This window comes from Chenopodium album, chromosome 10, assembly GCF_948465745.1.
Source record: "Chenopodium album chromosome 10, dcCheAlbu1.1, whole genome shotgun sequence".
Taxonomy (NCBI): domain Eukaryota; kingdom Viridiplantae; phylum Streptophyta; class Magnoliopsida; order Caryophyllales; family Amaranthaceae; genus Chenopodium; species Chenopodium album.
Window position 1 is genome coordinate 63,309,605 of NC_137843.1, and position 123,009 is coordinate 63,432,613.

The following is a 123,009-nucleotide window of genomic DNA, read 5'->3' on the forward strand; positions in this document are numbered from 1 at the left end:
TACTTTCTAAGTCGGGGAAGGAAGTGTTGATCAAAGCGGTTGCTCAAGCCATTCCTACTTATATGATGAGTCTATTTAAAATCCCGGAGGGCCTAATTGATGAAATTCATAGACTCTTATGTAGGTTCTGGTGGGGATCGACGGTTGATAATAGGAAGTTGCATCGGCAAAGTTGGGAAAAATTATGTCTACCAAAGGCAAAAGGGGGAATGAGGTTCCGGGATCTAAAATGTTTCAACCAAGCTCTATTGGCGAAACAAGTGTGGCGTTTGATGTCAAACCCGGAATCTTTAGCATCTAAAATTCTCAAAGCTCGATATTTTAAAAACTCTTGTGTTATGGAGGCTAGGAAAGGATACGATCTAAGTTATACTTGGAGAAGTATTTGGGGAGCGAAGGGATTGCTTCGTGATGGACTCGTGTGGAGAGTAGGGAATGGGGCTAACATTCGAGCTTGGAAATATGCTTGGTTAATTAAGGATGGCAAGCCAATTTGCGTGCAACAACCTGATAGGGTGGAGGAGAACATGCTGGTGCACGAGCTCCTTTCTGTAAATGGCAGTGACTGGGATGCTGAGAAAGTTAGGGAGCTTGTTGATAACTCTACTGCTGCTATGATCCTTGCTACTCCTATTTCCCACCATTCAAGAACAGATAGCAAGTTCTGGTGCTATACAAAAAATGGTTTGCTCTCTGTGAAATCGTGTTACTGGTTGGCTAGAGGTGTTGAGGATGGGAATACTTTTGTGGCCAGTAGTGAGGAGCTTTGGAGGTCTGTTTGGAACATGAAAGGGCCACCAAAAATTAAACATTTCCTATGGGGGGTTGTAAAGGGTAATCTCGCTGTAAGATCGCTTGAGGCAACGTCACAGTACTGAGAATGCTTCCTGCTAGATTTGTGGGGCTCATCAAGAGACTATTATTCATGCGCTTTTTGAATGCAAGGCTGCTGCTGAAATTTGGGGACATAGTGGATTGAATGATCAATTGGTTGATGCTCCAACGGAGTCCTTTGTCGCAAGATGGGAGTGGTTGCATAGGAAGGTCGAAACCAATGTGCTGCTGTGTATGGCAGCCTTGATGTGGGCTTCATGGCGCTGTCATAATCTGTGGATTTTTTTTATCGTAAAGCTCCTGTTTATGTGGTAATGCTAGCTGCGGGGTATTGCAAATTAGTGCAATATTATGAGGAATATGCATCAAAGGTCTTCAAACCTTCGGTGCAGCAGGTGCAGGGCAGCAGCGTAGTGTGGAAATGCCCACCTCTGGGGTGCATTAAGGCAAATGTTGATGCCCATGTGTCGAGCGTGGGGTTGGCTAGTCTAGGGGTGGTCTTTAGGGATGATAAGGGATGCCTTATTATGACAGCAACGAAGAAGGTGGAGCTATCAACCCCCGATTGTGTGGAGGCACAAGCTGTGCGATATGCGCTAAGGTTGGCTCTTCGGTTTGGTTACATTAACTTGTGGGTGGAATCGGATGCTATAAATGTAATCAAGGCTATTTCCTCTCATGATGTTAGTCTTTCTCCCATTCACTTAGTCTACGATGATATTAGTGTTGATAGAGCAAGTTTTAATGTTTGTTTGTTTTCACATGCTAAGAGGAGTTGTAATACCGTAGCTCATCTCATAGCTAGGGGTGATACGAGTGGAAATGCGGAGTATATTTAGTTTAGCAATTTCCCACAGAGTATTGTAACATTGTCCGATATGGACCTTTCCTCTTAATATATGATGCTTTATGTTTCTTTCAAAAAAAAAAAAACTGATTAATTAAAAAAAAAAACCCACCACATCCCCCAACATCGCCTCAGCCCTCCACTTTCCGACTCCAGACCCAATTACCCACAGTCGGTGTTGCCCTTACCCCTCTCTCGGCCGTCAGCCCTCCCCCTTCCCCTTAAACCACCATCCCTGGCCAATTAAGATTTCGTGATTGAATTTCAACCTACATTAGTAAATTGAAAGAGAGAGAAAATGCATAGATTATCATTGTATTTCTGCAAGAACAGTCATCTTTCTCTGTCATTACCCCTGAATCTTATGCTAGATTAACATTTGTTGCCAATTTCTCCAACATTTCTTTCGCCTCCTAATAAATTCCTAGTTTCTCAAAATGGGTTTGGTTTGGTTCATTTGGATAGGGATTCACAAATAGTATTGCCCATGATCGTAAATTTAATGAATTTGAGGCCGACGTTGAGAAAATTTACCGAATTTTGAGAAAGTTTCATTCTAGGATTCTACAATTGGAGCTTGCTTTACAAGAATCTGGTAAAATTATGTGTTTTGGGTTAACAGAATGGATATTACACCGATGTGGGGATGCGGGGAATTTAGCTTATGATGTCTATAAGGGAGAGGGTGGTCGGGGAGGGTGTTTGGGCAGCGGGCAGCGCCTGGGAGGTAGGGGTTGGGATGGGCATTGTGTGGCAGTGGGGGGGTGGCTGGGTTGAAGGCCGGTGCTTTTTTTTAACCAATTGTATGATGACACGTGTTAAGCAATCTGTAATAAAAAGTTAGATGACTGGTTGGGAGTGTTTTAGACGGATGGAGTATACAGTTGGGATTATTAAAAAATAATCAAAGTTGGAATTATTTTGGGCAGATGGAACAAAGATGGGATTAATCTTGCCAATTTTAGTTTACACTTTAGTTTTTAAACTTAAGGTTGTGGGTTTAAATTTTTTAACATCCATATTTTTAAGCATGTGAAATGAAAGATTTGATTAATTGAGGAGAGCGCCACATTGGCGTGTAGGCTTGCTTAGAAACATCTTTTAATATATACTAGGGCAGCTAACGCGCGCGATGCGCGCGTCATAGCTAGCCATATCTTGAAGGTTTTTTTGGTTTGGCTTTTAAAACACAAAATTAGTTAAATTAACAATAAGAGAAATTTTTCCTAAAAAAAAACAATAAGAGAAAATATGTAATCAACTATATTTAGGTGGTATAAATGTTCAAGACAACTAACATTTATGAAAGCATAAAAGTACATAAATATTTTAGAGGGTATAGTTGTCTAAACACTATTTTAATAAGTATAAGTATCAAGTACGAGTATTATTTTAAAGTGAAGAGAATATGGACTTATTCGGCTATTTCATTTGTTTTAGAATAATTAATACTACGGTATTTGAATGGGAACAATGGCTACTCGTAATAAATTATATTCTCATACGCCGTTGTAATTGATGTGTGCCCAAAATTTGTCTCGATTTACATGTTGGAAAAATTATTTGGTTAAACTTTGAGGGTCATTTTGATTTAATAAAATCCTAAATATTACATTTTTTTCCATTTGTTAAGCATATTCCGTTTTTATTTTAGTAATAAACTGGGATTGCCTAGCAAATAATGCTAAAATAAGAATTGTATAATACTTCCTCATTTGCTTCGATGTGAAAACTATATTCTCACATATTGTACACATACATAGATAAAGCTAGGATCAACTGGAGGGTTTTTTTTTTTTTTTTTTTTTTTTTTTTTAATTTCCTTTTTCAAGTGTTAACAATTTTCACCAATTTGGCATTAGGAATGCCTGCTAAGTTTAAATTTAGCAAGATAAGCTTCCTCATTGCACTAATATGATTGTGTTGCTTCATGAACTAGATATCGTTGCTCCTCAGTTTAGCGGCCAAGGCCGAGGGGCTATTCAAAAAAAGAAAAAAAAGGCCATTTAGAGGGGCGGGGGAATAGAGCCTCTAATGGACTTTTATTTTATTTATTTATTTATTTATTTGTGGAAGAGAGGGGCAAGCCCCAAAACAAACAAAAAGAACAAACAAAATAAAAAGAAAATAAACAGAAAGCAAAGCTAGCCTAGAAGTTGTTACTCTTCCGAAACCATCCTTGCCCTCGTCACCCCACATAAGTCATCCAATAAAACGACATGAAGATCTTTCGGGACCGCCACAAAGAGAATGAACTTCTCATTCGAACTAACTTCATAGTTAGCTAACCAGTCAGTCGCCCGATTAACCTCTCTATAGTAGTGATAGATGGAATCCTCCCATTCCCATTCCGAAATAAGAGTTTTACATCTCCGAATGATGTGAATATAGGAGAGTTGGCAGGAGTTCCTTCACCAACATACGAACAACCACTTCGGAGTCAAGAGTTGGACCTTTCTATGCGCTCCATCCGACTCCAAACTAAGCCCTATCAAGACAGCAGCTAATTCGGCTTTAGTACAATGCAACCCCACACTTCATAGCAAAAGCCTAAAATAAATCACCTCGATGGCCCCTAATAATTCCTCCAGCTCCAGCTTTGCTAGGGTTGCCCTTTGAGACTCCATTTGTATTGAGACGAACCAACCCTCTCTCGGACATTGTCATTTGATCAATCTCTAACGTATTAATATAACCCTATAACTATGAGATGCAAACCTTTTCATTATTTCATTAATCAAGGATTACTTGGTATTGTTTATCTTGGAAAGTTTACACTTTAGGGCATGTAAGGGAGATATATTACTAGGTAATAAAATTCCTAGCAAGCAAAATGAAAGTGAATATGAAAGGTGGAGATAGTGATGGTGTGATTGTATATATAGAACATTATGTAGTGATAGTGTGGTATTAGGTTACGAAAGCTGAACTATTATCTCCAATTTGGGTGTAACAGCTATATACTTACACTAGAGGTAGGGTGTGTAATTATTACCTTCATAATGAGGGTAATAATTCTTCCATCTTTCTCTTTTCCTCATGGCACAAACACTTTATTTCATTTGTAAACACCTTATTTTTTACAATACCACTAATTATTAATTTTTTTTTTTCAAGTTTGACTTTTATTACCCCTTAATATTCATTATAAATTGTATGTTAATAAACCATCACCAAAATACATAGATTAAGAAAAAAAAAATTTTCACTTGAGTACAAATGTATAATGACTTTTTTGTCATTACTTGTCTTCTTGATGTTTTTTGTTCCTCACTTTATCTTACAAAGTAATCCCTTCGTTTTTAAATACTTACTCCACTTTTTATTTTTTGTCGTTTTAAAAATACTTGTTCTATTTCCTTATTTAAATTTTTTTTACAATATTTAATTCATTTCTCTCACCTAATGAACCCAACATAAATCATATTTTATTAATTTTATATTCCCCCTCCTTCGATTCTCTCCACTACTTTTACTTTTTACAACCTTTTGTTTTACCACTTACCCACCACCTCCAACTTTATTACTTTCTCTAAATTCTTGTAAAACCCCACGTATAGAGAAATGAAGCAAGTATTTAAGAACGAAGGAAATACGAGTACTTATTTGTTTATATTTCCTTTATTTCAAGTTAGTTGACACATTCTTTAATATATATTTTTTAATTTCCTAACTTTATAGGATTTTCTAGTGTATAATTTAGAGCTTGTTTTCCTCAGCTTAATTTTAGTTTAGTTCAGTTTCAATCAGTTTGATTCAATTCTTAATTTTCTTCTCTCATAAATAATTCATTTTAACTCTATTTAATTCAGTCCATTTGTTTTTAGTAAATCAAAAAAGGCTCTTAGTGATTATACATAGCCTTTGTATAGCATTTTCCTCGTAAAAAATACTAAAATTTTAACTTTAATTAAGTTTAAATTAAACGGATCTAACAAGAGACTATATTTTTCCATACTCCGCATCTATAGTATAGAAATGTTAGGTCAAAATAGAATATAAATTTGATAGATTAATTCTTCTAACACTTAATGATTTTTGATCGAACACATAGTTGAATACTTGGAATAATATACTGAATGAATACAGTATATACAAATACAATAAGAGTTACTCGTACTCAATTTGATTGATTAAATGATTAATCGAATTAAAGAGTACAACCACAAAAAGTATAGAAGAAACAGAGGAGAGAAAACAAAGCAAGAGACTCAATCATAGTTACCAAAGTCCATAGCACGTTATCAAACACCCATATATTCAACCACTGCAATCTCTCCGCCGTGTAATTCGTGAAATCAAACTCCGACCACCGGAAAATGGCGGAGATTGACGATGATGCTCCCTGAATTCCTATTTCCGACCACCGGTATATCGACGATGTCGCTGCTGTCCATATCCAACCCATTGATCTATCTACCTTTTATTATACTTGTAACTTAATTTGTGAAATGAAATTGAATAAAGAAAAGGAAAAAAGGAAAAGGGTGGAATTATTATTTATTTGATTGATGGAGATGGGAGGATATAATTTGGTGGAGTTGGGGGGTGGAGGGAGAGGAAGAAGGGTCTAGTGAGGATAGAGAATTTGGAGGAGTTAAATGTTGGATTGTTATTTCGTGGACCCCTTTTTTTAAAATTATTTTTATTTTTTTTTTCAATTGTGGAATTTAGGGGAAATATCAAAGAATATAGACAATTTGATAGGTGTAGAGAATGGAGTTGCGTATTGTAGTGTGAACTTTGTGAATGTGATGGTTATTTCAGTCTTTTAAGCTTGTGTTACTTGTTAAGGGTTGGAGTGTGATTAGATAAAGGTCGTACTCGGTGTGTACAATTGAACATGTCTTGTTTAATATAGTAATTGTAATTTATTTTATTTGCAATTTTAATCACACTTGTAAATGATGGTGTGTCATGTATGTTGATCGTTGATGTACAATAGTTGCATATTGAGTTTGTATGTTGCCTTACATCAAGAATGTTTGAATTGGTATGAGGATCATGCGTATATGATGCACTAATGTTATGTACATGATACGTGAGACCAATTAGTATATATATATATATATATATATATATATATATATATATATATATATATATATATATATATATATATATATATATATATATATATATATATATATTGGTGCTAAAGAGGGGCAAGGCCTCGGGAAAGAAAACAAAAACATAAAAACAAGAAAAACTACGGGGGAACAAAACGTGACAAAGCCACTCCTACGACATCATCATGTAAAATTCTCCCTAAAGCTAAAGGGGGGACTTGAATCAACACTATATCGTTGTTCTGCGTGACTCCTTGATTGGCAAGCCAATCCGCTGCTCTATTTTCTTCTCGATAGATGTGGTGAACTTCAAATTGCCAATTAGTCTCTTCTAATATCTTCTTACACCTTGCAATGCTATGAACCGTTTCACCAACATACTGATTTTCACTCCTCAAGGTCTGCACTAACGCGAGGCTATCTAATTGAATCTGCAGCTTGCTTGGCCTCATCCTAGCTGCCAGATCAAGGCCATACTCTAGTGCTCGCACCTCTGCTTTAAAAGCATTGCAATGACCAAGTTTGAGAGAAAAAGCATAGGCTAGCTTACCCGTGCAGTCCCTGATCAGACCACCACCCCCAGCTGGTCCTGGGGCACCCTTGGCTGACCCATCTGTGTTGAGCAAGAGCCACCCTACTGGAGGAGCCAACCAACGAACTAAGGCTTCGACCCTATGATTAGGAGCAGCAGTTGAATTATGCTCAAAGTCACCCAAAGCTCTCCATGTCTCTTCAAATCTTGCCAATAGAAAGTTCTTAATATCAATAGGATTATCATCCCCCTTGTCAAAACTCACATTACATCTCCATCTCCATAGCCACCATATTACCAAGGCAAAATAGGTAGGCCAGATCTCGTAAGACATATCACTTCTTTCTTGCACTTTGATGTTGCGCACCACCCAAGCTTTAAGAGTTTCAGAACGAAAATTTGTAGCATTTGCTGGGCCACCAACTTGCCTCCACACTTCTCTAGCAACTTTGCAATCTCTCAAAATGTGAAGCATAGTTTCATCATGATCAGGACATGCTTTACACTTGGGGTCATTTGTTAAATCTCTTTTGAAGCGATCGACATTGTGCATTAATATATCATGTAAAACAAGCCATAGAAGTACCTTAATTCTTTGTTGAACACGGATTTTCCACACCAAGTCCCAACTGCCATCATCCGGAGCTTCAAAATCACCTCGAATAATTTTAAGGGCCGATTTAATTGTAAATCTGCCCTTTGCACTTCCCCCCCCCCCCCAATATAAAAGATCACCAATCGAAGGGTCTTCCCTTACTTGATGAGCTGTGATTTTATGAATTGAGTCTTCTGAGATTAAATCCGCAAAGAGTTCCCATTTCCAACCAGTGATGGGGTCCCACATCTCTTCCACCGTTGCTCCATCAAGCTCTTGGGGAATTTCAGCAGTAGCCCAGTCGCGGAGAGGAGTCGAGGTAGCCCAAGGATGATCCCAAAATAAAGTACGAGAACCATTACAAATAGCCACACGTGCACCTTTGCTCACAATCTTTGCATTTTCAGTGATTCACGCCACACACTCGACATATTCGCCTTTGATTCGAACATATCCAAGTCGCACCTCCCTTTGCAATATTTTGCTCTTAGCACACTTGACCATAGGGAGTGAGGTTCAATTAAGAGCCTCCATCCCAATTTGTAAGAAAAGCAGCGTTTACATCTCTTGAAGACCTCATCCCCAAACCACCTTGTTTCTTTGGGAGTTGCAAAGTTTCCCAAGAAATTAAATGGATTTTCCTTTTTTCATCACTACCACCCCAAATAAAACGACGCATTTTTTTATCAAGGTCATCACAAATAGTTCTTGGGATTTTGGTCGATTGCATAGCATAGGAGCTAATAGGCGCGATAGAGGATTTTGCTAGAGTAATTCGTCCTGCTAAAGACAAGTATTTTGACTTCCAACCCGATAAACGCCTATCCACCTTTTCGCATAAGTAAGCAAAGGTATCCCTTGTTACCCTACTAGTGATGGTGGGCATCCCCAAATACATACCAAGATCTTCTGTCAAGTCCATTTTTAGAGCACTCGAAATAGCAGTTTTCGAGCCACTGTCCATATTGTGAGAAAATAAAACTCGAGACTTAGCATGACTGACCTTTGAACCAGAAGCAGCACAAAAAATATTCAAGCATTGCTGGATGATCACGACTTGTTCAATAGTTGCTTCAGTGAATAAAATTATGTCGTCTGCAAAGCATAAATTCGACAAAATTGGGCCATTCCTACTTGCTCGAATAGGCTTCCATTCGTTCTTGATAATGGAGTCCTCTATTACTTGATTAAGACGCTTCATACAAAGAACAAATAAATAGGGTGACAACGGATCCCCTTGACGTACCCCTCTCCCCGGACTGAAAGATTGAGTAGGTTCCCCATTCCATAACACTTTCATTGAGGAAGTCGAGATACACTCCATAATAACTTCGATGATAACTGGAGGGAATTTAATTTCGAGAAGAGTATCATGGATAAATTCCCAACGAAGTCTGTCATACGCCTTCTCGAAGTCAATTTTAATTGCCATAAACCCCTTTGTTCCTTGTTTATTTTTCATAGTATGAAGAACCTCTTGGACAATAACTATATTATCCGTGATGTGCCTTCCGGGAACAAAACTAATTTGAGTGCAAGAAGTGAGATAAGGCATCATCGGCTTGATTCGGTTGACAATGGCCTTTGTAATAATTTTGTAAACGACATTACAAAGGCTTATCGGCCTAAATTGCGAGGGAAGCTCGGGAGCATCAACCTTGGGAATAAGGACAAGGAAAGTGTCGTTGAGGTTTTCAGGAAGCCCCTTTCCAGCCAACACTTTGAGAGCCACTTCATAAACATTGTTTGCAACTAGATCCCAATGTTTGCGAAAAAACAACACTTGAAAACCGTCAGGGCCAGGAGCCTTTAGAACCCCCATTTCTTCGACAGCTTTATCAATTTCACAACGGGTGAAGGGCCTTGACAAAGCATTCCAATCTCTCGTAGTAAATTCAGGGAAGATATCAGTTGGGAGAGTACCCTGCTCAAGATCACCCTCGGCTTTAAATAACTGTTGAAAATAATCAACAATTATACGTTGAATTTGATCCTTGTCATGATTCCAATCAGCATCAGTATTTTCTTTAATCGCACTTATTTTGTTTCTCCATCGACGAGTGATAGTACTTAGGTGAAAGTAAGTGGTATTTTTATCACCTTCTCGAAGCCAATCAACTCTCGATTTTTGATACCATAACAATTCCTCTTGATCAAGAATTTCATCTAACTCTTTTCTCAATTTAGCCTCCAACTTAATCATGTCTCTCGATCTTTGCTCAGAAAGACACTTCTGTACCCCTGCAATGCGAGCTAGAAGAATGCGCTTCTTCCTGAAAATATTATGGAAGACTGATTGATTCCAGTTTTGGAGATCAGTTGCTATTTTTTGCAGATGCGGAATGAGAGGAGCTTCTTTATCCCACTTTTCTTCAATGAAATCACGGAATTTTTCATGGGTCATCCAAGCTTCTTGGAATCTAAAGGTTTTGTTAACACTTGAGATTGGAGCAAAACCATTTGGAGAGATTAAAACAGGACAATGATCGGACCTTACTGCCGGCAGATTCTTTGAAGCAGCATTCGCAAATTTTAAACTCCATTCACCATTACACAAGGCTCTATCCAAACGTGCACTAGTTCTTGTTTCGATGGATTTACCCCTAGCCCAAGTATGAGAAGGTCCACTAAACTCCACCTCCAAGAGTTCCATGTCTTGAACCCATTCATTAAAAATAGCAGATCTTCGAGAAGTCTCATTGCAACTCGAGCTTCTTTCCCAAGCAAAACGAGTTTCATTAAAATCCCCTGCTAAAAGCCAAGGTTTATTATTTTGAGCAGCAAAATTTTGTAGTTCTTGCCATAATTCATTACGCTTAGTCGGATCCGGACTTGCGTAAACCGCAGTGAAATACCAAGGTGTCTCTCCTACCCTCTTTATATCCATGGTTATGTATTGTCTATGTTTAATAATTGGTTCAACAGTGACAAGTTCAGGCCTCCAATAAACCCAAATCCCACCACTAAACCCTTGAGCATCAACTCTAGTGTGCCCTGCATATCCAAGAATAGAAGCTATTTTTTCTGCTTGCTGTCCCCCCATGTGAGTCTCAACCAAGGCAACAACATTAGGCTTATTAACTTTTATAATTTCCTTTAAAGCATAGATGAATTCTTTACTACCCGCCCCTTGTACATTCCAAACCATACAAGTAATGGGAGGGCTATTAGGAGCTAGATTAGGAATACTATCTTCTATAGACATAGGAATATTTTCGAGAGAACTTACATAAGCACCTCGGATGAGGTTAAGAATCCTGTTGATCTCCACTGGAACTTTCAAAGTTACTACAAGTTCCATCGGTTCCGGGATTGGTTCCTCCCATGAAACAATATTCACCTCCATCACATGAATCAGGGGGTTTGCTATGCCCATATAAGGCATCTCCATTGTCTGTCCAACACATAATGTCTTCTCCGGAGGGATTGATAACTCGATCACACTCGGTGGTGGGGGAAGCATTAGTGGTGGACTCAGGGATTGCATCATTGACTACTTCACGAGTGGCTTCTTTGCTTGCTTTTTCTGGTGATTGCTTTTCGGGGTTACTTTGTGAAGGTTGTTGGTTTTCTTTGCCGAGGCTAATGGTCTTTGGAATAGCTTGGTTAATTGCTTCCAAATTGGTAATAGGAGTCAAAGGGGAATAATTTATTTCCTTTTAAGAGTTGGCTGCTTGAGTATTCTTTTTTTTCTTAATTTTGGTAACAAGGGGATTTTTATTTTGGTTAGACTTATCATTGCCAAAATTAAAAGATAGATTTTCTTGGGAATTTTTTAAGGGATTTTGAGAGTTATCTCCTAGATTAGTTGTTGCCATATAGTTATCTTGCTGAGTTGGAGAGTTTAAATCAGATTGGTTCACAATCGAATTCGAACTCTCAGAGAGATCAACTACTTCCTTATTTTTCTCTCTTGCTATATCATCTAAGGAAGAATCCTCATTCAGCGCATGAAATCTAGATCCCCCAAGATTTTTGCCATTAGTCAAGTTAACAGAATCTTTGTGTTGACTCTGCTCCACTGGAATTCCATTAGTGCCCTTACTAGTGGGTTGCCCTGTTTTTTCCGGCTTAGAGTTCTTTTTCCGGCCAGGATTCTTGACCAACATCCAGTCACCATATTCATCTTGTTCTTCCGCCCTCTTAACTGGAGGAGAAGGGGCTGCCTGAATCACATTCTCAAGCTGCTTATTGACACCATCAATCACCATATTATCATTAACCATCATCGAGGCACATTGATCATCAGTGTGACCCAGTTTCCCACATTTATAGCAAACCATTTTGATTCCTTCATACTGAATTCTCCATGTCTTTCCTTTCAACCAGAATTTTGCTAGGAGAGGTTTAGCAAGGTCAATCTCAACACTCAACCTAGTGAATTGTCCTCTCTCTGCATAAGCTATTGATCTATCCACTCGGATTACTTTCCCTATTTTTGAACCAATCTTTTTCAAGAACTCTTTATCGAAGTATTCGACAGAGAGATTAGGAATCCTAACCCAGACAGTCAAAACAGATATAGATGCCTCTTCAGGAATGAAATTCGGGGTCCATTTTCTGATAGTTAGATACTTATCATCTATTAGCCAAGGACCTTATGTCAAGACATAATTGTAATCCTCTGAGTTTGAGAATCGAGCAATGAAGTACTTCGAACCAATATCAGTCAGATTCAATTCACCCTTCAATTGCCACTTTCTCTTGAGTTTTTTCATCAGTCCCATGTACCCAAGACTTCCATCAAACATTCTGATTATTAAGGTATTGCGCCAAGGCTTGCGCATTGCCTTTTTTTCTTCTCTTGTTAGCAAGATTACAGGGCAACGCTCGCTATCCACAATTCCTTCTGGAGCCTCATCATCATCGGAGACATCATCATCATTCTCCAAATCAATCAACCCATCAGTAGCATTCTGATTAACTAATTGAGTATCCCTTAGAAGATCCCTGAAGGATCTTGGAGTCGCAGCAGCTCCATTTGGGTGAGGATTAAAATGACAAATGTTTTGAACCCTAGAAGGGGATTCCTTATTCGATCTATCATTGCCCATGTCGAGGTCCATATTTTGGTCAGAATTCTCATAATCATGACCAAAAAAGAATTGAGTGATATTCCATTTTGGTTTCTTGTTCGATCTGATCAATTGATCGACCATCTGGGGGGGGGGGTTTGGGGGGGTTTGGGGGGGGCTTGGTTCGCAGACATTAGAGAGTCTCAATCAAGGATAATGGAATTTGAGTATATATATATATATATATATATATATATATATATATATATATATATATATATATATATATATATATAAGATAAATCCATACGTAAAAGAATCTTAACTGAAAGATGTTGTCGGCCACCATATTTGCTTAAAGTGTTGTAGTGTAGGTGTATTGTAAAGGTTCACCAAGTATGAGGGAAAAAATTCTCATCTCCATAAGGTTTGTGATATTAAGTTGGGACATTAATTTCAATTTACTTCTATAACATTAAATTCCCTCTAATCTACCCCAACCTCAAATTATCCCTTTTACCCAGTTTATACTTATAGAAGTTTGAGACTAAAATAGTGGTCACTACTTTTAAATAACAACCAAGTTGGTTGAAAGTTAATCTCCTTTTTCCACTTTGCAATGAATAATTAAAAAAACTTTTCCATAACAACAAAGTCTACCCTTTCATAAACCACCTTAGATAAATTTGCATATGTAAGATGTCACTAGTCTAGTATGTCCATTCCCCTTTCCGAAAGCATTACGGTATTCTAAATTTCTAGTAAAGGCAATCAACGGATCAGTTAGAGAAAATGGATTTAGGTGATGGACTGATGGTTATTGAGAAGATTCTCAGATGAAGTCTGAGAATTCTAGAGAGAGAAGTAAGATAGAGAGAATTTAGGGAAGAAATATTCTGTGTAAAGATAACTCAGATTGATAATGAGGTATTACAGGCTATTAATACAACAATTATTACAGAAAATATCTGTAACAAACTTTCTGATCATAACAGAAAGTGTAACAAACTAATCCTAGTTAGCATATAAATATCTCCTACACAAAGTATTATATACACCTTAACATCCCCCCCTCAAGATGGAGCTGCCTGAAGAACAGATCTAATCTTGAACTGGTGGCTGGCAAACTAGACCAATTTTGGAGCTGAGAAACCTGTGTTGATCAGCACCCAAGGCCTTTGTCATTAAATCTGCTAATTGCAAAGCAGATTTTACATGAACAGTCTTAATGAAACCAGATTGTACATTTTCTCTGATGAAATGTACATCCAATTTCTCATACTTTGATCTCAAGTGCTTTGTCTTTTCATGAAAACAGGGAATTTCTGCAATGTGTTGTGTAGAAATGTTGTCACGGTATAAAGGTATAGGAGTAAGAATATGAAAACCCAAATCATGCATCAATCTTTCTAACCAAATCACCTCATTTGCAGTATAGCTCATACTCTTGTATTCAGCAGCAGTGGAACTCTTAGAGACTGTTTTTTGTTTCATAGTCTTCCATGACACAAGAGCTTTACCCAAAAATACACAATAACCAGACAAAGATCTGCCTGAGTCCACACAAGTACCCCAGTCAGCATCACTATAGGCTGCAAGTTGAATATCAAGTGCTGCAGGATAGAACAAACCAAAATGAAGAGTGCCCTTGAGATATTTCAGCACATGAACAGCAGCAAAAAGGTGAGGATCCCTTGGTTCATGCAAAAATTGGCTAAGCTGCTGAACAGCATAGCTAATATCAAGTCTAGTAAGGTTCAAATACAATAATTTTCCAATAATCTTCCTGTAAACCTCAGCATTAGATAATAAAGCACCCTCTTCCTTGCTTAACTTTAAACCCTTAGGTAAAGAAAAAGAAGTTGTTGAACAATTCTCCATATGAGCATCTTTTAGCATATCTAGGATATATTTTCTCTTATTTAGAAGTATACCAGAAGTAGACCTAGTCACCTCAATTCCTAAGAAGTACTTCAAAATTCCCAGGTCTTTAATGGTAAAAGCAGAATGCATATCAAATTTGAGCTTGTTGATGATACTCTGATCTGTTCCAGTTATCAATAGATCATCAACATATGTAACAACCACAGTGTATGATGCTGAATTCTTCATAACAAACAAGGAATAATCCTGATGTGACTGTGTGAACCCAAAATCAATAAGAAATCTACTCAATTCCTTATTCCAACATCTAGAAGCCTGCTTTAAACCATAGATAGACCTTTTCAACTTACATACTTGGCCTGGAGATGCTTTATAATAGCCTTGAGGTGGAGTCATATATACCTCTTCATCAAGAAACCCATGCAAAAATGCATTATTAACATCAATTTGTTGAATATCCCAACCAAAAGCAGCAGCCAAGGCAATTACTACCCTTACAGTTGTGAACTTAGCCACGGGACTAAATGTGTGTTTATAATCCTTTCCCTCAATCTGCCTATCACCTCTAGCCACAATTCTGGCCTTGCATCTCTCAATAATACCATCAGGATTGAATTTTGTCTTGTACACCCATTTTGAACCAATGGCCTTTTTGCCAGGGGGTAAATCTGTAATCTCCCAAGTTTCAGTATTTTCTATAGCATCAAGCTCTTTCTGCATTGCCTCTACCCATTCTGGATGCACTTTTGCTTGATTATAAGTACAAGGTTCATAGGCAGACGACATGTTTTCAAGACTTTGCAAGGAATCATGAGCCAAGAAAGAAAGACAAGGCTCAGAAAACACATTGAAAGAAGAACTAACTTGTAATGAAGGTGGCAATTGAAGCTGAAAGTCATCAAACTTTCTAGGTATCTGTCTATTCCTAGAAGAAATTCTATTAGGAATAAGAGGCATTTCAAGATCAGAAGATGAAGGACTAGAAGGAGTAGTACTCTGATCATCAGAAGTATCAGAAGAATGAGAAGAATTAGAAGAAATACTCTCAGTAGAAGAAGCAAGAACAGGGGAGGCAGAAGAATTCTCATGATCAGATTCAAAACAATCAATTATAGGATTAACAAGAGGTAAAGAAGGATCTGCATCAATTGGTTTTGGAAATTTAAAAGGAAATATAGATTCACAAAACACCACATCCCTACTAACAATCACTTTATTTAACTCTAAATCCAAAAGCTTATAACCCTTTTGGCCATATGGATAACCAAGAAATACACATTTCTTAGCTCTTGTTTGAAATTTATCCCCATCTTTTTGAGCTGCATAACACAAACAACCAATCACCCCAAGATGACTATAATCAGGAACCTTCCCATAAAGTTTCTCATAAGGTGTTTTCCAGGCAATGACAGAACTAGGTAACAAATTGATAAGATAAGTGGCAGCCAAGAGACATTCTCCCCAAAACCTCATAGGCAAAGAAGCATGAACCCTAATAGTCCTTGCAGTTTCCAACAGATGCATATGCTTGCGTTCCACCCTACCATTATGTTGTGGATTACCAGGAACACTTCTCCGATGAATTACACCTTTCTCAGAAAACAACTGAGAACAAGACTCTTGAATGAATTCTGCCCATTATCGCTCCTAAGAATCTTAATCTTCACCCCAAACTAAGTGTCAACATAAGCAAAGAAAGCAGAAAGAATACCAAAGACTTGTGTCTTATCATGTAACAAATAAGTCCATGTAAGTCTGGTAAAATCATCCAAAATTGTCAAGAAGTAAGTAGCACCAGACAATGATGGCCTTCTATACTTACCCTAAAGATCCACATGAATCAAATCAAAAGGGAAAGAAGCAATATAATCAGAAACAGGAAAGGGCAACTTATGGTGTTTTCCCAAAATACAGGCTTCACAACTAAAATCACAGTTATTATTACCAGTAATAGGAACTATTACATGCTTTAGTTTGCTGGCAGAAATATGTCCAAATCTAGCATGAACAATCTCTATGCTAGGTTTTACATTTGCAGTAATTGTATTATTTACAAAGGAAATAACAGGAATGTGTTTAGAAGAAGAAATTGTAGAAAAAGCACTGAATCTGTAAAGACCATAATCTCTAGTCCCAATTGCCTTGACTTGTTTAGTTACAAGGTCCTGAAACATGCAAGAATCCTTTTCAAAATGTGCACACAAATGATCATGATCAAGTAATCTGCCTACTGACAACAGATTATGCTTAAAATCAGGGATATAAAGAACATGTTTCAAGGTAATTTGAGGAGTCAAACATATAATGCCAGCATACAATACAGTTTTAATAATTCCATCTGATAAACCAACTTTAACTAAATTTTTAAGCCAAATTACTTGTCTTGTGATATGTGGCTCCAGTATCTATAATCCAGCAACTATGTCCAAAACTACTTGCTATAGAATCAACATTAGAAGCAATGGTTATACCTGCAAAATTGATCTTAGAGGAGAGAGGATTATCCATATGAGAACTGTTCTTCTGCATCATTTTCAAGAACTCACTATACATAGCAGCAGTGTTGAAGTCTACTCCAGCATTTGAATTCACAATAGAAGAGCCTCCAGCACTTAAATTCACAGCAGAAAACCCTCTGTTGACTTCACCACAATCCATAGGAGCCTTTCCAAGAATTCCAGAATCATAACTCACATTAGCTGCCATTTTTGCAGCACCTTTTCCTTTCAAGGTAGTATACCACTCAAGAACCCCATAGAGCTTGAAACAACCATCCACACTGTGACCTCTCTTCTTGCAGTGATCACAGACAAGCTCACTCTTAAGCCTCTTAGAAACATCACATTTCTGCTGATACACAGGCTTAGGAAACAACTTAGGCTGCATAGAATTATGGTAAACATTCATAGCATTCACTTCAATGGAAGCAACAGATTGATTGAGCTTATTCTGTTGCTCAATCTGCTGCAAAGTATGATATGCCTTGTTAATAGTAGGCAAAGGATCTGCACTCAACAAGTTCATTTTAACCTGATCATACTGTTTGCCAAGCCCCGACAACAATTGCATCAGCTTCCTGCGCTGATCCATCTCAAAAATCTTCTTAAGAATACCACAGCTACATTGATGTAAGGCACCACAAGTGCAGTTTGGAAAACCTTCAAGATCTGTAATTCATCCCATGCTCTATTCAATCTATAATAATACTCTGCAATACTATCATCATTCTGAGAAGTTGAACTCAGATTTTGATGCAACTCAAACAATTGAGGTGCATTAGTGTGACCAAACCTCTCAGTAAGCTCAGACGACAATTCAGCAGAAGAAATGACAAACATAAAACTCTCAGGCAAATTCTTGCTCATAGAGTTCAAAATCCACGACATTACCATGTAATCATTACGTACCCAATTTTGATGATCTGAACTATCAGTACCTGGAGAAGGAAGAGATCCATCGACAAACTGCAGTTTGTTCCTCGCAATCAACGGTATTCTCACATTTCAAGACCAATTAACAAAATTAGGTCCAGTGAGAATGTTATTTCCAAGCTGCATACCAGGATGATCGCCATTAGCCAGAAAATAAGGATCATTGAGATTAACGTCATTGTTATTCTGTTGAGAAGAAACCTCTGGAGCCATCGCAAGATCAAGAAATATGAAGAAATCAAGAAGAAATCGAAGAAAATCAAAAGAATCAAAGAACAATTTCGATCGAAAAATCGCAAGAAAATCAAAGAACAAATCTCTGATTCCAAAGCAACAATTGATTTGAGAAGAAAATCAAATCAAAAATCAGAAAAACAAACAATCAATCGAACAATTCAACCAGGAATTGCTCTGATACCATGAGAAGATTCTTAGATGAAGTCTGAGAATTCTAAAGAGAGAAGTAAGAGAGATAGAATTCAGGAAAGAAATATTTTGTGTAAAGATAACTCAGATTGATAATGAGGTATTACAGGCTAATAATACAACAATTATTACAGAAAATATATGTAACAAACTTTCCGATCAAAGCAGAAAGTGTAACAAACTAATCCTAGTCAGCATATAAATATCTCCTACACAAAGTATTATATACATCTTAACAGTTATCTCTATTGCTATTGCAAGTGATCTCGCTAATGCATCCCTCATCAACTACTCCATTTTGTGGTTAGCCTCTGTTGTGTACTTATCATCTAATTAGATTAGTTAAGTTAACTAGTTAAGTAATATTCAATTCACCTTAATTCAATAACTTATTCTCGTACTAACTTATCGGATCCAAGTGAATATTTTGTACGACCTGAAATTTTTAGATATCCGATATTTTTGAACAAATCAAATTGGATCATGAGATCGAGTAGAACAACAGCCATACAATAGGCCCAAAGCTTCCAAACCAACTGACGGCCCACTATCTCACTAGTACAGAAGCCCAATAAAAATGGTGGATTCCTTCAGTACGGACATAGCTTCGAAGGAATATTCGAGATAGCAAAACCTCGTTGTAGAAGATCAAACCCCTCTCAAAATTATCAAAAAAGCCCTCAACCCTAACTTCCACGCACGCGTATCACACGTGAGTTTCAGAAATACACAAAATATCCCTAATCCCCAATCCACAACCGTCCGATCTTCTTACACGTCATCAATCCCATTTTCCTCTTTTTTCAACGGCTGAGATCACACTTACCCAAGAGTTGCTACTGGTTCGAACCTCCCCTAGTCCCCTGTTTCTCCCTTTCTCCCTCTCTCTCTTCACTCCCCTGCTTTCCCCCAAAAATAATTTTTTTAAAAAAAAAAGAAAAAAGGAAAATTCCCAAAAATCTCTGTAATTGTATCCATGAAGATGATGATGGAGGAGGAGAGAGAAATTGAGGCGGCGAAGAAGGAGGTCGCAGCCGCCATTAACGGCCAGAAAAAGGAGGAAGTTGTGGAAGAAGAGGTTGACGGCGAGGAAGAAGAAGATGCTGATGATGGTTCTGAAGAAGATGATGATGACGACGACGATGATGAAGGTGATGAGGATGCAGTGCAAGAAGGTCTACCGTCTTCTGATACTCCCGCAGTTCACTCGGTAGATGATGAAGACGATGATGATGATGCTGATGACGATGATGACGACGACGACGACGATGACGACGACGGTGATGACGATGATGAGGTAACAAAATTCGTATTATGTATAATTTTGTTTGTTAATTTTCTGGATTATTTTCAAAATTCTGATAATTATATTATTTTTATGTTGATTTCAGCATTTTTTGTGGATTTTATTGTCAGATCTGTTGACGTGCTGCGTTTTTATGTGACGATTATGCTTAATATATATGTGATTTTTTTCGTTTTAGATGCTTTTTTCCAGAAGTTTCTGCTGTTTATGTTGTTTTTCTATGTGTTCTGCTGTTTATTCTGGTTTACTGGAGCTTAATTTATTAGATCTGCGGCTTTGTAGCGTAGATCTATGCATATATCAGAATTATGTACTGTTTGGAGGGCGTTTTGGTCAATTTCGAGGTTTGTACTTGGTAGTGGTCAAAAATCAAAATGAGTATTTTACTGTCTATTTATAAAGACTTAGGGTTTATGAATTTTAGTTTTTTTTTTAATTTCTAAATTTTGTTTTTTTTTTTTTGGGTAGATCTGCAAAAAAGTATTTTGGTTTAAAGTTTACTTTTGTTTGCGATTTTTGTTATTTTTCATTTGTTTGTGGAATTTGAGATTAGATAGAGGAATTTTCATGAAGTAATGTTGTAAATGTTCCGTGTCCGTAGATTTTTGATCTATTTTTGCAATCACCATTAGAGGTTTACATGGATGTTTTGCTTGATTGCGACCGATTTATGAAAACTCATTTGATGTCAAGTTTTGGGGCTGAGTTTTGGATTCATTGGCTTTTAAAGATTGGTCATTTATTGGTGAGAGCTTTTTAAAATCTGGCCTATGCTGTGTCTCTGGGTTATATCGTTTATTGATTTGTTCATGTAGTCGTGTGGGCGTGTTGATTGTTGATAGTGTTTGGTAAGATTTCTTAATCAAGGTGGTAAAAGTCAAATAGTAGCTGTAATTCTGTATTTTTTTTACCATGACTTCTGAGTTTTTGCATTTTTAGCCTCATTAAATATTGTGTTGGATGGTATTGATCTAATTATATGTACAGAGTAACTAAGCAAGTAAGCAATGATTACTTTTGGATGTAATATCAACTCAATATTTGGTGTAGCCGGTGGGAATTAATCAAATCACCATATTTATCAATACTTGTAATCTTGTTTTAGACTATAAATTAAGTTTTAAGTCTTGATTTCCTCTAAAAAAAAAAGTTAGTTTTAAGTATTGATGATATGCTTTTATGTGATTATTTTAATCTGAGTTTTTGGCTGGGTGGCACTCCCATACCTTTTAAAAGCAAAAGACGACTCACTAGTGTATATTGTCCTCAAATCAACTAAGGTGTAGCTTGTTTAGGTAGTCTGAGCTCACGAGTGATCCTCGATTTTTTACAACGTAAACACTGAATTTGCGGAGGGTGATGGTTAATGTTGTTTCGGTCATCTTTCTGTGAATCTTTAAAGTTTTACTGATTCTTGAACTTGATTATATAGGAGCCTGATACCGGGTATCTTGTTCGCCCTGTTGCTCCTGCCGAAGATGAGGTGGATGCCTCTGATTTTGAGCCTGAAGAGAATGGTGATGATGAAGATACCGAAGAAGATACTGATGATGAGGATGATGATGATCATGAGGATGGGAAAGTTGAGGCTCCACCAAAGCGCAAAAGGTCAGGTGAAGAGGATGATTCTGGTGATGATGATGGAGATGATGATGAAAGACCACCCAAACGGTAGTGGTGAGGACTGTGGGGTTTGGCTTCTGTTACTCTTTGGAAAAATGCCGATGGAGGCTTGACCCATCGGCATGTAAGTCAATCCCTCTCTCTTTATCCTCTCTGTCATCCTTGTATTATGATCATCATGGTGTCATTTAATGTCATTATGGTGCAGACTCAAAAAGAAAAAAAAAAGTGCATACTAGTAGAATGACTCCTTGAACTGTTCTCAGCGTTAGATCTGATACATGATGTTATGAACTCTGTTTAATTTCTGTAGTGTTAGGTTCGTGGTAGATTAGAGGGGTGGAAGTTAGGCTTTTTTATGTTAATGTTTCAATTTCCGATGATCTGTTTTTTATACAACTTTAGTTTACTGGTTATGCCATTCCATAATTTTGCACCATCGTCGGTGGTTGCCTTACTTGACTATACATGCCTGTTTTCATTTGCTATACTGTGATGGGGGATGTTGTAATTTTTTGTGACAGTAGTCACCATTTGTGAGGTTATGTGCCCAGTTGATTCCAACCAATGACACGGACCGTTATTGGCCTTGATGGCAGCCCAACATGGCAACATATACTCGGTAACTCATTGTTCCATTGAACAGAATGATGACAACCCGTTATAGCCCATTATTGCTCTCAAAGGGTTTAAGCCATTCAATCTGAGGTGGTTCGGTTCTATGAAGTGTGTTATTAGCCAATATGACTTGGGATAGGTTAGACTCACAGTATACTAATACCTCAAAGGGTTGGGTATAATCAAAAGTACAATATTGTGATCAATTAATTTTTTTTTTTTTGAAAACTTGTGATCAATTAATTAGTTAATGTGAATTGTGAAGTACCCTATTAATACATTAATGATATTGACCTAGAAGAAATTTTCAATTAATATCTTTGAGCGAGAATGCTGAAAGACACGTGCAACTAACCTTATAGTTGTGGGGCATTCACTTTTTGCTGAAGAAACTGTTAAACAGCATGGGTCCCAACTTTTGGGATAAGACAGATATTTTTTTGTTTTATTTGTACATTTATACTTGGTAATTGAACATGTATGATGTACTCGTATTACTTTTTTTTGGCTTATACTTGGAAAAAAAACGTATAATGAATTAACATTATGTATTGTTATCTGTTATTTTTATCAGTGTGTAGTTTAGTACTGATGTGCATTTTTTGGGTTTGTTTGGTAATTGGTTTTGTAGATAGCGACGATTGGTGAAAGAAAAGTATTGCAAAAGCGAGCGCTGAGAATGTCGGGCCAAGGTGAATGGACTGGCTCACAATTTGGCTGGAATGTCGCATCTCTATCGAGCCCATTCCAACACAATACAACTGGACATTATCCATAACTATACCTATACCTGGTTATTTGGTATTTGGGTTAGGGTCGGTGCGGGTTATATCTTATTGGTCCAAAGTGATCCAGATCAACTTGGGCTGTGGATTAATATTGTGATGGTATTCGATAGGCTAATAAACGATCAAGGAAAAGAATATAAGCCAAAATTTGTTGTATGTGAATGTGGAATTATACATTTTTAAGTTTTCTTTTAGTTTCTTTTTAAAAAAAATTACAAAGTACAACTACAAATCTATACTATTATTTTAAAACAGGAAGTTGGAAAGACATGTGTCCTCTACTTGATTTTTCTGATTAAAAAAAATATTTGACCAAAAAAAATAATTTCATGCCTTTATAAATACTTTAATTTTCAAACTAACTTTATACATGAAAATTGATCATGCCTTTACTATGGTTATTAATTGCATAAAAAAAATAAAAATAAAAAAAAATAAAAAATAAAACTATTTTTACTAATTGCATTTAAAAAAAGTGTATGAAAATTTTTTGATAGACTTTTTACTATGTTTTACTTTAAAAATGCTTTTTTTAGTAGTTTGTTTTTTTTTAATATGGAGTACTTATTTAACACTATTATTAAAATATTTTCTACGGAGTACAATCCTTATATGAAATTGAAATACTAAGCAAAAATACAAATACAAAAATAATTATTATAATACATCAAACAGTAGTACATCGTACGGGTTTAAAACTAGTTAGAAACAAAAACATACTGATGAATAAAGCCTATAAACTTTTATGGCATTTAATTTAAACAATAATTTTTTTTTAATTAAAAACATTATTTCTTTTTAATAAAAATATTGTCAATTAAGCAATAATAAGGGAGTGAACAAGGCCTTGTTACGAGTTGAATTCAAACTTTCCTTAGAAATGCGAGTGCTTTTAGACTATATCCATTAGTGAGACTCAACTTTAAGTATTGAAATACAAAATGAGTTGTTTTTTACCTCCTATGGTGATACCCAATTCACTTCTCAATTTACCAACTTATGTGAAATCTAATTTTTCAATGGTGTGACTATCTAAAGTATACTAATGTCATTTTCCCATTTATGGCCCACCAAATCCATATTATAAGTGTTTCAAAAAATAAAAATAAAATAAAATTTAAATAAATTACAAAATATATTAGGCAAAGTTTCATATGTGGCTGACCGCACCGTACGGCCAGCCGCAATATTATTTATTTATTTTTTTTCTCTCTCTTCTCTATCTCCCATTCTCTTTCTACTTTTCTTCTTCCCACCTAAACCCACTCCTTTCATGAACCCTCTTCTATCTCTCCTCTTTCCTCTTTCTCTCTCCTATTTTCATCTTCTCTAGTTAGCCCACTCAAATTAAACAAGTTAAATGGAGCAGCAGTAGCAGGGGGTAAAGAAGCTCCTCGTACTTCATCGCCGAAAAATAAGCTACAGGTTTTAAGGCTGAATTTGGCCTTTTTAGCCATATTTCAAGTGAAATTCGAAGTCAATATTTATATTAAGGTATTTGTTCGATTTAATTTTTTTTTTTAACAATTTTAATGGTTGTTAGTGGCACGGGAGTTGGTGGTGGTGAAGTGGAGTTTAAGGTTTTGAGGACGGCGGTTGAGAAAGGTTGGTGTTGGTGGTGGTTACGGTGGGTTTGGGTGTGGGTTAATGGTTACTAGGTTGGGGGCTACTAGGGGTTACTAGGTCGGTTAGGAGTTACTAGGTTGGTTAGGGGTTACTAGGTAGGGGGTTACTAACGGTTACTAGGTCGGTTAGGGGTTACTTGGGGTTAATAGGGGTTACAAGGTCGGTTAGGGGTTACTAGGTCGGTTGGGGGTTACTTGGGGTTACTAGGTTAGGGGTTACTAGGTCGGGGGTTACTAGGTCGGTCAGGGGTTACTAAGTCAGTCAGGGGTTACTAAGTCAGTCAGGGGTTACTTTGTCTGGGAGATTACTAGAGGGGTTACTAAAAGGGTTACTGATATGGCACCTTACTGCACCGACCAGAAACGCGCTGAATATATTATAATATTGATAAAAGGCTAGGCTTCACTTTTTGTGAATTGAGACTAAAAGTTGACTATTTAAAGTTAGCAACTTTTGTTATCCTTTGGAAAAAAAATACACTCTCTCCTACTTTAATCCGTCAAAGTCTCACCATTGGAGAGTTTTTCCTGTCTTACTTTGCTTCTTTGCTCACTCTTTCCCCTTGCGCTGTCCCAAAGTTGAATTTAGGGCTTTTTTTTTCTTTTCTATTTGCATTTGTAAGAACAAATTAGATTTGGATTTGTTTTTTTTTCAACCATATATAGTCATTTCTGCTGTATATAATCTTATAAAGAGTGCATTTTTACAAAGGGTATTTGTTTTTTTTGGTGCAGATTATTCTTATATAAATGGCATTTGTAGTAAAAGTTCCTGTGAATGTGAGTATTTCTTCACAATGCAAATTTGGTGGATTTTCTGGGAATATAATCAGAAAATCTGGATTTGAGAATGGGCGTAGATCGTTTGTTTCAGTTGTAATGTCAAGTAGCCCTGCTCCTAATGTCCAAAATCTTTCTATCAAGTCCAAAGATGTTGGATTGCCTGTTATGGTATAAACTCTTTACTATTCTCTTGATTATCTGTTCTTCATTTCCTGATTCTAAAACTTGCTGTCATGTTGAATTGAATCTTGCTGGAGTGTGTTCGTGTCGCAAATCGTTATATTGCTTGAGGAATCGATGGTCAAAATTGACGAGTTTCGTGCCCGGAAACGTAAACCTGGTTGTCTATGTTTTATTGATTAGTACAAACTATGCAATGTTTTGTACAGATTTATCAGGACTTGAATTATACGCGTAACACATTTATCTCATTAGCAAAATGGTATATTGTTCCATTCCTTTCTTCTATATACGAGTGACTCATACAGTCATACAATAGCTTATTCAACCTGATCACTGTTGTTTGATTTCCTAGTGTTTCCCTTCTGTTAAATTTATTGGCTGAATGGAAATTTTTATCAAGTCAAAACTAAACTGTTATTGTGTTTGTCACTACTCACTAGTATGTCTCTGTTGCTTCCCCGTGCTTGTTACTTATATTTGTGCACTCTCTAATAAATTATGAGAGTATGATGAATGAAAGTAAATGCTGATTGAAATTGGCTATATACACAGAATTATCAATGCTTTTCAAGATGCATAAGGAGAGGGGTGGGTGGGGGAGGGGAAGGTACGAGACACGGGGCTGAATTTATGGCTGACAATCTTTAACTGTGTCTTGCGATTTATTTATTTGTCTTTTTGAAATTTCAGTCTCACCCTTGCTGGAGGTCAATTTATTTGTTTGTTCTATGAAGCTTTCTGATTGATATCTTAGGTGTAAGCTAAGTTCTCTGATTCCGCAGCTAGATTGATCTCTATCTTGTTTGGTAATTCTAAATCAATTGGCTAGCATTGATCTGATCCTTTGCTTTATTGGTTTAGTTGTAAATGATCTAAGTGTTTGATGTATAAATCTTCTAGAAGACGTTGGTTGGTTGGTTGATCTTAGGATACAATCATACATTTTCCCATCATACTTATCTAACAATCCTTGTATCTTAGAGGAAGTTGTTAAAGTTATACCAATTCTGATACCTGTCCATTTATGTGTTTTTTACATGCACCTGTGAGGCTGTGACTAATTAGCAGAGTGAAAATGGTCTACTATAAATTATGGCATGGGCTTTAACTTATTCACATCAAATTATGTCTTAATATCTAGAATAATATGGTTGGATGCCAGAAAACATATACCTATTAACTATAACAGTTTGTGGTCAGTTACTAATTACAATTTTTGAGCTACTGAAAGAAACCAAAGATATGCTTCAATTTGACAGAAGTTGACAAACCATATAGTCATTATTGCTGTTGTTAGATATGGCATTTCACTTTTAAGTGATTCTGGTTGTAAGAACATCATGTGCTTCTGTTAGGCTGGCTTTTACTTAGAAACTTTGTTCTATGTGATTCTTTGATTATAGGTCAATAGTTGCATGGGCAAAATGGGAAAGGCAGTTATCGAAGCAGCAGCTAATGCTGGACTTCATATTGTTCCTGTATCATTCGGTGCACAGGAGGAGAGTGGGCAGCTTGTCCAAGTAGGAGATAAAGAAATTCAGGTCCACGGTCCTTTAGAAAGAGAAGATATCCTTGCCTCTGTCTATGATGAATATCCTGAGCTGATTGTGGTAGATTATACAGTGCCGACTGCAGTAAATGGTATGGAGAACATATGAAAACTTGTAATTTATATCTTTGTTTCTTGTTGCTTATAAATAATTAATGTGGTGCAACTGTTTGATGATTGACACTGTCTAACTTTATCTTGGTAATAGGAAATTAAGAAACCCCATTGTAAGTAATTGGCTGTAAATTAAAGGCTTAGACCTTTAATGTGGATGCATTTTTGTTGACCAGCATTATTCAATCATTATCTTATGTGCGATACTTCATTTTGTCAGTTCTGTGCTATTAAAATAAAGAGTTTGCTTTTTCTTTCCCTTGCTATATTGCATTTGACTAATTTAATTGATAATTAACTTGTGATCACTGGATTTTTTAAATTTATCATGTCTCGGCTTGGTCATTTTACAAATATATGGAAATGGAGTTTTTGCTTATCGCTGATACTTTGTGCATTTTTTTTTCTATGTAACTCTTCGTTATCCAGGAAATATTTTCTGTATTGAGCTTTCAGGGTAGTTTTTTTTTGGGATGGATTTTGGGGGGTATGAGGCCTCTCTCAGTGTTAAGGGGTGAGGTTACATTCCTCCTATTTTATCTGTCTACGATGTTGTCTTAAACAGGCTGGGAAACATTCATCATATTTATCTAAGATGTTATACTAAGCAAGGTCATGACATTTATTCATTTTTCTTATCATATGTGGATTTGACCTATAAAACTTCAAGCCAAGCTCTCTACTGATGTGCAACAATTTCGTTGGTCAACAGTAAAGCTAGATGGAGAACTACAGAATGCATGATCAATATATATATTAGCCCACCCTAGAATCATAGTGCAACTCTGATATAAATGTACCATCAATAAATGTTATGGCCTGATTGTTGAATAATTTTAAGCTAGACTCCAAGTTGCTATGTTTATTTCAAAATTTCAATGTATGGAGGGCTCGTTGATAATTTTATTGTTGGAGAAGTATCCAATCATGCTTTGATATTTGTAATTACCTTCTAGTTTTATTAATCATTTTGGACAATTTGGTATGCAGATAATGCAGAGTTGTATTGCAAAATTGGGGTGCCATTTGTGATTGGAACCACTGGTGGAGACCGGGATAAACTTCGTAAGACTGTGGAGGACTCAAAGAATTATGCTGTTATATCACCACAGATGGGAAAGCAGGTGTTTCATTTATAGTCCTGTATCACAAGCCAGTTTCAAATTATCTATTGCAGTTCTCATCACTGAATATCTACACTTTTGGGCTTTTGGCTATTCAAGGTCGTAGCATTTCTTGCAGCAATGGAAATTATGGCTGAGCAATTCCCTGGAGCTTTTTCTGGTTATTCTCTTCAGGTATTTCCTCTCATCATGCTCTCTCTGATGCATACAAAATAGTACCTTATGAGTTGCTTTCAACATGTCTGACTAGAAAGTTACATTAACTGTTTGGATGGAGCAGTCTCCATTTCAATATCATGCGCATGTCTTGGCAAACTCATTTGTGATAGTTTTTAGTGCTGTAAGATGAATGTAGATATACTGATCAATCTGAAAAAAATCATAATCGAGCAGTGTCACATCGCATTTGTATCTGATATACGGTTGAGTGTTGTCTGCCAATTATGAGTTTGATTCTATATCATAATTTTCAGTTCGATGACATGGTTTATTTGCTTAGTTAATATTGGGTATGACTGATACCAGGTCATGGAGTCTCATCAAGCCAACAAAAAGGATGCATCTGGGACTGCTAAAGCTGTTATCTCATGCTTTCAGAAACTTGGAGTGGACTTTGATATGGATCAGGTTAGACTCTCTTGTATACAGGGGTTAACTACCGTAGTGAAACCTTAGGATGACTATTTGATTACAGTAGGGTGGTTAGGAAAATTCAAATCATCTTTTTTGATAATAGTATATTACCTTCACATGGAGAAATTAGCATTACTAACCATCCATGATTGTGACTCTTTATGCCTCTTTTTGCAGGTTTAATGGATTTGTTAAATGTTTTGACATACATACATATTCACTTATTTAACCATTCAACCTTGACCTTGTCACCTCTGCTTTACAGTTTTATGGGTGCGGGGACTGTTTTGCCTTTTTTTTTTTTTTTTTTTTTTGGGGGGGGGGGGGGGGGGGGGAGACAAGTCTATACTGTAGTTTGCTACCTTAAATTTTTTAAATCTCCGTGCTTCTTTGTTAGGTAGGAACACTAGGAGGGAGTTTAATTCTGAATGCTTTTTGTGCCTGATCTTCCCTGAAGCTCTGTGCACCTTGCAATTGCTCATAGATTTATTAATATAAGATGCTTAGAAACTGATAATTTGTGGAAAACCTTTTATTGGTGTTTTCTTCTTGTATTTTTCTGTATATTGTTTTCTTCAGCTGTATGATCATTAACTGCCAAATCATAGTAGGTTTATGCTTCAGTCAACATATTATTTCTTATATTGCAATACTAGTTCTTTGCCCGAGGATATTCACTGAATTTTTTTTATTTTTACTAGTTACTTGCCCGAGGCTCGGATATTCACTGAATTTTTTTTATTTTTACTAGTTACTTGCCCGAGGCTCAGATATTCACTGAATATAGAGTATCTCTATTGTTGTAGGCCTTGTAGTTAGCTGACAAATTATGAATTTAAAATTGAGTTGGAATCCATATTTTTAGTATGAAATGAACATTTCATTTTATAGATTAATGAATGAAAATTCAAGAGAATATAAAAGATTTTCGAATCTTAGGGCCTGTTCATTGCAGCTTAATTTCAGTTCAGCCGAGCTCCAATCAGTTCAGTTCAGCTCTTAATTTCCTTCTCTCATAAAATATACATTTCAGCTCATTTCATTTCAGTTCAGTTCAGCTCTAATCAGTTCAGCTCAGTTCAGTATGTGAACAGACCCTTAATATACTTCATATAATTAAAACTTTTTTAGTTTGGTGATTTTCTATAAACTTCAGTTGAATTGGTTATGAAATTTAAAGGGTAAAAATCACTAATTTACTATGATGTTATTTTTAATCTTTTCTTATTTATATGTAAAGCAAAGAAAAGTATATTATTTATTTAAAGTTGTTGTACGTTATTGTTCTATATTTTGGGTTTTTAGCCTATAGATTTTTTTTTAAAAATAAATTATCATATTATATATTAAGGCAAAAAAAAAGAAATTTTTTTTTGGCAGGAACGCGATACATGTACTTACGAGATATTTTTGGTGATTACTCTAGTATATAGTATTGATACTAGCTTAGAGGTTTAAGAGTTTGTTATATACACCCGGGTGTACGGTGCACCCATGAGTATTTTGTTCTTATTTTGATGATTGTTTTTCATTTAATCATCAAATCAAGAACAAATTAACCTTGTGTTGCACCCGGGTGTATATAAAAAATTTCATAGAGGGTTGGAACTTTCTTAGAGGCACTAACATCTATCGTCCTTGTGTGATTTGAGTTGCTGTCTTCAACAGCTTTATTTGATCATAACGTGATTTTTTTTTCCTAATCCTTCACTCATATTCTTATCAGATACAACTAATACGGGATCCTGAGTTGCAAGTTGAGATGGTTGGTGTCCCGAAAGAACACGTTTCTGGTCATGCATTCCACATGTACCACTTAACGTCTCCCGACCAAACGTAAATTTACACCTATCTCATCCACCTATTTTAAAGCTATGCTTTATCTGTTCCTACTAAAGAGTTTGGAGCTTTTTGGTCTCTTCTTTAGGGTATCATTTGAGTTTCAGCATAATGTGTGTGGAAGGTCTATATATGCTGAGGGTACCGTCGATGCTGTGCTTTTCCTGGCGAAGAAGGTAGTGATCTTTTTCTTATTTGTGATGTTTTAATGGCATAATGTGTTTTTCTTCCGTCCTTGTGATGTTAGAAGAATGCACATTATGTTGAAAGGGAATTTCTCTGTTTTGATGAAAGCTCAACGAGCAAGTGCTTTTTCTTTGGGGAAATCTTTTTGTTGTTAATATTTGGAGTTCTATAGTTTTGGGGAAATCTTTATTCCTTCTTCCGGGTGGTTGGGAAGATTGGTTCAGGAGTTGTATAAGGTGTTATTGTTGAATTATGCTACTCCGTATTATGGAGGTGGGGATCAATTACTAGTTTGAATTTTTGGCTCAACGAGCTGTAGGGTAAGTGTTTAGTTATAATGAGGTGTACCTCATTTTCAGTGGTGGGCAAGTATGGTACCAGGGACGTTACGGACTATGGAGTATATTATAGATGTTGTGTTAAAATCTAGAACTTTTTGTATTGGCATATCAATTTAAATAATTTTGCTGTAAATTTGTAGTTTCTAAACATATTCCATAATTTTCTGGCATGAAAATAGGTTGCTAACTTGATTTTCTTGAATTTTTGGCTGTAAAAATGCTGCAAAAATCGACGAGGACTAAAAAATGTGGTTCATACAGGTGCAATCCAAGGCAACAAAACAGATCTACAACATGATTGATGTCCTGCGCGAAGGCAACATGCGATGATTTTGTGATACTTGAAGATCGTTCGCAATGCAGTGCAATGGTTCACATTTTCCTAATTTGAATCATGTAGATTGTAGAGCTAGATTGCCTATATATCTTTGTTGCATAGCAGGTAGGTATCTTTAGGAAAATCAAAGTCACAAGCTTGAGCAAAGTTTTGTAGTTTAGATTGTTAAATTGGAGGGAGCTCCAATATCTCAATATGAGATACAAGATTTGTATCTCAAAATGGCAAATAGGTTAATATAAAGAACTTTATAAATATTTTATACTACAACTTTTAATGTACTATTTTTTTTGGGTTGGGTCTTCTTCTTCACCAAATAATTTGCTCTATTTTCATTCCCCTCCATTTTCATATCTTTCTTCCTCCTCCTTTCCCAATATATTACTTCATCTTGTAAACCAACAACAATCACCCTTATAATTCCGGCGGTGAATTAAACGAAAACCCTAAGAAAAATGTAGAAATATAGGGCATGGTTAACCCAAAGGATATCAATGTTAATTTCCTCCATTGAAGCCGATTGTCGAGTTTAATTTCACCATTGAATCTCTTCGTTCCTTCATTGATGCTCTTCTGATTTTACTTGAATACAATGATATTCTAGATAGTTTTACAATTTTAACCCCATATTACTAGTTAAAATGGCAATACACCCCTTTGAGATTGCCTTTGAGATATGTGGTACATGGGAAAGCCCAAAGGATATCTAGGCTTGGCTGCCACTTTTTAGGTCAAAATCCGTTGTGATTTTTATAGCCTAAAATGATTCTATGCACAAGTTTAATGATTAATGTGTGTGATTATCAATAAGTAAAAATTATTAAAAACTGACATTATGTAAAATACCCACAATTCTGACAAGATTACACATTATGTTTTATCATAACTAAAATTCACAAAACTGGTACAACAGAGTGACAAATTTACATAGTACTCTGCAATTTTTATTCCGTTCACTTTTACTTGCAATGTTTTCGACTTTGACATTGAATAATATGATAGTTTCATATCTTAAATTGAAAGATGAATTCTTTCAAGTATTAATATATCAACTTAATTTTATACTGTATAAGAAATTTTCAGTCTTTTTGAAAGGTAATGACAAAGATTTCATGACTATATAAAATAATTTGTACTTTGTTATTTTTACTAATGGGAAAATTGCCACTATTAATGCAAACTTTGCTCCGTCTGCTATTATTAATCACAACTTTCATTTATTTTCTATCACTCCCAACTTTGTACCCTATTAATTTTTAGGAAAATTTGCCAAGAATAATACGACCTTTTAGTGGCCTTCTAAGAATGGAACGACCTATGGATTATTTCAAAATAGAACGACCTTTAATACAAATTTGCCGAAAATAGACCAAAAAACCTATAACATGTTTTACAGGTTACTTTTGACACGTGTCACATGTGTGATTGGTTAAAACTTTATTTATTTTATTTTAACATTTTTCTTTAATAAAAATTTAAAATTAAAAAAAAAAACCTGAAAAAAAACCCCCCCTTGCCGGCAGCCACCCTACCACCACCTGCTATCCCCCTCCCCAAACCCGCTGGTGGCTAGAGCCTCTACCTGGCGCTTACGGCACTCTCTTGACCCAGACCCCAACTCCGACTACCCATCCACTCCCCTTGAACCACCACCCGAAAATTCAATGACCCTAAAACCACCACTTGATTTTAAGGTTTTCGAGTGGTGGTTCAAGGGGGGAATGGATTGGAGACGGGCGCTGGAGGGGCGTAATGGATTCGCCGGCACAGGGGAAAGGGTTGGGGCGCTGGCCGGCCGCGCGGTGAGGAGAGGTGGGTTTTCAAGGGCAGGGAGGGGGTTTTAGAGTGGGAGGAAGGTGGTTCAAGGGAGGGGGAGGGGTTGTAGGTTCGGGATTTAGGTCAGGAAAGGTGCGCCGTCGCCGGGGGTAGAGGGCTCAGACCGGAGGCCAGGGGTGGAGAGGGGGAGAGCAGGTGGTGGTCGAGTGGCTGCCGCCTGCCGACAAGGGGGATGGTTTTTTTTTTAAAAAAAAAAAATTTCAGTTTTCTTAATTAGTTTTTAAGTATTTTTTTATTAAAAATTTTATAAAAAGAAAAACAAAATTGTCAAACAAATTGACCAACGACATTGTGACACGTTTCACTGATAACTTTTTAAAGCGGTTACCAACATGTCACGCTCCATTTGTGGCAAATATATGTCAAAGGTTGTTCCATTTTGAAATAATCCATATGTCATTCTATTTATGGAAGATCGGTGAAAGGTGGTGTTATTTCCGGCAAATTTTCCTAATTTTTATCACCCCCAATTAGTCATCTAACTTGATATTGCAAGTTACCAAACACGTGACAACACGAGACAGGTCTAAAAAAAATTAAAAAATAAAAAAATAAAAAAAAATTAAATCTTAACCCTACCTACCAGGTGGTAGCCCCTGCCACCTTCGGCAGGCAGCAACCCCTGCCTCTTCCTATCCCCGACCACCGGAACCCACCCACCTCAAATTCTCGCAGCCCTAAACGTCCAAAACGAAATCATTCGCCACGAAATCGGCCACTAACGATCGAAATCAGCCTGTTTAGGGTTGAAATCAACCATTTAGCCCCAAAACCCGCCGATTTCAGCCGTTTTAGGCCAATTTTGGTGGTCGTTTTCGGGGAGAGGGGGTTGTTTTTTGGTGAGGAAACTGCCATTTAGGGCTAGGGTAGGTTTTCCACCAGTCATGGGCTGGGAAGGGAGTGCGCGTGCGTCGGAGGTGGGCCAGGGAGGAGGCGTGGTTCGTCTAATTCCGACCACCCCCCTGGTGGTTCCGAGAGTGGGGTTAGGGAGGAGGCGGCTGGGGCTTAAGGAAGGGAGGTTGGTGGTGGTGGTTGATGATAAGGCTAAGGGATGGTTGGGGAATTTTTTTATTTTACTTTTTAACCAATCAGGTTGCGACATGTGTACAACTAATCTCAAGTTAGCAAGGTTTACCTCCTCAATCGGTTTCAAGGTGATAAAAATTAATAGGGTAAAAAATTGAGATTGATCGAAAATAAATTGAAGTTGAGATTAATAACAACGGAAGGAGCAAAGTTGGGATTAATGGTGACAAATTTTCCTTTACTAATATACTGTTTTCGTAATAAAATCTACAAATACACGAACCCATAGTCTATAGATACGTGTATAAAGAGGCGAACCATGCAACAGATTAGATAGCAAATGTAGGCCATTTAGTAGCAGATTTCATGTTAATTAATTATTGTACTAGCTCTAATTTAGCTTCCATACTTCAATCTGACGCATTAGGGATTTTCCTCGTGAGGACGGTTTCCTAATGTTATTTCTTCTTATTTTAAAAAAAAAAAAAAAAATCGTTAAGATTAAAAAAAAAAAAATCGTTAAGCTTTAATCTGTGACGAACTAGTGTATAAACTCCCTTAAAAAAAAAAAAAAAAAAAAAAGGTATAAACCTCAAAAAGAAAAGAAAAAAAGGAAAAAGAAGAGAAGTAAGAATTAGCGGGGAAAAAAGATTAGAAAACGTGATCAACTGCCAACTCAGCATTTTTTACTCTGCTTCTCCCTCTTCTGTTTATCCGCGTTTTTCTCTCCCCATCTCTCTTTCCATCTTCCCGGCGTTTCTTAAGCTGATGACCGACACACATTTTTAGGGTTTTCTCTCTCCAATTTTCCCCCAAATCTCGTCAGATCTTCCCCCAAATTCTAATCTCCAATCATTCTACTCTTCCTATTACTTTCAATGCTACTACATTTCCGTCCTCACTCTCACTGATTCGACAAAATCTGTGTCTAATTTGTTCGTAAACTTCGTTTTCTATTGAATATTATTGCGGAAGAATTTGAATAATGCCGACTCATGATCCTGCTACACCTGGCCAGGTTCAATTATTTTCAATGTTGGAAGTTTTTAATTTTAATTTTTGTATGATTTTATGTTTGATCTGAGTTTTATGCTGTATTGGATTTGATCGCTAAAATGTTGTTGTTGCAGTGTTATTGGTGGTAAGTACGTAGAAATTCCGATCTTTTTGTGTTGTTGAATCTGAGTTTTTGATTGAGGTTTTATTATTTAGAGGATAAGGCGTAAATCATTGTTGCTAGTGTGATGATATCGAATTTTTGATGCGGATTTGCGAGGAAAGTGTATTTGATTGATGTTAGTGTGATGTGTTAGCTTAATGTTTTATTCTCTCGGTGGAATATGTTAGTGTGATGATGCTGAAGTTTGATTCGAATTTATGAAAAATCGTATTGGTTGGTGTTATTGTCATATGTTAGCTTAATATTCAATTTCTCGGTAAAATATGTTAGTGTGATGATGCCAAAGTTTGATTCAAATTTGCGAGGAAATAGTATTCGATTGATGTTCAATGTAGAAACATTGAGGAAAATCAGTGGTATAGCTGGAATATGTCTTGTGAAAGTTCAATAATATAAATTAGTACTTGTATATATTAGTATATTACAACAATTACTTGGAACTATAGGTTTTATAATAAAAGCTTACAACTGTGAATTTTAGATATTTAACCTATGAATTGTTAGAAACAGTAGCAGTATGAATATATGATTGAAATGTAAACTTTTTTTTTTTTATTGCTACTAGGCCTACTACAAGGAGAGCCTATAAAATTAGAGATGGAGACAAATGGAAACAAGTACGAAGTACAATATAGGACATTAATTATGTACCTAGTAAAAAGAGGATAGTTGGGTGTGGATGGTAATTAGTGGGAAAAATAAGCAATATTGTGTCATATTTTGATGAACACTCCCATACATCCGATCTTGCGGTCACAAGTTAGGCTCCATCTATTGTGTCAAGCACAGTATGACTTTGTATGTGACTAGTTAGCTTCGAATTTGTATAATTTACTATTTTACTGTAGGTATGGTCGCATGGACATATCTCATATGGTTATGCACACATTCTACATTGATGTGATTTTCTATCGAATAAGTTTTTATTGGAAAATGTGATCTGGATGAGTAGTTTTAATGTAGCAAAGGTGTAGTAATGGGATGATAGATGATAACTTCCAAATTTCTATTTTAAAACTATTGTTTTTGGTAAACAATGACAAGGCAAATGCTGTAAGCCTCATATTCTACCTGGCTTTTTATTTTTTTTGGGTGGGTGGGTGGGTAGGGGTGGAAGGAGGGTTGCTTCACTTATTTTTAATTTATGCAACATGTTGAGTTCCACTTTACTTGATTTTGTAGAACAGACACTAATAAGATCACATCACTAGTGTTGAGACCTAGTTCAGTCTCCATTTTTTTTTCCTCCTGACATTTTTTTGTCTTTCTGTTACTACAGTTTATTTTATTTATTTGTTTTTGCTTTCTGAAAAATATCTTGCAGGTATCATTTGTCCTTGGACTTGTTCCAGTTCTTGTGGCATGGCTATATTCTGAATTATTGGATTATAGAAAAAGGTCTACCATCTCCAAAGCGTGAGTTCCAATTCTTGGCTTTGTTTAAGTTATTTGAGGGCATATATACCGGTGTTGGACCCACTATAATTGAAATGGAATATGTAGGATTTGAATTGATATTGTAATCCATGTGTTTGTTTTATTTATATACTTATTTCTTTTTTTTATTTTTTTTTATTTTTAAATGTAAACTAGTGACAATATGAAATAGCTTGGTTACATATATGAATAACGAGAACTTCTAGCCAGCAACGATATATGGATTTTTTGGCATGCAGCAAGAAATTACTATCTATGCCAAGTAAAGCCTTCAGTGAAGTTCAACTCTGTATCGATCTTCTGTTGATGTTAGACTCTAATGCAGGTTGGATTTTAAGGAAGAATATGGTGTCTTGTGATTTTTTTTCCCTTCTAGTGTTTGAGGTCAAGGACTATTGATAAAGAGAAACTTCCAAGTATTTATCAGGCTGCAACATTTCATACACTTATCTGGCCAAGTCTTATCTTTCTGGAAGTATAAAAAATTGTTTAGGTATTTAGTTTGTGGTGAATGTTATGATAACACTTTTTTGTGTGAAATATAGCTTTATATGCAAGGGGAAAGAGTGTTATTATCTGAATTCCCTGGTCCTGTTGTATGGGTGTTAACCTGTGAGTGCTGTATACCTGCCCAATAATATTGTGAACTTGTCATGTGGGCTTGTTTATTGATACAAATTTTGCCAATTGCTAGGTTAAATGCTACTCTTTGGGTTATCATCACTGTATATATAAATATTATTGCCTTTTATTTTCTTTTAGCAGGCATTCTGAAGTCAATCTGGTTGAGATTAGAAATGGTGCAAGTGCAACTGAGGACAATGAGAATGCTGTTTTGCTGGAAGGCGGAGGAACAAATTCGGTGCCTTTGGGAGCTCGAAATGAATCTTTCATGCATCATATCTCAAGGTTCAAAGATTGGCTTTCTTCTCAATTAAAGAGTTGTTTCAGAAGTTTGCGTTCTACTTTGTTTTGATGAGTCACTGTCTTATGTGTTCAGGTTTCTTTTAATGGACGAGACTTTCTTGCTTGATAATCGGTTGACATTGAGAGCTATGTGAGTAAATGAATTTTCATTGTGCTTCTTGTATATTAAGACTTGGACAGGTGGTCATTGTAGATTGAATTTTTTGTTTGAGTTTTGTTCAGGTCTGAGTTCGGTCTCTTTTTGGGTTACTTCTACTTCTGTGACCGTACAAATCTTTTTGGTGAATCTAAAAAGGTACTCTCCTTCCATCTTGTTATGCTTTTGCTTAAACAAGTGTAAAATTGTAAATAGAAACTAGATTAGAAGGCGGAGTGGCTAATTTTAATGCATGTAGTTATATACTGCTATCTGTAAATACTTAATATGCATGTAGTTTCTCGTTTTTTTTTTTATTTATTTATTTTAACCTCTATCAATTTCTAGATCTGACCTTAGCTTCTGAATCCGTTGTTGTCAATTTTGGATGCAGGATTACAATCGAGATCTATTCTTGTTTCTCTACTTTCTACTTATTATTGTTGCAGCTATTACATCATTTACAATACATACGGACAGATCACCATTTTCTGGAAAATCTATTCTTTATCTGAATAGGCATCAAACTGAAGAATGGAAAGGCTGGATGCAGGTTTGTTCCTCTTAACATTGATTGTTCCTCTTTGTATGATTAAATGAGTTTTATTTTCTGTTGGCTTTATATCCTCCTTCAATGCACGTTCTTCAGTAGAAAATGATTTATGGGGTATTGTCTCATCTTATGGGTTCTTTTCTTCGATTCTCAGCCATTTGTAATTTTCCCTGGCAGGTGCTTTTTCTGATGTACCACTATTTTGCTGCTACTGAGGTTTATAATGCTATCCGTGTTTTCATTGCTGCTTATGTATGGATGACTGGATTCGGGAACTTCTCCTATTATTATATCCGCAAGGATTTTAGCTTTGTGAGGTTTGCTCAGGTGTGATTCGCTTAAATTGGGATATTTAATCTGCGATAATTACTTGTTGAATTGCTTCTGATTTATGTTCTGCACAAGCAGATGATGTGGCGGCTCAATTTCTTGGTGATATTTTGCTGCATAGTCCTAAACAACAGTTATATGTTGTATTACATATGCCCAATGCATACTCTTTTTACTCTAATGGTTTATGGTGCTCTTGGCATTCTGCACAAATATAATGAGATTGGATGGATCATGGCTGTAAAAATGGGTGCTTGTTTTCTGACTGTTATACTGATTTGGGAAATACCTGGGGTGTTTGAACTGCTCTGGAGCCCATTCACTTTTCTTCTTGGTAAATATATTTGTCTAAAATGGGTGCCTTCAATTTAAATTTATTCTTCATATTGACTCTCTAGATCTAACAAATGTTCTGAAACTGAAGGTTATGTTGATCCTGCAAGACCAAATCGTCCTATCTTGTATGAATGGCACTTTCGCTCAGGCCTTGATCGCTACATATGGATAATTGGAATGATATATGCTTATTATCACCCCATGGTGAAGTTCATTACTTATCTTTCTCTTTTATAGCTCTTTTTCCTTTTCCTCCCATTTCTACAAGCAACTTCACTAGTCTTGTGGTATGGAAATGGCATTACTTATTAGAAACTTTTGGATAGTTTATATTGATTTATAGGTCTTTTGGGCTGTTGAGCTGCCCTTCATGTCTCAAGTTCTAAATATTTTTATTACAGGTTGAGCGGTGGATGGAGAAACTGGAGGAAGCAGAAGTGAAACGGAAAATAGCTATTAAAGCAGCTGTCGTGATTAGCTCTCTGTCGGTAATATCCCTAATTTGTATCATTGGCCATCTATTGTAAAGAAACTTTATGTTGGTAAAAGCTGGGATGATGACATAATCTCACTCTGACCTTTAGGTAGGGTATATCTGGTTTGAGCACATATACAAGCTAGATAAGGTTACATACAATAAGTATCATCCTTACACCTCGTGGATCCCAATTACGTAAGTATCAGTTACCCTATCTGTAACCTTAATTGCTGAAACCTTAACTTTGAAATCCTGATTTCTTCGTAATTTCTGTCATCAGTGTCTACATATGCTTGAGGAATGTTACCCAGCACTTCCGAAGCTACTCGTTAACACTTTTTGCGTAAGTAGCCTTCAAGACTACCCATGTATGGTTAAATTTGGAATACAATGTAATGATATCGTGATATCGGTGGTCTTTGCAGTCTTAATTGTGGTTGATTTTGGTTTCGCAGATGGCTTGGAAAAATCACATTGGAGACTTACATATCCCAGTTTCACATATGGCTAAGGTATCACACTGATCATCTTATATTGGTAATATGTTAGTTATCTGCTGGAATTATTATCTGGTGAATTGCTTGAGATTGACATTTACATGCAATGTTGTCTCCATTCCGGCTTATTCTCATTTTATGGCCTTGAAGAGTCCATATTTATTTCTATACCCATTTTGTTTAGTCTTGGAGTTCATTATCCAACTCAGTTAAAGTAATAATAAAGTCAGTCCATTGCTCCATTTTCAGATCTAGTGTGCCTGATGGACAACCCAAGTTGTTGCTGTCATTTATCCCAGATTACCCGCTGCTGAACTTCATGCTCGTTACTAGCATTTATGTAGCAGTAAGTTAATTACTTTTTAATTTTGTTTGTATGCCTTTTCAACACTTTTCATTGTGTATGCTAAATGTGTGCAGGTTTCATATAGGCTATTTGAATTAACTAATACATTAAAAGTGGCATTTCTTCCAAGCAAAGATGACAAAAGGCTAACGAACAACATAGTTGCGGCTTTGGCTATCTCTTGTGTTCTCTACACACTGTCACTTATGCTACTAAAAGTCCCTCAGATAATGGTGAGAATGACTTCTGAAAAGGTTCTATTATCTGTTATGGGTTTGCGTTCTGTAGAAGCTCATTTGCTCATGATAGGATTTTTATTCTCCATAAATTTCTTACTCGGTTTCCTAGTTGTTTGCATTACTAAAAATTGGTTGAACTTGAATGGTCTTTAATCACTGTTTCCCAGCATTGGATGAATTTAGCAATATGCTCTATCTCAAAATAAATTCTGTTTTGTATATTTTGGTATAATTCTTGGGTTATGGGCTTATGGATGTGGATTCAAGAAATTCACAGGGTGCCATTTTTTCCTTTTCCTTAACTGTGCTCAAATGTATACTCAAGCTTGAGCATTTGATGTTTCGTACAGTGTGTTCAGTCCTCTAATTTCCTTTTGTAGTTAACATTAATTAACTTCAACTTTGTGCACTTTTGTCCACATTATACTCTTCATTTGTTGACGGTGCACACTTTACCAGTCGGCTACAGGCCTATAGCTATAAGAATGGTGACTTCTTTTTTTTTTCATGTGTGTGTGTGTGTTTTCCAGAGCTATGTATGCTGTTCTATTATGCATCATCTTATAGGTTCCTCGGTTACAAAGTTAAAGAAAAAGGGTACCTTGTGAATTTATCGCATCTCAGGGTTATCCCATGATTTTCTCTTTCTCATCCTCCCCCTTTTGCTACTCCTCGACCTCTCCCTCTTCATTTGAGGTGAGGTGGGGGTGTTGATTCTTTTGTTGTGCTTTGCTGCGTAATAGACGAAATTAATAATCTTATTTGATGTTTGTGCTGAGTCTCATGTGGTGTATATTTTTGTTTGTCAACAGGTGTGATTAAAGAGCTGTATAAGTATTGAAGATGCTTGCAGAATCCAAGTCTACATAATTGCTTAGACATTGATATGTTATCATCTATCACGAAAGAACGTATCCGAAAAAGAAATTCAGAAAATACTATTCCTATGAAACCACGATGAAATTGAGGCAAAGTCTTTCTGATTTGTGTACAGGAGTAATCTGAAAGTCTGGTGAACACGTGCGCACAAGAAAAAATATTACATTCATTTTATAGCCAGTCTTTTTATATACTCCCAAATCCAGATGTAATGTGCTAAAAATTAGCAAGTCTAAGATGTGGTTACGATGACTCTTTTCTTGCGGCTTTTATGGTAAATTAATTGTGCTCTATGAACTATGCAAATGTATAGGTGGTGTTACCTCTTTGGTTTTAACATCAGCTGACGGTCTCCTACATTTTATTTGAATGCTATAGCAAACTATCAAGTGTAGAATTGTATGAGTTGGTTAGTGATATGTGTAAAACAGTATATTATTAGTGAATGCAGACTTCACCTTGGAAGTGACAGCTTCTAATGACAGTAGGCAATAATTAATACAAGTACTTTGTATTTCAGAAACAGGAATGAGCTCTGAACATCAGCAAGAGTCTTCATACAACTGATTGTGCTTTGCACCTTGTACCTGTGTGCTCATAAGTCATAATTCATAAGGTACAAGCACGTGGGCAAAGAAATACCCTCAGTAAAACAATTACTTTGTACAATTGGTTGTACATTGAAAATTACGCTTGTGTGGATGGGAAATGTTGCACAAAACATCTTTCTAAACTACCCTTTGTGAGCATTTTTGCCACTGCAAAGGTTGAAACTTGAAAAAGAAAAGCAACTTTGTTTCTTTAGTTTCATGTTTCATTTGAATATCTTTCTTGAACAAGAGACATTATAAAGATCCAAATTCATAAGTGTAGGCACATGTCATCATCACAATCTAAATACGGATGATGGCCACATTACTATATTGTGGCCACGCCAGATTCTAAATGAAAGTTTGTTGATGCCACCATGTTGCCATATAAAATCTACCCAGAGGAGTGGTAAGAAACTGCACCTAAATTCCTTACTAAAATATAATACTACATAAATATAATACTACATACATAATAAGAAAAAAAGAATATAAAGTTATTTAAGTTTTTTAAAAAGAGTGAAACATGTGTCAAGCTTTTCTACTCAAGTTAGCTGTCTACATCAATAACAAATATAACTGAAACTCCATCAGCTGTAAGTTCCTCAAACAAAAAGACTAGCAAAGTCAAAATTGACCTAGAATATCATAAGAAACTGGAAATGACATCTGCTGAAAGAGAGTGTGAGCTCCATTAAAATTTCTGAATATGGAAACAGCAATGCAAATTGGGGCTGCAAGGGGAGCAGCAGCAGCAACAACAGCGACTCTTAGTCTTGTAACATGCAGTCCATCAAAAGATGTGCACAATGTCATAGGCAAATCTACTTATTGTCAAGGAAACAAGCAGCAGGTCTTAATGCATCGTCAACATTTTGGTAGCACAGTAACTATAAGCTAGTGTAGTTTTACAGTATATATATGCATAAGCAATTACAGTAATAGAACAATGTTCAGACTTCAGACTGTGCTTAAAGGCTGGTATTCAGGACCTAAAAGCAATACTAATCAGCATCTTGCATAAGAGACTGCTTAATTTCAACTGACAAGATTTATGAAACTTAACAATACTATACTCACTAAGACTATTAAGACATTAGTACACAGGTTGACAGCTCCAGCAGGTAGAAGAGAACTATTGAGGGTCTGCCTGGATTGAGAGAATTGGGCTGTAAAAATTAATAGTGTAATGAATATGGACTTAAACCTAGTACCTGAAATGGGGTTAATTAATTAGCTCGGTAATAATTCCCCCCATTTTGAGGGTAATACATAACACCCCCCCCCCCCCCCCCAGTGTAACAATTCACCCAGTAAAATGGTAAAGGCCAACCTTCTTTCATCTCTCTCTTTCCACCTCTGACCGTTCATCACTTCCATTGAAGTTTACTCCGACCTTCTTTCCTCCATGACATTATTACTGCATGCAACCTTCCAAATCCAAGTAAATTATTCATAATTCTTTAATTAGGTATTCAATTTTATTTTTAATTTCAATTGTAATTCTGATTTTTTTTTTTTTTTTAAACATTCAATCATTGCTGATATTTTCGTGGGAACGTTCCCTACTCAGCGACGCACTGTACTTCCTAGACCCGGGTGCAGTGAGTAGTATGCAAGGGTTGCTAGGTCGTCGCCCGGGAAGCGACACGCCACATTGCCCTAGTGTGGTGTTAAATGATCAAGGGCTTGGGGGCATGAGGGAGCGTGGTACGAGTGTGCGGGGTATGAGGGAGCGTAGGAGAAAGGAATTTAATTTACGGATTGGTTCTTGAAATGTGGGGTCTCTTACGGAGAAATCAGCAGAAGTGATAGAAGTGATGAAGAGAAGACGGGTAAACATCATGTACCTCCAAGAGACAAGGTGGACAAGAAAAGGAGCTCGATGCTTGGTTTTGGGGTACAAGGTGTGGTACGTTGGACAGGTCATGAATCGCATGACTAGGAATGGTTGAGTTAGGAATGAAGTTGGTGTGTTTCTTGATGAGAGGTTGTTAAAAGAGGTAATCGAGGTTTATTAGAAGAATGACAGGTTGATAAGGGTGAAGTTGCTATGTAGCAAAGAGATTGTGAATGTTATTAGTGCTTATGCTTCCCAAGTTAGTTAAGTTGGTTTAGATGCAGAACAAAAACGACAATTTTTGGAGGATTTAGATATATTGGAGGTGATCTAAAAGGGCATGTTGGGGTGAGCCGAGATGGGTACGAGAGTGTTCATGGAGGCTTTGGGTATTGGCAGAGGGACGTAGGTGGTGAGGCTATTATGGATTTAGCCCAATTTTATGATTTATTTTTTACTAATACTTGGTTTAAGAAGTGAGATTTACACTTGTTAACTTTCCGAAGTGGAGCAAATGCAACACAAACAGACTTCCTGCTCACAAGAAAAAAGGAAGACAAGAGGAGCCAATGATAAGATGGTGGACTCTAAGGGATGCAAATGCTAAAGTTTTTATAAAAAAAAGGTAATGAAAAAGGCAGATTGGGAAGGAGAGGTGAATCCAGACATGACTTGGTGGACTCTTAGGGGAATCAATAGGAGAACTTTGATGCAGAAAGATATTTGGTGGTGGAATGAAGAGGTAAAAAGCAGTAATTAAGCAAAATAAAGAGAATGCTATGAAGCCTTGGGAAAATATAGGAATGACGAAACCTTTACAACGTATAAGGAGGCAAAAGGCATGCACAGGATAACCAATTTGGTTATCTGTTTGGGAGATCTACTATGGAAGCAATCCATTTGATAAGACAAATGGACTTTAAAAGGGTAAAGAAGGATTTTCATACGGTCTTTACCGCTTTAGAGAAGGCATATGACAAGGTGCCAAGAGAGGTTCTTTGAATGGCACTAGAGATTTAAAAGAAGTCGATAACTTCATCTTTGACATGGAACAATACTTTCGTATATGTCAATTAGAGGACGAGCTAATGGCAGCCACAATGTATTTGGTGGAAGACGCTAAACTATGGTAGCGCACCAACTGCGCCAACATCCAAGCAGAAAGGACATTGGTAGATACTTGGGAGGATATGAAGAAGGAACTCATGGCGCAATTCTATTTAGAGAACACTGAATTTGTGGCCTGCACAAAATTAGCAACTCTGCAGCACAAGACCTCTATTCGAGAGTATGTGAAAGAATGTTCGACGTCCGTGTTAGAGATCCATGACATGTCTGAGAAGGAACGTCTAATCAACTTTGTGCGGGGCTTGAAAGATTGGGCTCAAAGGAAGATATATCATCGGGGGGGGGCATAGCTGCAACTGAAAGGTTTCATCCGATAAGAAGAAAAATGGTGGGTCATAATCAAATATCCCAAAGAACACCATTGGAAATTCGTAGGTTAGCTCGAATTGTGATACAGGAATAGGGGAGAGGACTCGCTAAAGAACAAGGCCGCCTTATCCACAAACAAAGGTGGGTCTTCCGGCTCATCATTATGGAACAAACCCCTCACTTGCATACTTTGTCGCGGGCCTCATAAATGGTTTAAATGTCGGCACAAAGGGGTGATCGATAATTTTTAAAAGAACTCTCCCTTGTTGGGGGGAAGACAAAGAGGAAGATGTGGTCAGCGAAGAGAAGCACATAACGTATTGTATGTATGCTATGGAAAAAAGCCCAATGGGAAGAAAGCCCAATGATGGTTAATAGAGGAGCTACTTATAATTTTGTCACATAGCGCGAGGCGAACAGATTAGGGCTAAAAGCCGTGCATAGTGGTAGTCACATGAAAACAATAAACTCTGAAGCTGCATGACTAACAGGTGGCGTGGCAAAGAACGTAAATACTAAGATTAAGGATTAGAGTGGGCGTCCTGACTTTACGGTGGCAACCATAAATGATTTTGAAGTGGTCCTTGGGATGGATTTCTTCTACACCAGTAAAATTATCCCGATACCCCACCTAGGGTCCTTACTTGTGACAAGCAACCAACCTTGCCTCCTACGGACTCATGCTCATGGTGAAGAAGGAATAGAACTTAAAGATCCCCTCCTCTCTACAATGCAACTCAAAAAGGGGATGAAAAGAAGCAAGCCTACGTTCATCGCCACTCTTTCGATGAAGGATGAGGAGGTCGGGGGAGGCATCCATGAGGTTGTAGGAAAGTTGTTAAGTAAATATGCGGATATCCTTCCAAAGAAGCTCCCGAAATCTCTCCCTCCTTATAGAGGCATAGATCACAGTATTGAATTGGTACTAGGAGCTAGACCGCCTGCGCGAAATCTTTATCGGATGACCCTTTCGGAACTTGCAGAGTCGCGAAAATAGCTAGATGGGTTGTTAGAAGCCGGGTTTAGAGCTCCCTATGGAGCACTAGTCCTTATTCAGAATTAGCAGGACGGGAATAGATTGTAGATTGTGCATCGACTATAGGGCCTTAAACAAGGTGACTGTGAGGAACCATTACCCAATACCCTTGGTGGCAAACTTGTTCGATCAGCTATAAACCAAAGACGACTTGCCATTTGGGCTAACGAACGCTCCCACAACATTTTACACCTTAATGAACTAGGTCTTCCACGACTACCTTGACAAGTTTGTGGTTGTTTACTTGGCGACATTGTAATCTTCAACAACACCCTTGAAGATCACTTAGAGCACTTGAGGAAGGTGTTAGAGAAATTGAGACAACATCATATGTTCGTGAAACGAGAGAAATGTGCTTTTGCGCAAAAAGAAGTAAGCTTCCTTGGACATTTTGTAGTAGGAGGTCGTATAAGGATGGATTCTAAGAAAATTCAAGCCATCAGTGATTGGAAAGTTCCAAAGAACGTCTCTGAATTAAGGTTGTTCTAGGGATTGGCCAATTACTATCGCCGCTTCATTCAGAAATAGCGAGTCCTCTCACGGACTTGTTGAAGGAAGACAACAAGTGGAATTGGTTGGAGAAACAACAAGGGGCTTTTCTCAAGCTCAAAGAAGCGGTAATGAAGGAGTCGGTCTTAGTGCACCCTAACACCAACAAACCTTTAGAAGTCAAGATAGACGCGTCTAACTTCGCGTTGGCGGGGTCATACTGAAAGAAGGCCACCCAGTCGCTTATGAAAGTTGAAAGTTGAATGACGAAGTTGAAAGTTGAATGACACAGCGAGGAGGTATGCGGCATAAGAGAAAAGAACTTCTAGCAATTGTTCACTGCTTGAAGGAGTGAAAACATTACTTGTTGGGGCAAAGTTCTTTGTTCACACGGATAACACGTCCACTTACTTCCTCACCCAACCAAAATTAAAGGGGAGACAAGCCCGTTGGCAGGAGATGCTTGCAAAATTCGATGTGAAGTTTACATACAAGAAGAAGCTAGTAATAGAGTCGCCGATGCCTTGAGCCTGTGATGTCGATTAGCCCCCCTACCAAGATTATCCCCCCCCCCCCATGTCTGCCAGCTTAATGATATCACCTCGGTCAAAGAACAAGACAAACAACACCTCTTAAAAGATCCCAAGACGAACACCATCAAAAGGCTGATAAAAGAAGGAAAAACAAGACGCTTTTGGATGGATGATGAGCTCATTTACACTAAGGGCAACAAGCTATTCATACCGAACGAGAGGCCTATGGAAGATACTCTTTAAAGAATGTCATGATACCATATGGGCTGGCACCCAGCTTACTCTCTATGGGGTATTATTGGCCAGGAATGAAAAAAGATGTCATCAATTACACCCAGATTTGCTTGGTTCGTCAACAGGACGTCGTAAAAAACCTAGGGGTCTCTTAGATCATCTTCCCGTGCCGACACGTCCATGGGAAAGCATATCTATGGACATTAAAGTTAGACTTATGTAAAATAAACATTAAAGTTAGACTTGTTTTTGAATTACTTAAAGTTAAACTTAATATTAGAAGACCACTCAAAAGTTAACTTATTGTTGTTAATTTTTCCTAATCAAATTTGGTTTATGTAGTCGACCCCGCTTATGGGATTAAGACTTTGATTGATTGATTGAAAACATTCTAATCGTTGACTTGAAATCATAGTGTTTTTTTTTTCCTTCTAGTTTTAATTTTTGTATTTCAATAATAAAACAATATCTTAAATTCTTTTTTTTTTTTCTTCGATCTTAATTTTAATTTTATTATTAAATCTATGATATCTTTCTTTTAGATATCTTAAATTACTGTTTTTTTTTTTTCCTTTTGAAGAGATTGATTTACCGTATGATTTGGAATAAGATTCAATTTTTTTTTTTTTTTTTTATTATTCTTATGATTTCAATATTTTTTTAGTAGTAATAAAAATAAATAAAAAAAATAAACAACAACAAACAAACAATTTCTTTAATATTTTTTAGCAAAGTGAATTACAAGTGATTTTATTACCCTCATGCCAAACAAATAAAAAAATAGAGCCCTGAAATATTGCCCCCTTAAATTAGTTTCCTGGTAATTTGTTCTCCATTAAATTCTACCCCCATGATTTTTACACCATATCCAGGTGAACCCTGACTTGAGGAATTCTAAATGCCTCGAGGGATTTCACTTGGCATTAACTGAATCTATGTTTAATATAAGAGATACTACATATCACCTTGTCTACAATGCACATATAGTTAAAGTAGCAACACAAGTTTTCTTAAATTATACCTCTTTGAATTTAAAAGTGGTGTATTGACTATTGGATTGCATGTAGTAAAGCTCAGTGATAAAGACATGAACATAGTAAAATAGAGTGTATAAGATGAATAGTATAGGACATTAGAAACACTCTTAGCTCTACAGTTGACCATATTTATACATGCAAAAGATATAAGTAGAAAACAAAACAGATCTCTCAACCAAGTAGAAAATAAAAACCAAACTTGTAAGAAGGATACGTCCAAAACAGCACGAACGACTGCATAAGACCAAAAGAAACTCGTTAATGAAAAAGCAATGACAAAGAATTTTTTTTTTTTTTTAAAGCATCATAATATGAGCTTAACATGCGAGCATACTTCACAGGAAACAATTGAAAGGAGCTGCTGGAAGGCCAGAATGCTAGAAACCAAATGTCCATTGTCTTATATAATTGAAATAATGAGACATGACAAAAAACTGACACGCCTAGAGAAAACAGTGAACTGAAAGAGAGTGACCATGGCATTTGATTAGTAAAAGAGAAGTCAAACAAAATGGAAACAAAACTCCATTTGTTACATGAAAGTTTCTTTGTGCAGACTCGAATGGCCTTATCCCTCTCCTTTCTTGGTTTATTAGAACAGTAATAAAACTCGACTTAACGGTTAAAACTAATATATTCTCTGTACAACAAGGAAAGTGGAAAACATTTCAGGTCCTTTGTCTCTCCTAAGTGCCTAAATGTAAAGGTGAAATTTACTTTTAAAAATCCTATGAGGATTGGTTGAAGATGAATAGAGAACAAAGAAACTAGTAAACAAAAGAGAACAGTACCATAAGGCCACCTAAGAAGCCATCGAGCAAAATGCGATTCCAGCTATCAAAGTAAGTATGAATTGAGAATTTCGCCTTGGCTGTAAGTCCCACTGAAGTTACCGCCATCACCAGAAAGTAGAAGATAAACCCAGTTAGTCCAGTAAATCCAAGAATCCCAGCAATGATTCCTCCTACTATTGACATAAATGTCCGGCTGCAGACAGAGAAAACAAAATGGTCAAAGCTTCATCAGATGCATTTTGTACTTGGATCACAGGAAGTCAAAATTCACAAACTAACAAAGAAATGAATTGTTACTTAGAAGATAAACTAGTAAAAGATCAAAGCTTTCTGAAATTCCCCCAACTCCCAAAGTCACCTGGTGCACAACTTTAAACCTCCACAGAGCCATACCAAAATACGAATAGAAATACAGATGGATCATAATTATAGAGTGTGCAGGAAAAAAAATCTATTAATAAAGTCACTACTTCCTCCGTTTTTTAGTTGCATCACTTTTGTTTTTAAGGACTCCTAGGCAATGTTTAGAGTAGAGAGAGGTAGAGAGAAAAAATAAACGGGGCCCATGTGGTACGAGAGAGATAGAGAGAATTTATTAGTTAAGAAGGAAAGTGATGCAACTAATTTTAAACCTCCTTTTTAGGAAAGTGATGCAACTAAAAAAAGATGAAGTATTATTTTTCGTGGGACGATGGTCTAGAATACAAATTAGAAGACAGAAAAATTGAAAGATTATATAAAAAATAAGTTAGCTAAAAATCCCGCAGCTTATAGTCAACAATCATCCTGTGATGGATCACGTCAAGGGTCAAGATGCAGCAATCGAAGCACAAGGACAGCAGCAGCAAGAAAGGAGGAAACTTGACGAGACTTGAGCCAACACAAGCAACAAAGTGCAAGAGACAAAATCAATTAAGAAGAAGAGAAGGAAAGAAAGCAACCTTATTTCTATGATGGTGATTTATGTTTTCCTAATTTAGCTAAGTTTCACATGTTAAGCCTTAAGGTCATCTCTGACCATCTTAGTATAAGTAGTATGAGTAGTGTTAGTAGAAAGACATCCAGAAAATTGTAAGGCAAACACTAGAGAGTTGCAACCTCAAGTTGCTTGGAGACTTGTAGCTCTCAAGCTACTACCACTATCACTTGTAATCTTTCGATTGATTCTATGAACAACCAGTCCTTCTAATTTGAGTGAATTTCGTTTAATCAAACCCAGTCCATAACAACTTGGTATCAGAGCAACATTTCTGGTGGTCATAGGCCGAAAACCTCCACTCTGATATCTGAAGTATTAAAAAAAAATGGTGGTACCTTTGTCGCAGCGCGCAGACGCGTTGGATGAAAAGGTGGAGGAAATTGAGTTAGGTTGACGATCGAGGGAAAACTCGATGGCCAAGGTGCCTCTGAGCGTGGCAGAAGTGGTGAATGCCGCCATGGTGGATGCCCGGAAATCCATGTCCGAACAATGTCCGAACATGTGAATGCCGCCATGGCAGATGCCCAGAAAGCCATGTCCGAACATTTCTCAACCCTGTTTGAAGCCAAAAGGAAAAAGATGGAAGAGGTGATGGCGAATAGCTCCACCAAACTCGAAGGATGTTTAGACCGGTTTTGTATCGACATGGACCATCAAGCAGCCTTTGATCGGAGAAAGGTGGACAAATTGCAGGAAGAGTTGAAGGCAGTTCAAGGAAACCCTCAACCGCAACCTCAACCGGTGGTCCAATCGGAGGCCGAGAGCCACCACATTCTAAACGAACACTGAGAAGACGAGGTGCGCTCACCTTTAGCCGAGAAATTCGGAATGCCAGAATAGAGGAGAAGAGATCCGCGAGGGTGGCCGGAGGAAGGTGGCGGAGACGACGATTGATGGAAGCACAAGAAGCTTGACATGCCGGTGTTTGAAGGGAAAGATCAGGATAATTGGGTCATGAGGGCTAAGATGTATTTCGATTTCTATCGATTGACGGAGGAGGATAAAATTTCAGAGGCTGTTGTGGCGATGGATGGCCCGGCGCTGCAATGGTTTCCTGGGAGCAGAGGCGACGGCCAATTCTTTGCTAGACGGACCTGAGGCAGCGATTATTGAAGGATTCCGACCAACCCACGCCAAAACAATACACGAGCAGCGGTTGGCCATAACTTAGACAACATTGGTGGAGGAATACCGGCGAAAATTCATCGAGATGGCCTTCCCACTTGAAGATGTGCTGGAAAAATTTGATGAAGGGACAATTCGTGAATGGGTTGAAGGATGACATCAAGGCGGAACTCCGACTGTTGAACCCATCCACCTTGGAGAACGCCATGAATTTGGCAGGGAGGATTGAAGAGAGAAATAGGGTCAGTCATCTTAGTGGAAGTGGATTGGGCTTATTTCAAAGTGGGTCAAAACTAGGTCCTCAAATCCCACAAACTCAAATGGTAAAGGTAGGAATTCTGGGTTGATTCAGACTTATGGAATCCCAAGACAGTCAAAGCCAGCAAAAACATGGCCCGAGGCCCCACCAGAATCTCAAGGTTCAATTAATCTTGCCAAGAACGATGAGCAAAAGGGTTATGTTTCCGCTGTGACAAACAATGGAGAGTGGGTCACCGATGTGCGCGAAAGGAGCTTAGTGGCGGCCGATGACGATGATGAGGGAGAAGAAAGTGCTGAAACTGTAGAGGGTGGAGCGGCAATTAAAGGATTCTTTGGCGCCATGATGGATGCATCCAACCCAAAAATCATGACACTAAAGGAAGAAGTTGAGGGGCAGGGAGTGGTGGTAATGATTGATCCGGGAGCAACCCATAATTTTATTTCTATGATGGTGGTGGAAAAGGCGGCAATCCCAGTGAAAAAAGGGGACACTTTCTGTGTGACTTTAGGAAACGGAGCGACTGGCAAAGGAAGAGGTGTGTGTGAAGGGTTGACCTTGAAAATGGACCGCGGTGTGGCGATTGTGGAAAAAAAATTTCCCTTACAATTGGGGAACGCCGATCTTATTTTGGGGATTCAATGGTTAGAAAAATTGGGGATGATGGCCATCAACTAGAAGACTCAAGAAATGCAATACACCATGGCTAGGCTGCCAATCACCCTCACCGGCGAACCGACTTTGGAGGCTGACACATCGTCTCCCTAAGTTGCACCTTGACGACAAGGTGAATCTTGAGGCGGTGGGTAATGTGATGGATCACGTCAAGGGTCAAGATGCGGCAATCGAACCACAAGGACAACAACGGCAACAAAGGAGGAAACTTGAAGAGACTTGAGCCAACACAAGCAACAAAAAGCAAGAGACAAAATCAATTAAGAAGAAGAGAAGGAAAGAAAGCAACCTTATTTCTATGATGTTGATTTATGTTTTTCTAATTTAGCTAAGTTTCACTTGTTAAGCCTTAAGGTCACCTTTGACCATCTTAGTATAAGTAGTGTGAGTGGTGTTTGTCAAGCCAAAGGGGGATAAGAAAAGGGGAAGGAGGGCAAAATCACATAGAAATTAGGACTTAGGACTCAGGAAGATTACTGATTTCAAACAATGCAGAGCAAGGGCATTTTGGTAGAGTTTGATACTTGACCAACATGAACACCACAGTTCCAAAACATTATTGCTTAGAAAGTCTAGCCTTAAAAGGCTACAATTCAAAATTTAAACCTATTGATTTTAGCCTATAGAAACAGCGAATGTTCCTAATATGCCTTATTCTAGTGCAGAAATCAACATTCATTCTCCTTACAAAATTATGTACCATACAAGCTTCATCTTGCTCTATAATTCAAACGTATTTCTTCCTTGATGTGATAGCGTGATGCCAGTGATAATATAAACTTTTAAGAGGCTACAACTGAAATAGAACCAGAACCTGCCAGCTTATGTGAAGATGTACCTGTAATAGATGACTTTCATATTACTCTGCACATTCTCGGCATTGATGTAAGGTGCATTAAGGTCCCCTTTAAGATTCTGGGAATATACACTAGATGTAGCTTCTGCAGCCATGCCTTTCTCTTATTACAAAACGAATACCACGGCCTGCAAAAAAAAAAAAAAAAAAAAAAAAAAAGAATCCATAATAAATAGCAAGTTTATCATGGACAGATCTAAGGTCAACAACAAACTAGTCATACTACGGACAACAAACTAGTCATACTACGGACAAAACTCTAACTTCCTTTCCTCTAAATTGGCAGAATCATAGCATGGTTTATAGAAATTAGCTCGAGCTCCTCTTGAATGCCCGGGCCAACAGCTCCCGTCCCTCCCCCTCGGTTTTTCTATGTTATTATTATAATCTTATTTGATTATAAGCTCAAAAGCTCCATAAGTCTCCTATGTGAGCAGCCAAATACCAACACACATTCAGATAACCATAATCAGAAAATACCCAATTCCACAAACTCATCTATATCTCTGATCTCTTTCAAAATTCTGACCAAATCATCCTAAAAACAGGCCCGTCCCTGAGGCAGGGCAGGAGGGGCGGCAGCCCTGGGCCCAGGGAAAGAGCTCTGATTTCATAGTTAAATCCTAACATTAAAGTGTTGTGCAATACATTAGCAACCAAATTTGATTCATAACTTTAGGGATATTTGATTCAATTATCGATCTCATAATTTAGGGATATTTGATATGATGATAACAAATACAAACAACTTACCTCAGAAGCTGCTTCAATGGGGGGTACAAGAACTAGATTCACGCCAACTACGTACGCTTCAATGGAGAACGTTGAGTGCGCTTCAATGGATATCTGACTAATATGAGAGAGAGCAATTCTATGGATCCCTATGACCCGCCACAGTTATTAAAGGTATATCCGTCTAATAAATAAGTCGGCCGAGTCTTTCTACGATCGTCTATTTATGGGACAGCAGGGGATTTCTAAGGATTTAGAGTAAACTAGATGAAGCCCATGCAATGCACGGTTTGTTTGAATTTTTTTTTTAATTTATGTGCTAAAATTGGTTATATATTTAGATAAAATTTCTAATATGTAAAGATAATATTTTATATTTAATTAATTTAAATTTAAAAATCTCATTTGTCAATTTTGCTTACGTGGCATTTGAATTATATAATTATAAAAGATTATAATAATCTCTTATTTAATTGGCTAATACTAAGATTTATAATCCTACGTAGCGCACTAAGAAAATTAGATCCTACGTGGCTCTCTAAAAACTCGGGAAAAAACTCCCCTTTATATATATATATATATATATATATTAGATTAGATTTGTTTTAAAAAGTACGGAGTGTTAATTTAAATTTACACTTCCTTTTCCTAAATATTATCTTCACACACCAAAACTTATATAATTTGTCTCATAAAAAAAAAAATTGTATAAATTGTTTGTAAGTTTTTTTTTTTTTGTTTATTTATTTATTTATTTTGAAAACGATTGAAATTACATTAATTAAACTGAGTTTACAACAAACAAAAGGATAGTATTGTAACATAAGTCAATCACAATTTATCATGTGTTTGATGTGTTTAGGATGAATTTTCCTCAAAAAAAATGTGTTTTAAAAAGTACGGAGTATTAGTTTAAATTTACACTTCCTTTTCCCAAATATTATCTTCACACTCCCTCAAAAAAAAAAAAAAAAAAAAATTTACCTTCACACACCAAAGCTTGTATAATTTGTCTCGTAAAAAAATAAAATAAAAAAATTGTATAAATTGTTTGTAAGTTTTTTTGGTTTTTTATTTTTTATTTTGAAAACGACTGAAATTACATTAATTAAACTGAATTTACAATAAACAAAAGGAGAGTATTGTAACATAAGTCAATTACAATTTATCATGTATTTAATGTGTTCAGGATGAGTTTTCCTCAAAAAAAAATGTGGTTAGGATGACTCTTTTGTCATGGCCATTATGGCAAACTAATAGTGTCGTGTGAAGTGTGAACTATGCAATTGTATAGGTAATGTTACCTTTGCGGTTATAACATCAGCTAACGGTTACCTACATTTTATTATAAATGCAATTGCAGACCAGCAAGTGTAAAATTGTATGAGTTAGTTAATTGTATGAATTGGTTAATGTTCTGTGTAAAACGGAAAATTGTTAGGGAATAACTTTAGAAGTGACAGTTTTAATACTCAAAAAAATAAAAAAATCCTCATCTAGATCAACAGAAGAAATTTCCAAAATGCGAGGAAAGATTACATCACTCCATACCCATTGGCCAAACTCCCACGGTTGAAAGTGAGTCAATTTGTGTACTATATTATTACTCTCTCGCTTTACAAAACACCATGAAACACTAGTGAAATTAGAAGAAAAAAATCTACAATATCCTTTATAATCAGATGAAAGGAACTGGGGCCATACAAACGCTTCCTCATTGCCTCAATCACCACCAAATTATCACTCTCGATCTCAATGCAGCTCATACCCTTGTGTCTCGCAATTTTCCTGCCCTAAAATATCGCTTTCACCTCTGCAATCTTAGTCTCTCATTTTTCACTCCACTACACCGTAGCTCCCCAAAGCACCACCCCTTCACTATTCCTGCAGACTACACCCAGCCTGTCCCGCCTCCCCCAAAACACCAGCATCAACAATAATTTTAACCACATCAGATGTCAGAGGAGACCCGCCCACAAAGACACTCTTTCCACCCTTCAATTCCCCTTGTTACTCAACTTTCCCACCTCACGCCCCTTCGTCTTCAAAGCATAGGCAGCAATTTGCTCAACATTCGAATTTCACCCTCAATCATTCATTTGTTCCTTGTGCCCTACATAGCCCAACACATGGTAATTACACTCACCATATCTCCCCCAAAATTACCAAAACAGTGCTCCCACCAGTCACCCATACTACAAAGAGAGTGAGACAAAACCATAGAATAATTGCACTTACTCCAAATTGATCGGGCTAAACAGCAATCTTTTAACGCATGCATGGCAGATAAGAAGCTATTGCGTGCGGATGCCCACACGCAAATTTTTGTGTCGCTGGCGTGATATATTTTACTTGTTGGCTTATATTTTTTATGTGTTGGTTGATATGTATAATTTGTTGGCTGATATGATTTTTGTGTTGGCTAATATATTCTTTTTGTTGGATGATATATTTTTGATAGGTTCCTTTTATTGGCTGATATCAGACATCATTTGGCTTATATGTTTCTTTAGTTGGCTAATATATTTATTTTGTTGGTTGATATGTATATTTTAATTGTTGACTTATATGTTTTATTTTGTTGGTTGATATGTTTATTTTGTTGGCTTACCTGTTGCTTTTGTTTGCTGATTTAATCCTTTTGTTGGTTGATACGCTTTATTTGTTGGCTGATATGTTCCTTCTGTTTGCTGATAAGTACCTTTTGTTGGTTGATATACTTCTCTTGTTGGCTTATATGTACCTTTAGTTGGTTGATACATTTTTATTAGTATCTGATATATCCCTAATGTTGACTAATATCAGACATCAATTGGCTGATATGAGTTATTTGTTAGCTTATATGATATTATCATATTACTATATATTAATTTATTTATTTCTCTCTCATCTTTCTCCCTCTTCCTCTCTCCTCTTTCAATCCTTTCTCTTTGTTTCTCACGCCATTTCCACCAACCTTTAATTTGTTTCTCATGCCACCACCCAAGACCCAACAAACCATGACCCTAACACACCACCTTAACCTCACGCCACACCCAACCAGCCACCACCCTAACCTCATGCCACCACCTTAACTTGTTGCTGCCTTACTACGAGCCACCACAACCCCTCCCCTGCTGCTGCCCGTAGATCACCACCCCTGCCCTTGCTTTGAGCCACACCGTAGCTCTTGCCGGAGCCCCACCATTACTGTCATCGTCATCGTCTTTATTGTCATTGTCGTCGTCGGGTCTTCAAACGCACAAACACTTGGGTGCGGGTGCCCGCTCCCAATAGTTTGTGTACTACAAAGAGAGTGAGACAAAACCACAGAATAATTGCACTTACTCTAAATTGCTCGAGCTAAACTGCAATCTTTTAACGCATGCATGACAGATTCTTCTCTCTAGCAAACACCACAAGCTAGTTGCCAGGGCACAAACTAGCTACAAAAGAAATTAGCTTTAAAATCTAATGTAGCCTAATAAGCTAATTTGCTAATTAACTTACTATTGGAGTTGCTCTAATACTACATCAGTTCCTTTTATTGGATACATTTTAACTTTACACCCTAGTGTCCCAACCAATCCAGCGAACACCCACCCAAACTTTAACTCTCGAACCCCACTTATGTGGCGAACTCCCAACCAAAGCCCAATCCTTACTCTCAAACCACACTTATGCGGCGAACTCCCACCTAGCCTAAACCTAGCTGATCGATCGAACCCACACAACTCCCACCCACCCTAGTCGGCACGAACCTATGACCACCCAGCCCTCCGCACCAAACCAGACACCTTAGTCTTGTAAAAAATTATTTATTATAATTAAAATTTATTTTTTGTATTTAAAGTTAATATTAAGCTATATTTTTTTTTAATTAAGACAATTCTTATTTAATTGAGAGTTCATTGTAATATAAGTCAAATAATGACTTGTTTGACTGATCACAAGTAAAATCTAGTACTAAATTATTTATGGAATATAGACATCAATGTTAGACTTATTTTTTAATTTATTAAAGTTGAATTAATATTGGAAGATCACCTAAAGTTCGACTTATTGTGGTTCTTTTTTTCATTATTTTTTTTCGAGGAAATTTTTTTCATTATTTCACTGTATTATATTAGACTTTCCTTTTACTTATTATATGTATATGCATTTCTATTTTACACTAATATTTTCCATATGAAAATGACAAAAAAGGAAAAAAAAAAAAAAGAATGGTGCGATATCAAACCAAGAACGAATTTTTTTAGTGTGTCATTAAGTAGAAAATTTTGTGTAGAACTACCCTAAAGATAGGGTCATTTGTGAACAACTACCCATTTTTTTTTTTATTTATTTAGAACTACCCGCAAGTTTGGAAACGTTTGGATAACACTACCAAGTAACGTTTTTTCGTCCAATTAAGACGTTATTGGGGCCCACTTTTACACTTTTGCTACCCAATTAACTCCCCCTAATTTGTTTAATGGTTTTAATTTACCCTAATTAACCTAATTAGGATTTTAATTAGGAATTCACTTTAGGGTTCATGAGTTAAGTATTGTTTGAGGATTTTGATTTCTAGGGTTTGGGGGTTAAATTGAATTCGGGTTTTTGCTTATTTTGGATTGCGATTGAATTGAATTGCATTTCAATTACTATTTGGCCATTGTAATTGGAAAAGGTGAAAAATTGGGCCAAAGTAACGTTTTAATTGGACGGAAAACGTTAATGGGTAGTGCTATCCAAACGTTTCCAAACTTGTAGGTAGTTCTAAACAAATAAAAAAGTGGGTAATTTTTCACAAATGACCCTATCTTTAGGGTAGTTCTACACAAAATTTTAAGTATATAGTTATTGAAAAATATAGTTATGGATTATTGATTAGTTATTATTTATTGATGATTAATAGTTATCTATTTAAGTAAATTATAAAAATATAATATTTAATTATAATTTTTTCTAACTGATAAATCACAAAAGAAGGTCAAAATGTCCAAATGATGCAATTAAATAAAGAGAGAAAGTATTTAACAAATTATATAAAATTATTTATGAATAACAAATTACATAACTTTTTAATAATTATAAAAATAAATGATTTTTTAATAATCATTTTGCCCCGTGCCTCCAAATTGTCAAAATCGGTTCTGCCTATAAACCTGAAATTTAAACTCCACAAACTATTAATATATCCCTATGCGAAAATCCTAATTCGTGGATTGCTAATTTGCACTTTAGATGAAAAATCAAAAACCATACCCAAAACTCATTATAATTTAATCAATTTAGCACTCAATGCCCTCTGAAATCAACCCAGAAATTATGCAATAATAATTGAATCATAGAATTGAAGAATCAAAATTATAAATGAATTTAATGATTTAATTGGGAATTGAAAGATTTACATTGCCCAAAAACATTAGAGTTTAGAATTTACTTGATCGAGACTGGATAGAGACGACATTAAAGAAGTTGAATAAAGTACTGTGTTGTTGGACTTTCTTTTGCGCTTAAAAATTCTTATATACTTATAAATACCATTGTAATTAATGACTAAAATAGCCTTACTAAAAAAATTAACTAAGCAACATTATTAAAGGGTACAAGTAATTGTTAAAGATTAATTCAATACATATACAACATATTTTTGAATTAAGCTAAGCTTGATCTAATGGATAGAATAATGTTTTCCTTAACTCATCAATTCTATATCATATAACTAATATATAAAGTTAAACTTTTAGCCAGGCAACGAGACAACGACACTTGGCGTTTTAACTTTTCGCCAAGTGTTGCGCCACGTAGGATAGAGTTACTACCTTTGTTAATTTTTATGTGCAACTTTGGGGTATTATTTGTGAGATATAAAATATTCCAAAGTTGCACATAAAAATTAACGGAGGTAGTATATAGAATTCAATTTGTAGGATAAAAAAATTAGTTTATAATTCTATTTTCAATCAAATTTGGATAGAATTTTAGGATAAAATTATTAATTTAGAGTTTTATTTTCGATAAACTACCAATATTTCATATGTACAAATTGAATTATTATTTTATTCAAAAAATAATTAGATTACAACTCTCATAAATTAGCATATAAATTTATTTTTTGTATCATAATATTTTTTTAGAGTGAAGGAATTAGTTCAAAATGCACCACATCCATTATTTATAATCATGGCCGGCTGAGAGCCTGTGCAAACAGACCCTCAGCACAGGGCCTCCAATTGTGTAGGGCCCCATAATTTTGAAGTCCAGTTGATGTTATATTTCTTCTGGAAATGCGATGTTGCTCTTCCCCATTAACCAGCTTTCATTAAACATTCATCCCTCAAAACTTCCTACTGAGTAATAAATTTCTCCGTGAATCTTGCAATTCCCATAAGCAATAATTATTTCATAACATTCCATATTCAAATCACTCTAATTTCTCATTAATTTTCAAATTCAAAATTTTCAGTTTTCGTTTTGTTTTTGGGGGAAAAATATCAAATTCAAACCTTTCATGGAGTATAATCATTCAATGATTTCCACCATTCTCCTTTTTCGATAATTATTCCAACTACCACTTCATTTTTGGGTATTTTGTGTGTTTTGGGAGGAAGAAGATGACGACTGTGAACAATAAATTGCGACAAAGCTTTTGATATTTTTTTCATCAGTAATTTTTCTTTTTCTTTTTTTTTTCCATTGTTTTTAATAATGGGCTAGTTTTTTTTTTTTTTTTTTTTTTTTTTTTTTTTTTTTTTTTTTTTTAAGTTATAAACTACTCTGTTGGATCCGATTAGTCATAAGCTTACAAATTAAATTGGATCTAGTACTAGGACAAGAATTATACGAAGTGTTTGAGTTTTTATATGGTGCTTCAATTTATAAGAAATACTACGTATGAGAGTATAATTAAAATATAAATGATACTGTGGAACTTTGTATAAACAGAGTGATTTAGTTAAGTATTTGATTTTTTTATTTGGTGCATCATATTATAATAATACTAGTATACAAATACTCTTGTCAAAAAAAATAAAAAAAATACTACCTCCGGTCCAAATTACTCGCAACTTTGGAATATTTTATATCTCACAAATAATACCCCGAAGTTGTGAGTAATTTGGACCGGAGGTAGTATAAATATTACTATTATAGGGCCCATTTTAAAATTAGAACAGGGCCTCCAAAATGGTTGAGACGGCCCTGTTTATAATATATTCTAATCAATTTAAATAATATATAATTCATAATCTAATATAATTTTATTATTGTGTGTAGACCTGTCAATCGATTCTTGTCACAAATCATTTCGGAGAGGGTCATTATTTCAGGTTACAGATCAAGAAAAAATTTGACATATAGATTAAAAATTTATCTAATAAATAACCTGGGCATCGCACGGGCACAAAACTAGTATACTAATAAAGCAGAGCTAGAGTTCCTTCTAGGTTTTCTTTTTGATGGGTTTTTTGGTTTCCTCTAGGGTTTCCCCTAGGAAGGGTTTTTCTAGTCTGCTAGATTTTTTCTGCTTTTTTTAAGTTTTCCTTCCCTCTTCTCCTTTTTTCTCTTTTTCTTTCATCTCCTTTCTTCCGATCTCAATTGTTTTTATGTGCTAAAGATTGAAGATTTAGGGCTTCATTGTCTCCGAAAGGCCATATGAGTTTTTTTCACCCAAACAACTTTTCATCCGTGGATCTCAAGCCGAATTAGTGCTAACTTACAGATTGTATTGCTTCGGATGAAATTTTTTATTAAGGCGATCGTTTATCGAATCTACGATGTATCTAGTTTTAAGGTGATTTGTACTTGTGTTGGAATTTTAGATTTCCTAAGAATTATTTGTAAGTGCGTGCCCGATTTGCTATCTTTCATTAATGAAATCCTTTTCTTCTGGTAAAATAAAAAACTCATCAATTCTATTTGTATAATATTTAGGTTATCATCAGTTGACTCGTAAAGATTTTCACTCTGATAATGAAAGCTGAAAATACTACAAAACCTTTTGAAGTAGTAAAGTGTAGAATTGGAGACACATGTGGTGGGATTGAAAGTGGGAATACATGATGGGTGGTGTATGGGAAGTCTCGACCATTGGTTATGTTACACATTTGAAAGTGTAGCTTGTTGTTCGCTTATCTCTATAGAAATTAATTTGTTTTTCATATGATGGAGTATCTCCTATGGTGGAATAGTTGTATTAGTGTTTAGTAGTTTGTTTTTCCTTGGTGAATTATTGTAATATAAATTTATTCAAGATTGTAATAGATTTTTATTTTCGGGTACAATCAGGCGAATCAAATAGAAGAACACATCCATGTATGCAAATACAAATCTACAATAAATCATCATATTGTCTCTTATTAAAGCCCATATCTTTCGCCGTGCCATTCATGTCATTTCGTGCTCTCAATCTTATAATTCATAGTGTGGGATGCACCCTCTTAAGATCGTGTCATTAGTTGCACCCAAGTCATAATTGATGCTCTAATTTTGCCTAGTTTTGATGAAAGCTACCTTTGCTAGATTTTCATTTATTATTCTGTATGTATTTGATAACAACTCTTTGAGTCTTGCCTACTCTATATTTATTTTTCCTTAAATTGTATGTCAAGCCTCATATTGTGATCAATTCAAAATAAAGGCAGTATTTACTCATAACTTGGTGAATCCTTATAAATTCACAAGCACTAATGAAGAGTTAACCCACATGCCACATACTCATCAATAAACATTAATTCATTATATATATTTCCACAAAGTTAGACTTATAATACTCATCAATTACTCACCAGTTCAATAACTCACTAAAATCCATAGCTTGCTCAATCTTTACCTTAACAAATTTGTCCAAAACAAAATGAATATGAACATTCTAAATCCTTGCATTGTAAAATCAAAATACAGAATAAATTATTTCTCTAGATAAAACTCTAAACTATAAACCTTAAAAAATATATACTAGTAGATATAATGAAATAAAAAAAATTTAAAAAAATAAACATAAAAATAACCTTGAAAAAATGACAAAGTCTCCTAATAATTACCATCTTTAAAATCAATCAATTTAATCTATCATAATTCGAAGTAGCATTCTTAGGTTGAAGATAGGATTGTGCAATGTAACCATCAGCACCTTTAGGAAAAAACCCACCAACTTTCTTAGGATCACCACTTCCATACACAATGTTTAATACTTCTATTGGACTTCTAGGGTACCCCAAAGAGTTCTCATCCCCTACAAGTATATTGCCCTTAATCTTGCCTTCTGCACCGTCTTTCTGGTCCACGAATATGCCTTCATCCCTTGAGCCTAGGTCACTCCCTAGCTTGTTCCTTAGTTTTGAAAGCCGGTTCGTGAACTCTTGCACGGTTATTTTGTAAGGTACCACCCTTTGTAATCGTCGTTGGTAGAGTAATGATCGGATCACTGCGTCTTGGCCTGATTCCACTGCTAGCAATCCTGCTACTAGCTGGTTTTATGGGAGGGGGAAGAAAATATAGGAGGTCAAAATATGAACTAATACGTAATCAAGAACACGTACAATTTTAAAGTACGCAATATGAAGTAATCTAGTACGTATTCCTTGGATCACTAACATATTAGAAGTGACATTTTATATTAGTTCGTCTTAGAATGATAGACCACTTTCTCTAATTAATTTTGAACTTTTATAGTATCTATTACCTTTAATATGACCCTTGTAATTCAAACTCCAAAGAAATATTTGTAAGACAAAGATTGTGAATGCTCAATAGTCAATAGGTAGGCAAAACAAACACTATCGAGTCGTGAAGTTGCTTATGGGAGGTCAAAGAAAATATGCATGGAAGGGGAACAAAATACGGGAGGTCAAAATATGAAGCAACATGTAATTAAGATTTAAGAACACATACAATTTTTAAGTATGCAATATGAAGTAATCTAGTACGTATTCCTTGGATCACTAACATATTATATTAGTTCATCTCAGAATAATAGACCACTTTCTTTAATTAATTTTGAACTTTTATCGTGTACATATATTACCTTTTATATGACCCTTGTAAGATAAAGATTGTGAATGCTCAACAGTCAACAAGCAATATAAACACTATCGAGTCATGAAGTTGTTTATACACATATTAGAGGTAATAAACTACTTTTACAATCTTACACTTTTAACATGATTGTCGTATACGTAATTTAAAATCTAAAGCATGTATCGCGTACGTGCAATTAGCTAGACGTGATAGTTAATTATTAAATAGAATAAATAGACTAACAAATCAAAATAAAGGCCAAAAATTAAGTAGTGAAGAAGGAAAACATATACAAGTACTAGCTACTACGTACTTTTCTGGCTTCAACGGAAAGAAGCTTGGGAATAGTGCCCACGTAACCAGTAAGACCAACGTAGGGAATCAAATAAGAGGCAAGAAGGTAATTTATTGAATTTCTATAAGGGTCAAATGGTGGAAAGAGTGGATGTTCAAATGCTGAGTTCACCACTTCACTAAATTGTGCACTACTTAGATTCAATGTTGGTCTTGGAAATCCCTTCACCACTTCCTTGATTGCTCTACATAAAAATAAATCATCACCTTTAGCAAAAAGACACTACATAAAGTCAAATTAACAATTTGAACCTAATTGATCTTTTATGGTTTTCTTAAAACGAATATTCTTAACTTTCGATCAATTGAACAATATCCTATGCATGTTTATAGTCCATTTTGTTTAAAAGTCTATGTTGGATGGTTACTTAGCTCGCTAGTTAGTTGAGGTCAGTGAAGTATGGTTTGTGGAATTGATTCTGCATGTACAAAATTTCAATATTAACATGAAATCGATAAATTTTACTGATCATTTTTTTAATGAATATAAATTTTGCTGATCATGAACAGATGATAAGTTTTGTAATTATTTTTAATCTAAATAATAATAATATTAATAACAACGAAACAAACCTTAAATGACCAACTTCTTGGAGGGCAAATTGGGCGATAACATCATTAGTGAAAGGGTCAAGAAAGGCTTTTCTAACTCCAATTGGAGGAGGACCTCCCTCCGCAAGTTCAGGGGCAATTGTGTCTAATCCCCTTCCAATAGAGCCCCATAAGAAAAACTCAGCTTCTAAGTATTCCAAATTCAATGGGAACTCCAAATAATTTGTATCCCATGTTGGGATATTGGATTGTACCGATTTTCTTTGGTGTTCAACAATTTTTGAACTACTAACACCTTTCGATAAGCATAATACATTAATTAAAAGAAGAAAAGGTATTATTATCAACTTTAAGGTGAAAGGTGATGCCATTTTTATAAGGTTAATTAATACAGTAGTAATTAATTTAACCTAAGCTCGCTCTAAAATAAGTACTAAGGTAATGTAATGTGTTATAGTTGATGAGAAATGAGAATAATGGGACCTATATTTATATATACATGGGAACAAAATCCTCTAACGTAAGCAATTGTACGTGTAAAAATTGTAGGATTTGAGGTTGTTACATTTATGCTTAGTCAAGATCCCTCTTGGATTATACGGAATACTTCATATTAATTTACGACTATTTTTGGTCATACTTTTAGATTTATTGCGTTTAGGCATGTATATAGGTAGTGTGGTTCCCTAAAAAAAAAAAAGGTAGTGTAGTTTGTAGTTGGCATTTATTTTGGCAAAATCTTATCTCAATTTGTTGGGTCTAATATATTATTATATGGATGTTTGTCTTCCATTTATGACGGTGAAATTTTAAAATATTAATTCCCCCAATCTATTAAGAGTAGTTTAATTTGCTACGATAAATAATATTACTATGATAATAAGTATTAAGACATACGTAACTTTATATTTGTAACAAAAGTTTGATCTTGTTTATACGAAAGTACTATAAACTATCAAAATATATATCATATATGATTTCGCATGTAACAAACAATTACAGGTAACTCTTATCTTGTATGTTACGAAAGTACTATAAAGTATTAAAACGTAACTTTTTATATGTAACCAAAACTTGATTAGAAAAGATATTGAGTAACTCCAACCTTGTCTTCTTGTTATGAGGTATAAATAGGTTATAGGCAAGTACTTATACAATCATATGTGAATAATAACATAATAATACTGGTAAACCTAAGAACTTTTTTTTTTTAGTATGAAAACTCGAGAAGAGATAAGCTTGGGGCTTTTTTCGGTTCGAGTAGTAGGGGCATGTTGTGATTTACTAATCTAAGCTGAACAGAACTGATTTGAGTTGAATTGAACTGAACTGAAATGAATATTTTATGAGAGAAGGAAATTAGAAACTGAACTGAACTGATAGAGCTAAACTGAACTAAACTAAAATTAAGTTGAAGAGAACAGACTCGTAGTTTGAAATTTTGAATAGCCTAAGTATATTTATTTGTGGAATGATTAAATTATTACTAATTAATGAGGGCATGAGGGTTTATGGAAAATAATAGATGAAACACGGAGATTAAAAAGGAATAATTAAGTATTATTAGTACTAATAGCATATTAACATCAATCAACATGCAATTTTTATAATAAAATTTTAAACTTACTAAGGCGGCTAACAATGGAACATCATGCGCGCCATAGTTAGCCATGTTGGGATTGAATGTTCTCTAATGACATAAATATAAATAAAAGTATACTTCCTCCGTTTCTTTTTACTTGCAACACAGCCTTGTGGCACGTGTTTTGAGGTCGGGTTTATGTAATGTAAACGGATAAATTATTCATTATAATTTTTAAAAATGATACTTAACGCTATTCTAATCTTCGTGTAAAAATTATATTGATAAAATCGCTCGTTTACCCTCACTAATCATCTCCTAAAACTGCGTGCCTAAAAGGTGTGTTGCAAGTAAAAGAAAATGGAGGAATTATTTATTAATATGGAGTATTTTATTAACACTGTTTTTTCTTACATCATCTTCTTCGTCCCTTCTTCTTCCTCCTTTTCCCATCCAGGCATCCACCTTCACCTTCTTCTCTCCTCTTTCCATTCGCCTTCATCTTCATCATCCTTACTCACCTCACCTTCCATCGAAAACACCATTTTCACCATTTCCAACGACATCGACACCGACACTTTCATCTTCTTCTCCATCACCATTTTCGGCGACTTCGCCCCCAAATGAAACGAAAATTCTAAGAAAAAAGGAAAAATAAAGGACATGGTCAGTCCTAAAGGGTAGAGGTGTTGTGTTCCTCCAATGAAGTAGCCTTTGAGCTTCTGAAATCACTATTGAAGCTTCTAAAATCACCCATAACGCTCTTTTAATTCCCAACCTCCTTATTAAGACCTTAGTGTCATTATTCACAAAGTTAACTTCTGTTATCGCTTTCGTTAAAATAATAATAATAATAATAATAATAATAATAATAATAATAATAATAAAAAAGCGACATTTGTCATCACTGAAAATTACAATCTTGCCCCCACTCACTGAAAATAACAAAAACATGAAATTACCCCCATTTAGGCGAAGTGAATTTTATTCAAGTTTGGTTAGTATGTTCTACAATTATGCATCCTTCATTCTTTGTTAATTGCAAAGTTGAAGTCCACACTCTCCAGTCCCCAGCAATTGAAAACCCAACACAGCAGTCAGCAGCTTCCCATTCCAGGTAACAATTTCTCAGTTTTCAGAACTCCCCATTTTCTGGGCAAGTGTGTTAATTTCTGCTTAATTTTTGTTCCCAATTCGAGTTTTTGATTATAAACATGTATCTGAAAGATGGGTGCTCCTTATTATTGAAAATTCAAAAACCCTCAATCCCATTTCTTCTCAACAAAAGAAACCCAATTCCTGATCCTAAACCTTACCTTGAAACCAACAAAAACAATCTCAATGAATATACAGTAGTTAAGAATTTGAGAAAAGAATCTGATATTAGCTTAGCTTTGAGCTATTTTAAGCATATTTCCAATTCAAATTCTTTCAAACACACCCCTGAAACTTATAGAATCATGGTTCAAAAGCTTGGGAAACATGGGGATTTAGATGGGGTTCAGTATTTGTTGCAGCAGATGAAATTAGAGGGTGTTAATTGTTCTGAGGAGTTGTTTATTGATTTGATTAGTTATTATAAGGATATGGGTTTAGCTGAGCAGGCCTTGAAAATGTTTTATAGGATTCGAGATTTCGATTGTAAGCCGACGGTTAAGATTTATAATCATTTGTTGGATGCTTTGCTTGCTGAGAATAGGTTTAAGATGATTAATCCCCTGTATAGTAATATGAAGAAAGATGGGGTTGAACCTAATGTGTTTACTTATAATGTGCTTTTGAAAGCATTGTGTAAAAATGGTCATGTAGATGGTGCACGTAAACTCCTTAAGGAAATGTCTAATAAGGGTTGTGCCCCCGATGATGTGAGCTATACAACAATTGTATCATCCCTTTGTAAGGGTGGGAAGGTCCAGGAAGCTAAGGAAATTGCCGAGTCTTTTGGTGTGGTTGTACCGGTTTATAATGCTTTGATTAGTGGGTATTGTCGAGATTGCAACTTTGTGGAGGCATTTGCTTTGTTGAATGAAATGGCTGAAAAAACTGTTGATGCAAATGAGATAACGTATACAATAGTAATTAATGCTCTATGTGATGCTGGGATGGTTGAGTTGTCTATGGCTATTTTAGGGAAGATGTTTTCCAGAGGATGTGAACCAAATATTTATACATTTTCTTCATTAATCAAGGGTTTTGTCTCTAGAGGGAGACTGAATGAAGGGTGTGATGTGTGGAATCGGATGGTAAGGGTGGGAGTTATGCCCAATACAGTTGCTTATAACACTTTGATACACGGTCTTTGCTCAAATAGTTCCATGGCTGAAGCCGTAGCACTTCTCCATGAAATGGAAAAAAGACATCGTATACCAAATGTGACAACCTACAGTACCCTTATAGATGGTTTCGCAAAGTCCAAGGATTTGATAGGTGCATCTGAAATATGGAATCGGATGATAAGAAGTGGTTGTCAACCCAATGTTGTCGCATATACATGCATGGTGGATGCCCTTTGTCGAGTTGAAATGTTTGATCAGGCTCAAGATCTCATTGAGTGTATGATGCGGGAAAAGTGCACCCCTAATACTTTGACATTTAACACATTTATAACAGGACTATGCCATGGTGGACGAGTTGATTGGGCTTTAAAGGTTTTTACTTCAATGGGAAGGTATGGTTGTTTACCTGACACAACTACATTCAATGAGCTTTTGGATGGCCTTTTTAAATCAAACTGTTTGGAAGAGGCTTTTGGGCTATTTAGGGAGATGAAAAAACTGGAGATCAAGTGGAATCTAACAACTTGCAATACGACTATACATGGTCTTTGTCAACTGGGTAGGTTTAAAGAAGCGCTGATGGTGGTAGGAAGAATGTTGAGAAAGGGAAATAAACCTGACAAAATTACTTTCAACACCCTAATTAATGCCTACTGTCAGCATGGTGACATCAACAGAGCCATTCAACTAATGGATGTAATGAAGGCAGGAGAATGGCGCCCAGACTTGGTTTCTTATACTAGTCTTGTATGTGGCTATTGTAAATGGAATGATACAGATAATGCTACAGTTTTGCTTCAAAGGATGATGGATGAAGGATTTGCTCCAAATATTGCCTCATGGGAGGATTTAGTTCGAACATTATTCAGCAAATCTGACATTTTCTACCAAGAATCAATAAATAAACTGGATATGGTAGCAGGACTTTCACACAGATGTTCTGTGCACTAATTCCTTCTGTGCTAAGGTATATTGGGTTGAGGATCACTACCTTCTTGGCTTTTTTACTATGACAATTGGCAAATATTCTAGCAACCTAATCCTTTTAGGGAATGATATACATCCTATAGCTCTAAGTTTGTAACAGAGTTTTTAGTTTTTGTGTACATAGAAAATGCCCTACTGTACTGTGATAATCTTGCAGCCCTTTCCTCTCAAAACAAATTACATACATTCTTTGGAAATTAAGACTCTCAAGGGATGACTCTTAGAGTTAATCTTGCCATTTGAACCAAATCTCGGGTATTGCTGTTGGTTCTAGCTGGTGCATTCAGATAATTTGGAGCAGGTTAGAAGGTAGGCTATGTTTCTAGTCTCTCTCATTAATGTTACTACGAGAAAGAGGATCTCAGCAAATGTCTGATACTCTTTTGTTCTTTCAGAAATATCATGAGAAAAGAAACAACAGCTGTCCGCAATTTTAAATACTGAAGATTGAAACATGACTGTCCATTACAACTTACAGCCTTACAGGGTATGAATTGTTATCCTAGAAGCATTAATTTCTTTTAAATCTTGTCTACCTAAATCTGAGCTATCCTTAGTGAGTTGGATAACTAATACAAGTGCTTGTTTTCTGGAATTTTATTTTTAAAGTACTCCGTAGGACATATTTTCATTTAGAGTACACTGGTCAAAGTTTTGATATTCATAATTAGATAGGTGAATTACTGTGTCATTTTTGCTGGAAATTTGTGATCTACTGCTGTTAAGCTAAGGAAGTCTTATGGAGGCTGTGCAGTTTGTATGATCACTGTTGCCTTACCTTACATAATTTCTTCATATGCAAACCTATGCTGCTTTATAATATGCATGAAATCGTCTTCTTTTATGAGCTCATCATCCAAGAGCCAATAATACATGGTTTAGAAGGCATGATAGTGGGGCATTGACTATGCATGCTAAGGCTTCTTAGTTGTGTTCAATTTCAGGCAAACCTATGCTGCTTTATAATATTTTAATCTAGGTTCAGAAAGTTAAGTAGCTTTCTTAATTATTGGTTGAGTGTTATCTCTCCAAGGATCAAGCATTGGTATCTAGAGCTTTGAACTGTATTTTCCTGGAAGTACTTTTATAAAAGCAAGCATACATCTATGTAGGTTTGATCTGTCACAAAGCAAGTGTTATTAAGGGTTTGATCTGTCACACTCGCTTATAAAAGCATGCATACATCTATGTAGGTTTGATCTGTCACAAAGCAGGTAGTGCAGTGGTCAGACTGCTAAAGATTGCTACTTGAATAAATCAACCAAAATACTTCGTATTGAATAAATAGGCATATAGCAGCAGATGACAAACATAAATTGTGCTACAGGGCCACAGGGGAGTCCACAAACAGATCAGCTACTCTTACAGCTTTACATTATCATATTCAAATACAGTAGAAGCATATCAAGCTTCATGTGCTTCAACCACAAGGATGCATAATTATATTCATCAATTTCTCTTTGAGATGACCATCAGAGGCAGTTACCAGCATTCTTGAACAAAATGGTCAGGGCTTTTCTAGCAGTTGTGTCTGATGTCCTGAGCTTTTCTGACAGCACAATCCTAAGATAATACATACTGAGGTCTTATCTAATTGCCTGCTCACGTTTTAGGTTCTCTTTGCCCTTATTATCAGTCCCTTTGATAGCATTACTATTGTTAACATCTTCATTACTAACGGTATCATCTTCATCACCTTCAAATTCTTCGTCATCCTCATCATACAACTCATCATCATCGTAGTCTACTTCAAACTCATCTGTCATGTCAGCTCGTAGTGTATGAAACTCCGGAGGGGGTGGGCAATCTTCCGTGATCGCCTTCTCTCTTTTAATCACAAGATGACGAATCACTCTCTCATCCTGGTCTAACATCTGCTTGAAGTCATTTATCCACTGGGCTGGCAGCTCAAAATTCATCAATATATAGTGGGCATGTGTTGTCTTTTGTATCTTGTAAGCTAGTCTTCGCATACCCCAATCGCTAAACCTCCAAACTCTGCCTTTCTTCTCCCTTAAAAAGTCTGCAAAAGTATGTGGTATGAGGAACACTGTCTAGTTTAAGAAACAATTCAGGCCTACAAGAGAGCTCAATTTCTAAGATATATATGAATTATGTCACATTGTGTTAAACCACAACCAAATCATGCCATTGCTAGATTAAAAATTCAAGGATAGCTGATGTAGCATTCTTTTGAATAAACAAAGGAAATAATATTGCAGAATCATACACCCAAATCATGCATGAATCTGAAAGAGTGAGCAAAGTGTGACTCTGTAAGCATACAATGTTAAAACCAATAGCACCACTTAAACTGTAGTCTAACCCTCTAAAACAAGCAGTCCTTATCTGTTTATTTGAAACTCAGTAGGATCAAATTTTCCTACATCAAACTAATTAGTTTCTTGTCACTATGCCTGTCATTTAATTAATAATAAAAAAAATTCAAAAAAAATAAATTGCTTCATGCAATTTACATTAGCAAACTTCAATTTTCAAACAAAAATGCCAATCAAACTAAAAGATGGTTTCAAAATTGCATTAATAACCGATTGCAATTGGTGTTGGTTGATAAACAAAATTTTTGCCTTTTCTCAGGAAGAAAAAAAAAAAAAAAAAAACCGATGGTAATGGTTTGAATTGCTGACAATGTTAGTACAACAATTACTTCCACCCTACTGGACTTCTTTCATTTCGATGAGTACCTGGTCACAGAATCATGATTTGGCTCTTCAAGTCGTTTGAAGCGGCTAGTGAAGTATTAAAGTGTTATTTTGTTGAAACTCAAACAGACATTTATGCACATGACATTTGTAGTGAGACATCAGACATGTAACTCCATAAATCTTCTACTGAGCTTTATGGAATGGTTCAAGTTCTCCAACAGTAAGGAAATTGAACAGGCATGGCCCACTTAGCACATTGCAAGTTTGCAACAGCAAGCATTGACGTCAAAAATGAGAGAAGAAATCTATCAGACACTAAAGGCAATGTTGATATAAAAAGAAATACATTGCAATTAATTACCTTGTATCATGGAATTCACATCTTCAACCTTGTCCTTATAGTCTTGATGGATCAAATAAACCACTTCATAGTGACGCACTGTATCAGATAAGGGAAAATATAGATGAGGATATAGCTTCTGAAGGGCATATAAAGAAGCACAGTATTAGCTCTAGACTTGTAACGTTGTAAGAGTACTACTATGCGTGCACCAAACAGGGGATAATTACATAAAAACAGCAAAAGAAATGTCAGAAGAAATCAGAAGTATCTTTGTTTCTTCATTATTTTCTCTTATCCTGCCTTCATCTTTCCTTAACTAGTGATTGTATAGCAGTATAGGCACTTGCACAGGTACAAATTCCATTAGAAATATCTATGAGGAAGGCAAGAACTCCTAGGATAATGTATTTAGATTGACTCCCAGTTAATGAAGGCTCCCCCCCCCCCCAAAACTTTTTTACAAAAACACACACACACAACACAAGGGTTTATTAAAACAAATCAACTGATTTTGGCTTCATTTTGATTCCAGCTTCACACAGCAATAAGTCCACTTAGTTGGACAGGAGAAAAGTTCTCTAGGTAAAATATTAACTTTTTATAACTAAAATTTTTTAGTCAAATTATTCCTCTATTAAATTTGGAGATATTTTCAAAAAAAAAAATAAATTTGGAGATGGTGTTCAATTGTTCATAGCTTTATCCTTTGATAAATACAAGTACCAGCAACACGGTGAATCCACACAAAATAATGTGCAATTTGACTACACAAACTTGCAAGATAATCTAGAGTCCAGACAGAACAAAAAAAAAAAGTCGAATATATGGTACATGGGAACTCCCTTACTTCAGTTTCATCGTTTTAGAGCTGCTAGTTAGTTAATTATAATCTGTTCAATTGCATTAAAATGTATACTTATAGCTGCTCTATCACCGTGTCAAAAACTACAAAAAGTACATGGCATTGGCAAGTGAAAAATCAACGTGGACTGAAAAAAAAAATGGCCAGAAACAAGAAGGGTAATAGCAATGTTACCACTCGAGCAACATCATTCATCGATTTTATTCTTTTCATTTGGGGGATGGGTAACAAAGAGGAGTACATGTATAGTCTTTCACATCACTTGTAGCCTTGTGGACTGTGGCCTTTAAGTTGTGAAATACTGAATTACTGATAGCCAACATAAATTCTCAAATGGACTAATAAACTGAAATGTTGAATGGGCTTACTCTGATCAACATTCAAATCACTTTCCAGCTGAAGGTTTAGAAATTCAAATAGTTCTTCTGCAAAACAAACAGATAGATTTAGCCATAGCTAAACTTATTTTACACAAAGGGACAGAATCTCAAATTTAAATCACTTACGCTCTTCATCATCAGCAAATTCGGGCAGAGCTCTACCATCATCCTGAACATTTTTCTGAAAAACACAAGGAAATATATAAGTAGTTTAGTTGAGTTTACTTATGAAATCATGAACATTGAAGCCATCACTCAACTACAATAAGCAATCTAGAAATTCCAGCAACATCAATTGTGAGCACACTTTTGAGCTCACAACTTCGTTACCAAGACTCTTCATTTCACCCAAGTACCCATTGTCATATATCTAACAAACTGACATGGGTAATGACACTTCAAAACATAATTTTGGGCCAAAATCATGAAAACTTTTCACATAATATCTGAGTCGAACACTTAGACATGTACTAGTGTCTAAGAGCCTGTTCATATTTACTGAATTGAGCTGAACTGAACTGAACTGATTGGAACTGAACTGATTGGAGCTGAACTGAACTGAACTGAATTGAGCTGAAATGAATATTTTATGTGAGAGGGAAATTAAGAGCTGAACTGAACTGAACTGATTGGAGCTGAACTGAACTGAATTGAAATTAAGTAAATGTGAACAGGCCCTAAGTAGCTAAGTCCGAGTAACATAGTATAACCAATGCTAACCTATAAAGTACTTCACCCTAGGAAGAAAAAAAATTTACAAAATCAATTACATGTACAGAAAAAATTAACAATAATCGAAATTTCCAACTTCATTACGCAGAAATTAGGATCCAGCTAAATAAATTTGAGAAGCTAACAAATTACTCAACAAAAACACCCTCAAATATCATAAAATTATGCCGAAACTAAGAATACAAACAATCTCAAATACACAATTACAAATAGAGATTACAAAATAGGAAGCAAAATTAATGAAAAGATTGAAAGTAAACCTCTCTAAGTAAGACAGCTTCAGGAAAAGGGCCAATAGCTTCATCAGGTTTAGGAGCAAAATTATGAGAGTCAATCTTATTGTTCTTGCTCTTTTTATCGTCAACCTTTTTAGCTTCCACCATTAATGACCTTCTAACAAGTACCTTATTTGATGAAATTGGTCCAAAAGATGAGTACCCATTTCGAAATTTGAAGCAATAATTGTGTGACGAAGAAAACCCAGATGAATTTTTAGGGAGAGGAGAGAGAAAAGTGGTAGCTTTGGAGGATGAACCAAAAAGGGTCTCCATTGGAATTGAGTAATGGGGAATTGGGGGTTGCCTGTGGAATATGGATAACACTAGGAGCGCGCCTTCTTCTACTGGAGTAGGAAAAATAGGGATAATATTGTTACTAACTTACTAGAGATGATTTAGAACTAACTGCGATAGCTTTTTGACTTCTGCAATATAAACTTGGCAAAGTTCATATCGATTTAACAACATCAAGCGTACTTTGATATAATGTTACTCCATTTTATTGATTTATCCTACTTATTATAACCCTAATAACTATATTATTTCCCTTATCCCTTATAAAAATTTTATTAGGAGCACATAATATATTTCATTTAGTGATTTGCATTTGAATGAATCAAATCAAATGAGGCCCAACACTTTCCACAGCCAAAAACTAGTAAGAAGTGCTAAAAAGATTGAAGATTAAACATGTTGGCTTAGAACTAGCTTCGGTCATAGACAAATTACTGATATAGTGATATGCAGCAAAATTTCCCAACGCTTAACTTGACATTTTAAATTTGCATTAGATTAGATAATATAAGAAATTCAGAATTAAATTTACAAGGCTAGGTTGGTAAACTTCTATATTTTTTTGCCTGTTGATCTTACGATTCCGGAAAACAGAATTGCCATTTGTTTCAGAGCATTACATTCTGTCTTGTATAATGATAATCTAAAGACTGTCAAAACAACAGAAAATATACAACCTGCGCATGGCTTTTTCAATTGCAGTGTACATTTTCACACCACATTACAAGACCGGGTATCATTTACACTCTCTCCTGCTCACTCACAGGAATTAAGATGGGTCCATAAAAGGAAGATTGGTTAAGTTTACCACGGTTTTTTACCCTTTTTCTTTTTCCTACTGCTGCTAGCACTACCACCACCACTAGTATTTGCACTACCAGTTTTTGTGTCGTTTTTTGTGCTACTTTGTGAACTCTCATTCGGATTAACCCCATTATAGTTCTCAAACATTCCTGATTGCATAGCGTTCTGTAACCACTCAAAGAACTCTTCCTCACTCATATTTTCTTCCATATTTGCTGCTGCTGCTGCTGCTGCCTCCGCCCCACCACCTCTATGTGATGTAGATGATCCTTTCCCAAAACTGTTCTTTGTTACGCTAGTGTTAACATGAAAACTTGGTTTGTGTGAGTTAGCCGGGCATCTCATTCCCTACAATGAAAATTTGCAGCAGTAGAAAGTCAAGCTCATGGAAGATGCAAAGATTGCAAACAATGAACAAGTATTCATAGCATCATTGCAGGGAACAAAAAATTGAAATTTTCATCCTGAATTCAAAAATATTGATTACAGATAATATTTCCAATACATCATGAATCCGAGTTTCCTACAAGGGCTAGGATATATACCTGACATATATACCACTCAGTGGCATCATATACTCTGCCATCGGCACAAACATATGCAACAGGTACATCAACCTGCAGGTTGTTTACATCAAAATCAGAATGAAAAACCTCCAGTTGGAGCAAAAATAAATGCATCTTTTTCATGTGAGAGACAATAGCATGAAACAGAAATATTCACACTCGGCATTTATTCAACATAATATTCTACTACAAGCTTACATATCTTCCTCGTCTTTTCATTTTGTGTGCTTTTGAGAGAAGGGAGGAGGTCGAAAAATAAGGTAAAACTAAATATCAGCACCATGTCATCATAAGATATAAATATGAGTTGTCTGTAATACCTTCCGTAGTATTCCGAAAAGCAAAGGTTGGGAAGACTGTTCAACCCATCCATCCCCATCTTTAGCTTGATGTAATTCCTCACAATCCTTCAGCATTTTATACGCAATCAGCATATACATATCAATAATAAAGAGGTAAGTTGTTCTCTACAGGAGCTGTGATAGAAAAACTAGGATAAACAGCACAAACCTGGCACCATCTTGCTTTTAATTTAGATTTCTTTGTTTGGAACCATATATGAAAGCTCCCACACTTCTTGCATGCAATTCTTCTTGCCTCCCCTAGAGGGTCTTTTCCATCCCCCTCTGAGCGTGCAAAACCATTAGGAAAGAAGCCATGACGTCCACTCTGCAAATCAAAATATTCCAAAATTAAGGCTAAAAACTTACATTGCACGCTTAGTTTAAGTTTCATTGCAAAATCAGCTCATGTTAAAACTGAAAGTTTCCCAATTGAATAGAAGTGAGTCCAAATGAAGGGACAATGAGTTTGTTTCTTCTTGGAATGTTGAAATTATAATAATGAATTGTTTAATGAAGAAAATTGTGTAAAATATAAACATTGGAAAGCCAAAGCAGAGAAGTGCACCATGAATCTTATTACAATCAATTTTTGCTATTAGGGGCTTTTTCCCCTTTTCGTGAGAATACTAAAACTTAGTACTCTATGACTAGACCACTATATCTATTAGAATCAATATGTTACTTGTAAAATTACAGGTATTTTTATTTCTAGTCATTTTTGCCTTCAAATAACATATTTTAGCAGGTATATTAAAGAGTAACCATCCTGATTCCAGTTAGATAGAGGTGAAAGGAAAAGGCTGCAAAAATTTGGACCTCCCACACTCCATTGGTCAGATCCAAACAGATTATTATTGATTGCAGTTGCTCTTAAGATGACAAATCATAGGGTAACCAAAGATGAACTAAATCTGTATAAAGGGACATCTAAATTATAAAAACAAATCAAACCTTTTGAGAACCCTGAAACCGGCAGAAATAACTCAGTAACTCTTCCTTCCTAAGTTCATCATCGTAAGCTTTTCGCTTCAAAGAATCTAGCAAAACCTATAAGAACAATACAACTTCAGTAAACTTCCCAACAAGTTATAAGAAGCTATAGTTAAACTCTGCATAACACCAAAAGAACAAAGAGTATATTACCTCATATGCATTTTGAAGTTTCTTAAAAGCTTCTGCAGCCTTTTCATTTCCCATATTTTTATCAGGATGAACAAGCATAGCCTGATGATATAACAAAAAAAAAAAAATTACTGAAAAGGAAGTATATATATTAAAGAGCTGTACACAAGCAGAATAATAGTGTTAAAAAGAAAAACAAGCATGGTGCTCAGGGAACCTCCAAACAATGAGAAATAATCCCAAACAATCCTTCCATGTTCCATGATTAACAACTTAATGGTATGACTTTTTTACACATATATTCATTACTACAGTTGTGTTATTTCTATCATCTTCCCAGCACTTAATTTGAGTAAGGTCACATAAAGAAATCAAATCATAAACTATACTTTATTAAAGGAAAGGTGGCAACTTTTTGGGACATCCCAAAATAGTGCAAGTGGTAATCAATTTCATATGGAGACACATATAAGGTTATAAACCCATCACCCAAAAGCAAACACAGAACATTATTGTACCTTCTTTCTGTACTCTTTCTTCAGTACAGACTCATCTACTTGCTGATACCGAGACAAGCCCAATGCTGAGTAGTGATCAGTACAATTTAACAAACGAACAACTTCATCTTCAGATGTAATCTCAGAATCAGCCCCACTGGTAGAAGCAACACCAGCATTACGATCCATTGACTTTCCTGAACCAACGTCCGGGTACTGAAACTGTGCTTCACCGTTAAAAAAGCTTCGATCACCTTGAACTCCATCTGCTCGTTCAGATGACTTACTTTTCCGTTCATCTATGTTATTTTTCAGGAAGTATATAAGTGCATCACTTGAAATGAATGACAGATTGAAACCCAAAAGCACCCCAAGCCATCCAACATATGCCCAAGCACAATATACTGAATATACAGTAAGAACTGATAAGGAAATGCGTTCGCGACTCAATATAAATGCCAATCCTGCATAGTTTACGTGAACCAGAAGAATGTCAAATTTATGGAAAAATAGTTGAATATTCCAAGACAGAAAGTCAATTCGAACCCGTGAAAAGATTAAGAGCCATCACCGGCAAGAACGATGACAAGAGATGTCGTCCAAAAACTTCCATATATCCATAGGAATACTCCTCCAGTAATCAAGATTACCAACAATGAAATGATGTAGCCCACCAAAACTCCAATTAATGCAGCAAAAGCCTGCATAGAAATTTGTCACTAAGGAAGTGGTACATCCTATAATCCTATAAGGTAAACATGGGTACTGTAGTTGCATTTTCATCATGGAAGCAAATTAAAAATTGTTCCTTCAAGCGAATATGAATATCAACATTCAGTGAATATGGTTCTTAAAACAGTTGGAAGACCATACAAATTCACTAATGTCAAAATCTAGCCACATTATTCTAGACAATGCTCAAGTACGCTCCTTTAGGATGTCCCTGTCTCCTTGATGGCCTCACAGATACAGAATTTTTATTTTGTGGGGTAATTAAAGATAGAAAAATACATAGCTGCAAAAGATCAGAGGTGAATATTATTTACTTTAAATTTGGTACGAACAACCCCTCATATGTACATGTTAAATCTAGATTAGCCTCGTGAAACACACTTGAACAAACCCCTTGAGCAGAAGAAAGCATGGAATCTATAAGCTATATCTATAATAATATTATTAAAACTCATATGGACAACTTGCTAACGCCATGTGTCACCCTTCCTTATGATTTGGTGCCACATATGCGCCATGTGTCACCCTATGTGTCATCACCCTTCTCTCACCACATTGAATTGTAGTAATGTTTAGTCACTTTGAAAGTTCTTCATTGACATGACTTTAATTTTCTATAATAATGTTTAGTTTACTTGAAAAACTATTCATATGTATAACCTACCAATTTAAATTTGACACATCTTATATATATTAATGAAAGATTATTATATTTTTCATTCACTTATAAATATTGTTCAACATTAACCATTTTTAATTAATTTTGATCAAACTTATAAATGTATAATGGAACGGGGCATTGCCCAGGTCAATAATTAGTTGATATTAAAAAAAATAAAAAATAAAAATATATATATATATATATATATATATATATATATATATATAATGAAAAGGACCCAGTTTAAAGTTTAGACAATGATATAGGTGAACAAAGGGCTTACCAACACCAATAGAAACTTGAACATCCCAATCATTGCAATGACGGAAAGTATGCTGAACCACAGGATAGAAAAGAAGGAAGTTGTTCCCATCCGCAGAAAGGAATCCATGCCACGAAAAGCACAATCCAACCAAACCATTGACACAAGGAGCAGAATGTTGCCGAGATGGAAAAGCCACTTCAGAACAACAGGATATGTGTGAACAAGTTTTAATTGTATATACTTACGAACTTTGTAAACATTTCTCACTACAGCAGCGAAAACTGGTTGTTGCCTTTCCAGCCATCCACAAGATATCCTTAAGATAGACAGGGCATAATGTCTCAGGTTTTCAAGTACCATCATACGAAAAATCTCCAATTTATCAGTTCTACCAGCTATAAAAGATCCATTTACGCTATGATTATCAACACCATCATGATTTCCTGAGCTACTGTTACTGACATGTGATGTATTAAAGTCCCTTGAAAGCTTTTCCATACTCTCTCCAGAGACACTATTGTCAGGGACTGAGGAGCCAAATGCTACGCCATCAACCTTCAGCTCACCTTTCTTGGAAACATTTTTAGATTTTTTGTTCTTTTTCCCCCCATCTCCTGCAGCAGAGGTCCTACTAGCACAGTCAGTCAGCGGAGAGTTAAGATGTTCACCACTTAGAAGCTCATCAACAAAACCTTTAACATCTGGGTCCTTTTTTTTACTCTTTGAAGAAGTCTGATCAATACCCCTTTTCGGTTGATTTCCTCTCCGAGCCATGAGTAGCAGTTTGCAAGTTGTTTGCACAAATAAATAAAATACCTTATCGCTTGATCATCACGCAACATACAGTACAATATTCCTATCTGAAATAATAAGTGGTGTACATTCAGATAAAAAATAAATAAATAAAAAAATACTTGATACAATTTCATTATCATTACGTACACACACAGCATGTCAAAAAAAAAAGGATGGAATAAACAAATGTCATTCAGATTTGAGAACTCGTGACAGGCATGGTGCGTCTAAACTCGACTATTTTATTAAAAAAATTCCAAATAATAAAAGTAAGGTATTCATCAATTGCCGGTTCAATTTGAGCTGGTAACTCAAAAGCAATGAAGAAAGGGATCTTCCATTAAGCGAAAAGTATTAGGTCTACATTGATAAGGTAATCTATCTATCTGTATATTGTATATAGATGAGATGTACAATATATAAAGGAAATTTAGCTATTTAATTGATAATTTTCAACAACAACAACAAAGCCTTAGCCCCAAAATGATTTGGGGTAGGCTAACATGAATCGTCATAAGGAATCGTACAATATAAAGAAACGGACATAACAAAATCATCATTTAAAATAATTTGAAAACAGGTGAGTAAACGAAAGAGAATTTAAGAAAAATTAAGGAAGTTTTAAAGGAGAATCATGAATAAAATTCAAGAAAGTTTTAAAAGAATGGTTAAAACGTTAAGTTGAAAACATAAAGGTTTGAGAAAACTTTAGCAAAAGAAAACAATACAGTTCATAAAACATCGGTGGGCTAAAATAAACTTTAAAACGAATATAAATTAAAAAGGTATATATAATCACGACACGTCGTTGATGTGAATTTTCTCTCTCCACATCGCCCTATCCAATACCATATGGGTACAGAAGAGTGTGTGAATAGTGTATAAAGTGCAACCGTTGCAAAATTTTAAAAATGGAAATATGTGTAAAAATGGAGATAATATATCATTTAGCATTTTATATGGAGAAAATGTATGATTTTTTAGAACTTAAGGATTTCTATTGTCTGATTTTATCTTTTAGGAATCAATTTACTTAAAATAGAATAGCAAAAATTTGTATATGAAATAGATTCCTTTTTAACTTACCTTGAATTTCATAAATATTTTGCAAAAAGGGGATGCAAGTGCTCCCCTTCAAGTCCTTATAGATCCGCCAATGAAAATAAATCCTTGCTTATCAAATATTATTCAACCATTTATGATAAATGGAGTTCAAGGCAGTATCCAGGCTCATTTCAAATATATATATATATATATATATATATATATATATATATATATATATATATATATATATATATATATATATATATATATATATATATATATATATATATATATCCAGGCTTACCGAGAAGATGCCCACAAGCACTAGAAATTAAGAAATATATTAGGGGAGTCCAGATAAATCTGAGGAAAACCACAACCAAAGTAAAAAAAAAAAAAAAAAAAAAAAAAAAAAAATTGAATTCAGAACCAACAGTGAAACCTAAGCATAGAGCCACCATGAACATCAAACTATCAAAGACCAAAAAAAAAAGCCTAAAGTTTGATTTTAATATTTAAATAAAAGAAATATGTAAACCCTCAAATCTCCTTGTTACCACTAATCTTATTCTACATTAAATTTTTACATGGAGTTTGTTGCCAGTTTTGTCACTCACACTATCAACTACTTCAGACAAATCCCAAACACTTTTTATGTAACAGAAACACAGAAAACTGAAAATCTCCAACTTAACTATCCTTTTGTGTTGTTTATTCTTTATGGATATTGTGATTAACAACATAAATTTACATGTACCGGTTCCAGATTAAACTCTACAATCTTATGTGTGGATAACTGACCCGACAGTGTAAAGCTTTTGGCGTATTTTGGTTTAACAGACTACGGTAGCTCATAGATACTTTTTGTGCTAGCATTTTATAACAGCTTTACATAAATGCCTTGTACCCTCTTCCCCAATGACTAGCTACAACCAAGTTAATTTGCTTGTTTTTCTACTTCCTTTCCTCACCTCAAAGCTTTTATCTTCAATTCTTACAAATTCCTCCATACAGAGTAAAGCACTTAGTATCTTACAGCTCCAACAGCTGCACAGAAAATTAGGGACAGCACACGACAAAACCATCAATTGTCGAATGCCAGCTGTCTTTTCACTCACTCGTGACTGTCCTCAACTCCAATTAATCAGTTTACTCTATTCACTGAGGTTCATTCTTGGCAGAAATTCCATCAACGTTCCTCCAACAATATTACCAAAATATCCACTCCCCTAAGCTTACAATACCGCAAAACTTCCCAACCTAGATAATCTAAGAGCTCTAAAAGACACAATTAACAATTCATTGCCACAATTTAGTTTCAGGGTCTCCTCCTAATCTCTAATTCTTTGCTTCTTTCCATCCTACCCAACCTTTCAATCAATTCAAACCCGTCAACTCAATCAAAACAAGTTTCGTACAAAAATTGAAAAATTGCAACTTGGATCAACTAAAACACACACAATTCTCAATTACATAGCATCAAATTAACCAACGCCCAATTCAATACTAGAACAAAACCCACAAAATCAAGAGCGGAAGGTTTGCAACAGACAAAATCAAAGCAATTCAAAATATGACCAATCACAAAAACAGCAAAAAAAAAATACCCAGAAAAGTTCCATAAAACCCAACAAAATATAATAATAAAAAAAAGGGAATAGTTCATTCAATTCAGAGAATTACCTGCTAAACAATTAGGGTTTAAGAGCAATCGAAAATCGGCGTAGTAGTGAAGCATCAAGATCGCGTCGAAGTAAGTAGGTTAGCAGCAACCCATTCCTCCAAACAAAGAGTTTTTGGCGGAGAAAGAAGAGAGAAATTAACAAAATTGATTAAAAATAAAAATATAAATGGCAGTAATATCCACTGCAAAACTGCGTAACTACGACTTTAGGAAGCTAAACACACTTTCTCTCTCCTCGTTTTTTTGTCGATGGAGCTTGGGGAAGGGATGCTGGCAAGTTTTGGCCTTTCGTTTTTTCCTGTCTTTTGCCCTTGAAAGGGGAGTTTTTCTGGACTAGCTATTAGTGTGTTATATTCAAAATTAGTTGTCATATTATTTCTAACATTGAAAAGAAAAAAAAGATATACTTCGTATAAAATAACAAATTTTTACACTATGGGTTGATATTTTGAATGAATCGTGATTTTTACTATCATACATCCTTAGCATCCATACTTAATTTGTATAGATATTTTGTGTAGGTGGTGACGTTATGTATTTCACATCAAATGTGTGTTGGTTACTTGGTTACTTGGCTACCAATACACAATCTATGTAGATGGTGACGTGTTGAATTTACATCTAATATGTGACTGTTACCAATACACGTTTAATTTTATTTAGTGCATACACTTTGATTTTAAAATGTCACAGGTAACCATACATAATAACGATTAATCGGATTAGGTATTAGAAACATTATGATTGTTGGATCAGGTGCTCTACTTTTTGGATCATGTTTTCGCATAATTTTGTTCAACCCTACTTTATACCATGAAGCTCTTTCACTTTTCTTTGTAAAGTTATAAGCATAATATAATCCATAATCTATGTAACTGACGAATTCAAATATCCACGCTTTTATGAAATAGCATCCCAAAAGTCCAAAACCAAACAAACCAATTTGTATAGTTCCTTTTTTAGAAAGGCACAAGAAACCGGTGTTTTAATTTCAATTACTCACTTCATATATTAATATTTGCATTACTTTAACCAATACATCCGCGGAGACATAACTTTAACCATTAATATTCTATTTTTTAAAAGAAGAAATATTCTTTTTGTAATTGTTTACTAGTAAAAATGTTAAAAATATACTTCGTATGTATAATGAAAATAACCATATATAAATATATATATATATATATATATATATATATATATATATATATATATATATATATATATATATATATATATATATATATATTGAAGGAATTATGTCTTCGATAAGTGCAATTACTAGATATATCAAGGATCACTATTATGGAGATAATTAGTTCATTCTATAAGGTCGTCATTGTCTGGTGCTAGATACGACAAATGATCTTTGGACTAGTTAAATAGTCCAAAGCCCAATAGAATGGATCCTACAAGGTTACACAACAAAGGTATTGGGTCAAACAAGTGAGAGGCCCGTTAATGGGCCTCATGAGATTATGACATACCATGAAAGGGTTTGGGCTAAAGTAGTTTGATTAGGGATAGGACTTTGGGCTTGACATGGACTCTTATTTAGAGATGTGATCTATAAATAAGATCTATGCCTAGAGTTGACATAAAACACAATTAACAATCAGTAAATTGTGACACAAGGCAACCAGTTACCCAAAAGCCCTAAACTCCCTTTTCTCTCACCTCATTCACGGCTCTCCCTCTCCCCTCGCGTCTGTACAGTTGGCGCCCATAGGTGGTGGTTCGTGGTGGTTATCGTGGTGGTTCTTGGTTAGTTTGTCTCACTTCTCCATTGAAGGTTGATTAAAAGGGTTTAATCACAACTAACTAGCATTAGTAGAGGTTTGATCTGTGCCTGTGGACTAAGTAGAGGAATCACACTTGGGGTTCTTTATCTCCCATTGTTCTTGCTCGATCGCACGTGGAATCACGCTTTTAAGGTACAATTATATGTTCTTTATGTGTTATGCAATGATCTTGGTTATTAGATGCTTATGAATATGATTCATGAAATTCCGCTTAAAGTATCTAAAATCCTACAGTGGTATCAGTTAGCCTATTGCATTTACGCATATTGAATTTTAATTTTTTGATAGTCCACAATTTTAATTCAATTAGGAGGGAGAATAATTTAATTATGGTTCAATCTTTATATTAAATGAGATTTAATTTTTGGAATTGTTTAAATGTGATTTAAAATTGCTCAATTCTTCTAACAAAATCCGAATTAAGCCCTAGAATTTTCGAAAATTGTGATTGAAATAAAGCCCTAAATTTTGATTTTTGTACTTAATTTTGATGATTTTCGAATATTTTATGCTTCATAAATTTAATTGGATTGATTTGATACATAAAATACGATTTTTTGTATAATCAATAATTTGATTTAAGAGTTAAATTAAATTTGAATTAATTTTGTGAAGAACCCTAGATTTGAAATTGAATTATGAATTTGATTTCCAAATTGAATTAGGTATAAAAGTTATGTTTTAATTCAAAAGACCTAATTTTAGTTTAATTTTACAAGAGTTGTTAAATTAAATTAAATCTCAAAAAAAAAAAAAAAAAAAAGGATTTACTTTTTGGGAGGGGGCAGCCGTGGCTGGGTGGATGAACCACCGTCAGGTGGCCACGGCGGCTGCCCAGGTGGTCGAAGAGAAGGGTAGGGAGGGCGCAGGTGCCAGAGCAGCAGCAGCGTAGTGCAAATGTTCCACTGCCGCCTGCTGCAGCCAACAGACGCAGGTGGCTGAACCACGGCCTAGCTGCGACGCGAGCAGGCAGCCCTCAGATAATGGCGGCGGATTCCGACCAAGGTTCAAGCGCCCGACTGGAACAGTTCCAGTTAGGTGCTGGTGGCACCGTGGCTGGGTTCTTTCCCTAGTTGTGGTGTGCGTTGGTTGGGGTTCTCCCTGACTGACGTACAAGGGAGACATGTTGCTGCGTTGGCTGGGGTTCTCCCTGGCTGACGTGGCAGCCGAATTAATTATAAAAAAAAAAAACAAAAAACAAAAAAATGTTTTTATTAAAATTATTTTGTTTTAAAATATTTTCAAAATAAAATCTGATTTTGTTTTGGAGATAAAATCAAATTTCAAAAGTTGGTTTTTGATAATTATCCATAATTAAAGTTGTTAATTTTGGATAAGAATTGCTAAGATAATTTCAAATCTTAAAATTTGTTTTAATCTTTGAAAATTTTAAGGATTGTTGAGCAAGATTCCAAAAGGATAAAGATTGATTTAAATAATATGATTATCCCATAATTATTTTAGGATAATAATTGATTTAAAATTTTGTGATTGGCTAGTAATTAGGATAGAATCTCCTAAGTTAATTAGGATAATCTTTGAGGATAAATATGATTTATTTTTTAAGATTAAAATAAGATTCGATTCTATCTCATGCCTAATTTAAAATATATGATATTTTTTTGATGGTCATGAATAATATATGATAATTATCTAATTGCAGTAATTGAAATATGAGATATTTAGATGTCATGTTTCCTTAATTGTGAACATTCGATGTTGTAGTTTAGGAAAGCATGATGAGTGATTTATTATGTGGCAATTTTATAATATATGATATTATTTTTGCTATATAATGACTAGTATGGCCTAGTAGATTACTAAATACGATCTGCGCATCGTGATGATTTTTTGTAATCTTAGTACGATCTATGTACCGAGAAAGCTAAGTATTTTTGTAATTTTATTTCATTCTATTTAAGTAGTAGATAGAATAGAGTAGAATTACAGGTTGCAGTTAATCCAAGAAGCCCATGAAGTGAAGGCCCAAAGGAGCAAGGTGGATGAGATCCATGATGATTCAAGTGGGAGCATTTACTTTATTAGTTTTCTTATGATTAGGGGTCATGCTAGTCTTGTTTATGCATTCAGTTTATTATGCATGTTAGATTTTATTTATGTTGATTGATGATGCCCTAGAGTTCACTAAATAATCACAACATAATGAATCTAGGTCCCTGTAATATTGAGGTTGCTTTTCCAATTAAAAACCCAATAAACCTTTGATATTTATGATAGGTCATGCCAAAGCTGGGTGTCATTTTATATCTTAGGAAAGTTGGGGTAAATCAAGTTTTACCATTTTAATTGATTATACTCAACAAGGTTACCTAAAGAGTTTAGAACCTTGAAGCAAAGGGTAATAATTAAACATTGGATGGTTAATTATTCAACCAACAGTTACAAGAGTTGTAATCAGTAAAGAGTTTACTCACCTTGAAAATGTAATGGTTGATGGTAGGGCCAAAGTCCGGTCAATTATTGCACAAATAAATGGTCTTGGAATCACTTAATTCAAATTGGGATCATTTAAATTGAATAAAGTGTTTTAAAGTTACCAATTTAATTCGCTTATGGTACTTTATTTTATTAAACATAATTGAATTTTGCGTTTACTTATAAGTAACATGTCGTTCTAATTTTATTATTATATATAATCTCCTTGATTGAAAATAAATATTGAGAAACGTTCTCAAAAAGTTAAAAGATAATCCATGAACCTATATTCCAGTTTTGCTAAGATGGTTCTAAAAGGCAAGATTTAGAAACCCATGTCACATGTCTAAGGTTGGTTTTATTTAAAATGTTTGAATAAAATGCCAACACATCTTCATTTTGAAAAGTATTTCAATTCGGTTATAATGAGATGGGAGGTAAAAACCCTCTAAAAGACAAGTATAGAAATCCAATAAAATCTCTTATCTTCAATATGATTGAATATAAGAAAGTGATTGGAGGTCTCTATGATCAAATGGCATTATTCTTCATCCATTTCATCTAGAGTTAAATATTTGATTAAACTCTAATATGAATAATGATTGAATAAGACTTAGCAAAATCATGAAATGTGCTCAAAGTAGTTAAGCAAAGTATCATTTTGAACCTAAAAGAAATGTTCTAAGTGGCTCAAATCGGAAAGGTTTAAGAATATATGAGGATTGCATTAAGAGGTTATAGGCCAAGAAATGCAAACAAGTTGCTATTTCTCAAACCTAGAACTACTTACATGCTAAAAGTTGTTATGAACAACAAATGTTTCAAATTAAATGGACCAATTCCAATTGATTAGAAACAACCTCATACAGTTGGAAGGTAAAAGAGTGGAAATGTTCCAATTTAAGAAGTATATTATAGAAATTGATTTAGCATATTACTACTTCTTGGATATATGATGTCATGTTTAGTTCTCTCTCATTGAGAATGTGGTTGAACTAAATTAAGAAGTTTGGATAAGGGAGAAATTAATTTACAAGTTTAGAAGCAAATGTTGCTACTTCACAAGTAGAATCTACAAGTCTAGCTGGAAGCAAAAGTTACAACTTTACAAGTAGAACTTATATTTCACCTTACCTAGTAATTGACTAGAATTAAATAAATGTTATTTATTTTTGCCATTATCAAAATATACCCATTCAATGTTAGTAATGACTAAGTATTGAAGATTCCAAAACGTGGAGTAAATGTTATTCTATGCTTTATTGAGTCACGATGTGTTTTGAATTGCTAAATAGGTTTAATAAAGTTCTATATGATAGAAATAATTAAACCATTTCTATATGTATAAATTGTCTCTAATATGTCAATTAATTCGAATAAAAATGAATATTGCATGCGGAAGATCCAAAGGGATGGACTTTCAATATCATTAAATTATGAATCTATTGATATATGTAAACATCATTTTAATTTGAAATTTTGACAAAGTCATCGTTTAGAGAAATGATGATATGAACCCAAAGTCTAATACATATCGATGTAAGAAAACCTAAGGTTCAGTAAACTTCATTTGTGATACAATCCTTTGTGCTTAGTTGAAGCATAAATGTGAAAGTTTTGAAAAAATTCAAAAAATCCAATATGAAGTTCAGCATCAACTTGACAAGATAATGATTACATTACAATATGATTGTAATTGTGAAAATTTATGTCAAGACATGTACTTGGCAACATATTCAAAATATTGCGATATGATCGTAATAATGAGAATTTGAGCCAATACCTTGATAAAGTCTAAGAGTTGTGAAATCTTTTTACAATAAATTCCGAAAGAAAACCTTATGAAGTTTCAATAAGGAGCTATCAATATATATGAAATATATTTTGATAATGGATGAAAATTACATATCTTCCAACCATTATTCAGGGGATACACTTTTAAGATGAGCTACAAAACTAAACGAAACTACATATGTCAAATCAAAATGTAGCAAAGGCTTCATATGTAATATGGATAAGAAAAGTTCTTATAAAGTCTTTCTACAAAGCAAGGAATAAAAGGTGTATTAAATCGTTTGATACACTTTCAATTCCGATACAGAGCACGGGGTGCTACTACACAAGTCATACTTAGCACAAAATGTTTGTTGCTCAAGTAGGTGCCCTTTATGGAAAAGATGTCATTTCCAAAAGGTTAAGTGGGAGTAGTGTAAATCTCGAATTTCTCGAAAGAATTCGAGAAAAGCAAAAAACAAACATGGTTCAAACCAGGGTTGGGTCACCCTATGCTAGATGTGCCTCTTAAAAGGCAAGTGGGAGTATAAGAATCTCGAAAAGTTTGAGAGCCTTGAAAGAGTTTAAGAAAAGTTAATTCGAAAATCTTGAAGAAATTCGAGAAATAATCGAATCAAAGCAACAATATGAGCATGATTCACCTCATGTTATAAATGACAACGCGTGGTCTCATTAAGTGTAATGGGAATAATAACCATGTGTTGAAGGTAGTACATTCCAAGTGCAAATCCTCCATTGCCGTTTCTCATTGAAAGCTAAACAAAGTTATTGTATAAGTTTCAATTGTTGCATAAAAACCCACAATGATGACTAGCATACGTAAAACTTAGCCAAAGAAATATGATTTCATATTAACTAAGAGTTCTGAAATATTTATTTTGGAACATTATGATCATGCAAATAATAAAGATGATTTGACAAGTTATAACTCCAGGTGGTTGAAAAACCATAAAATCTGAAATAGATTCTAAGTCTGTAAGCAAGTGTATGACACTTGATTAATTTGCCTAATTGGGTGAGACCCATTATAAGCAAAACAGACAAGAAAGAAAAGTGTTTTCTAACCAAAGCAAAGACTAGGTAAAGGATTCAACTAATTCATAGTATGACTATGATTACGATGAAATTTTTACGTTAGTCATGTTGCAAAAATCTATTAAAGATATTTTAGTGATTTCTACCTTATGAGATTTGGTAGATGGATTTCAAAACACTTTTTTGAAATTGTTCATGAAAGAATATTTGTATATGATACAATCAGAATGATTTTGAAAATCCAATAATCCTAAGGATGCATAAAAGGTCCTTTAATGGATTGAAGTAATTATCATGGAGTTAGTGTTCTTAATTTTGTGAGTTAATCAAAATTGTTTGATGTTCTCATAAAATGAAGATGTTACGTACATAAGATGTTTATTGGGAGCTATAAAGTCTTCTTGGTCTAGTATAAAGAGCTATTATTCATTGCTTGAAGAGTCAATTAATGGCTAAAGCATTTTGTATGAAAAACCTAGAAGAGGATGACGAGTACATTTGGGATTCAAAATCTATAGAGATAGGTCTCGAAGGGTGTTTTGAGCTTGGTTAAGAAGCTTATATTGATAAGATTCTTATAAGGTTCAACATTATATTGAAAAGAGTTTCAATCCCATGTAACATGGCACAAAGCTTAACAAGATTCAATACTTTGAGAAAGGTTGATGAAATTAAGGTTTTGAGTGATGCTCCTTATGCAGTTTGCAAAGGGTGCATCATACATGTCATGGACTATAGTCGTCTATTTGATTCACGTGTTTTAAGGACAAGTGATGATAGATTTCAATCGAAATCCAATGTAACGTTGGAATACAAATTAAAAATTTCTAAGTTCCTTGCGAAATGACGAAGGAAGATTCTTAATGTATGGAGATGAATATTATTATAAAATTTAGAAGTTGCAAAATTCATGTTTATGAGAATGTCTCATGAACTCTACTTACTAAACCTCTTCATGACCAAGGTATGAGAGTCATACTAAGGTTCTTGGATTGTAGCAAGTTATGTAATTTTAAGTTGTGTGTGTTTTGAGAAAATATATCACATAAGTAATACATTAACTTGCAGAATTATGTTTATCAATTGAAACAAAGTTTCAATCTTATTTAATTATGGTTTTGATGTTAAATAAAACTGTCCAAAATAATTATGGATTGATGGGCTCATCAAGTTAATGACCTGGTGAATGAAACCCCACAGGTGAACAAAATCCATATATTATTTAAGTTTCTAGTTCGGAATCATTAAAGTGGACATAAATGATTTCAATAAATGGACTAGCATGTAAGGTTGATTGGATAGCGCAGTTTCATGGGCTATAGGGGCATAGTGATGATGCTCGGTTAATCACATGGATATGCATGAATAATGCATGATCGAACTATAGACCTACTTTGAAGTTCAAGTATAGAACTTCCAGATATATTAGTGGATTCCTTTGACATGAGTGGAACATTGATTCCATTCAATGATTGTCTTAACTGTGGTACATTCAAACGTCATGTCGTAAAAGGGGGCTATAAAGGATGTTTCCCGGTTACTTCAAGAATTGAGTGGGAGCTTTGGTTTCACAAGATTGGATTGAGTCTACCCATTTAATTAGGAATGTGTCTTGGCCCCTTGAAGAAGGAGAATCAGAAATGCATGGCCGTGCTCAAATGGATTACACAGTAATCATTTGTTTTGTAATTCTAACTTAGATTTCAAGAAAAGATTTGTAGATTAATATGATCTCGACATGAGATGCAATCATATTATCAAATCGACACACATTGACTTAAGGAATATGAATATTGCGTACTTGTCTCAGACAAGTGAGAGATTGAAGGAATTATGTCTTCGATAAGTGCAATTACTAGATATATCAAGGATCACTATTATGGAGATAATTAGTTCATTCTATAGGGTCGTCATTGTCTGGTGCTAAATATGACAAATGATCTTTGGACTAGTTAAATAGTCCAAAGCCCAATAGAATGGATCCTACAAGGTCACACAACAAAGGTATTGGGTCAAACAAGTGAGAGGCCCGTTAATGGGCCTCATGAGATTATGACATACCATGAAAGGGTTTGGGCTAAAGTAGTTTGATTAGGGATAGGACTTTGGGCTTGACATGGACTCTTATTTAGAGATGTGATCTATAAATAAGATCCATGCCTAGGGTTGACATAAGACACAATTAACAATCAGTAAATTGTGATACAAGGCAACCAGTTTTCCAAAAGCCTTAAACTCCCTTTTCTCTCACCTCATTCACGGCTCTCCCTCTCCCCTCACGTCCGTACGGCTGGCGCCTATAGGTGGTGGTTCTTGGTTAGTTTGTTTCACTTCTCCGTTGAAGGTTGATTAAAAGGGTTTAATCACAACTAACTAGCATTAGTGGAGGTTTGATCCGTGCCTGTGGATTAAGTAGAGGAATCACACTTGGGGTTCTTTATCTCCCATTGTTCTTGCTAGATCGCACGTGGAATCACGCTTCAAAGGTACAATTATATGTTCTTTATGTGTTATGCAATGATCTTGGTTATTAGATGCTTATGAATATAATTCATGAAATTCCACTTAAAGTATCTAAAGTCCTATATATATATATATATATATATATATATATATATATATATATATAATTGAGATCATGTGAGAACCAAGGTGAATAATAGGAATTAGAAACTAATCTCAGCCATTGATCGCACTTCATCTAATGGCTCAGATTGCACCCGCTCTCATTAATGGCATTCTCGTAATTTTTGCTGTTTTCAAACTTTTTCAAACTTTAAGACTGATTTCATTGACTTTTACTAAATTTTCATTTATTTTCGAGAAATGAAACTGGAAACTAATTTATAAAGTTAAAATATTACAAAAATGTCATTAATGACACGGGAAGCATGTGAGCCGTCCGATTAACATGATCTAAGGGCCTAGATTAGTTCCTAATTCTTATTTTAGCCTTGGTTCTCATTATAACTTGGTTATATATATATATGATTTTTTAGATTTTAACACTACAAAAAAATGAAAAAATGGTTTTTAACACTACAAAAAAAAAAAAAAAACTTTTTTTATAACACCACAAATTTTTTATAAAATTTGATTTTATCACCATTTAACGGTTGCCGTCCAAAAATCCGTTAAGTAGGGTCCATTATGCCACGTGTCATCATATTATTAGTTTAGAAAAAAAAAGAAAAATAAAAAAAAAATAAAACCAAAACCCTAAACTACCCTAGCTAACCCCATCCCCACCGCCGGCACGGCGGCGCCGGCCGTTACCCCACCCAAACACTCCAATTCCCAGCCCCAGCCGCCGCTCATTCTATCCCCTCCCTTTCCCCCTCCCCAAATCCGACGAAACCTCCCAACGGCCGCTTAAAATGGGCGGCCGTTTTTCAAACAACCCAAAATCGACCACCATTAACGGCCACTAAAGGTCGAAAACGACCAGTTTAGGGCCTAAGTGGTCTATCTCGACTATAATTGGTCGTTTTCGACCCTTAGAACCCAATATTGGTTGGCGGTTTTGGGTGGTTCGAAAAACAGCCACCCATTTTTGGTGGTCGTTGACGTTAGGTTACCGATTTTAGTGAGGGGGAAAAGGAGGGGGCGGAGATTCCGGTGGTTGTGGCTGGGAATGGGGGTGTTTGGTGAGCCGTGGCCGGAGCCGCCCAGCCGACGGTGGGGATGGGTGGCTGGGTTAGTTTAGGGTTTTTGTTTTGTTTTTTTATTTTTTTTATTATTTTCTTCCAATAATATGCTGACACGTAAGCAATGTGGACCCTATTAACGGATTTCATCTATAAACAAGTTAAGTGGTAGTAAAAGCCATTTTTTTAGAAATTTTGTGGTGTTAAAATAAAAGTTTTTTTTTTTTTTTTGTAGTGTTAAAATCCATTTTATGACTTTTTTGTGGTGTTAAAATCTAAAAAATCCATATATATATATATTAAAAAAAATTAAGTTAAAGACAATATGTAAATATTACATAAGTCAAACTAGAGGTGAACGTAGCAGGGTACCCTGTAAAAATCTCAGGACCCGAAACCGAAACATGTTGCAACAGGTTCCTAAAAATAGGAACTGGAGCCAAAACCTGTTCAACAGGTTCCTAAAAATTGGGAATCGGAACTGGAATCTGCACGTTCCGGTTCCAGAAACAGGGTACCTGATATGTCTATTTTATATAGTATTTTACCCCTGTCCCTTGGTCATAATTGATAGTATTTTTGGCTCTTTAGAGCCACTTTTATTACTAATTGGTGTTATCTAGTGTTTTCGTAGTTTTGGTTGAGTTTTGTAGGGAATTGCACTTTTGGAGCATTTTCCCGGGATTTTATGGAGCAACTACGAGCATTAGAGGAGCAAAACCACTTTTCATAGGCCAAGGCCGGTTAGAGTCATCGAGCCGGTGATTAAGGGCTCGACATATGAAATACCGAGCATTGGACACCGAGTATTCAAGCCCTAAAGTGGAAATCCGGAGTGGGCTAAGAAGTGAAGCCCAATCCAAGTCCAAGCAAAGCCGGGCCCGATCGGGCAACCTTTGGCTCGATTGGGCGGCTACCCCAGAATTAGAGAGCGAAGAAAAAGGCGGGCCCGATCGGGCGCGTGTTTCTGAGAGGTCGTTTTCGGCGATTTACTTAGTTTCTAATTAGGATTTGTTTGGAGCTTTGTATAAGTACGATTTAGTGTTTTTGGTACAAGTTACCTCTTCTCTTAGACTTTCTCTCTCTACATAGTTTTATTTTCTCTTTTATTTTCTCTCTCTACAACTTTACACTTTGTTCTTGATTCAACTCATTATTTCCGTTAACTTTGGTAACGATTTCTTCTCTATTAATTTCAGTAATTTTATTTCTTTATTTTATCATGACTTGTTTAATTGCTTTGATTAGTTTAGATTTAATTATGCGTGACTAGTTTTATTTCTAAGGTTTGTGGGGATCCATAAATAATATGAAGGGGTAATTTATTATTGTTGATTGTCAATGCTTGATTAATTTCCTACTTATTGATTTAATGCTATGCAATTAGATTAGGCCTGGTTTAATTTTATGAGTTATGCAACATTTATTCGAGATTCGAGAGATGAGAATTGCTGTTTAGGCTTAGTTTCAATAAGCGGACTAATTTATAAATGGTTAAGTCAAGATTCGAGAGATGAGATTTAATACCGGTAAATTAACTCTGTGATTGTAATACGTAGCGAAAGCCCTTTATGATCTGATTAATTGATGCATTAATGATTGATTGTTATGTTTTACCCTAGAATATTATTTATTGGTGAACCTATGCCTTAGGTCTTTTATTCATTGATTTCCTCCTACTTTTATTTCTCCCTACTTTTATTCTTCGTAGTATAGTTCCTTTAATTAACAACAATTTTGGTTACTTGATAATTTAGATTACTCTTATTTAATTAGGAATAAATTGACTTGTTTCCCTGTGGTTCGACCCTTCTTCCTTATTTGCATAGTTAGTTAGGAATTATTTTTTATTAGGTGATACGACTAAAACCTGTTAGTACCCTGTATTTCAAAGTAAGCTTAATAATTACTTGATAAATTGTTACAAAATAAAAATAAAAATAAAAAAAAGGAAATTCACAATGAAAGCTTACAATTTTAATATAGTAGTACAAATATAACAAACCAACACTGATTGTCTAGAATATTTAATACAATATTACAAATACTTGTATTAATACCATTAATTAAACATGTTAAGAGTAAGATGAAAAATGAATAAGAGGAGGAAGAGAGGTAGGTAATGTCTTTTATACAATTTTGACATAGGGCTTTATATTTGGACGTAAATGATAGGTTTCGGTTTTGTATACCCTACATGGAACCTGCACTAACAGGGTATCCTACAGGTTTCGGGTTCAAAATTTTATTACCCGGAATCAGAACATGTTGCAACAGGTTCCTAATTTTATCACCCGGAACCAGAACTTGATACACAGGTTCCGGGTTTGGAACCTGCTGTTTCGAACAGGTTCCGGTTCCAGGTCAGGGTACCCTGAATTTTTGCTCACCCCTAAGGGCCTGTTCATATTTATTGAACTGAGCTGAACTGAACTGAACTGAACTGATTGGAGCTGAACTGAACTGAACTGAACTGATTGGAGCTGAACTGAACTGAACTGAACTGATTGGAACTGAACTGAACTGAACTGAACTGATTGGAACTGAACTGAACTGAACTGAATTAAGCTGAAATGAATATTTTATGTGAGAGGGAAATTAAGAGCTGAACTGAACTGAACTGATTGGAACTGAACTGAACTGAACTGAACTGATTGGAACTGAACTGAACTGATTGGAGCTGAACTGAACTGAACTGAAATTAAGTAAATATGAACAGGCCCTAAGTCAAATGTTTTTTTCCTAAAAGAAAAGGTGATAATATTTAAAAAATAGCAGTCTACCCTAATTGTCAGCCATGAATGAGGTGTTATTAAGTGTCAAGGTTGGGTTTAGTGAGATCGAGTCAGGTCTATTTCAAATGTGAGTCCTTCTAAATTATTACATTCATGCAAATCAAAATTTAAATCGGGTATTTTTTTGAATTGAGTCAAATCAGATCACAATTTGACATCTCCTTACATTACTCTATGGACAATTGAGTAATTGACCCATCTGGCCATTTCTACTCAAAGCAAGGGTCCAAAATTGGATATGGTGTTCTTGTCATTAGGGCTATACACGGTATGGTCTGAACTGTAACCAAACCAGACCAAACCGTATTTTAGCAGTTTGGTTTGGTTTACAGTTTACAAAAATATGGTATGGTTTCGAATTTTTTGTATATGCGGTTTACGGCTTGGTTTGGTTTGGTTTTTCAAAAATTATAAACCAAACCAAATCATAAACCAATAAACCGTATTTTATTTTTTTATATAATTTTTATATAAATTAAAATAATTACTACTTCCCCCCCTTTTTTTTTTTTTACTTGACCTGTTTCTTTTATCACGTTTGTCAATGCAAAAATTTAACGATCAATAACTTTAATTCTTCACAAGTAAAAATTATAAAAGTTATATATTATGATAGTACTTATTGAGACGAATTCAAAGAGATCCCACATGAATATATTTTTCCTTATATATTATTCACAAAAGACAGTTAAAGGAGGGATGATGAACAATATAAAAATCAAAGCGGGTCAAGTAAAAAAGAACGGAGGATGTATATGTTAAAAAAATAAACAATGATAATAATAAAAATATGTAAAATCAAAATACAACAAGGTATATGAGTAAAATCCTAGACTCCTTGGCACTCCCATAGTCCCATACTTCCTATACTCTGCTTGTGCTCATGATTTCAGGTTTGTTTTGTTTGTTTGTTTGTTTTTTTTTTTTTTTTTTAAACTTTTTTTTTTATTTTATTTTTTATTAACATTACTCATTGTTCTATAATTAACATTACTCTAAATTGTTCTACTACTTCTAATTAACATTACCATGAATATTTGAATTGTTCTGTAATTAACATTAGTAATGAATTGTATATATGCTTTAATCGATTCAATATGTTTATTATATATATATTTTAGAATCTCTACAACAATGTCGAGTTTGGGAAAAATGACGTCACATCATAATCCGCAAACCAAACTGCATTATTACGATTTGATTTGGTCCGGTTTCAATACTAATATGGTTTGATTTGGTTTGAAAAAGTGACCAAACCGAATTTTGTGGTTTGGACTCAAACCGCACCAAACCAAACCGTGTTCACCCCTGTTTGTCATACTCCCTCCGTGTTTTAATAAGTGGTATACTTCCTTTTTTTGACAAAGAACTAAATTTAAATATTATACTACGTATCTTTTTTCTCTCATGGTCTCCACCCAAACCCACTACTACTTTTTTATTATATATTTTCCCCTCACATTCATTACTTTTCAATAAACTACTAAACCCACTGTCTTTCTTTAATAATGTTTTAATATTTCAACTGCTCCATTTACCTCTTATTTTATTTAAATCAATTAAATTGACTAAAATTATGTGTCGGTCAAATTAAAATATTTATTAAAACACGGAGGGAGTGTAAAGGGCAAATTGGTTTAAAAAAAAAAAAAAAAAGTTAGGGGCAAATTCAATCAACGTGGATCACATTATCTCAGATAGATTCGGAATTCGGAACTCTCAATTTTTCTCTGACCACGTTTTCTTTCATCATCATCATAGTTCTACAAACTGTTTATCTATACTGGTCCGAAAAAAATATTACGAAGTCAATAAAAATTCTTTGAATTAATTTTATATAAACCCTATTTGACATTTGATACATACAAGTTTTCTTCATTGCTAAGCAAATTTCTAACTTTTTTCTTCAAAATATTTTTTTGGGGTCAAAAGATCAATATTTTTTTTTGGTATAATTGTTGATATTTCTCCTTTTTTTTGGATTATACAGTAATTAGAAGATGAATTCAATCGGTTCAAGAAATGGGTTTTTCCCAGATGAAGTAATTCTTCAGATTTTATCAAGACTGCCAATAAAATCTGTCTTCAGATTCAGGGCAGTTTGTAAATACTGGTACCAATTGCTCTCAGAAAGGTACTTTGTTCATCTGTATAATGAAATGTCAGTTAGGAGTTCTATGATTTTGGTTGAAATTACTGAGATTTCAGAGTCTAAATCAAGCTTAATTTGTGTTGATTATTCAAAGGGTGTATCTGAATTTCCATTAAATTTTCTGAAAGATAGGGTTAAAGTTAGAGCCTCATGTAATGGGTTGTTATGCTGCTCAAGTATACCTGATAAGGGTGTGTTTTATTTGTGTAATCCTGTGACTAGGGAGTATAAATTGCTCCCCAAATGTAGGGAGAGGCCTGTCACTAGGTTTTATCCTGACGGCGAGGCTACTTTGGTTGGTATAGCTTGTGATTTGTATGATACTAGGAAGTTCAGTGTTGTGTTGGCCGGGTATCATCGCCCATTTGGCTATAGCCCGACTAAGACGTTTATATGTATGGTGTATAACTCGGAGATAAACCAATGGAGGAAGTTTGTAACATTACAGGAGGAACATTTTACTCAAATGAACAGAAATCAGGTTGTTTTTGTGAATGGGATGCTACATTGGTTGACAGTGAGTTATTCGTGTATTATTGTGTTAGATTTGGAGACCGATGTTTGGAGAAAGATTTATTTGCCAGATGAAATGAGTTACGGAAAAGGAAATAGGATGTATTTATTGGAATCATATGGTTGCTTGTCTGTGGTTCAGATTTCTGATACTTCAATGGATGTATGGGTGATGGAGGACTATGAGAAACAAATATGGAGAATGGTTGATAGGGTGAGTCTTAGATGTATCAGAGGATTGGCGCCGGGAGTTTTCCCTATAAGTCAGACTGGTGATTGTGTTTTCCTGGCTACACACAAGCAGGTGTTGGTCTACAATAGGAGCACTGGCGTTTGGAAAGAAATGTATTCAGTGAAAAGCAACTCAACGCTTCCTTTGTGGTTCTCTGCATATGCATTTCGGAGTACAATATATTCGTTTCACTAAGTTGGCAAGATCAGGTGAATATCTGTACATATTATCTCAAACTCATGTATTATTATGCCATATAGATGAATTTGGAAGTAGTCCCCTTGGTGTTTGTAATTGAACCTGTGAATATAAAATAAACAGGATAGTTGCAATAGTAAATTGTTAGCTTGTAAATTTGGTTTTATTCTCATAATGTTACATACTTTACATTGTCATTGTCTTGGGATCTTTTTCATCGAGGTGTTTTGCGAAATTCTTCTATGGGTTGTTTCATTGTCAGTCTCCTATTTGGACTTTTGGAGTCAACATAATCACAATGTCAGATTAGTTTTGTTTGGCTGGTTGTCAACGGCATTCTCACTGAATTCCCAAGAAAAACTTACCTTTTATTTCCATTTGGTAGGTGACATAAAAGTTCTGAGTAGATTAAGTCTCCAGTTTAGATAGGGTGATAGCCTTCTGTGTTAGCCCCTCTGCTGTGCTGATTTCTATGTATTTTGGCAACCGAAAAGAAAAGGATAAAAGCTTAGTGGATTTCCAATTTTCTCAACTCTCATACATATGCTATTATAGCATCATCCTCGGGTCCAGGTTAAAAGTCTCTGTAAGATGTGAATTTCCCCTTAACTTTACTCAAAATGGTACAAGTTCAGTATATTTTTTTTTTTTGGTAGAAAGAGAACATTAAAGCTTAAAACATAGAAGAGTTTTTACAAATGAGTCAGGGAGGATCAGCCCTCTCCCCCATTCTACCAGCAGTATTCATAGCCTGAGTTTCTAGTTTCTCTTTTAGGATTACAAACCAGGGGAGGGAATTCAAAGGTAGCCAAATTATACAAAAGATCATTTCTCCGCCTTGCTTCCTTTGCCAAAAGATCTGCAGCCATGTTCCCTCCTCTTGCTTCAAAGCACAGGGTTGTACCTAACTGATGGTCCAGGAGCTCCCTGCAATTTGTCAAGATGCTGGTTAGTCTATTGTTGTCATGTAGCTCCCTGTTTCTGATTAGCTCCAAGGTCTGCTGCAATCTGTTGCTATGATGCAGTTGGTCCAGTTGTTGGTCTGGATCATTGTTAGAGCCATTTTGATTGAGAATAACTCTCCTTCCAAAGCTGAGCATCCATAGATTTCCATTCCTACCCCTTTAATCCACCTGCCAGTGCTATCCCTGTAGATACAAGCACATCTTATATTCTGTTTCCCTTTTAAAAAGGACATAAAATAGTTTTTGTTGTGTATAAGTTTAGTATGGTTGCTCTGAAATGAACATAATATTTCCTGTACAGCTCAAAGAAGTGCTTGTTTGCTGCTGTTGAGAATTTGAAGGCTTTAATGATATGCTTCTGCTAAGCGAGTTAGCGTATCATGTAATAAGCTAAACAACATCTTTGACAATCCCAGTTATTGTTTTTGGTTGATATTTTAGTTTTCAAATCACCCGAAAAGCTGTCAAATTTCATGGATATCCAGTTATCTATGACCGAATGTAGAATTTTGTTTGGTTCCAATCTTGCCCAATAGTGTAGTAATGTCTCCTTTTCTATTATTGAAATATTGAATTGTTGTCAAACGATAGTTTTTAAAGCAAGAATAAAATCACTATAATCATTGGCGTTAAGCTGTAGGGTCAAGGAAATATTGAGAATATATCTATCAGGGTGCAGGGGTGTGCACAGGTTCCTCACAGTCCTCAGTAACAGGAAGATTACCATCTGTTAGCGTCAACTACAAAAGCGAATCAGTTAATATCAGTTCCAGCAGGTATACACTGAATTGTACCGGAGTTTAATGAGAATAAGTAAAACAGAATTTACAACCACAAAACCAGAAAGATCTGGATGTTCTGGTGCTACGCTCAAGAGAATAGGCTCTTGGGCACAAAATTGTTTTTTGAGAATAATGCCAGACAGACCTAATTACTGAAAGAAATTGACACCCATAAAAAATGACTGATGCTGAATTTGCAGCCTGCTCTATAGTCTCTCTCTCCGAAATAACATCTCGGTTAAAAAACCAGTGTCCTGCATTATCAAAGTTGACAAGCATATGTTAGCATCTTTATTCTACAAACTTTCATTTCATTTAATACTAACAATTGTTCAAAACCTCCGTGCCAATTCAATTGTGCCAATTTTGTGGTGGCGAGAGTATAACAGGCTCAAGTATAGAAATGGCAGTAGTATTAGTTAAGAGTTTAATAAGGTCAATAGGTCATATACAGTTATTAAATATACACATTTCTGATTGCTGGAAACTTCGAATTAGGAAATGAATGTGTTGTTAATAGAAAATCTGTGAACCAATTGCTAAATTAACATAAAACAGAGAATTCATCTTCTAGTAAAACTGTAAGAAATCATACCTTAACTAGCAGTAGGGATCCATTTCCCATTAATCCATTCCTGATGAGTCCTCAAATTTATATGACCAAATTCTAATTCCTCTTTGGTTGCCTCAAAGTACACCATGTATTTCAGATCGGCGAGAAGTTTAGATATCACACCTGCCCACCACCCATCATTATACCAGGCATCAACTTTTTCAAGCAGAAAATAGTTGCCATCCACTTCCATATCAGGAGGAGAAGGTCTTATATTTGAGCCTCAACCTCTTCTCTGAGAAAATACCTTTCATCTTCTGATTTGAGTGTCCGATACTCTACCAAAAATCTGCTCTTTCTTGTTGAGCTAACAATAACTGCAGAATACCAGGATCCTTCATAGCCTGGCTCATTGCTTTTAACCTCAACCATTGTACCTCTGCTAAAACTTCTATGAGCTTCGCTTTGAGTGTTTTTTTTTTCAGTTGATGAATTTCTCAACTTTAATTCATATGACGAATGCTGCAAAGCAAGAGCTCAGGATTCAGCATACATAGAAAATTGGTATATACAGACTTAAAACATCTAATACCTTAATAACAACATAGTGGACATGTATTAGGCTCTTTGCTTTCCATTGACCGCAGATGAAAAGAAAAATTCACATTATCTAGCCGAAAGCAATTAATGGCTTACTACTGGTGAACCAAAAATTTCTCTTAAAGAGTTCATGTTAGAAGAAATTGTTTGTGATATAAAATCGAATTGGCCAAGAATATTGTGCATTTAATCAGCAGAAGTGCTACGCTCATGACATGCTCCATAGTTGGCCAAGCATCATTGAACTTGGATGTCTAATAAAATAAAATCAGGACCTATCAATCAAACAAATAAAAGAGAGGAGAACTATCACCTTGTTGGTTATCCATTTTCCATGAATCCAATCTTGGTGAGATCTCAAACTTCCACGATCAAATTCCCGTTTATCACCTGTAGAAGCGAAGTGCACAATGTACTTCTTTCTATTCAGAACATTGGAGACTTTGCCTACCCACCATCCACCAGCCCACCAGGCATCAACTTCCTCAAGACACTTGTAACGACCAATGTGCATTGTACACGGAGGCAAGGGTCTAACATAGGTAGCAGGAACTTCTTCTCTTACAGGTTTGCTCTCATCTTTTGTTTTCAGACTGTCATATTCCACCAGAAACTTATCCTTTGCTATCAATTTGATAATAGTGGCTGCATACCAGGATCCTTGGTAACCATCTTCATCACTTCTGACCTCTACCAGCATACCTTCCCTGAAAATTTCTTGTGGTGGCTTTTCTGCATCGAACCTCTTCTCCTCTGTTAATATCTACAGTGTAGCCAATTAGATAGGTGAGACAAGTGAAGACCCAGGAGAAAAGGTAAGAAAATCCAAACTTCAATTCAAGTAGTTAATCTATTACAACAGGAATCAGATTTGTTTAGTGTACACAATGAAACAGTTTCGATAATTTTTTATGATCAACAACACAGCCATAACTTGTTTTCAGGCATTCAAAAGTTAGAGAAGTATGGCTATTGGAGATAGTAACTTCATTTTATACATATAATATCTTGACTACTGCTACCAAGAGAGTGTCTGAAGTCATTTACAAATGAAAATCATACCATGAAAGCCGAACTCCATTTTCCTTCAACCCAATTCTGGTGAGGACTCAGGTTTGGATGCAGAAAGGCCAACTTCTCTTTTGTTGTAGCAAAGTAGACAATGTATTTCCAGCCATCAAGAACTTCATATATTACACCTTCCCACCATCCATCATTATACCAAGCATCTACTTGTTCAAACTCCTTATGTCTATTGCTATGGGAAATCTCTGGAGGGCAAGGCCTGATATCCTGCTCATTTGCAACTTCTTTCAGGAGTTCTGACTCATCATCGGTCTTAAGGGTCTGATATTCCACCAGAAACTTGCCAACTCCAGCTGAACCAACAACAATAGCAGCATACCAAGAACCTTGATATCCATCCTCATCACTTTTAACTTCAACAGCTGTCCCAGGGCTAAACTTTGCCTCCTCTAGTCCCCTAGCAAGCTTAAATACGACCCTCAACCGCTTGCCATTGGCATCGGTTCTGACTGCAGCAACTGTCCCAGGCTTAGGAACAACATCCTTTTCCATCTTCAATGAGTCTTTCTGAAACTCAAAAACCAACATCATACAACTATATAAGCAACATCCCAATAATCTTATTCACTACTTAAATTAAAAAACAAAGGGTATTATATTAAATCAAATCATATGCATAAAATCAGTTCGACCCACAAAATCTATGTCATGAACTCTTAAACCCTAAATTCACCCATAAAATTAAAACAAATCACCAAAAAAAAAGTTTCAAAATTTACTAAACAAAATCAAGTAATCTGAAACCCTACACAAAACTTCACTAAACAAAATCAATTGATAGGAAAAATTATGTACCTGAACATGATGATCAAAAGGAGGAATCCAAGACCCATTACACCAATCTCTATGAACCCTTAAACAAGACCCACTAACTTCAATAGGAACATCAAAATCACCCTAAATTTCAACTATATACCTCAAACCCTCATACAAAACCCCCAAGATCATACCTTTCATCCAACACCCATCACTCAAAACATCCACTTTATCACCCACACCAAAAACCCCACCACCACCATCTTCAGGGGGCACGGGTCGAATATCGGCCCTTTCGACAAATGTTACAATGTCATTAAACTTTGTTTTATACTGCACCATTAAAACCTCTTCTTCATCTTCAAATTCATCATCATGCTCATAGTAATTCTTCTTCTTCTTTCTTTTCTATCTTTTGTTGGGCTGATTGATTTCCCGAAGAATAATTGTTGCTGGGTAGAATGTAGTTGCGAAATTTGTTGAACTAGTTTTGATTATTTCAACTTTGTCACCTGCAGTAAAATTGATCAAATTTGACATTTTTTCTTACAATTTTTTTTTTTTTTTTTATTTTTTTTTTGGCGGGAGCAAAGAGTGTGTGGCCCTCTGTTTTGCGTGATACGAGTGATATTTGTGATTTATCAAACACCTTATTTAATTCTTCTAGGTGTACTATTTTCTTAAGGAAAATTATACTACGTACTACGTACTTGGAGTACACTGTAGTACTGTACACTTCATTATTTCTAACACTTTATACCTAAGTAGGGTAAAATAGGAAATTAAGGCGTTATAATTAGACGATAATATCTAGTATAAAAACTACTTTCTCTATTTTCTTAGGTAGTATAAAAACTACCTAAGTAGGTTGTTATATACAATATACTGTATATACAATCGGGTGTATCCTAATTTGCGAAAACCCCCAAATTGATTCACTCAGAAAAGTGGTGGTAATTTTTAGCGTTTTGGAAAAAACTAGGTGGTATAATACGATAAAAAAAACTTGAGGTGGTAATGTAAAAATTGGCTACTTTAGATGGTGGTATTTTTCAATATTTCCTTTTTATTTTCATATTTTGATAGTAACTCTTATTTCTAGATTTGGAGTGACCTTTGATAGTGTTCAAGATTTCATCAATGGTACTCGTATTGTGTACGGAGTAATATATTTCTAGATTAGTCTTAATTAGCCTTAATATCATTTTAAACAGATGAGTTTTAAAAGGTGGGATTGTTTGACATTTCGAAAATGTGGGATTGTTTCATATTTCGAAAATGTGGGATTATTTCAAGTAGAAATGCCAAAACAATCCATCACAACTTTACTATAAATGAAGTATTTATTTTAATTTACACCCATGTTATTTATATGTTTGTGTAATTATCAATATGTTATGATAAGAGAATTAACATGCATTTGTTTTCAAAAATAAAAATAAAAAATAACATGCATTTAACCACGTTTGATTGTTAGCCAAACTTGCTTGGTAGGGGATGGTATGGGGGAACCAACCTTGTGACAACTTATAAGTTCAAGATCTACTATCTATATGCTTGGGATTATGGAGAATTCCTTACCTCCCCATCTACACCCATTATTCAAATATTAAGATGAGCGTAGGAATACTTGTTAACTTATATGACTATGCAATCGAGATAAATATGACCAACATTTATAAGCGATCCCTAAAAAGTGTACATAACAACAATTGTGTAACAAAATATACGAATTTCTTATTGCTATTTGTTTTATTTTACGCCTTCTATAGACATGACATAACAATCGATAAACATGAAACACCCTGAGTTCATCTATTTGCTGGAAGATCTTCTCCTGTTAAAAAAGAGTGAATCAGAGCAAGTGCTTCACTAGGCTTATTCAGAGGTACCAAATGACCTGCCCCTCGAACAGTCACCAACGTTAAACCTTCGTACTCCACTAATCTTCCTCCTACCTGCATTTACAATTATAGTTGACATACCAGCAGCGTTAGTTCTTATACTGTTGCAGCCTTGCAGACATCGTTACTATTACTCCCTCTATCCAATACGAGAGTCCTTTTTTTTATGTACTTGTATATAGATTGAGTGTACCTTAACTTGTAGAGAGGCGAGAAAAGATTAATTTACTTGATGTTGATGGTACCAGGAACGCCAAGGTGTCTTGATTGGCAACCCAAGTGACTCAACCCAGTACCTAGTTCCAATCACCGGGACTCTTCCATCCACATCTCCGCTGTTCCAAGCAACACTTTATTTAGTATGAAGTAACTTTCAATGTCTGGTTCAATTAATTAATAAGCCTCGTTTTTTTAGCACAAAATACAACTCTCCAAATTCACCAGTCATGCCTATATAGTTAAGAATACGAAACTTCTAATTTCTGTGATCTACAAGGTGGTGGATGATGAAGCAAAAAAAAACAAATATAACTTTATGCCATCAATCAGAGATATACCTGTAAACCCAGATCTTAAGACCACCTTGCATCAGTTTCTTGTAGATTGGCAGGACAGATTGAACTGTAGCGTTGTATGTATTCAGAATGTTGTCACTGAAAAAGGAAAACCGAGGGGGTAAATTGGGTAATTATCAACTCAAATAGTATATGCCGAGCATCTTATCTTATAGAAAAGGCTGGAAGTAGCTAACTTTTTCGGTATCACTGTAAATTTTCAATTCTTGAATTTAACATTTCAACTGTCTAAACAAGTCGTATGATTTGATTATGTTTTTCCTAAATAATCAAAACTCACAGCTCACGGCAACAACAGCATTAGTTAGCTTACTTGCAAACATTCCACTTGACACTAGTATTTGAAGTCCCTCTGTTAGCATTTGCACGAAGCGATGTTGTACATCTGCCTTGTTGAAGTACGTTTCTGCGTAATTTGAATAGCAAGGGTCATACCCCCCTGAATATATTCTTGGCCTCCTCAATCCATAATTTTCCTCCTGTAAAAAATGTACCCACAAACTATTCATGTAGCAATACAGTGTAGATGGCTTACCTTAGAAAAAAAGTTTGGGAGAAATAAGTTCAAAGGGGTAAAAAGCTTCATAATATGCACAGGGAAAGATAGTTCTTGTATCATGATAAGGGTGATGGCTTACCTTATTAGTATAATAAGCTTGTGATGAAGTGCTGTTTGAAAGACAAATTGGAGCATATATGTTGTAAAAGTCGATTTCTTTGTATTTTCCATAAACCAAATTCATGGCAGTCACGCATTCCTTCGGCTAATATAAGTTCTCGAAATCACACACTTCTTTAGTCTTATTATACATATCATCACTTATTACAGTGTGACTCCAAGCATATTCTAACAGACCCTTTGAGTCATAAAAATCATCAGTTTCAGGGTTCCCTACCTGCATAGGAAATTAATCTAAAGCAATATTAAATTTCTGTGGATCGATGTTTTTAAGAATATCAATGTACAATTGTACATGGCAGTATGGCAGTGTACATACTAGGAAACCTTTGAGATTAATCTTCAGGTTCATAGTCTGATCCTTGTTCCTATCAAAAATAAGCTCTGCCAGTTGAGGAACATAGTGACCTATGAAAGGGGAAATTTATTAGATGAGAGAAACTGGTAAAGTTTGGAATTTGGAGTTGCTACTAATTGTCCGTATACTGAAGCAATAACTTAAAAGACATTATCTGAATTACCTGCATAACTTTCTCCGGCTAGGAAGAAGTCTTGGTTCTTGAACTGTGGGTATCTCCCAAGCCAATTTACTAAGAAACTGTATGCATCCTCAGCTTTATACAAAACAATAAAGGTAAGTTATCTGAGGCAATGACAACTTGATAAGTAAATAAAAAGTTGTAGCGTAGATGAGTAATATCAATCCATGTAAAACTTACCTACAAATTCATCATCCAATTTGGTGAGGTCAGAGGATGTGTTGGTATAAGAGAACCCTACTCCAACAGGGGACTCCACGAAGAGCAAATTTGCTTCTACAGATAGCATGATACAGAAGGAAAGTAGAAAAAAAAATTCAGTCTTAGGTGAAACCATCTCACACTAATTCAGCAACATATTAAAATGAGTTGGCCTGAAAATTAACCAGGCACCCCTAAAGTCAAGCTGCTAGTCTCACTATAAGCTATTGTGATACAGCCCATACTCGAGATTTTGCTAAGTACTAAGAGAAATACTTCGTATATGGTAGTGAACATGAGCTGATAATTACCTGTTATCCATGAAAAGTTATTGAAGAGCAAACCAACACCATTTTCATCAACTTTAAGAGGACCTAATTCCACAAGAGCGCCATATCCTACTGATGAGCAACCAGGTCCTACATAATGGAAAATAACTTTTAAGCACTGAAGCGAAAAAGAAAAAAGTGTACAAACAACTTGTGAACGCGTTAATACACATACCTCCATTGAGCCAGAGTATGAGAGGTTTATCGGAAGGCTGTGAAAGAGCTTCAAAGAACCAGTAAAATAGGGCCCTGCCATTATTTTGGTTGACAGTGATGTAACCTGAGTACTGTGATATTGGTGGGTTTGATGGTTGACCTGGTAAATTTAGTATCTTGCTGTCATCTTCTTCTGACACAGCTAATGTTTCAGATGCTTTAATGAGTGTAATATAGAATACAATAAAGATGAGAAGAGAGAGAATTTTAGTTATGCTGCTCATCATAGGATCAAGATAACGTGAAAAGCTACTTCTGGAGCCTACTTTCAGATATCAGTCTGTGAATATATATAGAGCTGATGTAACACTTTTTTGCACACCAATCAATAAGTATTCACAGAGGATGATCGTTGGCGCACCTCATCCATTCTATCATGGAGATCACAGGTCCACCTTGCTAAAAGTAAAAGGTCAAAAGTATGGCAAGTTTTCAAGCATCTTCAACTTTTTATCAATTTTGACGAGCATTATGCTCTAAACTGAACTTTCCACAATATTACAGTGAAAATTACAAGTTCTTTTGTCATACATTTCTTTCGGCTGGGGAGTAAAAGTGATACAGTGTGTTAGGCACAATGTGTGAAGAGCATGCTCACCTATTACATGCGAACATATCATGCACGCGCCAAACTAAAAGCACCATTCTAAATACTCCCGGATGCATAAAATAATTTACAAGCGGCAGACTAAAGCACCATTCTTAAAAAATAATTTACAAGTGGCAGACTAAGCAATGTAATTGTGTATCTTAATGCAGCACATTATCCCACTACCTCTTTCGCCACTTACCTTGCTAGCAAATGATATGCTAAAAGTTAAATGTCCAAAGTTAGGTAAACAAGTGTTGAATACCACATTCGTTAAAAAAACATGCGGAACAAACGCACGAGAAAACTATGGTTGAATACCACTTTTACTGAAGTGGGCATCATATGTTCAAAGACCAATATCACGAGATCAGTACTCAAGCAAAGTGCAAAGATAAGGAGTTATCTGCCACACTCATAAAGAGACAGATATAAGGGAATGGATGAATTAATTCACCATATATCACTTCTGTACTCTTCTGGAACGTCGACATCAAGTATTATACAACTCCGGTCCACAATGGTATGTAGTGGAAGACTCCAATAGCGACCACCACAGGCACCACTGAGCTTAGCATGATAGCAACCTGAAACTGGAGCTTAAGCTTAGAAACTACTTTTCTTCATCAGCTCTAATTTGTCTTTTGAGGAGTTCTGGGATTGGGGAAATGACTTATAGTGTTGACCTGAATCCGAAATTTCATGATCAATAACATGTATGCATTAGATTAATAGATATTAATGTACATTAAATATTTCTGTGTACATTAGAAATATCTGAATACAAATTTCAGGAAACAACAGATCCAAATCAATATGTATTTGGATCTTATTGAAATGGAAATACAAATTTTAAATATTGGAAGATTTACAAATTTGCATATCAATATGCACTTGACTTACACTGGCAGAGCTTTCTGTCAAATAATATAAACATCAGAGAGAATCTCTGAGCATCACCTTGCTGTTTCAAGAAATAGGCCTTCTGCGGCAAGTAAAATTCGCTTCAGATCATTATCCATACATGATTAGGAAAGACAAGCAATATATCAATGCTTAATGTAATGAGGGATATGGCAGTCAGCTACTCTGTTCTGAACACATATATAATATCCAAACCAATATACTACATATAAGAATTAAAGGGATATACAATGACATGCGATTAATCCAAAACAATATATCCATCCACAAGAATTATTGAAGAGCACATACTACACCTAAAACCAGGAAAGAATTTGTACCTATTGTTTTTCATGTTTATAAGAAATTCTTGATCACACTCATTCAATGTAAATTTTGTGATACTATCAACTTAATCTTTCAAAACTTGATACAATGTCACAAAGTAGAGGATGTTAAGTAGTTCGTGCAAACATCAAGTAAAAGTTCGACCAAGTAATACATATAAAAAGTGAAAGGAAATACTGGTAAGCAATGCAACTAGTAAGGTAGCCTGAAAATTTTCAGGGGATAGCTCAGCAAGGGCTAGGATAAATGCACATCACCCCCAACCTTTTAAAACTGTGGTTTATCGACTGTTGGATTTGGCAAATTAAAATCCTCTATGGCACAGGTCAAACTTGGTTAACACTCTTTAACAGTGGATCAGGTCAGGGAGCCATTTGTACCTACTTCATAGCTAACCTGGAATTTGGTAATTTCCAAAAAAGAACCCAAGAGACTTCATATATTATACCTCGTCTCAACTTATTTTTAGCTGTAAAATGAACTTATAAGTCCTTAACTGAGCTAACATGAACTAATAAGAAAAATAAATAATTTTCAAGGTGAAATGAAAAGGGCTGAGGTATGGATAAAAAGAACATATGCCAACAAATAGTAATGCTTGTTTGTGATCTAGTTCTAATTTGTTACATACTACCAACCATAATTTTTCAGTAAACCTTAAACTACTGTTCTAAGAATTCTCCAGAGTACCTTCACCATAAATTTCACGGAGGAAAAAAAAAAAAAAGAAAACAGGTCAGAAAAACTTTAAGGGCCTCATGTATCATATACTTCAGAAGGCAATTGGCCATCTTAATAAAATTATATACTACCTCCGTTAATTGTTATGTGCAACAAAGAAATATTTTTTGTCTTACAACTAATACTCCTTTGTTGCACATAATAGTTAACGGAGGTAGTACTTCATATTTACTTTTACCTTTATTATTAGAAGAATGCTCCTTGGCAGAAAACTTTGATAAAGATTCTTATACCAGCGATTGCCCATCAGGCAGTTGAACCCAGAGGCAATAAGGCCAATTCAAAATCATCATCTCCAAGTTCAGATTTCCTTCTGAGTTTGAGAGGTCGACAAATAAATCTGAGGAAGCGACTTAGTGGATCCTGTAGTCCTTCCATCTCATAGTGTCCAAAACGCCAATCTCGATCAGCGTAAGGGCGCCATACAGGTTCGTCAAGACCCCCTTTTAGAGATCAATATTAGGAAATTAATGGACAATTGGGATGTTATCCAACTAAGAAGCTAGAATTACAGTTATTTTATTGTGACATGCTCCTACTATCTTACTAAACCAGGTCCATGAACAATAATCAATCTAGCCAGCCATTCTTACCAATTTCAAATTTTATATCTAAAACAAAGAGTTAAATGAGAGCAAAATTCAGTCTCGGTTAGGAACAAGAACATGATCATGCCATAGTTACCTGCGTACATTAAACCATGTTTGTCCATAGCTCGATAGAATGGCCTAGTCTTTTTTCCTTTGGCAGCTCTACGAAGTTCCCTCCATGCTTTCTCCCTGTCTTGACGTGAGACTATACCTGTTGTTGCCACCTGAAATGTACATGAGCCATGAAGGAAACCTCAGAATTGTATATGGCAACGCAGCTGCTCATGTCAAACTAAATTTGGAAAGGAAAAAAGAAAAATAATTACTTTGGAAAACAAATGGTAAGAAGGACGTGGGACCCTGGCTAGATTATTGGCACGGTCAACTGCTACAAGTCCAAATTTAGGTCCATATCCATCTGCCCACTCCCAGTTATCTGAAATTGTCCAGAAGAGATAACCGATAATAGGGATACCCTGCATAACAAAAGTGACGATATGTGAGATTCAGAAATGGTCAAAATGGTAAACGCTGAATTATAAACAGGGAAGAGTCACTATAAGCACCATAATCATGGCACCGTAAATGGCGAGTAAATGCTCCAGTATATATGGCCTTCTGATTATGTCAGTCTCGTCTGAGACCCCATTTTCAGTAATAATAAATGGTATGTTTAAATGCTTGTATCTCTCATGGAACTGAAGAAGCATACGAAACAAGCCATCAGGATAAACTCCTCGTCCAGATTCACTATATTCATCCGTCTCTACTAGCTTTAATCCAGCACCACAGACAACTTCCTGACAGCAATCACAGTAAATAACTGAAGTTGATTAATTTGGTCCTTTTCTAAGAAAATCTTTTCAGACGCAATTTATCAGGGTATACAACAACCTGCCCATAATAGTTTAACCCAATATAGTCCATCTTCTCAGATATGCTGTCCATAAAGGGGTAAAGAGTCATGGAGTTGGCGAGTGTAACAGCAGCAACATCAAATAGCCCATAGGGTCGCATAAATGAAACATGATGAGCAACGCCAACAAGTGGCTTTGATAATTTGCTGCAACAATAGTTTTATAGTCAATAAATACTGAGAATTGCTTCTAGAAACTTGTACCGGTTGAAGAAAACTTCAATTTCTTTCATAAGCATGATAACTTGTATAGACAACAAGACATGACTTTTAAACCAGCACAAGACATTATATCTGAAACTTCTGGGACCTAGTAATGATGACAGTGTTCTCCTTGTTCTGAAAGTTACAATAACCTCTTGTGGTAATGAAACAAGCAAGAATGTCCCAAAGCAAAGCGGAATATTTTCACAAAACACACGATGCAGTATATGTAGTCAGTGTTCACAAGAGCACTAGTTAACATAAGACCTCTGGCTTGATTTTCTCAGTTGCACTCAGAAGTCTGCAGAAATATAACCTGTTTTCATGGATGTAATCATAGGCTTTTGAGTGTGCAATGGCAATCCAGTCCATGGTTTGATTAAACACACCACTTGGTAGAGCAGAAGTTGCCACCTCCAACATGTCAGGATTACCACCAGGCCAAGCACCAGCACAGTATGTCAGCATGCAAAAGACATGAGGCTCGTTAAATGTTACCCAATAGTCTACCACATCTGACACACTATCAACAACAAGCCTGCAACATTAAACAATAGACCTAGTTATACTAGAAGAAATTCATATCAAGTGAAAGATAGTACGATACAAATGAAAATCTAGCATGACAGCTCCCACAGGAGTATCAAACTATCAGTATCAGTAAACAAATGATGGATGTAGTTTACCTTGAATGCACATCAAACAAACATTATTGTTCTAAACATTATTTTGTGAAAGCATTATACTAAACATTATTACGTGGAAGCAAAAGCCTAATAAACAATCAAATTTTCAGAAATTACAGATTACAAACCCACTTGGAGTCACGACAAAAAGTCCTCACTACTTTAGCTCATTAAAGAAGCTAAATAAGTAATTGTATCACACAACAAATCACTAATTAAAGCATTCCCTGAGAAGATTTGTGTGTTCCACTCTACCACAAAGCAAACCTCCTCCAAATATGACTTACAAAGATGCCACTTCACAACAAAGGAAAAACTGTGAGCAGGACTCACTACAGGCACGCCACAAAATGCACATATTCCGAAGATTAGCCATTCCTGGTCTTCTCCTTTAGAGCATATCATTTTTGTGTGATTCTACCCAACACCAAAATTCACATAAAAAATCTCACCTTAAGAAGAAATATAGCCCTTCAAATAAAAATTTCAACAACAGAGATATGGTACCTCAGTGGTAAAGAAAATTAAACCAAAAAAAGTCTACTGACATATTAAGTTTCCTATTCACTGAGATGTCGACAGAGAAGATAGGGTACCTTAGTGGAAAAGATAACCCATTTTTATAAAAGTCTACTGACAGAGAAAGTATTAGTATGGCGCAAAATCTTTTTTTTAAGTAATATGCTTCATGAAGATCAGCTCTGGAAAGATTGTAACAATGAACTACTGTAAATTCTTGTAGAAAGACAAAAATTAATGAGCAAGTGTCCAACACCTGCTGTAAACTTACACAGAAAGTTCAATCCACACATATAAATGACAGCTTTTCGGAAAAGTACAAGATACCTGAGAACAATTCGTTACAGAAACAAAAAGATCTCAGTGAGGGGGGATAACTTCGGCAATATCAGCTCTTAATTAGTCAATGTTGGATCACATGGATAGTTCAAAGTTTCATACTATGATCAAGATATGTAAAGTGATCTCTTACCCAAAAAAAAAAAAAAAGAAAAAAGAAAAAAAAAGGGTGATCTTTATCTTTTTGAAAATTTGGAAGGTAGCCCCTTATTTCAAGAATTTTACAGGGGCACACAGAGTAGGGAAGTAAAAGGCAAGTATTAGCCAGACTGCCAGACAACCAAAGTTACTGTTATGTTTATAAACAATCCTTTTTAGCATAACCATTTGATGTTATAATAAGAGATTAGCCATGATCAGTAATACTCATCACTTCACAGTTAAAATAAAATTATAATCTTGAGACAGGGAAAAGAAAATAGCAAACAGCCACCCAAACATATGAAGGGCAATAAAATTTAACCAATACTAATACTTTGGATTAGGGAAAAATGAGTTATTCAAAGCAAGCCCCTTATTAAAGCTAAAAGAAGAATTGAATTATTTTAGACGCGTATATAGTCAATACAGATATTAACTAAAAAGCTAGAATGCAGGAGACAGTGATTCATCTGAGTAAGGACCAAAGACACTATACCCATGTTATACAACAATGTATGCTGTACTGGTTAAAGAAAACCCTGAAACAAATACAATAGCTCGAACAAAAGCCAAAAAAATATTCTGCCCACTAAAGACCAATGAAAATCTCTGGTCTTACAATTCCAACATTCTACTGTAAACACAACACCCAGAGAAGAGCCAAATAACCCGATCACAATAGAACCGTTGCACCGTATGCCAACCAAAGCCTATGTTATATAGGACGCTTGCTAGTCCACCAAAATATATGTTGGACAAATCCACTCTATCCTAAGTGCCTCACACAGCTTGCAACATAAGAAAGTCCAGGATCTCACAAAACTCTTGTCATTTAATCCACACACAAGGTCCCAACACACTAAGTCTTTTTCCCTCCCCTCTCCTACCCTCTGTCTAAAAGAATTTCTCTTGACGTTTTCCAAAGTATTATAAATGAATCTCGAGGGTGAAATGGGGAATACATTGTCACGCTGTATGAGCTTCCCCTTTCTAAACCTCAGCTGTTCCTCGACACAACTCATACAAGATTTTGAATTTCAAGGACGTGGTACTAAATTAACCTAGAACCCTTCAATCATTTTTCACTGTCATTTCAAAGACCCAAAAGTAGAAAGTTGACTATTTCAAATACAAGATCTAGGAAACAGAAATTTCTTAAGAAAAATGTAGCAATAAAGCTATAAACATTATTTCCATTTAGATGAAAAAAAATCATAAGAGAAAAAAGTGAGTGATCTTTATATTACTTCCTCTGTTTCTATTTAGTTAACACGTTCAAATTAGGCATATTATTATAAGGAGAGGAGAGAGAGTGATAGAGAATGATAAAGCAAGTGGGGTAGCTAGTAAATGCAAGGTATAAAACTTACCCAAAAAGGAAACATGTCAACTAAAAAAAACTTCCTAAAAAGAAATACGTGTCAACTAAAAAAAACAAAGGTAAGCAATATTAATGACTGGGAGTCATCTGAAGATGTTAATCACCCTTAGAAGCCACAATTATAATCATCTAGGTATAAGGGTGAATAGAAGGAAGACCTAGTAAAATGCATGAAGTAATCAACAGTTTTCTCCAGCTTCCACCCTCCATACTCTCCAGCCCACGGAGGAAGTGAATGGTGAAACAATGTCAGCATCACCTTCATTCCATATGACCGAACCCTATTAATGATCCACTTGTATCGCTCTAATGCTGCAAAATTTACCTAAAAGAAAAGTGATATACAAACGAGCACAAATAAGAAAAGGGATGGTGTCATAAAGGTATCAAAAGGCTGAAGAAGCATATAGACAACATAGTGAAAATATATTTTGGAATATCTATATAGGAATCATATTAAATCATATTTCATGAGCTCCATTCTTCAGATGGTGTAATTTCTAATTAGCATAAGATTACAGATATGAGATGTATGAAGAATGCAGCGGAAAGACAAGACATATATTTGAACAGGACTTACAGCTTCATTAAGTTCACCTGTAGGCTCCTTCGGCATGATTCTTGTCCAATCAACACCCATGCGAAAGACAGTGACACCAGTATTTTTGGCAAGCTTGAGCTCAGTATCAGGATCAGACCAAAACCTTAGTCTCTCCTCCCTGATATAAATTTCGAGCTATGTAAAACATTGTTCCAGATAATGCTAAGATTCTAATGTAAAAGATTGAGACCCTAAAAGAAAAAATCTATGCACAGAAATAGAACTCCAATACATGACATAAAAGAAATCAGTAGAAACGTGGACTTTCAAACTTACGGGCGTGGAACATTATGCCATGCAGCCACATTATGGTTGCATTCACTGATTGGAGCCTGCTCTTCTTCTTCTTCTTCTTCTTCAACTACTTTCTCAAAACCTCTTATCATTGCTTCCATAGCTACCTTATAACTTTTCTTTTTCTTCGGTCTATCCTTAGCTTCTGTAGGTAAAGCTGGTTGAGACCCACCATCTCCTGCCCCTGAAGCCAAAAGAGCATCAGCTGGTTGTTGTGCAGATTCAGTTTCGTCACAAAGTTTTTCTTCTGCAAATTGAAGCCAGGCATCATTAAGCTTATCCTCCACATGAGCAGGTGCTGTTGCCAATCCAAAGAAGAACTCAGGTTCCCCATCTGGTATAAAAAACATATATATGATTTGTTAATGAGTTTCACAAAGAGCTTAAATTTCATTCAGAATTATAGGAAAAAATTATACAGTTATTGGAACAGAAATAGTCTAGGAGCCATAAATGTTCAGAATTTGATATCAAAATGATATTGGCATTCATAAATACATGCAAATGCTCTAGTGATGCCTCAGATGCATGGACCATGTAGTCAACTCATCAGTATACAGTCAGTCGGCCAATACAAGTAAACCAGAACAAGGAGTTCAGTAAATGAGTATCTAATTTTTTTGGGCCTAGTGTATTATCCTAATGTAAATGGCGAAGCATATAGGCTCACTTTCTGAGAAAATTCCAGGTACCTTCCGGCCTCTCCTACTATCCTACATGATCAAATTTCTCTCTACCTACGGGGCATACATACAATCTTGTCACTCATGCAGCTTGAACTTTCAATTCCTCCAACGAGAAAGTTTAAGTAAATATTCAATATTGATCAGTCGCACACATCATCAACTAGAAACAATACACACACGCACAATCAATGAGTCGTGCAGTTTTAATTTTCAATTCCCTACATGAGAACGTCTAAAACTCTAAATTAGTCTCAATATTGATCGATCAATCACACACACACAACCTCAACCACTAAAGGTCAAAATGGCCTATTAAAAAGTAAGTCATTTGTCTAAAGAGTTTGAACACCTTCCTTTTTTTGTCTGTCCTTAGTTTGAGTTTGGAAAGGCCACATTATAATTTCGATACATTTTCTCTTTCCACCACCAAATGGTTAGGGGCTTAGGGCCCAAAATACACCAAAAATTTTAATAGCACATTTTTTATTTTTATTTTATTATTTTTATTTTTTTTAATTATAATGAGGTAATCTCTTATCACAACCACTTTCTTATTAAATACGAGTAATAATTGACAAATCTCAACAACTTATCACTTAATACATTGTACCAGAGAAGTGTTCCAACTATATTTAAAGTATCTCACTTAACACTTCACAACCACGAACAAAAAACATCACAATTAAATCACTCAATAAAACAGATTTTAAACAAACGACAATTAAAATTACTCAAGAAACAAAATTTATAACAACAGAACAAAACTGATTAAATAAATGAATAACAACAGATTAATTCAGAAACTAAATTAAATCAACGAGTTATAATTGACAAATCTTAACAACTCGTCACTTAATACATTGTACCAGAGAAGTGTTCGAACAATACAAGTATCTCCTTGACAAATAAATCACTCAATAAAACAAAATTCAAAAGCAACAATCAAAATTAATCCAGAAACAAAATTTATAACAACAGAACAAAACTGAATTAAATAAATGAAAAACAACAAATTAATTCAGAAAACTAATCAAATAAAATAAAAATGAACCTGAAGAATTAACATTGAAAAGAGCAAGTTCATCAGCATTCTCATCAATAGGAGAATGAAAAGGGCGAAGACTCTTCTTGCGAAACCGAGAGAAAGAGAAAGCGTTAGCTGCAAATGTCAATGAAACCAATACTCCCGCAAGCTTCGTCGCCGTTACTATCAGTTCAACTACTGCCATTTGAGGAAGAAGAATATGCAAGGTTTATCAACAAGAAAATCTTGTTATTTTTGGAAAGGATTTTAATGGGATTGTTTATATTTGGAACGATTCATACTTTGATGTTTGAAATTCTGGTATAAAGAGAAAAGGGATTTTTAGAATTTTAGTGGACATAACGATGCCATACTAGTTTCTAGATATGGCCATTTCGGAGACATTATGGGTCAATCTACTAGGGAGTTTTGTTCTTTTTTAGCCTTTTAGGGTAAGAGGAATACTATTCACAAATAAGCTAATCATCTTAAATTCTTTTGATTTAAAATAGGTTATTTCAAAAAAAAAAAAAAAAAAAAAAAAAAAAAAAAAAAAAAAATTAAAATAGGAAAAATTATCAAAAAGAATACAAACTTTAAGAGGTCTACTAAAAACAAGTCAAGATTTTAATTATTTCTAAATAATACAAAATTTGGGGGGCATTTGCTATAAACGACACATTTTACCTACAAGTTAAATAACAGGTAAACTATTTTTTTTTTTTTTTGATAAATTCATTAAACAATTTAAGTAAGACATAATTAACAATAAATTAGGAAAAAAAACTCACTCCTCATCACTGGCCATTCCTCCTCTCCTGCCACCATCCATTCCTCCTCCCCACCACCAGCCACCCCTCCCTCCCCCACTTCCACCTTCGGTGGCGCCAGCCCAACTGCCCCTCACTGTTATTTCCCTCCCCCAATTCCCCAAATCATCATCACCGAACCTTCTCCCCACGAAAACCCACAAGCACCACTGACATCAACTATTAGCTAACCACCATCGTGCCGCCACAAGCCGGCCCTTGTCACCACCTTCTCCAACAACAAAAGCAACAACTACTAATGTTTTGATCCTAGTACCAATGCCAATTGATACTACCAACTATTAGCCCACATTACAAAAATCATGAAGGCCGACGATTCGCCGAAAAAGTCTACATGATCTTTGCCAAAACACCTTTCCTCTTTGCCATGACAACCCACCATCTCTTGAATACCCACTACGGCCAACACCGCCATCAAAATGGAGTTTAAAAACCCAACAAAATATGAATTACCCAAAGTCCCAAATCAATATATATATATGTATATGGGTTTGAATAACATGAGCAGGGGGGTGGTTTGAATAACATGAGAGGGGGGGGGGGTGTTTAGTTACCATACGGAGGGGGGTGTTTAGTTAGCATAAGGGTATTTAGTTACCAAAAGGGGGAGGGGGGTGCTTAGTTAGCATACGGGTGTTTAGTTAGCACAAAGGGGAGGGGGGTGTTTAGTTAGCATCAGGGTGTTTAGTTACCATAAGGGGGTGGGGAAGGTGTTTAGTTACCATATAGGGTAGGGTTTAGGAATTAGTGTTTGGGGTTTAGGGTTTAGGGTTTGGGCTTAGGGTTTAGGGTTTAGGGTTTAGGGTTTAGGGTTTAGGGTTTAGGGTTTAGGGTTTAGGGTTTAGGGTTTAGGGTTTAGGGTTTAGGGTTTAGGGTTTAGGGTTTAGGGTTTAGGGTTTAGGGTTTAGGGTTTAGGGTTTAGGGTTTAGGGTTTAGGGTTTAGGGTTTAGGGTTTAGGGTTTAGGGTTTAGGGTTTAGGGTTTAGGGTTTAGGGTTTAGGGTTTAGGGTTTAGGGTTTAGGGTTTAGGGTTTAGGGTTTAGGGTTTAGGGTTTAGGGTTTAGGGTTTAGGGTTTAGGGTTTAGGGTTTAGGGTTTAGGGTTTAGGGTTTAGGGTTTAGGGTTTAGGGTTTAGGGTTTAGGGTTTAGGGTTTAGGGTTTAGGGTTTAGGGTTTAGGGTTTAGGGTTTAGGGTTTAGGGTTTAGGGTTTAGGGTTTAGGGTTTAGGGTTTAGGGTTTAGGGTTTAGGGTTTAGGGTTTAGGGTTTAGGGTTTAGGGTTTAGGGTTTAGGGTTTAGGGTTTAGGGTTTAGGGTTTAGGGTTTAGGGTTTAGGGTTTAGGGTTTAGGGTTTAGGGTTTAGGGTTTAGGGTTTAGGGTTTAGGGTTTAGGGTTTAGGGTTTAGGGTTTAGGGTTTAGGGTTTAGGGTTTAGGGTTTAGGGTTTAGGGTTTAGGGTTTAGGGTTTAGGGTTTAGGGTTTAGGGTTTAGGGTTTAGGGTTTAGGGTTTAGGGTTTAGGGTTTAGGGTTTAGGGTTTAGGGTTTAGGGTTTAGGGTTTAGGGTTTAGGGTTTAGGGTTTAGGGTTTAGGGTTTAGGGTTTAGGGTTTAGGGTTTAGGGTTTAGGGTTTAGGGTTTAGGGTTTAGGGTTTAGGGTTTAGGGTTTAGGGTTTAGGGTTTAGGGTTTAGGGTTTAGGGTTTAGGGTTTAGGGTTGAGGGTTTAGGGTTGAGGGTTGAGGGTTTAGGGTTGAGGGTTTAGGGTTTAGGGTTTAGGGTTTAGGGTTTAGGGTTTAGGGTTTAGGGTTTAGGGTTTAGGGTTTAGGGTTTAGGGTTTAGGGTTTAGGGTTTAGGGTTTAGGGTTTAGGGTTTAGGGTTTAGGGTTTAGGGTTTAGGGTTTAGGGTTTAGGGTTTAGGGTTTAGGGTTTAGGGTTTAGGGTTTAGGGTTTAGGGTTTAGGGTTTAGGGTTTAGGGTTTAGGGTTTAGGGTTTAGGGTTTAGGGTTTAGGGTTTAGGGTTTAGGGTTTAGGGTTTAGGGTTTAGGGTTTAGGGTTTAGGGTTTAGGGTTTAGGGTTTAGGGTTTAGGGTTTAGGGTTTAGGGTTTAGGGTTTAGGGTTTAGGGTTTAGGGTTTAGGGTT

The 123,009-nt window shown here is 35.5% G+C and overlaps 12 protein-coding genes and 1 pseudogene across 18 annotated transcripts; 5 read left to right on the plus strand and 8 right to left on the minus strand.

Moving 5' to 3' along the window:
- The first annotated feature begins 19,495 nt into the window (after window positions 1–19,495).
- Window positions 19,496–23,076, plus strand: LOC145562894 (uncharacterized). 2 transcript variants are annotated; one of them, XR_014094466.1, is made up of 3 exons: window positions 19,496–19,930; window positions 21,372–21,686; window positions 22,812–23,076. XR_014094466.1 is itself a non-coding variant. In XM_081623317.1 (2 exons), exons 1-2 carry the CDS (start codon window positions 19,610–19,612, stop codon window positions 21,612–21,614), a joined length of 564 nt encoding a protein of 187 aa, XP_081479443.1. In that variant the 5' UTR covers window positions 19,497–19,609; the 3' UTR covers window positions 21,615–21,978. The 2 variants fall into 2 exon arrangements, 1 of the variants encoding a protein (XP_081479443.1); XM_081623317.1 differs by lacking the exon at window positions 22,812–23,076 and having other exon boundaries at window positions 19,497–19,930; window positions 21,372–21,978.
- A 1,999-nt stretch (window positions 23,077–25,075) lies between these two features.
- On the plus strand, window positions 25,076–31,937 carry LOC145564603 (4-hydroxy-tetrahydrodipicolinate reductase 2, chloroplastic-like). The gene is made up of 9 exons (XM_081624875.1): window positions 25,076–25,211; window positions 25,329–25,544; window positions 26,963–27,200; window positions 28,213–28,346; window positions 28,446–28,520; window positions 28,872–28,973; window positions 30,706–30,815; window positions 30,907–30,994; window positions 31,607–31,937. Exons 2-9 carry the CDS (start codon window positions 25,344–25,346, stop codon window positions 31,673–31,675), a joined length of 1,017 nt encoding a protein of 338 aa, XP_081481001.1. The 5' UTR covers window positions 25,076–25,211; window positions 25,329–25,343; the 3' UTR covers window positions 31,676–31,937.
- Window positions 31,938–35,295: 3,358 nt separating this feature from the next.
- LOC145564604 (protein REDUCED WALL ACETYLATION 2-like) lies at window positions 35,296–42,347 on the plus strand. Of its 2 annotated transcripts, none has more exons than XM_081624876.1 (16): window positions 35,296–35,562; window positions 37,049–37,140; window positions 37,924–38,070; window positions 38,162–38,218; window positions 38,311–38,383; window positions 38,619–38,777; window positions 38,955–39,104; window positions 39,186–39,441; window positions 39,532–39,647; window positions 39,845–39,931; window positions 40,028–40,116; window positions 40,202–40,264; window positions 40,377–40,433; window positions 40,668–40,764; window positions 40,839–40,997; window positions 41,816–42,347. In XM_081624876.1, exons 1-16 carry the CDS (start codon window positions 35,530–35,532, stop codon window positions 41,819–41,821), a joined length of 1,641 nt encoding a protein of 546 aa, XP_081481002.1. In that variant the 5' UTR covers window positions 35,296–35,529; the 3' UTR covers window positions 41,822–42,347. The 2 variants fall into 2 exon arrangements, with proteins under 2 accessions (XP_081481002.1, XP_081481003.1); XM_081624877.1 differs by having other exon boundaries at window positions 37,927–38,070.
- Window positions 42,348–42,948: 601 nt separating this feature from the next.
- LOC145562895 (uncharacterized) lies at window positions 42,949–54,676 on the minus strand. Its single transcript, XM_081623318.1, has 5 exons — window positions 54,520–54,676; window positions 53,749–53,894; window positions 49,870–50,065; window positions 49,293–49,312; window positions 42,949–43,296 (listed from the first exon to the last, which is right to left on the minus strand). Exons 2-5 carry the CDS (start codon window positions 53,859–53,861, stop codon window positions 43,266–43,268), a joined length of 360 nt encoding a protein of 119 aa, XP_081479444.1. The 5' UTR covers window positions 53,862–53,894; window positions 54,520–54,676; the 3' UTR covers window positions 42,949–43,265.
- An 8,612-nt stretch (window positions 54,677–63,288) lies between these two features.
- Window positions 63,289–67,572, minus strand: LOC145565700 (desiccation-related protein PCC13-62-like). The gene is made up of 4 exons (XM_081625613.1): window positions 67,497–67,572; window positions 65,410–65,683; window positions 64,796–65,021; window positions 63,289–63,932 (listed from the first exon to the last, which is right to left on the minus strand). The coding sequence occupies exons 1-4, from the start codon at window positions 67,570–67,572 to the stop codon at window positions 63,522–63,524; spliced, it is 987 nt and encodes a 328-aa protein (XP_081481739.1). The 3' UTR covers window positions 63,289–63,521.
- Window positions 67,573–68,078: 506 nt separating this feature from the next.
- Window positions 68,079–70,842, plus strand: LOC145564605 (uncharacterized). The gene is made up of 2 exons (XM_081624878.1): window positions 68,079–70,542; window positions 70,629–70,842. The coding sequence occupies exon 1, from the start codon at window positions 68,185–68,187 to the stop codon at window positions 70,195–70,197; it is 2,013 nt and encodes a 670-aa protein (XP_081481004.1). The 5' UTR covers window positions 68,079–68,184; the 3' UTR covers window positions 70,198–70,542; window positions 70,629–70,842.
- Window positions 70,843–71,490: 648 nt separating this feature from the next.
- LOC145564606 (protein REGULATOR OF FATTY ACID COMPOSITION 3, chloroplastic-like) lies at window positions 71,491–75,872 on the minus strand. Its single transcript, XM_081624879.1, has 5 exons — window positions 75,477–75,872; window positions 74,611–74,665; window positions 74,473–74,529; window positions 73,261–73,338; window positions 71,491–72,256 (listed from the first exon to the last, which is right to left on the minus strand). The coding sequence occupies exons 1-5, from the start codon at window positions 75,765–75,767 to the stop codon at window positions 71,820–71,822; spliced, it is 918 nt and encodes a 305-aa protein (XP_081481005.1). The 5' UTR covers window positions 75,768–75,872; the 3' UTR covers window positions 71,491–71,819.
- Window positions 75,873–76,329: 457 nt separating this feature from the next.
- LOC145562897 (uncharacterized) lies at window positions 76,330–84,615 on the minus strand. The gene is made up of 10 exons (XM_081623319.1): window positions 84,305–84,615; window positions 80,798–81,639; window positions 79,693–79,822; window positions 79,143–79,585; window positions 78,646–78,726; window positions 78,454–78,549; window positions 77,669–77,827; window positions 77,479–77,565; window positions 77,138–77,209; window positions 76,330–76,940 (listed from the first exon to the last, which is right to left on the minus strand). The coding sequence occupies exons 2-10, from the start codon at window positions 81,551–81,553 to the stop codon at window positions 76,593–76,595; spliced, it is 2,172 nt and encodes a 723-aa protein (XP_081479445.1). The 5' UTR covers window positions 81,554–81,639; window positions 84,305–84,615; the 3' UTR covers window positions 76,330–76,592.
- Window positions 84,616–99,792: 15,177 nt separating this feature from the next.
- Window positions 99,793–101,109, plus strand: LOC145564608 (F-box protein At5g49610-like). Its single transcript, XM_081624880.1, has one exon. The coding sequence runs from the start codon at window positions 99,815–99,817 to the stop codon at window positions 100,904–100,906; it is 1,092 nt and encodes a 363-aa protein (XP_081481006.1). The 5' UTR covers window positions 99,793–99,814; the 3' UTR covers window positions 100,907–101,109.
- Window positions 101,110–102,613: 1,504 nt separating this feature from the next.
- LOC145564609 (protein AGENET DOMAIN (AGD)-CONTAINING P1-like) lies at window positions 102,614–106,420 on the minus strand (annotated as a pseudogene). The gene is made up of 5 exons (XR_014094866.1): window positions 105,691–106,420; window positions 104,872–105,402; window positions 104,123–104,572; window positions 103,252–103,731; window positions 102,614–102,910 (listed from the first exon to the last, which is right to left on the minus strand). The product of XR_014094866.1 is annotated as a protein AGENET DOMAIN (AGD)-CONTAINING P1-like (transcript).
- A 943-nt stretch (window positions 106,421–107,363) lies between these two features.
- Window positions 107,364–108,904, minus strand: LOC145562899 (serine carboxypeptidase-like 33). Its single transcript, XM_081623325.1, has 5 exons — window positions 108,769–108,904; window positions 108,444–108,609; window positions 108,113–108,208; window positions 107,785–107,890; window positions 107,364–107,609 (listed from the first exon to the last, which is right to left on the minus strand). Exons 3-5 carry the CDS (start codon window positions 108,142–108,144, stop codon window positions 107,463–107,465), a joined length of 285 nt encoding a protein of 94 aa, XP_081479451.1. The 5' UTR covers window positions 108,145–108,208; window positions 108,444–108,609; window positions 108,769–108,904; the 3' UTR covers window positions 107,364–107,462.
- On the minus strand, window positions 108,400–110,318 carry LOC145565701 (serine carboxypeptidase-like 33). Its single transcript, XM_081625614.1, has 7 exons — window positions 110,054–110,318; window positions 109,861–109,968; window positions 109,529–109,624; window positions 109,331–109,423; window positions 109,129–109,217; window positions 108,958–109,026; window positions 108,400–108,609 (listed from the first exon to the last, which is right to left on the minus strand). The coding sequence occupies exons 1-7, from the start codon at window positions 110,316–110,318 to the stop codon at window positions 108,400–108,402; spliced, it is 930 nt and encodes a 309-aa protein (XP_081481740.1).
- A 568-nt stretch (window positions 110,319–110,886) lies between these two features.
- Window positions 110,887–120,498, minus strand: LOC145562898 (beta-glucosidase-like SFR2, chloroplastic). Of its 4 annotated transcripts, none has more exons than XM_081623324.1 (12): window positions 120,084–120,498; window positions 118,329–118,680; window positions 118,032–118,170; window positions 117,610–117,776; window positions 114,702–114,923; window positions 114,160–114,328; window positions 113,832–114,065; window positions 113,592–113,741; window positions 113,360–113,489; window positions 112,854–113,118; window positions 111,587–111,665; window positions 110,887–111,369 (listed from the first exon to the last, which is right to left on the minus strand). In XM_081623324.1, exons 1-10 carry the CDS (start codon window positions 120,259–120,261, stop codon window positions 112,922–112,924), a joined length of 1,938 nt encoding a protein of 645 aa, XP_081479450.1. In that variant the 5' UTR covers window positions 120,262–120,498; the 3' UTR covers window positions 110,887–111,369; window positions 111,587–111,665; window positions 112,854–112,921. The 4 variants fall into 4 exon arrangements, with proteins under 4 accessions (XP_081479450.1, XP_081479447.1, XP_081479448.1 ...); XM_081623321.1 differs by having other exon boundaries at window positions 111,587–111,668; window positions 120,084–120,497; XM_081623322.1 differs by lacking the exon at window positions 110,887–111,369 and having other exon boundaries at window positions 111,382–111,665.
- Between the last annotated feature and the right edge of the window lie 2,511 nt (window positions 120,499–123,009).

Coding starts and splice junctions, on each gene's coding strand:
- LOC145562899 (XM_081623325.1), bottom strand. CDS start 108,144: ATGCAAGGTGGTCTTAAGATCTGGGTTTACAG. Junction 107,891..108,112: donor CTTAAGATCTGGGTTTACAG/GTATATCTCTGA, acceptor TGCTTGGAACAG/CGGAGATGTGGATGGAAGAG. Junction 107,610..107,784: donor CCTGGTACCATCAACATCAA/GTAAATTAATCT, acceptor TTGTAAATGCAG/GTAGGAGGAAGATTAGTGGA.
- LOC145562898 (XM_081623324.1), bottom strand. CDS start 120,261: ATGGCAGTAGTTGAACTGATAGTAACGGCGACGAAGCTTGCGGGAGTA. Junction 117,777..118,031: donor CAGGTGAACTTAATGAAGCT/GTAAGTCCTGTT, acceptor CTTTTCTTTTAG/GTAAATTTTGCAGCATTAGA. Junction 113,742..113,831: donor TTTACGGTGCCATGATTATG/GTGCTTATAGTG, acceptor TTTGTTATGCAG/GGTATCCCTATTATCGGTTA.
- LOC145564604 (XM_081624876.1), top strand. CDS start 35,530: ATGCCGACTCATGATCCTGCTACACCTGGCCAG. Junction 38,071..38,161: donor TTCATGCATCATATCTCAAG/GTTCAAAGATTG, acceptor TTATGTGTTCAG/GTTTCTTTTAATGGACGAGA. Junction 38,384..38,618: donor TTTTTGGTGAATCTAAAAAG/GTACTCTCCTTC, acceptor TTTTGGATGCAG/GATTACAATCGAGATCTATT.
- LOC145564603 (XM_081624875.1), top strand. CDS start 25,344: ATGGCATTTGTAGTAAAAGTTCCTGTGAATGTGAGTATTTCTTCACAA. Junction 25,545..26,962: donor ATGTTGGATTGCCTGTTATG/GTATAAACTCTT, acceptor CTTTGATTATAG/GTCAATAGTTGCATGGGCAA. Junction 28,974..30,705: donor TGGACTTTGATATGGATCAG/GTTAGACTCTCT, acceptor TATTCTTATCAG/ATACAACTAATACGGGATCC.
- LOC145562895 (XM_081623318.1), bottom strand. CDS start 53,861: ATGGCTGCAGAAGCTACATCTAGTGTATATTCCCAGAATCTTAAAGGG. Junction 50,066..53,748: donor ATGAAAGTCATCTATTACAG/GTACATCTTCAC, acceptor CTCTGTCTGCAG/CCGGACATTTATGTCAATAG. Junction 49,313..49,869: donor GCTTCTTAGGTGGCCTTATG/GTACTGTTCTCT, acceptor GGTCTTATGCAG/TCGTTCGTGCTGTTTTGGAC.
- LOC145562894 (XM_081623317.1), top strand. CDS start 19,610: ATGAAGATGATGATGGAGGAGGAGAGAGAAATTGAGGCGGCGAAGAAG. Junction 19,931..21,371: donor ACGGTGATGACGATGATGAG/GTAACAAAATTC, acceptor TTGATTATATAG/GAGCCTGATACCGGGTATCT.
- LOC145565701 (XM_081625614.1), bottom strand. CDS start 110,318: ATGAGCAGCATAACTAAAATTCTCTCTCTTCTCATCTTTATTGTATTC. Junction 109,218..109,330: donor AGCCGGAGAAAGTTATGCAG/GTAATTCAGATA, acceptor CCCCTTTCATAG/GTCACTATGTTCCTCAACTG. Junction 109,027..109,128: donor TTAATCTCAAAGGTTTCCTA/GTATGTACACTG, acceptor TTTCCTATGCAG/GTAGGGAACCCTGAAACTGA.
- LOC145564605 (XM_081624878.1), top strand. CDS start 68,185: ATGTATCTGAAAGATGGGTGCTCCTTATTATTGAAAATTCAAAAACCC.
- LOC145565700 (XM_081625613.1), bottom strand. CDS start 67,572: ATGGTGATGGAGAAGAAGATGAAAGTGTCGGTGTCGATGTCGTTGGAA. Junction 65,684..67,496: donor AATGGTGTTTTCGATGGAAG/GTGAGGTGAGTA, acceptor GCTTATCGAAAG/GTGTTAGTAGTTCAAAAATT. Junction 65,022..65,409: donor CAAGAAGTTGGTCATTTAAG/GTTTGTTTCGTT, acceptor ATTTTTATGTAG/AGCAATCAAGGAAGTGGTGA.
- LOC145564608 (XM_081624880.1), top strand. CDS start 99,815: ATGAATTCAATCGGTTCAAGAAATGGGTTTTTCCCAGATGAAGTAATT.
- LOC145562897 (XM_081623319.1), bottom strand. CDS start 81,553: ATGGCTCGGAGAGGAAATCAACCGAAAAGGGGTATTGATCAGACTTCT. Junction 77,566..77,668: donor TAAAAGCAAGATGGTGCCAG/GTTTGTGCTGTT, acceptor AAAATGCTGAAG/GATTGTGAGGAATTACATCA. Junction 77,210..77,478: donor TTTTCGGAATACTACGGAAG/GTATTACAGACA, acceptor AACAACCTGCAG/GTTGATGTACCTGTTGCATA.
- LOC145564606 (XM_081624879.1), bottom strand. CDS start 75,767: ATGGAGACCCTTTTTGGTTCATCCTCCAAAGCTACCACTTTTCTCTCT. Junction 74,530..74,610: donor ATTTGCTGATGATGAAGAGC/GTAAGTGATTTA, acceptor TTTGTTTTGCAG/AAGAACTATTTGAATTTCTA. Junction 73,339..74,472: donor TGATTTGAATGTTGATCAGA/GTAAGCCCATTC, acceptor TATCTGATACAG/TGCGTCACTATGAAGTGGTT.